The sequence below is a fragment of the Scyliorhinus torazame genome, chromosome 5 (genome assembly GCF_047496885.1).
Source record: "Scyliorhinus torazame isolate Kashiwa2021f chromosome 5, sScyTor2.1, whole genome shotgun sequence".
Taxonomy (NCBI): domain Eukaryota; kingdom Metazoa; phylum Chordata; class Chondrichthyes; order Carcharhiniformes; family Scyliorhinidae; genus Scyliorhinus; species Scyliorhinus torazame.
The window spans coordinates 79,792,095-79,927,434 of record NC_092711.1 but is presented as its reverse complement, the minus strand read 5'-3'; the positions used below and the strand labels follow the sequence as shown (position 1 = coordinate 79,927,434).

General features: G+C 43.2%; 2 protein-coding genes and 2 long non-coding RNA genes across 6 annotated transcripts; 3 read left to right on the top strand and 1 right to left on the bottom strand.

The window, feature by feature from the left end:
* Nucleotides 1-1,159: 1,159 nt before the first annotated feature.
* Nucleotides 1,160-17,327, top strand: LOC140422645 (uncharacterized). The gene is made up of 3 exons (XR_011947533.1): nucleotides 1,160-1,261; nucleotides 2,422-2,537; nucleotides 16,126-17,327. It is a non-coding gene; the product is annotated as an uncharacterized lncRNA (long non-coding RNA).
* Nucleotides 17,328-28,908: 11,581 nt separating this feature from the next.
* LOC140418590 (uncharacterized) lies at nucleotides 28,909-117,023 on the bottom strand. The gene is made up of 3 exons (XR_011945158.1): nucleotides 116,956-117,023; nucleotides 59,329-59,386; nucleotides 28,909-31,184 (listed from the first exon to the last, which is right to left on the bottom strand). It is a non-coding gene; the product is annotated as an uncharacterized lncRNA (long non-coding RNA).
* On the top strand, nucleotides 116,777-129,202 carry LOC140418589 (uncharacterized). 3 transcript variants are annotated; one of them, XM_072502108.1, is made up of 3 exons: nucleotides 116,777-116,847; nucleotides 117,992-119,134; nucleotides 127,831-129,202. In XM_072502108.1, the coding sequence occupies exon 2, from the start codon at nucleotides 118,054-118,056 to the stop codon at nucleotides 119,089-119,091; it is 1,038 nt and encodes a 345-aa protein (XP_072358209.1). In that variant the 5' UTR covers nucleotides 116,777-116,847; nucleotides 117,992-118,053; the 3' UTR covers nucleotides 119,092-119,134; nucleotides 127,831-129,202. The 3 variants fall into 3 exon arrangements, with proteins under 3 accessions (XP_072358209.1, XP_072358208.1, XP_072358207.1); XM_072502107.1 differs by lacking the exon at nucleotides 127,831-129,202 and adding an exon at nucleotides 124,468-124,835; XM_072502106.1 differs by lacking the exon at nucleotides 127,831-129,202 and having other exon boundaries at nucleotides 117,992-119,299.
* LOC140422733 (uncharacterized) lies at nucleotides 124,804-125,909 on the top strand (the record flags this gene model as incomplete). Its single annotated transcript, XM_072507685.1, has 1 exon — nucleotides 124,804-125,909. A coding segment is annotated over one exon (774 nt), but the record flags the coding sequence as incomplete, so codon positions are not given.
* Nucleotides 129,203-135,340: the final 6,138 nt, after the last annotated feature.

Sequence of the window (135,340 nt, the reverse complement as noted above, 5' to 3'; positions counted from 1 at the left end):
TCTGGATCGCCCAATCTTGGGCGTCCAATCTAAGCTCCAGCCGCTCAATTGACTCTTTTATTGGGTCCAAGCAGTCCAGTTTCTGCTTAGCAAAGCCTTCCTGAATAACTTGCATCAGCTGCTCCAGAGACTGCTGGGTCGACAAACCAGAGGTCCGGTCCTCCGCCGTGCTGTCTCCTGCTGCAGCTTCAGCCCAAGCCTTCTCTGTCTTTCTGTTTCTGCCTTGACGAGCACGTCTAGTCCTTCTCTCCATTCACCAATGTGGGAATTCAGTACACAATTGCCTCTGTCATCAGTTTTACAATTCAAGTCCGGTAGAAAATTGGGGGTAAAGGTCCAAAATGCTGACTCGAGTGGAAGCCAGCAAATGTGTGACTTACTCCTTCATAGCCGCCACCAGAAGTCCTCTTCTTCCCGCTGTTACCAGACTCCTAACCAACCCTCTTATGGACTGACCTCATTGACACTACACCTCCGTATGCTTCACCCGATGCCGCTGCTTACATAGTTACATTGTGTGCCTTGTGTTGCCCTATTATGTATTTTCTTTTATTCCCATTTCTTTTCATGTACTTAATGATCTGTTGAGCTGCTCGCAGAAAAATACTTTTCATTGTATCTCGGTACACATGACAATAAACAAATCCAATCCAATCCAATCCAATGATCAGTTGAATCCTCGTCCACACACAGAACACGTGTACAGTCTTTCCTTGCTGTCAATGGTGTGATGTTCTTTCAGGCTGTGAAACTGGTTAAATCTCCTTCCACAGTTAGTTCACTGGAACTTTCTCGCTCGGGTATGTGCTGTGTGTGTGTCGGTGCTTTTCCAGTCACACTGATATTTGAAATCTTTGGCCACAGACAGAACAAACACATTGAAAGTTTGTGCTTTTTAGGTCGTAATGAATTGAGTGACACCGTCAGATCTCAATATGATGATTGGTTCGAGTTGCCCAGCTTCAATGGGCACTAGGACCCGGCTGGGAACAGAAACCTTCAGGGCCCGCCCAGGGCCTTCAGGGTCCTGTTGCGTCACCAAGACGCCAGCGCATGCGCTCTGTTTCCCCAAGATGGCGGCTGTGAACCAGGGCCTGGTCCCGGGAGAGAGAGCTGACCGGCAGTGACGTGACCTGAGGATCACCACACCTCAGGCAAGGGGCCAGGTTGGGAAGGCGGTGCCTTCAGGAATAACTGGGAAGGTGATGTTTGGTCAGTTGCTGCAGTCTGTGTAGTGAAGGTGCTGTCACAGTGGTGTGAGGTGAGGAAGTACAGGATTATCACCCAGCAATGCTCAATTAAGGGGAATATAAATCCAGCTCAGGCTGCTTTCAGATTGGAAAGGGAGTTAAGGTGTGTCCTCAGAGCTGGTGAATGTTGGGGCTTTGGCACTTTCTCTATAGACTGAGGGCTGAGCGGTGACAGGCCCGGGTTACCGGCCGCCACCTTTACAGTGGACAAGGTGCCGCAGGGCACATGCGCTGCGAGCCGGATGCCAACTCTCCCGGATTCACGGACTGGAGTCTCCAGGATTTTATTTTTTTGATTTTTTTTCATAAATTTAGAGTATCCAATTCATTTTTTCCAATTAAGGGGCAATTTTGTCTGGCCAATCCACCTACCCGGCACATCTTTGGGTTGTGGGGGCAAAACCCACATAAACACGGGGAGAATGTGCAAACTCCACAAGGACAGTGACCCAGAGCAGGGATCGAACCGAGGGTCCTCAGCGCCGTGAGCCATCAGGGATAGCCCATTGTGCTGCCCCCGAATTTTATTTTGATAATTTGTGGAAGTCACTGGCTGGGTCAACATTTATTGCCCATCCCCAATTTCCCTTGAACTGAGTGGCTTGCTCGGCCATCTCGGAGGGCATTTAAAGAGTCAACCACATTGCTGTGGTTTGGAATCGTGTCAGCCAGACCAGGTAAGGATAGAAGATTTCCTTCACTGAAGGACATGAGTGAACAGATGTGTCTTGACAACAATTGACAATGGTTTCATGGTCATCAGTAGACTTGCAATGAATTCAAATTTTACCTTCTGTCTCGGTGAGATTCATACTTAGGAAATCATTAGGACAGTGGAAAATATTTTTGGATCTTTGGAAAATGATTAGGAGAGTAAAAAATATTTTTTTGAACATTTCTCTTAAGCGGATATAAATTATTGAAAATGGGATAAAGGTTGTTTGGCTGACAGTCAAACACTGTCCTGTGAGGTAATGAGTCCTTTTGCTTCCCAATTGGCCGAGGAAGGCGGTGTGTCACAAGGATGGATGTGTTGACCGATTAATGGCTGGAGGATGGGGGCTGGGTCATGTGATCAAACCTCCAGAAATACATTTAATCAAAGTTGGCGAGGAGAGAATGTTGTGAATTTCTATCCTAAACTGACAGTGAGGTTTCTGTAAATTTACAGGATACTGGAATTGGAGGTTGAACAGACGGGAAATGCAAACCAAACGTCAGATTGCAATCTGACAGAGTCACTCGGTTCATCAGAACCTGAATATCAGCAGCGTCTGGGTGTGGAAGGTAAAAGGTTTGTCTGTTCTGTCTGTGAGTGAAGATTTCAGGTCTCACTGTGATTAGAAAAGCCCCGAGATTCACAAACCTGGAGAACTGTGTTCAGTTCTGGACAACAAACCTGAGGAAGGATAGAATGGCCTCGGAGGGAGTGCAGCACAGATTTATCTGAACCCCCCTGGGTTAAATTACAAAACTAGATTGCACAAAAAAATCTGTAATTGTGGGACAGAGAAAAGCATTCGGTCCATGCCAGCTCTCTAATCGACATGGTAGCACCATTGCTTCACAGCGCCAGGGAACCCGGTTTCTTTCCCGGCTTGGGTCACTGAATGGGTGGAGTCTGCACGTTCTCCCCGTGTCTGCGTGGGTTTCCTCCGGGTGCTCCGGTTTCCTCCCACAAGTCCCGGAAGATGTGCTTGCTAGGTGAATTGGACATTCTGAATTCTCCCTCTGTCTACCCAAAAGGTGCCGGAATGTGGCGACAAGGGGCTTTTCACAGGAACTTCATTGCAGTGTTAATGTAACAATAGAACATAGAACAGTACAGCACAGAGCAGGCCCTTCAGCCCTCGATGTTGTGCCGAGCATTGTCCAAAACCAAGATCAAGCTATCCCACTCCCTGTCATTCTGGTGTGCTCCATGTGCCTATCCAATAACCGCTTGAAAGTTCCTAAAGTGTCCGACTCCACTATCACAGCAGGCAGTCCATTCCACCCCCGAACCACTCTGAGTAAAGAACCTACCTCGGAAATCCTCCTATATCTCCAACCCTGAATCTTATAGTTATACCCGTTGTAACAGCTACCTCCACCCGAGGAAATAGTCTCTGAACGTCCACTCTACCTGTCCCCCTGATCATCTTATAAACCTCCATTAAGTCACCTCTCAGCCTCCTCCACTCCAAAGAGAAAAGCCCTAGCTCCCTCAACCTTTCCTCATAAGACCTATTCTGCAAACCTTGCAGCATTCTGGTAAATCTCCTTTGCACCCCTTCCAATGCTTCCACATGCTTCCTATAATGAGGTGACCAGAACTGCACACAATACTCCAAATGTGGTCTCACACAATCATGTATAGTTGCAGCATAACCCCGCGGCTCTTAAACTCAAGCCCCCTTTAATAAACGTTAACACACTATAAGCCTTCTTTACTGCTCTATCCATTTGAGTGGCAACCTTCAGAGATCTGTGGACATGAACCCCAAGATCTCTCTGTTCCTCCACATTCCTCAGAACCCTGCCATTGACTCTGTAATCCGCATTCAAATTTTTTCTACCAAAATGAATCACCTCGCACTTATCAGGGTTAAACTCCATCTGCCATTTTTCGGCCCAGCTCTGCATCCTATTAATGTCTCTTTGCAGCCGACAACAGCCCTCCACCTCATCCACTACTCCACCAATCTTGGTGTCATCAGCAAATTTACTGACCCACCCTTCAGCCCCCTCCTCCAAGTCATTGATAAAAATCACAAATAGCAGAGGACCCAGCACTGATCCCTGTGGTACACCGCTGGTAACTGGTCTCCAGTCTGAAAATTTTCAATCCACCACCACCCTCTGTCTTCTTTTTTTTTTTTTAATAAATGTTTTATTGAAATTTTTTTCCCAAACAACAATTTTTCCCCTCTTACAAAGCAAACGCAACAATAACAATACAGAAATTTTAAACAATACACAAGTAACAAAACCCCTTTATCTTTGACCTAAACTAAACCCCCCCCCCCCCCTCCCCCTGGGTTGCTGCTGCTGGTCATCTGTCTTCCCTCTAACGTTCCCCTAGGTAGTCGAGAAATGGCTGCCACCGCCTGGTGAACCCTTGAGCCGATCCTCTCAGGGCAAACTTTATCTGCTCCAGTTTAATGAACCCCGCCATATCATTTACCCAGGCCTCCAGTCCGGGGGGTTTCGCCTCCTTCCACATGAGTAGGATCCTGCGCCGGGCTACTAGGGACGCAAAGGCCACAACGTCGGCCTCTTTCGCCTCCTGCACTCCCGGCTCTTCCGCAACTCCAAATAGAGCTAACCCCCAGCCTGGTTTGACCCGGGCCTTCACCACCCGCGAAATCACTCCCGTCACTCCCTTCCAATACCCTTCCAGTGCCGGGCATGCCCAAAACATATGTGCGTGGTTTGCCGGGCTCCCGCCACACCTCCCACATTTGTCCTCCACTCCAAAGAACCTGCTCAATCTTGCTCCCGTTATGTGTGCTCTATGTAGCACCTTAAATTGAATCAGGCTAAGCCTGGCGCATGAGGAAGAGGAATTTACCCTGCTTAGGGCATCAGCCCACATACCCTCCTCTATCTCCTCCCCTAGTTCTTCTTCCCACTTTCCTTTTAGTTCGCCCACCGACTCCTCCCCCTCTTCCCTCATCTCTCGGTAAATCTCTGACACCTTGCCCTCTCCGACCCACACCCCTGAAAGCACCCTGTCCTGTATCCCCTGTGTCGGGAGCAATGGAAATTCCCTCACCTGTTGTCTAGTAAATGCCCTCACCTGCATATATCTCAAGAAATTTCCCCGGGGCAACTTATACTTTTCCTCCAATGCTCCCAAGCTCGCAAAAGTCCCATCTATAAATAAATCTCCCACCCTCCTAATTCCCAACTGGAACCAGCTCTGAAATCCTCCATCCATTCTTCCTGGGGCGAACCTATGGTTGTTCCTGATTGGGGACCCCACCAGGGCTCCCCGCACCCCTCTCTGTCGCCTCCACTGTCCCCAGATATTCAATGTTGCCGCCACCACCGGGTTCGTGGTAAACTTTTTAGGTGAGATCGGTAGCGGCGCCGTCACCAGCGCCTCTAAACTCGTCCCTTTACAGGACTTTCTCTCCAGTCTTTCCCACGCCGCTCCCTCACCCTCCATCATCCATTTACGTATCATTGCCACATTGGCGGCCCAATAGTAATCGCCCAAGTTCGGTAGTGCCAATCCTCCTCTGTCCCTACTACGCTGAAGGAACCCCCTCCTTACTCTCGGAACTTTCCCTGCCCACACGAAGCTCGTGATGCTCCTGTCTATTTTATTAAAAAAGGTCTTAGTGATTAGTATAGGGAGACATTGAAATACAAATAAGAACCTCGGGAGGACCATCATCTTAATTGCTTGCACCCTGCCCGCCAGCGATAGAGGCTGCATGTCCCACCTCTTGAAGTCCTCCTCCATTTGTTCTACCAACCGTGTCAGATTAAGTCTGTGCAAGGTTCCCCAGCTCCTAGCGATCTGAATCCCCAGGTATCGGAAGTTTCTTTCCACTTTCCTTAGAGGCAAGCCTTCTATCTCTCTACTCTGGTCCCCTGGATGTATCACAAATAATTCACTCTTTCCCATGATTAGCCTATACCCCGAGAAATCCCCGAACCCCCTCAAAATTCGCATAACCTCTATCATTCCCCCCGCTGGGTCCGACACGTATAACAATAGGTCATCCGCATATAACGAGACTCGGTGTTCTTCTCCCCCTCTAATCACCCCTCTCCATTTCCTGGAGTCTCTCAACGCCATGGCCAGAGGTTCAATTGCCAACGCGAACAACAATGGAGACAGCGGGCATCCCTGTCTTGTTCCCCTATATAGTCGGAAATACTCCGATCTATGTCGACCTGTAACTACGCTTGCCGTTGGAGCCCCATAAAGAAGTCTAACCCAGCTAATAAACCCGTTCCCAAACCCAAACCTCCTTAACACTTCCCATAAATACTCCCACTCCACCCTATCAAATGCCTTCTCTGCGTCCATTGCCGCCACTATCTCTGCCTCCCCCTCCACTGGGGGCATCATTATCACCCCTAATAGTCGTCGCACGTTAACATTCAGTTGTCTCCCTTTTACGAACCCTGTCTGGTCTTCGTGCACCACCCCCGGGACACAGTCCTCTATCCTCGATGCCAGTACCTTTGCCAACAATTTGGCGTCCACGTTCAACAATGAAATGGGTCTATAGGACCCGCACTGCAACGGATCTTTATCCCTCTTCAAAATTAACGATATCGTCGCCTCCGACATCGTCGGGGGTAGAGTCCCCCCTTTCCTGGCCTCATTGAACGGCCTCACCATCAACGGGGCCAACAAGTCCACATATTTTCTGTAATACTCCACCGGGAACCCGTCTGGTCCTGGGGCCTTCCCTGCTTGCATGCTTCCCAGTCCCTTAATAACCTCGTCCACCCCAATCGGTGCCCCCAGGCCTACCACCCCCCGCTCCTCCACTTTCGGGAACCTCAATTGGTCCAGGAACTGCCGCATCCCCTCCTCTCCCTCTGGGGGTTGAGACCTATACAGTTCCTCATAGAAGGTCTTGAACACCTCATTTATCTTTCGTGCCCTTCGCACCGTGTCTCCCCTTTCGTCTCTAATTCCTCCTATTTCCCTCGCTGCTGCCCTCTTTCGCAATTGATGAGCCAACAGGCGACTCGCCTTTTCCCCATATTCATACCTCCTCCCCTGTGCCTTCCTCCACAGTACCTCCGCCTTTCTGGTGGTCAGAAGGTCAAATTCCGTCTGGAGTCGTCTCCTCTCCCTGTACAATTCCTCCTCCGGGGTCTCTGCAAATTCCCTATCCACCCTTAAAATCTCCCCCAGTAATCTTTCCCTTTCCTTGGCCTCTGTTTTCCTTTTGTGGGCCCCAATGGAGATCAGCTCTCCTCTGACCACCGCTTTTAGTGCTTCCCATACCACTCCCACAGGGACCTCGCCGTCGTCATTGACCTCCAGGTATCTCTCAATACACCCCCGCACTCTTGCACACACTCCCTCATCCGCCATCAGTCCCACATCTAATCGCCAGAGTGTTCTCTGCTCCCTTTCCTCTCCTAATTCCAGGTCCACCCAATGTGGGGCATGATCCGAAACCGCTATGGCTGAGTACTCAGCTTCTTCCACCCTAGAGATCAACGACCTTCCCAAAACAAAAAAATCTATCCGGGAGTACACTTTATGGACATGGGAGAAGAAGGAATACTCCCTAGCCCTAGGTCTAAGAAATCGCCATGGATCCACTCCCCCCATTTGGTCCATAAACCCCTTAAGTACCTTGGCCGCTGCCGGCCTTCTTCCGGTCCTTGAGCTGGATCTATCTAGCCCCGGGTCCAGCACCGTATTAAAGTCCCCTCCTAAAATCAAGTTTCCTACCTCCAGGTCCGGTATACGCCCCAGCATCCGTCTCATAAATCCCGCATCGTCCCAGTTTGGGGCATACACGTTAACCAACACGACCTCCATTCCCTCCAGCCTGCCACTCACCATTACATATCTACCTCCGCTATCTGCTACGATGTTCTTTGCTTCAAATGCAACCTGTTTCCCCACCAAAATGGCCACCCCTCTATTCTTTGCGTCCAGTCCTGAGTGGAACACCTGTCCCACCCATCCTTTCCTTAGCCTAACTTGGTCCGCCACCTTTAGGTGCGTCTCTTGGAGCATAACCACGTCTGCCCTTAGTCCTTTCAAATGCGCGAGCACTCGGGCCCTTTTTATCGGTCCGTTCAGGCCTCTCACGTTCCACGTGATCAGCCTCACTAGGGGGCTACCTGCCCCCTTCCCGTGTCGACTAGCCATTACCTTCTCTAGGCCAGTCCCATATCCCGCCTCCGCGCTCCCGCTCGCTCCCCCAGCGTCGCACACCATCCCCGCCCACCCACTCTTTAGCCATTTCCTTTTGGATTTCCGCAGCAGCAACCCAGTTGTCCCCCCCCCCTTCTCCCTCCCTCCTCCCCTCCCCGCTAGATCTCTTTCTAGCTTGATTGCTCCCCCCATATTACTTCCGTAAGTCAGCTGACTTCAACTGACCCCGGCTACTCCTGCTCACTCCTCGACCTCCCCATGTGGGGAACTCCCATCCGCCTTGCGCCTGTCTTCCCGCCTTATTCTTTCTGGTGCGGGAACATCCCTTTACCTGACCCGCCTCTTATGGCGCAGCTCCCTTTCCCCTCCCCCTCCCCTTCCCCATTCTCCAACTATGTCCCGTCTTTCCCCCCTCACCGGCGCCCACATTTCCCCAATGTCTCCCCCCTTCCCTGTTTACTTCTCAATTAACTTCCACCGTAACATTAACAATAACATTTCCTGCAGCATCAGTCCCTCAGTTCCGATCCAATTTCTCTTCTTTGATGAAGGTCCATGCTTCCTCCGCCGTCTCGAAATAATGGTGTCTCTCCTGATACGTGACCCATAGTCTTGCCGGCTGCAGCATCCCGAACTTCACCTTCCTTTTATGCAACACCTCTTTGGCTCGGTTGAAGCTCGCCCTCCTTCTCGCCACCTCCGCACTCCAATCCTGGTATACCCGTACCACTGCATTCTCCCATCTGCTACTCCGCACCTTTTTAGCCCATCTCAGGACCTCTTCTCTATCCTTAAGGCGGTAAAATCGCACGATTATCGCCCTGGGTGGTTCTCCCGCTTTTGGTCTTCTCGCCGGAATCCGATTTGCCCACTCCACCTCCAAGGGGCCCGTAGGGGCCTCAGCACCCATCAGTGAGCTCAGCATCGTACTTGCGTACGCTCCACAGTCCACTCCTTCCACACCCTCAGGGACACCCAGTATCCGAAGGTTCTTCCTTCGCGCTCCATTTTCTAGGGCTTCGATCCTTTCAGTACACTTTTTATGAAGTGCCTCGTGCGTCTGTGTCTTAACCGCCAGGCCCAGGATCTCGTCCTCAATATCTGTCACCTTCTGCTCCACCACACGGAGCTCTGTCTCCTGGGTCTTTAATGTCTCCTTGAGCCCCTCAATTGCCTGTAGCAACGGGGTCAGCACCTCCCTCTTCAGCAGCTCCACGCACCGTCTCACAATTTCATGCTCAGGCCCCCATGTCGCCTGCGCTTTCTCCGCCGCCATCTTGTACTTCTCTCTTTCTGACCCTTTGGTCGACGATTCCTCGCGCTGCAGCCGCCGCCGCCGGTTTTTTCCTCCTTCGTTTGGGGGGGAATCCCTTCTCACACGCCCCACACCGGGTTGCGTCGTCGAAAAATTCCCCGTTGAGGCTCTTAAAAGAGCCCGAAGGTCCGTCGGAGCTGGAGCCGCCGAAGCGTGCGGCTAGCTAGGCATCACCGCAACCGGAAGTCCCTTCAGTGGCCTTGATGAGGTCTTTTCACAGTTGTTCCCTCTGCTGCTAGAATTCACCTTTGATACAGGCCCTCAGGTCAGCTTGCAGCTTTAAGCTTGCCCTTCCCCCGCCTGCATGCTGGAAGAGGCCCTGTTTATCCTGTAGTTGCAGCCAAATCTTTCACTGTTTCTGCGTGTGTCTGGCAACCAAGAGACATACCCTTCCTGGGGGACACTGTCGGGGGAATATTGCCGCCTTCTTCCCACACCGGGAAATGTCAAACAAATGCCGTGGGGGCCCTGTAAAAGAGCCCAAAAGTCCGTTCCAAGCAGGAGCTGCCGAATATGCGACCTAGCTCTGCATAGCCGCACCCGGAAGTCCCCACCCTCTGTCTTCTATGTGATAGCGAGTTACTTATCCAATTGGCCACATTTCCCTCTATCCGACACCTCCTTACTTTCTTCATGAGCCGACCATGGGGAACCTTATCAACGCCTTACTAAAATCCATGTATACAACATCAACTGCTCTACCTTCATCTACACACTTCGTTACCTCCTCAAAGAATTCAATCAAATTTGTGAGGCAAGACCTACCCTTCATGAATCCGTGTTGACTATCCCGGATTAAGCTGCATCTTTCCAAATGGTTAAAAATCCTATCCTTCAGGACCTTTTCCATTATCTTACCGACCACCGAAGTAAGACTAACTGGCCTACAATTACCAGGGTCATTCCTATTCCCTTTCTTGAACAGAGGACCAACATTCAACACTCTCTGGCACTATCCCCGTGGACAGTGAGGACCCAAAGGTCAAAGCCAAAGGCTCTGCAATCTCATCCCTTGCCTCCCAAAGAATCCTTGGATATATCCCATCTGGACCAGGGGACTTGTCGACCGTCAGGTTTTTCAAAATTGCAAATACATTCTTCCTCAGAACATCTACCTCCTCCAGCCTACCTGCCTGTATCACACACTCATCCCCAAAAACATGGTCCCTCTCCTTTGTGAACACTGAAGAAAAGTATTAATTCAACGCCCCTCCTATCTCTTCTGGCTCCATGCACAAGTTCCCACTACTGTCCTTGACAGGCCCTACCGTCACCCTGGTCATTCTTTTATTTCTCACATAAGAGTAAAATGCCTTGGGGTTTTCCTTGATCCAACCCGCCAAGGACTTCTCATGCCCCCTCCTAGCTCTCTTAAGCCCTTTTTCAGCTCATTCCTTGCTACCTTATAACTCTCAAGCGACCCTACTAAACCTTGTTTTCTCATCCTGACATACTTCCTTTTTCCTCTTGACAAGACATTCAACCTCTTTTGTGAACCATGGTTCCCTCACACGGCCATTTTCACCCTGCCTGACAGGGACATGCCTATCAAGGACACGCAGTATTTGTTCCTTGAACAAGCTCCACTTTTCATTTGTGCCTTTCCCTGACAGTTTCTGTTCCCATCTTATGCTCCCTAATTCTTGCCTAATCGCATCATAATTACCTCTCCCCCAATTATAAACCTTGCCCTATCGTCTGGCCCTATCCCTCTCCATTGCAATAATGAAAGACACCGAATTGTGGTCACTATCTCCAAAGTGCTCTCCCACAAACAAATCTAACACTTGGCCCTGTTCATTACCCAGTATCAAATCCAATATGACCCCCCCTCTTGTCGGCCTATCCACACTGTACAAAAACTGCCCCATCCGAACTGTTCGACTTATAGAGGTTCCAATCAATATTTTGAAAGTTAAAGTCACCCATGACAACTACCCTGAGACCTCCACACCTATCCATAATCTGTTTTGCAATTTCTTCCTCCACATCTCTATTACTATTTGGGGGCCTATAGAAAACTCCCAACAATGTGACCGTTCCTTTCCTATTTCTAACTTCAACCCATATTACCTCAGTAGGCAGATCCCCTTCAAACTGCCTTTCTGCAGCCGTTAAACTATCCTTGATTAACAATGCTACTCCTCCACCTCTTTTATCACCTTCCCTACTCTTACTGAAACATCTATACCCCGGAACTTCCAACAACCATTCCTGTCCGTGTTCTAACCATGTCTCCGAAATGGCCACAACATCGTAGTCCCAAGTACCAACCTATGCTCCAAGTTCACCTACCTTATTCCGGATGCTCCTTGCATTGAAGCAGACACACCTCAACCCATCTTTCTGTCTGCTGGTACACTCCTGCGACCTTGATACCCTCCTCAGTACCTCACTACTCTCAACACTGGCTTCTGGACTACAGCTCGTTTTCCCAGCCCCCTGACAAATTAGTTTAAACCCCCCCGAAGAGCCGTAGCAAATTTCCCTCCCAGGATATTGGTGCCCCTCTGGTTCAGGTGCAAACCGTCCTGTCTGTACAGGTCCCACCTTCCCCAGAATGTTTTCCAATTATCCACGTACCTAAAACCCTCCCTCCTACACCATCCCTGCAGCCACGTGTTTATCTGCACTCTCTCCCTGTTCCTCACCTCACGAGCACGTGGCACCGGCAACAAACCAGAGATGACAACATGGTTTGTCCTGGCTCTCAGCTTCCTCCCTAGCCCCCTTAGTTCCTGGTTTAAATCCCCGTCTCTTCTCTTACCTATGTCGTTGGTACTGATCTGTACCACGACTTGTGACTGCTCCCCCTCCCCTTTAAGGATTCTGAAAACACGGTCCGAGGCGTCATGGACCCTGGCACCCGGGAGGCAACATACCATCCGTGAGTCTCTTTCGCTGCCACAGAACCGTCTATCTGTCCCTCTAACTATCGAGTCCCCAATAACTATTGCCCTCCTGCTCTCCCTCCTTCCCTTCTGAGCCACAGGGACGGACTCAGTGCTGGAGATCCGTTCACCGTGGCTTACCCCTGGTAGCTCGTCCCCCTCAACAGTATCCAAAACGGTATACTTGTTACTGAGGGGAATGACCACAGAGGATCCCTGCACTGACTGCTTCCTCCCAGCCCCTCTCACCGTCACCGTCTTGATTCTTCGGAGTAACTACATTCCTGAAGCTACTTTCTATGACCACCTCTGCCTCCCGAATGATCCGAAGTTCATCCAGCTCCAGCTCCAGTTCCTTAACGCGGTTTCTGAGGAGCTGGAGATGGGTGCGCTTCCCACAGGTGAAATCAGCAGGGACACTGACGGCGTCCCTCACCTCAAACATTCATACTTGTGAGACTAATAAAGATTACTGTTATTATCTGGAACAATCCAGTCAGTCTCATTCTCCTGCTTTATCCCTGTATCCTAACAGCTTTATTTCTCTCAGGTTTCTATCCAATTTTTTAAAAAATCATTCATTGGTGTCTATTTCTAAACTCCGTCATAGGCAGCAAGGTTCAGGTCATTGCCACTGGCTGTGTAAAAACATTCTTCTTCATACCTCCTGGACCATTTACATGCATAGATACGGAGCAACATAGAAAATAGCAGCAGGAGGCCATTTGGCCCTTCGAGCCTGCTCCACCATTCATTACGATCAGAGCAGATTGGGCTCAATAGCCTAATCCCGCTTTCCCCCATATCCTTTGATCCCCTTCACCCTCAGTGCTGTATCGAACTGCTTCTTGAAAACATGAAATGTTTTGGTCTCAATTCTTCCTGTGGTGATGAATTCCACAGGTTCACCACTCTCTGGGTGAAGACATTTCTCCTCACCTCGGTCCTAAATGGTCTGTCATAGAACATAGAACATACAGTGCAGAAGGAGGCCATTCGGCCCATCGAGTCTGCACCGATCCACTTAAGTCCTCACTTCCACCCTATCCCCAGAACCCAATAACCCCTCCTAACCTTTTTGGTCACTAAGGCAATTTATCATGGCCAATCCACCTAACCTGCACATCTTTGGACTGTGGGAGGAAGGCGGAGCATCCGGAGGAAACCCACGCAGACACGGGGAGAACGCGCAGAGTCCGCACAGACAGTAACTCAGCAGGGAATCGAACCTGGGACCCTGGTGCTGTGAAGCCACAGTGCTTGCCACTTGTGCTGCCCGTGCTATCCCGTATCCTCAGACTGTGACCCCGGGTTCTGGACACACCCACCATCGGGAACATCCTTCCCGAATCTAATCTGTCTCGCCCTGTTAGAATGTTATAGGTTTTTTTAAAATATAAATTTAGAGTGCCCAATTCTTTTTTTTCCCAATTAAGGGGTAATTTTAGCATGGCCAGTCTACCTACCCTGCACATCTTTGGGTTGTGGGGGTGGGACCCACACAGACACAGGGAGAATGCGCAAACTCTACACGGACAGCGACCCGGGGCCGGGATCGAACCTAGGTCCTTGGTGACGTGATGCAACAGTGCTAACCACTGCACCATCGTTCAGCCCACAGTCTATAGGTTTCTATGAGATTCCTCCTCATTCTTCTGAACTCCAGCGAATACAATCCTGACTGATTCAATCTCTCATAGGTCAGTCCCACCATCCCAGGAATCAGTCTGGCAAAACTTTGCTGCTCTTTCTCTTTAGCGAGATCATCTTTCCTCAGATAAGGAGACTAATACTGCACACAATATTCCAGGTGTGGCCTCACCAAGGCCCTGTATAATTGCAGCAAGACATCCCTGCTCCTCTACTCGAATCCTCTTGCTATGAAGGCCAAAAAACCACTTGCCTCCTTTACCGCATGCTGTATTTGCATGCTTCCATACAAACTAGGAGCAGGCCACTCGGCCCCTCGAGCCTGCTCCTTACATACAAACCAGGAGCCAGCCTCTTGAGCCTGCCCCTTACACACAAACTAGGCGTCGGCCCCTCGAGCCTGCTCCTTACACACAAACTAGGAGTCGGCCCCTCGAGCCTGCTCCTTACACACAAACTAGGAGTCGGCCCCTCGAGCCTGCTCCATCATACAATAATTTTAACCTCAACTCCATATTCCTGCCGACCCCGATAACCTTTCACCCCCTTGCTTATCGAGAATCTATCCATCTCTGACTTAAAAATATTCAAGGACTCGACTTCCACTGCGTTTTAAGGACGCAAGATCTAAGTCATAGAATCCCCACAGTGCAGAAGGAGCCCAAGTCAGCACCAACCCCCCGAAACCCCCCCCATCCCACCCTGCCCCATCCTCACATCCCACCCAACGTGCACATCCTTGGAGATGAAGAGGCAATTTAGCACCTAACCTGTAAATCTTTGGACTGTGGGAGGAAACCGGAGCACCCGGAAGAAACCCACACAGACACAGGGAGAACGTGCAAACTGCACAGTCATCCAGGGTCAGGCGTGAACCTGGGTCCCTGGTGCTGTGATGCAGCAGCGCTAACCACTGTGCCACCCCCTCTTTTACAACCCTCGAGCGAAAAAAAAATCCTTATCCCCATCTGAAATGGGTGACCCCTCACTTTCCAACAGTGACCCCCTTGTTCCAGATTCTCCCACAAGAGGAAACATCCTCTCCACATCCACCCTGTCAAGACCCCTCAGCATCTTATATCGTTCAATCCAGGTTTTACTCAAAACTTTGAATCTGTGTCCCTAGTGCTTGTACGACCAGTGAATGGAATCAGAGTGTCTTTGTCCACCCGATGGAAACCTGGCGTAATCTTGTGTCCCTGAATCAAATCTCCCCTCAACCTCCTTTGCTGGAACCATTCTGGTAAATCTCCTCTGCGCCTTCTCCAAGAACCTTCAGATCCTTCCTGAAGAGTGGTGACCAGAGCTTTATAAAGATTCATAGAATAGAATTAGAACCATAGAATTCCTACAGTGCAGAAGGGGGCCATTCGGCCCATCAAGTGTGCACCGATTCACTGAAAGGGCACCCTGCCAAGGCCCACACCCCTACCCTGTCCCTGTAACCCCATAGCCCCACCGAACCTGCACATCCCTGGACACTAAGGGGCAATTTATCAAGGCCAATCCATCTAACTTGCCCAAACAGCCTCCCCAAACAGGCGCCGGAATGTGGCGACTAGGGGCTTTGGGGCTGGTATAGTGGGCTAAGACAGCTGGCTTGCAATGCAGAACAAGACCAGCAGCGTGGGTTCAAGTCCCGTATCGGCCTCCCCGAACAGGCGCCGGAATGTGGCGACTAGGGGCTTTTCACAGTAACTTAATTGAAGCCTACTTGTGACAATAAGTGATTATTATTATCATTATTTTTTGGTCTGTTGGAGGAATCCTGAGCACCGGGTGGAGACCCACGCAGACACTGGGAGAAAGTGCAAACTCCACACAGACAATCATCAAGGCCAGAATTGAACCCGAGTCCTTGGCGCTGTGAGGCAGCAGTGCTAATTACTGTGCCACCGGAAGCATAGTTTCTGTGTCAGTTATGAAGCTCAAGGTCGAATTTGCTTTGCCAACTACTCTCTTAATATGTCTTGTAGATATACAAAATCCCTCTTCACCTCTTCCTCTCTCCTCCCAAAGAGGCCAGTTGGGTTTTTACAACAATCCAGCAGTTTTCATGGTCCCTTTTCCCAGTGCCGGCCCCACAAATGACCAGATTCATTCAGCTCAATTTTACAACCTGCCTTTGTGTTTCTGTGGGTTCTCTCTCACTTTCAATCAGTTTCACAGGGTGTTCGAAGGTGAGACTTCAAGATCCGTAAACACAAACCAAGCTTCACATCAGGGTCTGACAGAGTCCTCAATTTATCATTGCTGAATATCATGAGATTTTGAACATGGAAGGAAAAAGCACCGTTCACAGTGGGGAGAAACCATACTCGTGTTGTGTGTGTGGACGAGGATTCAGTCGATCGTCAGGCCTCACAAGCCACAAATGCAGTCACACTGAGGAGAAACCGTGGAAATGTGCGGACTTTGGGAAAGGATTCACTTCCCCATCCCAGCTGGAAACTCATCGACGCAGTCACACTGGGGAGAGACCATTCACCTGCTCCACGTGTGGGAAGGGATTCACTCAGCCATCCGCTCTGTCCACACACCAGCGACTTCACTCCAGGGAGAGACCATTCACCTGCTCCACATGTGGGAAAGGTTTTACTATTTCAGCCCACTTGCTGAGTCACCAGCTAGTTCACACTGATGAGAAACCGTTTCAATGTCCAGACTGCGGGAGGTGCTATAAAAGATCTGGGGATCTGATGTGCCATCAACGTGTTCACACTGACGAGAGACCATTCAGGTGCTCTCAGTGTGGGACTGGGTTCAGACGATCATCTCATCTCACTGTACATCAGCGAACACACACAGTGGAGAGGCCATTCGTCTGCACCAAGTGTGGGAAGAGATTCACTCAGTCATCCGACCTGCAGAAGCATCAGCGAATTCACTGGGGAGAGACCGTTTCAATGTCCAGACTGCGAGAAGTGCTTTAAACGTTTTGGGGAACTGTTACAACATCAACGTGTTCACACTGACGAGAGACAGTTGAGGTGCTCTCATTGTGGGACTGGGTTCAGACAATCATCTCACCTCACTGCACATCAGCGAATTCACACTGGGGAGAGACCATTCACCTGCTCCTGGTGTGGGAAGGGATTCACTCAGTCATCCGCCTTACAGAAGCACCAGCGAGTTCACACTGGGGAGAGACCGTTCACCTGTTCCAAGTGTAGGAAGGGATTCGCCACTTCATCCCTCCTGCTGAAACACCAACGAGGCCACAAATAACGATAGTGATTGGATTTTGATGTTCCTCACATTCAGGACTGAACCATGTTCATTTGGGTCTCTTTCTGCTGATAACAAAATCCAGCCCATTTACAGGGGCTAATATTCTGGCTAAAAGTCAAATAAATTAGATTTGTGTGACACACGCAGAGTGCTGAAACTTTTTAATTACTCTGACACAAGTTAGTTCCTTTTGAAGTAATCTCGCTCTCCCGTCTCTTCCATCCTCACCTCCAACAAGAAGTGTGAGGAGCTTCTTTGTGACTGAGATTGAGTAAATCCGATCAGCTGTCTCTGCTGCTTCCCTCCCTTCCACGAGCCCACCAGACCAAACTGTCTCTAAATTTCATCCTTTCCCGAGCCCTGAACCCACATCTTTCTCTAGTTTCTCTCCCATCTCCCCTCATGCCCTCTCAGAGCTCATCTTGTCCATGAGAACCAGCTCCTGCTCCATCAACCCTATTCCCACTGAGCTACTGATCAGCCAACTACCCTGTGTCCATGGATATTGTCAACATTTCTCTCTCTTCAGGAACTGTCCCTCTGTCCTTCAAATCTGCCATCATCACCCCCTCCTCAATAAAACAAACCCTTGACCCTGCCATCCTTACAAATTACTGCCCCATCTTCAACCTCCCTCTCCTCCCAAACTCTTTGAACATGTTGTCCCTCCCAAATCCTTGCCCATCTTTTCCAGAACTCCATGTTTGAATCCCTTCAATCAGGTCTCTGCCCTGTCACAGTGAAATACAAGAGACAAACAGAATCTTACCCGGAGAGAAAGACAGACAATCCGGGAGCTTGGATCCAACATGGACATGTTCATAAGACCAGAAGACAAGGGTAGCAGCACAGTCATTATCGAGAGACAACAATACCTGCTGGAGACAGACAGACAAGTAAACTACACGAATCACAACACCAAGCTACCTAGACCCATGTACCCGAGACAGGAAGGAGAATTGGAGACGGACTGGAAGAACTCAAAGACTCCAGACATATTAACCAAAGAAAACAGGTAGAACCAAGGAAGTTCTACCTGCTTCCTAAAATACCCAAACACATGGGACAGTACCAGGGAAATACCACCAGACAGACCCACCGGGCCAAGACTGTGGGAGAGAAAATCCAACAGAATCATAGAATTTACAGTGCAGAAAGAGGCCATTTGGCCCATTTAGCCTGTACCGGCCCTCAGAAAGAATACCCTACTTAAGCCCATCCCAGTAACTCACCTAACCTTTATTTGGACACTAAGGGGCCAATCGACCTTAACTCTTTGGACGGTGGGAGAAAATTGGAGCACCCGGAGGGAACGCACACAGACACGGGGAAAATGTGCAAACTTTACCCAGTCACTCAAGGCTGAAATAGCTGAAACATCAACACACTGCTCCTGGTGGTTGATGGTATAGTGGTTCAATAAATATAATCAGTGGATTAAAAAGGTGTGTAATATATAGTAAAACAGAAAATGCGAGATTAACTCAACAGGTCTGGTAGTATCATCGAATCCCTAAAGTGCAGAAGGAGGCCATTCGGTCCATTGCGTTTGTACCAACCCTACAAAAGAGCGTCCCACCCAGGTGCACTTCCCCCACCCTCTCCCCATAACCCCACTTCACCTTTGGACACTAAGGAGCAATTTAGCATAGCCAATCCACCAAGCCTACACATTCTCGTGGGAGAAAACTGGAGCACCCAGAGAGAACCACACAGACACGGGAAGAATGTGCAAACAGTCATCCAAGGCCGGAATTGAACCCTGGTCACTGGCGCTGTGAGGCAGCAGTGCTAACCATTGTGCCACATCTGTGATGAGAGAAACAGAGTTAATGTTTGTTGTTCCTTGTAACAGTTCTGTAGAAGAATCAATGGATTCTAAAAAAGTCCATTGAAGTCGAAATAAGACGTTTTTGTCCATTGAAGCGGTTTGACACAGGAACATGTTTCACTCTGTGTGAAGCTCCAGTTTCATTCACACAGCCTGCAGTCTGATTGGCTGAAGGACCAGAATCCATCCCGTCCTCCCAATCTTCCCGTTGGTCATCCCCTCTCAGACAGGAAATGAGGTCGCGGAACCCGTGCGCACGTGGCTAATGGGAAGAACTCAAAATGATGCAGTCTCAGCCAATGAGGGAGATCTGAGAGCAGCCACGCCCCTCATTCACTCCAATTAGGTGGAGGACCAGCTGCTGTAGTTCGGTCCTGCAGTCCCACCTCCTCTTCCTATTGGTCCAAAGCTACTGTCAATCACTCGCCGGGCATTGTGATGTGGAGCATGCGCAGTGCGGCTCATGCCCACGGACAGACGCTTGTTTGTCTCATCTTCAGGCCATGATGTTGGGTGGGGTTACTGGATTATGGGGATAGGGTGGAGGTGTGGACCTTGGGTAGGGTGCTCTTTCCAAGAGCCGGTGCAGACTCGATGGTCGAATGGCCTCCTTCTGCACTGTAAATTCGAGGAAATGTGGAGATGTAGGCGTTGCACTGGGGTGGGCACAGTAAGCAGTCTTACAACACCAGATTAAAGTCCAACAGGTTTATTTAGAATCACTAGCTTTTGGAGCACAGCTGAGGAAGGGGCTATGCTCTGAATGCTCGTGATTCGAAACAAATCTGTTGGACTTTAACCTGGTGTTGTAAGACTTCTCACTGTGCCCACCCCAGTGCAACACCGGCATCTCCACATCCTGGTGTTTAGTAAATTACAGCATGATTTAATCAAAGACAGAGAGGAGTGATTTCTGCTGACTGGGCAGTAAGGACTTGGGACATTGCCTAAAAATTGTAGCCAGGTCACAGAACTCAGTGTGAAATGAGGAAACACTTGACACAAAATCTGGGACACATTTGGAATTCTCTCCCATAAATGACAATTCCTGTGGCAATCCCTGGTGAATCCACTATCTTTCATAGAATTTACAGTGCAGATGGAGGCCATTCGGCCCATCGAGTCTGCACCAGCTCTTGGAAAGAGACCCTACCAAAGGTCCACATCTCCACCCTATCCCCATAACCCAGTAAACCCACCCAACACGAAGGGCAATTTTTGACACTAAAGACAATTTTAGCACGGCCAATCCACCTAACCTGCACATCTTTGGACTGTGGGAGGAAACCGGAGCACCCGGAGGAAACCCACGCAGACACGGGGAGGATGTGCAGACTCCACACAGACAGTGACCCAAGCCGGAATCAAAACTGGGACCCTGGAGCTGTGCAGTAATTGTGCTATCCACAATGCTGCCGTGCTGCCCCCTTATTTGTTGCCGATCCCGAATTGCTCTTGAACTGAATGGCTTGCTGGTCTATTTCAGAGGGCAGATTCACTGCTGTGGCTCTGGAGTCACATGTAGGCCAGACCAGGTAGGGTTGGCAGATTTCTTAAAGGCCATTAGTGAACCAGATCAGTTTAAACACAACCAGTGATAGCTGCATGGTCACCATTACTGATACTAGTTTTCACTGTTTTATGAATTGAATGTAGTTGTTTGGTAACCTGAAATATTCCAATAGCTCCTCAGACCATTACCCTCTGGGACTCAGTAATACCCGCCCAGGCACATTCCCACTCCACCACCATCTCATCCCTGGCTCCCAACCTCCCGCTTTGGTCACAATCCCCGCCCCGCCCGGATTCACTTCTCACTCTTTGTGACCTCAATACAAACATGTTGGACTTTAACCTGGTGTAAGGCTTCTTACTGTGCCCACCCCAGTGCAACGCCGGCATCTCCACATCATGACCTCAACTGGACCGCCTTTTACAGCTCTGGGGCTCGTACGGCGCATGCTTCAGTCAGTGCTGAGCCCCCAGCCCCCCTTTCACTCCGATTGGTGGGAGGACCAGCCGCTGCCGCTCGGTCCTCCGGCCCGGCCCCTTCCTATTGGTCTGGCCCTGCCGTCAATCACTCTCCGGGCATTGTGACGTTGAGCATGCGCAGTACGGGCGGTGTCCAGGGACAGACGCTTGTTTGTCAGATCCACAGGCGGTGAGGGAAGTGGCGGAATGGAGGGAGAGACGGAGCCGAGCGGTGGACGGGGAGGGGCCTTGAGTCCCCGATGCGGCTCTGACACCGGAATAAGAAGCTACCGGTGCCGGGTTTGTATCTGTGCGGCGGACGCGGAGGAACCGCGTCTGGAGTGAGAGGCCCGTGTTAAGGGCGCATGCGCGGTGCTCCCTGTCAGCAGGAGGAGAGAATGTTGTGAATTTCTCTCCTGGACTGACAGGGATGGATTCTGCAAACTCCTTTTACAGGGGGTGGGAGGCTGGATTTACACAGAAAACTCAAATCAAAGATCATATCAAGATATAACAGAGTCACTCTGTTCATCAGAACCTGAACATTATCAGAATTTGAGTATAATTGAGCTCCAGGGCAGTCCCGCTCACTGCATGTGTAGTGGGTGTTACAGTCAGATCAGCCAGGTTCTTATTCAATGGTGGAGCAGGCTGGAGGGAGTGAGTGATGTCTCCCAACACAGACAGAAAGGTCCACTTTTCTCCTGGAGTTTGAGACAAATCAGTTTTCAAAATGATGCAGAGTTTCAGCCAATGAGGGAGATCCGTGCTCAGCTCCGCCCCTCATTCACTCTGATTGGTTGGAGGACCAGCTGCTCCTGCTCGGTCCTCCAGCCCCACTGCTGCCTCTTATAGATCCAGAGATGCCGTCAATCGCAACGCGGGCATTGTGAGCTGGAACACGCCCGCAGTGCAGGTTCTTGCTCTGGCTTCAGGTGGGTAAGAGGAGACCCCAAACCGTGCCCCCCCCCCCCCCCCCATAAGACCAATTGATGTTATTGTCAGTCTGCAGACAGGAGCTGGAGAACTGAACCCAGGCAGAGGAGAGGGAGGGAGAAAACTGGGAGTGGAGGAAAGAAATGGTGCAGATGGTGAGATGGGTTTGGATTTCAGCCCAGGGAGGAGGGAGAGTGTGCGGGACAGGGATTTACAGTTTTGACTTTGGTAATCACCATTTACAGGATATTTGAAGGGGATGATTTACAGATGGGAAATTCAAACTAAGCATCACATCAAGATTCAACAAAGTCACTCGATTATCAGGACCTGAATCTCATTGGCCTTTGCATGTGGAGGGAGAAATGTTTGACTTCTGTCTGGGAAAAGATTTCAAACATCAATGTGACTGGAAAAGCACCGAGACACACACACACACACACACACACACACAGGTGAGAGTGATCCAGTGAAGTGACTGTGGAAAAAGCTTTAACCAGTTACACAGCCTGAACAAAAATCACACCATTCACAGTGAGGAGAAACCATACACGTGGTCTGTGTGTGGACAAGGCTTCAACTGATCATCGAACCTGGAGAGGCAAAAGGACATCGGCACCATGGAGAAACCGTGGAAATGTGGGGACTGTGGGAAGGGATTCAATTACCCATCCCATCTCGAATCTCATCGACGCAGTCACACAGGGGAGAGGCCGTTCACCTGCTCCTTGTGTGGAAAAGATTTCATTCAGTCACAACACCTGCAGTCACACCAGTGTGCTCACTCCAATAAGAGACCTTTAGAATGTTCTGACTGTGGGAAGAGCTTGAAAAGGTGGAAGAACCTGATGCAACACCAACACACTCACACTGGAGAGAGGCCGTTCACCTGCTCCATGTGTGGGAAAGGATTCACTCAGTCATCCACCCTGATCAGGCACCAGCAGACTCACACTGGAAAAAGGTCATTCGCCTGCTCTGTGTGTGAGAGGAGATTCATTCAGTCATCCACCCTGCTGAGGCACCAGCGGGTTCACACTGGGGAGAGGCCATTCACCTGCTCTGTGTGTGGGAAGGGATTGACTCGGTTCAGCACCCTCGCTGCACATCAACTTGTTCACATTGATAAATGACCTCTTGTTATGAATGTGAGAAGTACAAGTGAGGTGCAGACACACCAACGCACTCACGTTGGGGAGAGGCTGGTCACCTCTGTGTATGAAAAGGGTTCACTCAGTCACAGCACCTATTGTGAGAGCAGTGAGTTTACATGTGATTGCAGGGGCGGGATTCTGCTGTTCATCACTTTCACTGTTTGTTTCTGCTGATAGTAAACTCCAGCCCCATCTTGGAGGTTATTGAAATTTTAAATGAAGACGTTCTCCCAGTGTCTGCGAGGGGCTCACCCCCACAACCAAAGATGTGCAGGGTAGGTGGATTGGCAACGCTAAATTGCCCCTTAATTGGAAAAAAAAGAATTGGGTACTTTAAATCTATTTTTTTTCCCATTCTATATGAATGTGAGCTTGGTCAGTTGTTGAGCAAATACACTGTGTTATGTTCCATTTTTCTCCAATGTAAGACGAGATTAATTGATGTCCTGTTGCCGACTGCTTCATTTTTGGGGCCTTTTCTCTTTTCTAATCCTAGATTATTTCAAATCTCACAGTTTCGGTCACTCTCGTGGACAATTCCCAGCTCTCCATATCTTGCAGACTGATGAAAATCATAATCTTTATTATTGTCACAAGTAGGCTTACATTAACACTGCAATGAAGTTTCTGTGAAAAGCCCCTAGTCGCCACATTCTGGCGCCTGTTCGGGAACACAGAGAGCAAATTCAGCGTGTCCAATTCACCTAACAGCATGTCTTCCGGGATATATGGGAGGAAACCGGAGCACCTGGAGGAAACCCACGCAGACACAGGGAGAAGGTACAGACTCTGCACAGACAGGGATCAAAAGCCAGGAATCAAACCTGGGACACTGGCACTATGAAGTAGTAGTGCTAACCACTGTGCTACCATGCCGCCCATGAGACTCTGTTGCACGATCAGTGTGCTCCTGTACTGCTCTGTATTTAACAGAAGCCTGCAGGCTGATGAGACTGTGTTACACTGTCAGTGTGCTCCTGTACTGCTCTGTATTTAACAGGAGTCTGCAGACTGATGAGACTGTGTTACACTGTCAGCGTGTTCCTGTACTGCTCTGTATTTAACAGGAGTCTGCAAGCTGATGAGACTGTGTTGCACTGTCAGTGTGCTCCTGTACTGCTCTGTATTTAACAGGAGTCTGCAGACTGATGAGACTGTGTTACACTGTCAGTGTGTTCCTGTACTGCTCTGTATTTAACAGGAGTCTGCAAGCTGATGAGACTGTGTTGGACTGTCAGTGTGCTCCTGTACTGCTCTGTATTTAACAGGAGTCTGCAGACTGATGAGATTGTGTTAGTCTTCCATCGGGCAGGAGATAAAAAAAAGTCTGAGGATACGCATAAACAGACTCAAAAACAGCTTCTTCCCCGCTGTTACCAGACTCCTAAATGACCCTCTTATGTACTGACCTGATTAACACTACACCCCTGAATGCTTCACCCAATGCCGATGTTTATGTAGCTACATTGTGTACCTTGTGTTGCCCTATGATGTATTTTCTTTTACTTCCTTTTCTTTTCATGTACTTAATGATCTGTTGAGTTGCTCGCAAAAAATACTTTTCACTGTACCTCGGTACACGTGACAATAAACAAATCCACTGTCAGTGTGCCCTTGTACTGCTCTGTATTTAACAGGAGTCTGCAGACTGATGAGACTGTGTTACACTGTCAGCGTGCCCCTGTACTGCTCTGTATTTAACAGGAGTCAAAGAGAACAAAGAACAAAGAAAAGTACAGCACAGGAACAGGCCCTTCGGCCCTCCAAGCCTGCGTCGACCATGCTGCCCGTCTAAACGAAAATCTTCAACACTTCTGGGGTCCATATCCCTCTGGCCAATTTTTATACTCAATGCCCTGGCCAGTGAACGCAAGCATGCCGAATGCCTTGACTACCTTCTCCACATGTGTTGCCCCTTTCAGTGACCTGTGGTCCTGTACACCTAGATCTCTCTGACTGTCAATACACTTGTGGGTTCTGCCATTCACTGTATTTTCCCTACCTGTATTAGACCTTCCAAAATGCATCACCTCACATTTGTCCGGATTGAACTCCATCTGCCATCTCTCCGCCCAAGTCTCCAAACGAGTCTGCAGACTAATGAGACTGTGTTACACTGTCAGCGTGCTCCTGTACTGCTCTGTATTTAACAGGAGTCTGCAGACTGATGAGACTGTGTTACACTGTCAGCGTGCTCCTGTACTGCTCTGTATTTAACAGGAGTCTGCAGACTGATGAGACTGTGTTACACTGTCAGTGTGTTCCTGTACTGCTCTGTATTTTAACAGGAGTCTGCAGACTGATGAGACTGGGTCAATTACTAGGAGGCATGGCTTTAAGGCGAGAGGGGCAAGGTTTAGAGTAGATATACGAGGCAAGTTTTTTACGCAGAGGGTAGTGGGTGCCTGGAACTCGCTACCAGAGGTGGTGGAAGCAGGGACGATAGTGACATTTAAGGGGCATCTTGACAAATATATGAATAGGATGGGAATAGAGGGATACGGACCCAGGAAGTGTAGAAGACTGTAGTTTAGTCGGGCAGCATGGTCGGCACGGGCTTGGAGGGCCGAAGGGCCTGTTCCAGTGCTGTACATTTCTTTGTTCTTTGTTACACTGTCAGTGTGCTCCTGTACTGCTCTGTATTTAACAGGAGTCTGCAGACTGATGAGACACTGTTACACTGTCAGTGTGCTCCTGTACTGCTCTGTATTTAACAGGAGTCTGCAGACTGATGAGACACTGTTACACTGTCAGTGTGCTCCTGTACTGCTCTGTATTTAACAGGAGTCTGCAGGCTGATGAGACACTGTTACACTGTCAGTGTGCTCCTGTACTGCTCTGTATTTAACAGGAGTCTGCAGGCTGATGAGACTGTGTTACACTGTCAGTGTGCTCCTGTACTGCTCTGTATTTAACAGGAGTCTGCAGACTGATGAGACTGTGGGAAGAGTTTCACTCGTCCATCTAATCTTCGGGATCACCAGCAAGTTCACACTGAAGAGAAAACATTCACCTGCACTGAGTGTGGGAAGAGTTTCACTCATGCATGTAGTCTTCAGAATCACCAACGAGTTCACACTGGGGAGAAACCCTTTACCTGCGCTGAGTGTAGGAAGGGATTTGCTTTGAAATTCCAGCTTCGGTCACATAAACTTGTTCACACTAATGAGAGACCATTTCAATGTTCTGACTGTGAGAAGAGCTTTAAAAGCAGAAGGGATTTGACGAAACACCAGCGAATCCATTCCGGGGAGAAGCCGTTCATCTGCCCCGTTGTGTGGCAGAGGATTCACTCGGCCATCCAATCGTCTGGCACACCAGAGGGTTCACATGTGATTACAGGGATTGGATATTAGACCCAGGACTGAATCATGTTCATTCTGATAGTTCTGATTTATTTCCATTGACGTTAGACCCCTGCCCAGTTAAAGGGATTAATAGAATGGGCATGAATTGCATTAAGTACAGTGTTCACCTCGATGAGTGAGTGATAGAATCTACCTTTTAGCCTACATCTACCTTTTTAGTCTATGACAAGTGTAAAGGAATAAATGGCCCAAGATTTAAAATGGCTTCTTAAAATGGTTTGCTAAAAAACCCAAATTGCAAACAGGACAGTAAAATTGCTGAATCGCATGAGAAACATCAAGATAAAGAAGCCAGACAGACCAAGGACACATTTTGTTAATTTAAAGTTTCTGGGCTATATTCCCAGAAACTGTTTTCATGACAACTGATAAAGTTCATAAGAAAGACATATTTCAATCACCCCATACCTAAATTTGATGGACAGGACTCTCAATCAAATTAAATAATACTATAATTACTTTAACCCAATCACAGCCAGAAAGGGGACAGACATTGGTGATAGCCATAACATTAAAAAGTACTGCCGATTTTGAACAATTCATTCCGGAATCACCTTACTTAATTTCTGAAGCTACTTTCTGCACTTTCGCTTTGAACTGTGAAGTTGAAAACTCACCACTATTCTTAGAAGTCCCCCTATACCAAAAAGTGCCGACATTCTAAATGGTGAACAGGGATTCTCACTCCCTGACTCCTGTGCAGGCTTCGGTGGGTGCTATTCAGGTCAAACTATATTTTCAAGTTATCCCCCGGTATAACCCATACCTTCACAGAAGATTTCATCTACTTACCACTTAGTAGCATCGATCCTGGGACCCGCGTTGCTAAGTAAGTAAAGTAGGCTAATAACCACTGTTTCAGGTTAAAACTTTTAAGCTATTTTATTATTATATTTTTTCTTTTAAAAGCTGCAATCACTGTCTTTACAGAAAGGTAAAAAGATCTTGCTTCTGGACCCTCCTGGTTGGTTGAAGAGACCTTCAGGCCCAACTTGACAATCAATCCTCTTTTTAAAATCTGGTCTTCTTTAGATATATTCACTGTTCTGCTCGGTTGCTATGCTCAATCTTTCCCATGTACTGAGCTGTGAGAGCCAGCTCTGCTGGCTGTCTCTGAGCTGATAATGCCTCCTCTTTAAATTCTGGTTTTCTTTAGGTGTATTAGCTGTTTTAGCTCGGCTGCTTTTCTCTGTCCCATGACCGAGCTGACTGTAAGCTGACTCTGCTTGCTTCTCTTGTTCCTTCTCTGCCCCTTTCTCAGGGTTTATATATTTTTCTAATAGTTATTAAGTTTTTATGACTTTATTGTAAAGTAACTTTTATTTCACTTGGATTGTAAAAGGTACCTTTAACCTAAATTTTTCTAACACGACGAAGTATTCATTTTGACATGACCTCAGCTTATAGATCTCTGATTATATTGTTTCCTTTGTGATGTTCAAAATGCTTTGATTTCACAGGGGTGTGAATTTTGATCCCTGTCATTTCTATAGTTTTATTTTCCAATTGTGTCCCCAGCTCATAATTTTGACTTTGATTTTGGCTTTAAATTATGTTTCTCGTAGACTGATAGTCTCCAATTTTCTTTTAATTTACCTGATGTCAGCAGAGCTTCACGTCTATACATTTGCCCCCCCCCCCCCCCCCCCGAGTCATTCTTTTCTATCTGCTGATTTTACTTCAATGAAGGTGTGAATCATTGCTTTTAGCGTAATGCTAAAAATCCACTTGGATATAACTTGAAAGGTTTACATTTATCACCTAACTCGACTGAAACCCTCATCCATGCTTTTCCAGATGCTTACTAAGATGGTTAATTTCAATGAAAGTGTGAGACGGCATACGGCATGCTTGCCTTCATTGGCCGGGGCATTGAGTATAAGAATTGGCAAGTCATGTTGCAGCTGTATAGAACCTTAGTTAGGCCACACTTGGAGTATAGTGTTCAATTCTGGTCGCCACACTACCAGAAGGATGTGGAGGCTTTAGAGAGAGTGCAGAAGAGATTTACCAGAATGTTGCCTGGTATGGAGGGCATAAGCTATGAGGAGCGATTGAATAAACTCGGTTTGTTCTCACTGGAACGAAGGAGGTTGAGGGGCGACCTGATAGAGGTATACAAAATTATGAGGGGCATAGACAGAGTGGATAGTCAGAGGCTTTTCCCCAGGGTAGAGGGGTCAATTACTAGGGGGCATAGGTTTAAGGTGAGAGGGGCAAAGTTTAGAGTAGATGTACGAGGCAAGTTTTTTACGCAGAGGGTAGTGGGTGCCTGGAACTCACTACCGGAGGAGGTAGTGGAGGCAGGGACGATAGGGACATTTAAGGGGCATCTTGACAAATATATGAATAGGATGGGAATAGAAGGATACGGACCCAGGAAGTGTAGAAGATTGTAGTTTAGTCGGGCAGTATGGTCGGCACGGGCTTGGAGGGCCGAAGGGCCTGTTCCTGTGCTGTACATTTCTTTGTTCTTTGTTGTTGTTTGTTGAGACATTGTTTTTAGCTTCATACAAAAATCCTGTTTGTTTGCTCCGCCTGTTTGGGAGAAGGAATCTGCATTTTATAATCCTGCTCTTTGCAGCTGCTGTTAACCCTTCATGGGATCTTTCCCCCCCAGAGCTGAAGGGGTTGGATTACGAGGAGAGGTTGAGTAGACTGGGACTGTACTCGTTGGAATTTAGAAGGATGAGGGGGGGATCTAATAGAAACATATAAAATTATGAAAGGAATAGATAGGATAGATGCGGGCAGGTTGTTTCCACTGGCGGGTGAAAGCAGAACTAGGGGGCATAGCCTCAAAATAAGGGGAAGTAGATTTAGGACTGAGTTTAGGAGGAACTTCTTCACCCAAAGGGTTGTGAATCAATGGAATTCCTTGCCCAGTGAAGCAGTAGAGGCTCCTTCATTAAATGTTTTTAAGATAAAGATAGATAGTTTTTTGAAGAATAAAGGGATTAAGGGTTATGGTGTTCGGGCCGGAAAGTGGAGCTGAGTCCACAAAAGATCAGCCATAATCTCATTGAATGGTGGAACAGGCTCGAGGGGCCAGATGGCCTACTCCTGCTTCTAGTTCTTATGTTCTCTCATGTTTCTCTCAGACCAGATATTGCCAGACTTCCATGTTTCAAATGACACATCTTTCCATATTTTCAATTACATCCCGTCTTGACATTTGAAACATAACTATATCATTTGGTCAATTACACCCCCCATCCAATTATGCTGACTAACATTTATCCCCGATCTTTGTCATTTGTGTGTATGTGTTGTGATTTTAAATTGTGCACCGAAATCAATTCGTAAATGTATCCATATCACAGACCAGAGTCGATAAACAGTCTTTTTTTTCCGTTCCTCAAGTCCAATTACCGTGAACCATAGCTGTAGCTGCTCAGGAAGGTAACCCAATGGCTATATCCATGTGTTCCACTACCTCCAAAGCATTTTACTTCCTTGGGGTAGCAGCACCGTAGAGGCTTCCTCATGTCCCTTAGAAACAGCACACAACCCAGTCCATCAGTAACCAAAAAGGTCTTTTATCCATCACTGGCTGTCTAGTGTCCCATTTTTCTGTCATCCAAATTGCTCTCCGTTTCTTATTGGAATGGTAAATTATGGTATCATGTACCACCCACTGATTCCCTTGCTTCATTAATTTAAAAGGTTCAATCGATCCTGCTTCTATCCCTGACTTCTCCACATTAATGTCTAACATTGTCCTGAACCATGTATGTCTGCCAGCCCCTGGTGTACATGAGAGAATATCTTTCTGACAAATTTCCTTCAAATCCCTTTTGTCTGTTATCATTTCCCTTACAACATGAAAGTGTATCTTTTCCATTACAACATTTGCAACACAATATGCCAACAGTATTCGCAAAACCACATCGAACTATCACTTTCCTTTTTCCAAATAAATTCTCCCTATTGTTAAATACACAGTAAAAATAAAAATTAAGTCTTATCTTAATACATTACTCATTACCTAACCACACAAATAGACAGTGTGTCACAACTTTACATATTTGCAAATGTTATCACAATTTCAGCACTAAAAATAAAGTACAATATCAATACATCACTTCGTCACTTTGGGACCAATAGTCATTACATATAAAATATGGTGTGTTAACAACATCAATATTATTCGTGATGTTCTATGCAGGTAAATCAAGAAAACACACTAAACTACCACTATTCCCCCTCTATTAAAACATTCACACAGTTTAGAAATGCTGATCAAGTTCTTGAACGGCACACATACCCCATTATCATACATACATAACAGTCCCTAACAGTTTACATGACATTTCTTCCTTAATAACTATTACAGCTCTCCAATGCAATATTGTTTGCTGCATTGGTAATAATTTTCACACCGTGGCATCAAGCTACAAAAATTCTCATGTTAGGGTTCCTCGTCAGTCGCTGCTGTCTGCCGAGACCCTTAGTAAATCCACCGCATGGTACATACCCCGTGGAGACCGCAGATCATCTATCAGCTGATGTCCAGTTAGAGATGTCTGACCGGAGGTTTCAATGCTCAGTAATAATTTGATATTTTGATTTGTTTCTAACCCATAAAGTTTTCCTCCAGGCTCTGTCATTTAATTCTCCCAAATATGTAGCCAATTGTATGATTAGTTTCCCCCCAATACTGTTGAAACATTCTTTTCTGGATTGTAGTTCTCTTCCTTCTTGTGAACTGGTTTGTCTGTTATTTATTTTTTCCATCTGAAAAATCAAATGAACAGGTCAAGGGTGGAGAGGACCCAATTCTTTAATTTGTACTTTCTATCTTCGTTTGGATACTCCAGAAGTGCCCTCTCCAGGACTTCCGGATTTCTTTTGCCACCATTTCTTTCCTTTTTCTTTTTGAACTGGTTTATTTTCCTTACCATTGATGTACATCATACAATTAAAGCCTGTTAAGCCTCCTCCTTCTATCATTGCACCCCTGAGTGAGATTCAAAGAATCTCAAACTCCTCCTCATTTGCTCACTCAGTGATCCAATCTGGTCGAAACCTTACCCTGATACATTCCTGATGTTGCTACTGCATTTACTTTAATTACTTTATTTTGATTACGACCGGATTTTTATGAAGGAAAGTTCCAAACATGACATTTTAACTTTATCATCTGTCCACCAATTCTGCTAATGGCTTTTAATTCACTGTCTTCCCACCAATTGGGTCATATGTTTTAAAAGCTGGTTTAAAAGCCGAAATATCTAACGCTTTAAATCTGATCCTACGTAATTGAGCTTCAGTCGAGAAGCAGTTGACCGATATATTCCGATCGATTGCGGCATGCATAGTCAGACAAACAATACCCCTCCAGCTGGCCAAATTCAGCCTGTGGCAGCTGCCGCTCCAGTGGCGGCTGCTGCAGGGTTATCAGCCGTAAATACAACCTCTCCAGAAGAATCGGCTTCCACATGTTCCCTTGCCCCATTAAAAGAATACAGAAAACCTTCACAATGTCTTTATTGTGGTAAAACAGGATATTGGATGAAATCATGTTGTTACATAGAATTTTTTTAGATTTCACAGAATTTACAGTGCAGAAGGAGGCCATTTGACCCATCGAGTCTGCACCGGCCCTTGGAAAGAGCACCCTACCCAAGCCCACACCCCCACCCTATCCCCATAACCCAGCAACCCCAATTTTGGACACTAAGGGCAATTTACCATGTCCAATCCACCTAACCTGCACATCTTTGGACTGTGGGAGGAAACCGGAGCACCCGGAGAAAACCCACGCACACACGGGGAAGAACGTGCAGACTCCGCACAGGCAGTGACCCAAGCCGGGAATCGAACCTCGGACCCTGGAACTGTTAAACAATTGTGCTAACCATTATGCTACCGTGTTACAAACAAGACGACTAAAGAAATAATAGTTCTGGTATCAATCCGCCTATGAAATGTCCAATAACTCATACAATATGTTTCTGCCCCGTGGCCGGCCATGTCATGCGTACAGACAGGACACGCCCAGGGTTGCGTACCAACAAGACGTACAGGGAACCTAGGCCCCTCCAGCCGTTCCCACGCAGGGATGCACGCAATGACGACAATGAAATGACTGACATGTTCAACAGCTTAGCCGCAAATACAAAGACGTGCTCTGCTTGAAGCTTCAAAAAACTAATGGACCCCACTCTTGGTGATTCTTTTCGTATTTCATTGCATGCACTGCTTGAACAGAAAAAGGATGGATTATATCTTTCACTAAGAGTGGGAGGATATAATATTGATTTTCTTTTTGATACTGGCGCTGAACTTACCTGTGTTACTCAAGACTATGCTGATTTATTTCCCCTAAATACAGGAAAGATTAACGCTTTTGCAGCAGGGGGAGATTCTTTTACCCTCCGAAAGACTGAACCAATGCTGTTAGAATTTGGACCACATCCAAATAGTAAAAGGAGATTGGATATCATCCAACACAAAAACATCTTTCTAAAATTTAATTTCAAAAGTTTAATTGAAAGGACTAAATCATGGCAGGACAGCTCCAAGGCACGGTCTGCTCCTCTTGCTCCATGTGGCAGACTGGGGACAGTTCCAGTCCCCAGGGTCAACATGTGTGCAGGAAGTGTCTCCAGTTACAGCTCCTGGAAGCTCGAGTTTCAGAGCTGGAGCGGCAGCTGGAGATACTGTGGAGCATCCGCGAGTCGGAGAGCATCGTGGATAGCACGTATAGAGAGGTGGTCACACCGCAGGCTCAGACTCTCCAGGCAGGAAGGGAATGGGTGACCACCAGACAGAGCAAGAGATCGAGGCAGGTAGTGCAGAAATCTCCTGTGGCCATTCCCTGCAGAACTGCTTTGGATACTGTTGAGGGGAATGGCCTCTCGGGAAAACAACAGCCAAACACGTGGCACCACAGTTGGTTCTGCTGCAGAGGGGAGGGGTGATAAGTGTGACAGTGCAATAGTTATAGGGGATTCGATTGTATGGGGAACAGACGGGCGTTTCTGTGGCCGCAAATGAGACTCCAGGATGGTATGTTGCCTCCCTGGTGCTGGGGTCAAGGATGTCTCAGAGTGGGTCCAGGACATTCTGGAGGGGAAGGGTGAACAGCCAGTGGTCGTGATACACATTGGTACAAATGACATAGGTTAAAAAAGGTTAAAAAAGGGATGAGGTCCTAAAAGCAGAATACAGGGAGGTAGGAAGGAAGTTAAGAAATCAGACCTCGAAGGTAGTGATCTCAGGATTACTACCGGTGCTATGTGCTGGTTAGAGTAGAAATGACAGGATATATAGGATGAATACATGGCTGAAGGGATGGTGTCAGGGGGAGGGTTTCAGATTCCTGGGTATTGGGACCGGTTCTGGGGGAGGTGGTACAAACTGGACGGGTTACACCTGGGCAGGACTGGAACTGATGTCCTTGGGGGGGCTATTTGCTAGAGCGGTTGGGGAGTGCTTAAACTAACGTGGGCGGGGGATGGGAACCGGTGCAGGACGTCGGAAAGTAGTAAAACAGGGACAGAAACAAAAGGCAGTAAGGGGGAAAGTGTAAGGCAGAGAAGCCATCGTCAAAAATCAAAAAGGGCGACAGTACAAGGTACAGTGACTATGGGGAGCTCAGTGAATAGGCCCTTAATACTAAAAGCAATAAAACAGGAAGTAAAAACATAAATGGAAAGCAACGCGGCAGATTGTTACATGAAGATATGGGTTCAACGACAAGGAAAATTAGGAGAAAAGTTAAGAGGAAAAATAACTTAGGCGAGGTTACTGATCAAGGTGTTAAGATTCAAAACAGAGGTAAAAAAGCCAACAGTAGTGTACTTAACCTGAATGCTCATACTGTTCGGAATAAGGTAAATGAGTTGATGGCGCAAATCATCGTGAATGACTATGGTTTAGTGTCCATTACTGAAACATGGTTAAAGGATGGTCACGACTGGGAGTTAAATATCCGAGGGTATCAAACTATTCGGAAGGACAGAGTGGATGGTAAGGGAGGTGGTGTAGCTCTGTTATTTAAGGATGACATCCAGGCAACAGTAAGGGATGACATCGGTGTTATGGAGGATCAGGTTGAATCCATTTGGCTGGAAATCAGGAATAGTAAGGCGAAAAAGTCACTGATAGGAGTAGTCTATGCAGTGATCTCTGTAGGTGTATGTACACAAGGGGTTTATGTGTAACTAGCAGCACCACATGATCACTAGAGGATCGGACCAACAGGGGTATAAAAAGCAGCCACACTGGGTGTCTTGCTCTCTCTCTCAGGTGTACTGTGGACAGGGTAATATCAGAAAAGTTTAGATAGTTAGTGGAGTTAAGTTTAGTTATTGTTGTTAAATCTTGTTCACCTTATCCCTAGTTTCCAAGTTAAGATAAAGAACTCATGCACTTATTGTTAGAGTTACTCAATAAATCTTTGTTGTTACTGGACAAGTTTGAGTCTTCTTCAACTAGATTCAGAGGACCTCACCATCAACCAAGGATTGAGTAACACATGTTATCGACCACTCAGGTAACACCACATGGTACCAAGGAGTGTTGGCCTTAACGACAAAAACAGAAACTAGCTAGATTAGGTTCGACAATTAAAAAAGAGATGAGAAAAAAAAAATTTGGATAAGATATTCGGCCGAGGAAAGCATTGCTACACTCGGATCTCTCGGGCACAAACTGGAAAAATCAAGTCACTTCCAGCTCCAGAACACCTCAGAACCTCTGGTAATCTCTAGTATAATTGGAAAATTTTCCTACAACAATTTAATCTGTTTCTGGAAATTAAGGACATGATCGCTGCGCCAGATTCCAAAAAAATAGCATACCTCTTAGCTGCGGCAGGGAAACCAGCCATGGAGATATATAATTCATTTACCTACGCGGAAGGACAAGGATAAGTGGGACATAATTATAAGAAAATTCGACATCCACTGCAAATCGGAGGTTAATGAGATATTTGAACGCTTTAAATTCACCAGGCGTATACAAAGACCAGGAAAATCGTTCAACAGTTTTGTCTCTGGCTTAAAGCTGTTGGCCCGATCCTGTAATTATGAGAACCTCCATGACTCCCTCATCAGGGACCAACTTGTCAGTGGCATCTCTGATGATGGACTCAGAAAATCTCTCCTGAAGCACAAAAACCTTACTCTGGAAATGGCCATACAAAAATGCTCTGCTCACGAAAACACTGAAGCACAATATCAACGCTGCACGAGCGTGGCGGGACACCGTCATGACGTGTCCTAACTGCGGAAGCGCCCACTTAAAAGGGCAATGTCCAGCTTTCGGCAAACAGTCGTATGTATGTCCTATGTTTCTCCGTGTATGGACCTATCTGTCTGGACTGTATGCAGAAAAATACTTTTCACTGTACCTCGGTACACGTGACAATAAATCAAATTCAATTCAATTCAGGTGTGGAAGATACAATCACAATGCATTCAAATGTCGAGCTGTGCTATAGATGACTTCCACGGTACAAAAACTAAGGCCCGGCGATGTTAGGAACGTGGCATCTATGGAACGCAAACCAATATATAGTGATTACCTGTCAGAACATGATGACCTAGCCTATGATGACTCATACGCTGTTGACATGGTTGCAGCAACTGAAGAACCTTACGTCACCACACCTCATCCGAAATGCCCGAGAGTAAACAACAAGGGTTTTAAAGTTTTTTAAAAATATATATATATTTTATATTTTCCCCAACGACAGAATGAAGCCCGAGCCTCCACTCACAGTTAAAGCTCACTGTCGCAACACCCTGGAACATGCAGTTTGCAAGACCCAAAGAGAGCACAATGACAAATCCATAGCAAAAGATTTGTTCATTGACGATGATTACTCAGGAGATGAGTTCCTCATTGGACAAATAGAGCACCATGACACATCATCGACAAGCAGCGATGATTTGCTCGCTGACGAATGCCACTCAGCCATGGATCAGTTCTCTGGATCTAATGGTCATTGCAACAGCAACATGGGTGCCAAGTTCAATACGAATCTCATGGTGGAGGAATCCAGTACCATGACGACATGGCAGCTCGTCGATACAGTGGGTGACAGCCACATGCCAAATATCCTAGAAGAAGGCGACGTCACGCAGAGAGCACAGGTCGACTCCACTGAGGGAGTGATACCAGCCTCCATAGCGAGCTCATTGACAGACTCCAGAATGGACGCAATCAAAGACTGTGAAGCGACAGCCGTGAATGAGGAAGACTATGACGGTCTATCTGCCTTATAGGAGCAGCCAGCAGCAGACTATGAAAGTCTACCCAGTTCATGTCACCACCGAGAAGACATTAAATGTCTACCCACTGTCAATAAAAACAGTGACAAAGTGATCACACTAGGCAGACAAGGTATGCAAGATTACAGCGAGACTGACCGAGCTCAGCTCGCATGTACAGATACGCTCATCGAAAAATTGGCTACTGACACGAACACCTTTAAGTATGACTCAAATAATAAACATGGTGAGGAAATGAACAGACAGGCATGGCACGAATGCTTGATGGGTAATTAGGCCAAGTCAGGAGTGATTCTTGCTGGAGGGGAGTGAGGAGCTAGGTTGTCGGACTTTGCAAAGATTCCTGCCTAGTGCTTGCAAAGAAGTGCAGTTCTGCAGCTGTGGAATTCTGAGAATGTATGACGCAGGGTGGGTAGACACTGAGTCGCTCTGTTGAAGACAGATACTGGCAAAAGACCGTTAGACAAAAGGAATGTAAGAAGAACCTATCGGAACCCTATAGTTGCCAAGTTATCTTATTTGGTCATGTTAAGAAGTTAAGAAGAACCTATGGGAACCCTATAGTTGCCAAGTTACCTTATTTGGGCATGTATGAAACCTCATTCAATTTACTGAGAAGATAACAATGTATATGTGGAAGCATGTTCGTTTTTTTACTTACTTTGGTGGATTCGACAGACGTCCGCCGGCGAGCCGCGCAAATAAAGTAACTGATTTTACCTGCAATTCCGACTCAGTATATTTACTGAACCAGACCGAGGGCAAAAAGATCGCAAATTCTCAATGGTACAGTCAGTGAGCAAAACCGCAACAACAATACCAACAGCGGTATCAACAGAGACAGAAATCACACAAACCACACCAATGAAACAATGACCTGCACATCATATCACAACTCCACACATAAGTGACAATGTTCCAGTACTGTTCAAAACAGGAGTAAGACTACAAACTTTACATTCCATGACAACAGATCTTGTGATTTTGTATCTGCGCCGCAGCAATCAACCAACCCAGTTTGCAAAAAAGATGACATACGGAGCACAAAAGAAAGTCTGGTACTGACAACAAACTACTTCGACCATTCCGATATCTCGTGATGTGCTCACATACACACATAAACACTGACGGTGTTCACAACGAATTGACAACATCAACACTGCCACCTCAACGACAGAAGAAATCAACCCACCTGATCAAATTCATACAGTCTGGACTCTCACATTTTTTTCGTTAAGATTGGACTTTTTAAAGATTGATTGACCATCACATACTGTACACAGTGTTATTTGTATTGTCTGTCCCCAGTTGACTGTTCAATTTTCTATACACCATACTGAAAATATGTAACACACGAAAAAGAGGGGGATGTAGTGATCTCTGTAGGTGCATGTACACAAGGGGTTAATGGGTAAATAGCAGCACCACATGATCACTAGAGGGCCGGACCAACAGGGGTATAAAACGCAGCAACACCGGGTCTCTCGCTCTCTCTGTCTTGAGTGTACTGTGAACAGAGTAATATCAGAATAGTTTAGATAGTGGAGTTACGTTATTGTTGTTAAATCTTATTCACCTTATCCCTAGTTTCCAAGTTAAGGTAAAGAACTCATGCACTTATTGTTATAGTTACTCAATAAATCTTTGTTGTTACTGGACGAGTTTGAGTCTTGTTCAACAAGATTCAGAGGACCTCACCATCAACCAAGGATTGAGTAACACGTGTTATCGACCATGCAGGTAACTCAACAGTTCCTTTACAGTCTCATATCTGATTGATCTCGGCCTCTCTATCTTTGTCTGATTGAAATAGTTCAAATTTTAACAGTAAGTGGGTTAATTTTTTATGAAAAAACTTTATTTTCTCTTAAATTTAATAATTCTTCGATTTTTATGTGGTATTCATTCCTTGTTTCTTCATATTTTTTAAAAAATAAAACAACTCGTATATAAAGCTTTTAAACGTATATAAGAATTAAATTTTTTCTGTTTTCTCCTCAGGATGAATATCAGCATTAATCCACTTTCTCCTCGAAAAAACATTTTCTCCTCAACAGTCAAAATTATCTATAAAATGATACAAGCCATGCATCACCTAATACCACTCAAAGTGGATAACCCCTAAAAGTATTAAAGAATTATCAAAGATATTAATTGATTCAATTCGACCCATAGGGGTGACCACTGAAATAATTACAAAATTATTAATGCAAACAATTGGGCCCAAAACACTAAAATGATTCTAATTGATCACGACACAACAAATTTAAAAATATTGCTCGATAAATTAGAAAAAATTGACAATAGGGACAAATTACAAGAAGCATTCTCCAGAGCAAAAAAAGGTATAAAATAAACTTTGAAGAGAATTCCAAATCCAAAATAATTTAAAAAAACAAAACATACATTTTCAATTCAAAAATGGACCTACCACCTCAGGAGACAAACACAACACCATGACTTCTCCTGTGACCCAACAGAGTAGTTCAGATTTTGAGGATTTCATCACAATTCCTCAATATAAGACCTCAAAAAACATAATTCCTAAGAATTCATCAACGTCATTGAAAATGGCGAACAAAACATTTAATTCCGGATGTGATGGCTTCATTTAATTCTTCGAATTCAATTACTGGTCACAGTCACATAGTTTCACCACCATCAGGTGCACCAACCTGTACCGCAGATATGACCCGACTGGCAGCCCCGGTCCAGGCACAAACATGGTCTACACAGCTGACACCCAATTGAAAATAAAAAATGGTTATTAGTTCAAAAAAAAATCCACACTGGCCATAGGTGACTCCAATCTCTCCAAAATTAATAGTTGTCCAGTCACCAACATCCAATTCGACTGTTTCCTTAGAGCCAAATTTATCCATAGTATATCCATTTTAAATAAACTAAAACATTATCCCAAAATACACAGGATATTTTCAAATGGTATTTTTAACCGGACACAGAGCTACTACTGCGATTAAACAACTCCAAATACTATTAAAAGTAGCAAAACAGAAATTCCCAAAAACAAAACTCTTCATCACTGAACTAAATTACAGCCAGAGTCGCCCCAAAAAACAAATGGAGACAATTGTCGCCCAAATCAATTCATCAGGAGGAAAATGTTCATCCCAAGTATACCGAATGAGCTTTTCAAGTGTCACTTAACAACATACATTGGACAAGTGACACTGCCATTGCAATCTTAAACAACTGGATAAAATAACGTACAACCCGAAAACAAACAACAATTAAATTATTTTTAACCCTGGGACTAGCCCTCAGTCCCCTGATGGTTTTAGTAGTTCCGACCTTATCCCAAACCTCAATGACTCCTACCTTTATCCTAATTTATTTTAACCCCTTACTTAATCTACGTCTACAGCTTAGATGTCTTAATGCTAATTTTTTTTCAAATTTTAATTTTTTGTTTTGAATTTTTAACCTTTTACTTTCCATGGGATATACATAGTTTTCCAGGGTGGCAGTACGGCACACAAGTATAGGAGGTTTTTCCGGTAACCATTGGCAAAGACAGTTGTAACAAGCGGTTTTCTGCAGCTGGTGTTTGGCAGTTTGCCAGCAGGTTCCAGACACAATCCAGGGCCACTGGCTTTGTCAAGTTCTCCACAATTTGAGGCATTTCTCAGAACAGCTGAGCTATTTTTTACTTTTTTGAGGTAAATCCATTTCAATAATTGAATATTTTTTCATAGTTGTAAGATTTATCCACCTAATTTGATTTTTTAAGGATTTTTTAAATTTGGAAATTGGTGCTACACACTTAGTGAGAGGAAGGCTCTTGGTGGACGAAAAACAGTCCCCTGAGGAGCAGTATTGTCTGCGAAACATGTAGGGACCAAAGTTTGCCTAAAAACAGGTTTTAGTAGCTCACATAAAGAACTGTACTCTCTACTTTGATGCAGGTAGCACATTTTAAAATTCTGTCGTTTTTTAATGTTAAAAAAAACTTGGAACATTTACAAAGGACGATTCCCATCGCTAAACAATCGAGGGTTAGTCTACCTTCCGATTCAAAATTTCAACAGGACAACTCTTCAGGTAGCATTTTTCAATTCAAATATTTTTACTAAAAATAAAAATAAAGTCAAAATCAAAAAACGATTCCTTCCGCGAGACAGTCGAGTATTAGACTACCATCTGATCCAAAATTTCAACAGGACCACTTTCCAGGTACATCGCAATTTGTTAGAGAAAAACTCCTATTTGATTATCTTATATTTATTAATTTGTTTCTTAAAGTTCCTTTAGTCTCACATCTGATTGATCTCAGGCTCTCTATCTTTATCACATTAAAATAGCTTAAAGTGTAATAATAATTGAATTAATATTGATATATATATTTTTTAATAATGGTTGAGTTTGGATTGCATTCATTCTCGTTTTTTTCATAATTTTTTTAATAGGAAATTAATATTACTCACAGAAAACATTTAAAATTTTATGAGAAATTAATTTTTTCTGTTTCCTTCTAAGGATGAAAACCACCATTCTTCCTGCTCAAGAAAATATTGGTTCAACAACCAAAATTATATATAAAATGCTACAATCTATGCATCATCTTACAATTATCTTGATCAATTAGGCCAGTGGGCCGACGAATGGCAGATGGAGTTTAATTTAGATAAATGTGAGGTGATGCATTTTGGCAGATCGAATCAGGCCAGGACCTACTCAGTTAATGGTAGGGCGTTGGGGAGAGTTATAGAACAAAGAGATCTAGGAGTACAGGTTCATAGCTCCTTGAAGGTGGAGTCGCAGATGGACAGGGTGGTGAAGAAGGCATTCGGCATGCTTGGTTTCATTGGTCAGAACATTGAATACAGGAGTTGGGACGTCTTGTTGAAGTTGTACAAGACATTGGTACGGCCACACTTGGAATACTGTGTGCAGTTCTGGTCACCCTATTATAGGAAGAATATTATTAAACCGGAAAGAGTGCAGAAAAGATTTACTAGGATGTTACCGGGACTTGATGGTTTGAGTTATAAGGAGAGGCTGGATAGACTGGGACTTTTTTCCTTGGAGCGTAGGAGGCTTAGGGGTGATCTTATAGAGGTCTATAAAATAATGAGGGGCATAGATAAAGTAGATAGTCAACATCTTTTCCCAAAGGTAGGAGAGTCTAAAACTAGAGGGCATAGGTTTAAGGTGAGAGGGGAGAGATTCAGAAGGGCCCAGAGGGGCAATTTCTTCACTCAGAGGGTAGTGAGTGTCTGGAATGGGCTGCCAGAGGTAGTAGCAGAGGCGGGTACAATTGTGTCTCTTAAAAAACATTTAGATAGTTACATGTGTAAGATGGGTATAGAGGGTTATGGGCCAAGTGCGGGCAACTGGGACTAGCTTAATGGTAAAAACTGGGCGGCATGGACTGGTTGGGCCGAAGGGCCTGTTTCCATGCTGTAAACTTCTATGATTCTATGATTCTAATAGAAGGCGATATCCCCAAAAGTATCAAAAAATTGTCAAAAACATTAATTAATTCAATCCGACCCATAGGAGTCACCCCTGAAATAAGTACAAAATTGATTACTAATGCAAACAATTGGGCCCAAAATACTCAAATAATTCTAATGGACCATGATATAACAAATTTAAAAATACTACTTAATTAGAAAAAATTGATAATAAGGATAGATCACAAGAAGCATTCTGCACAGCAAAAAGATGGTAAAAAAAAACTTCAAGGAAAATGCTAATTTCGATATAATTCAAAAAACCCAAAACTTCATTTTCAACTCAAACATAAACCTATCACCCAAGGATACTGACATCATTGATTCACCTAAGACACAGGACATGGATTCAGATTTCCAGCATACAAAGCCTCGTCACAACAACAGGATTTCACCCTCACCAGTAGTTCCAACTTGTACCGCATATCTCAACCCCTCATATCTCAACCCATTAACAGCTCCGGTCCAGGCACAATCATGGATCAACACAATTGATAGCCCAATTGAAAAGAAAACCAATGCTATACAAACACCAAAAAAGGACTTACCCACTGTGGTGATATGCATCACTGTAAATGCACACGGGGTTAATGTAAATACACGTAGACTAGATAGACACTAGAGGGAGCACCAGAGACATGACACACAGACATTCAACCAATAGGTCAGTAAGACAGGACACAACCAATGGGCATTCAAGGTACACACAGAGGTGACACTATCACAGGGGGGCATTACACCATCCATATAAAAGGACACAGCACACATGATCTTCCTCTTTCCAGTGGAGACACTCAGTGAGTACAGACACAGGGTTGATTGAACACCACACCCACCATGTGGATTGTAGCAGACTGGTTCATCAGTCTGAGTAGCTATAGAAGGATTAACAGTAGAGTCGAATCCAAGTAGGAGAATTGTCAATAGTTTAATAAACATGTTAAAGCTATCTCCAAGTCTGAACCTTCCTTTGTCAGAGTGCACATCAAGGAAGCTGCTTATGCTATGTCAAGAGCACAACAAAACACCCACTACCACAAATAACACAACCACACATATCACATCGCAACACCCCCATACATATTACAAAAATAAAAAATGGCTTAGTCCCAAAAAATCCATTCTAATCATAGGAGACTCCAATCTGTCCACAAATAAGAGTTGTCCAATCCCTAACATTTAATTTGACAGCTTTCCCCGAGCTAAATTCATCCACATTACTTCCATTCTAAATAAATTAAAATTCCATCCCATAGTAAACACAATTATATTTTCAATTGGCATTTTTAACCGTACGCAGAGAGCTACCACTGCAATCAAACAATTACAAATTCTTTCAAAAGTAGCCACACAAAAATTCCCCGAAACTAAAATCTTTATCACGGAAATTAATTATAGCCAGAGTCTCCCAAAAAAACAAATACAGACAATTATCACCCAAGTGAATTTATTAGAAAAAAATGTTTTATCCCACTTATATCAAATGTGGTGAAAATATTCACCATAATAAGTTTTCTGTATAGTACTGTGGCCTATGGCTAGGGAATGGTAATATGATCCCCTTCCATGTATTGTACCGGAACCCTGGTGGGCTCCGCCCCCCCCCCGGGGCAGTATATAGACCTGCCGCCTGTGGGCGGCACTCATTATTACAGCAGTCACAGGCAGGCAAGTTCTTGGATAATAAAGCCTATGTTCACTCGTTCTCATCATCTTGTAGTGAATTGATGGTACATCAATTTATTATCCAAAGACATCATGATGGAAGCCGCTCTGAAGCCTGATAAACCAGAACTCGCGCACGAGCAGCAGAAGCTAAGGAAATCTTCACCCACTGGCTCCGCTGTTTTGAGGCCTACCTCGACTCCTCTGAAACGCTTCCCTCCGACGCCCTCAAGCTGCGCCTGCTCCACGCCCGGGTGAGCCACCGAATCTCGGGTATGATTGAGGACGCAGTAACCTACAAAGCAGCGGTCGCGATTCTAAAGAGACAGTTTGTGAAGCCCGTGAGCGAAGTGTTCGCGCGGCTCCTCCTCACTTCCCGCCATCAACGCTCCGGCGAATCGCAGGATGAGTATCTAGAGAACCTGACACTACTCGCCTGCAACTGCAACTACAGGGATGTGAAGGCCGATGGGCACATGAAGCTGATGATCCGGGACGCCTACGCGGCTGGGGTCCGGTCTAACTACGTTCGGCAGCAACTGCTGGAAAACGGGGCCACTGATCTACAGGACACGGTAAAACCCCTCGTGGGCACCACAGACAGGGCCTTCACAAGACCAGACTACATTCCAGGTTTCTGCCGCGCGGCTGCCCGTTCAGCCCGGGGGACCATCTTGCTACTTCTGCATTCAGGGCCAACACCCCCGGCAGCATTGCCCAGCCCGCAGCGCGACATGCAGCAAAAAGGGACATTTTGCTAGAGTCTGTCTGGCCCGATCCAAAGCCCCGAAGTCAAAAGCTTACTAGGCCCGATCCACGGACTCACAGACCCACAGACTCCACAAAGTGGCTGCGTGACTACTGATACCATCCCCTTCAGATGCGTCATCCGCCTCGTGCAGCTCGTGGGGGGCGCCATCTTTAACTCAGCCCGACACGTGCGACCCATGGGGGCGGCCATATTCAACACCAACAGACACGTGCGACCGATGGGGTGACCAGCTTGATCGCCATCTTTAACTCAGCCCGACACGTGCGACTCGTGGGGGCCGCCATCTTGTGACCCCGATACCTCCGACTACGCAGACTACCTGCAGCTCGGCGCAGTGACCCTCAACCAAGTCACGGCCAAAACATCTGAAGAATTCGATGATGGCCATCTGGGTCAATGGGCGCGAGCCCCCGTCTTATCGACTCCGAGAATACAGAGAGCTTCGTCCATCCCGACACAGTAAGGCGCTGCTCCCTCCACATCTACCCCGCGTCCCAGACAATCTCCCTTGCCTCCGGATCCCGTTCGGGACAGATCCGGGGGTACTGTGTCGTGAACCTCACGATACCGGGCGCTGAGTACTCCCATTTTAAACTGTGTGTCCTCCCTCACCTCTGAGCCCCCCCCCCCCACTGCTTGGACACGGCTTCCAATGCAGTCACCGAAGCTTGACCCTAAAGTTCGGCGGACTCCTACCCCCTCTCACTGTATGTAGCTTTGCGACCCTTAAGGTCACCCCCGCTTCACTCTTTGCGAACCTCAGCCCCGACTGTAAGCCCGTCGCCACCAGGAGCAGGCGGTACAGTGCACAAGACATGGTTTTTATCAAGTCGGAGGTCCAGCGGCTCGAGGGAGGGGGTCATCGAGGCCGGGGGTCATCGAGGCCAGCAACAGCCCCTGGAGAGCACAAGTGGTGGTTGTCAGGACCCGGGAAAAGAATCGGATGGTTGTGGACTACAGCCAGACCATAAACCGGTTCACGCAACTTGATGCGTCCCCCCTCCCCCACATAGCGGAGATGGTCAACCAGATCGCACAGTACCAGGTGTTCTCCATGGTAGATCTGAAGTCTGCCTACCACCCGCTCCCGATCCACCCGGAAGATCGCCACTACACTGCTTTTGAAGCAGCCGGCTGACTCTTCCACTTCCTCAGGGTCTCTTTCGGCGTCACTAATGGGGTCTCGGTCTTCCAGAGAACGATGGACTGAATGGTGGACCAGTACGCCTGTGGGCTGCACACCCGTACTTGGACAATGTTACCATCTGCAGCCATGATCAGCAGGACCAATTACGCCAACCTTCAGAGGTTCCTCCAGACCACCCAATCCCTCAACCTCACATATAACAAGGCTAGCCATCCTCGACTATGTCGTGGAAAACGGGGTCCTAGGGCCCGACCCTGACCACATGTGCCCCCTCATGGAACTTCCCCTTCCCCACAGCCACAAGGCCCTCAAACGCTGCCTGGGGCTATTCTCCTATTAAGCACAGTGGGTCCCCAACTATGCGGACAAAGCCCGCCCACTTATCAAAGACACTATATTCCCTCTGACGGCTGAAGCCCGCTCGGCCTTCAGCCGCATCAAGGCCGATATCACTAAGGCCGCGATGCACGAGTCCGTCCCCTTCCAGGTAGGGAGCGGTGCGTCAGGCGTCGCCCTGGCCGCCACCCTCAACCAGGCGGGCAGGCCAGTAGTCTTCTTTTCTAGAACCCTCCATGCGTCCGAGATTCGACACTCCTCTGTCGAGAAGGAAGCGCAAGCCATTGTGGACGCTGTGCGGCATTGGAGGCAGTACCTAGCCGGTAGGAGGTTCACCCTCGTCACCGACCAACGGTGGGTAGCCTTTATGTTCGACAATGCACAACGGAGCAAAATTAAAAACGACAAAATCTTGAGGTGGAGGATCGAACTCTCCACCTATACTTACGATATCAAGTATCGTCCTGGGGAGCTCAACGAGCCCTCAGATGCCCTGTCCCGCCGCACATGCGCCAGTGCGCAAGATGACCGACTTCAGGCTATCCACAATGACCTCTGTCACCCGGGGGTCACTCGGCTTATTCACTTTATTAAGGCCCACAATCTGCCCTACTCCTCCGAGGAGGTCAGGGCCATGACCAGGGATTGCCAAGTCTGCGCAGAGTGCAAACGCACTTCTACCGGCCAGACAAGGCCCACCTGGTAAAGGCCTCCCAACCCTTTGAGCGCCTCAGTATCGACTTCAAAGGGCCCCTCCCTTCCACCAACCGCAATATATACTTCTTGACCGTCATTGACGAGAACTCCCGCTTCCCCTTCGCTATCCCATGTCCCAACATGACCTCGGCCGCTGTTATAAAGGCACTGCACAGCATTTTCACCTTGTTCGGTTTACCTGCATACGTCCACAGTGACCCGGGCACCTCTTTCATGAGTGATGAGCTGCGTCAGTACCTGCTCAGTAAGGGCATCCCCTCGAGCAGGACTACGAGCTACAACCCGCAGGGAAACGGGCAGGTGGAAAGGGAGAACGCAACAGTATGGAAGGCTGTTCTTCTTGCCCTTCGGTCTAGAAGTCTCCAGATTCCCCACTGGCAGGAGGTCCTCCCCGATGCGCTCCACTCCATTAGATCGCTCCTCTGCACAGCCACGAACGAGACCCCTCACGACCGTTTGTTTGTCTTCCCTAGGAAGTCCATCTCCGGGGTCTCACTTCCATCCTGGCCGACAACTCTGGGACCTGTCCTTCTCCGGAAGCATACGACGAGCCATAAGACCGACCCCCTGATCGAGAGGGTCCAGCTGTTGCACGCCAACCCCCAATATGTCTATGCCGCACACGAAGACGGACGGCAAGATACGGTCTCCCTCCGGGACCTGGCGCTTGATGGTTCCCATGTCAACACCCCCCCCCCCTCCCCACCGCGAATCCCTAACGCCCCTCTGGGGCTCCTGTACTGTCCCGCGCCTACATTGCCGCCATCCACCACCACCCTGCCTACCCCCACCCCTCAACCGTCGCCGACATGCCGGACCAAAGCTCCAGACAACATGCTCTCGGAGTCAACAACTACAACGCCCGTACCCGCCGCACCGCCAGAGCTGAGGAGGTCCAAAAGAACAATCCGGCCTCCAGACAGACTGAACGTAGGATGACCCCACTTCACCCCTGCTGGACTTCATTTTTAACAAGGGGTGAATGTGGTGAATGTATTCACAATAATATAAGTTGTCTGTATAGCATTGTGGCCTATGGCCAGGGAATGGTAATATGATCTCCTTCCATGTATTGTACTGGAACCCTGGTGGGCTCCGCCCCCCACAGGGCAGTATATAGGCCTGCCACCTGTGGGCGGCAGTCATTGTTACAGCAGTCGCAGGCAGGCAAGTTCTTGGATAATAAAGCCTATGTTCACTCGTTCTCATCGTCTTGTAGTGAATTGATGGTACCTCATCAAACAAAGTTTTTAATGTGTCACATAACAAGGTAACCTGGACAGATGACACTGCCACAGCTATCCTTAATAATTGGTTAAAATATATTTAAATTAATTAGCGTACAACCTCTATGTTCTATGTAACCCAAAAATATAATTTATTTTTTTATCCTAATCTGACCCTTAAACTACCCCCTAATCCCCTTTTACTTTCCATGGGACAGAGTGTTCTTTAAAGTAACAATATTATACACAAGTATAGGAATATACTGCAGTAACCATTGGTAAAAACAACCGCTTTATATTGCAATCTTAATTAAGTAACAGTAAATAGAAATCATCCCCCAATGGAAGAAAACCTAGCTACTTGACATAGTAACCCGAGGTAAAAAACGGGGAACAAGAATATGTAGATGTATTTATATTACATTTTCTTCCTGTAAATGAATGAGTTCTTACTGACAATTTAGTGAAAAGGTTAACAAAAAAATTACTTTTTCTGAAATATATTATTAAAAATTGTCTAATGTTCTTGACTGCCATTTATTTTAATATTCCTGATTATATGCATTTCTAATTTAAATATTTCAATTGACAATTTTTAAAGGTACCTTGACGTTGCTGACATCACAAACTAAAAATGAACAACAGCAAAACGAATCCCCTCTCTATCCAGACAGATACATTTACCCCAACAGTGAAGTTAATTTTAAAGATGTTACAAATGGTGCACCAGTTATCTATTCTCAAGTCGGACACCCCTACACACATTGAAGAATTATCAAAGTCACGAATAGACTCAATCAAACCAGCAGGTTTAACTATCGCAACAGCGAACAGATTAACAATCAATGCAAACAATTGGGTAAATGTTTTAATAATTGAACACTATAAAACAAACCAAAAAACATTTAATAAATTACAAAAAATTATTAATACAAATAGATACGAGGAAGCTTTTCAAAAGCTGTGCAATGGCACAAAAGGAAGTTGCAGAATAAATTCAGAACTAAAACAATCCAAAAAACAAAAGAGTACATCTTTAATTTACAAAAAGACTTAACATTGGAAGAATTAAAAACAAAAACTTCTTCCGCAACACAGCAACATGACAATCGACAAATTGATGGACCACTTTCCAAACATACAGACATCTCAAAATACACGACATGTAATGATACACTGACAACATTACAGATAAAGCAGAAAATACCAATACACACAGTGCCGGTGCCAAGCACTCCTAAGAATTTAACTACCGATCACATAATTTCACCCCCATCACCTACACCGACTTGTTCTAGCCATTTGGGTCTTTTAAAAGCCCCAATCCAAGCACTTACCTGGTCCTACATAGCTGGGAGCCCAGAAGTAGATAGAGGTCGTCCCACACAGTCATTACAGGTGCACTCATCTTCGCCTGACACAACACTCACCATGATACAAAATATAACTACAATTGCAATGACATAACATCCTCACACAAATGACAAGAATAAAGATTGGTCATTTTTGCCACAAAAATCTGTATTAATTATAGGAGATTCTAACATTACGAAAATTAAACATTGCCCAGATCCAAGTATTCAATTCGACTTGTTTTCCTGGAGCAAAATTTTCTCATATTACGACCATTTTAAATAAATTACAACCCCATTCGGAAATACAAAAAGTAATATTATCAATTGGCATTAATAATCGCACACAAAAACCTTCCATCGCGATTAAACTCGAAATTTTATTAAATACAACAAAACAAAAATTCCCCAAAGCTGAAATCTTTATTATTGAACTCAATTACAGTAAGAGTCTCCCACAAAAACAGATAAAAACAATCATGGCCTTAAATCAATACATTAACCAACATTGTTCATCCCAGCAATTTCAAACAAATCCTTCCAAGTACAATCAGACAACATCTATTGGACGGATGAAACAGCCACTGCTGTGCTAAATAACTGGATGACTCATTTGGATGAGGTATTGCATTTTGGCAGGTCTAATGCAGGTAGGGAATATACAGTGAATGGCAGAACCCTCAAGAGTATTGAAAGTCAGAGAGATCTAGGTATACAGGTCCACAGGTCACTGAAAGGGGCAACACAGGTGGAGAAGGTAGTCAAGAAGGCGTACAGCATACTTGCCTTCATTGGCCGGGGCATTGAGTATAAGAATTGGCAAGTCATGTTGCAGCTGTATAGAACCTGAGTTAGGCCACACTTGGAGTATAGCGTTCAATTCTGGTCGCCACACTGCCGGAAGGATGTGGAGGCTTTAGCGAGGGTGCAGAAGAGATTTACCAGGATGTTGCCTGGTATGGAGGGCATTAGCTATGAGGAGCGGTTGAATAAACTCGGTTTGTTCTCACAGGAACGACAGAGGTTGAGGGGAGACCTGATAGAGGTATACAAAATTATGAGGGGCATAGACAGAGTGGATAGTCAGAGGCTTTTCCCCAGGATAGAGGGGTCAATTACTAGGGGGACATAGGTTTAAGGTGTGAGGGGCAAGGTTTAGAGGAGATGTACGAGGCAAGTATTTTTACACAGAGGGTAGTGGGTGCCTGGAACTCGCTGCCGGAGGAGGTGGTGGAAGCAGGGACGATAGTGACATTTAAGGGGCATCTTGACAAATACATGAATATGATGGGAATAGAGGGATACAGACCCAGGAAGGGTAGAAGATTGTAGTTTAGTCAGGTAGCATGGTCGGCACGGGCTTGGAGGGCTGAAGGGCCTGTTCCTGTGCTGTACTTTTCTTTATTCTTTGTTCTATTTACACAATTCCAAAACAAGCCGGCAAAAAAAACCACTTAATCTCGACAATACAATAGTTAACATATCAAACACATTCAAACTCACCACCATACAAGAAAAGATTTTAAATGAAGAGTTAATCTTCGTCCCAGTACAAAAGCCAGACAATACACAAATTCAAATAGACCTTGAAAGATTTTACAGAAGAATTAAAATTCTGAGTTTCTTTGAATACTCAACATCAGAGGATGAACAACCCTTCCTACCCCAATCGGATTGGAACTCACCAGAACAGAAAATAGACCCCAAAATGCAAAGTTATATCAAAAAAATTAACTCAGACATTACAAAGATCAAACAAGTAAAAGATAAACAAAACTTAACAAGAATAGAGAGGCAAGCAATCATGCAGCTTAAATCTAATTCAGATATCATTATAAAACCAGCAGACAAAGGGAATAATATTGTTATTATGGATCGGCAACAATACCTTTTTGAAGCTTATCGGCAACTCAACAACACTGAACATTATACTAAATTACCAGCGCCAATAAACCACCAAACATACGAGCAGATCACAGACCTGTTAGTACAATTATACAATTTACACTGTATTACTGAGAAACAAATGGACTATTTTAAACAATTTCAACCTTTACCACAAATATTTGACCTCCTCCCAAAAACACATAAAAATCCGGAAACATGGACTGCACCACATGAAATTCCCCCAGGTAGACCCATAGTTTCAGACTGTGGGAGCGAGTCCTATAGGACCGCAGAATTCATTTGACTCATTTTTAAACCCCTTAGCCCCAAAACATCCGAGTTACATGAAAGACACACATCATTTAATTGAAATTGCTAGATCCCTACGATCCCTAACAATCACTTCTAACAATATGCTATTCACCATGGATGTCGATAACCTCTACACCAACATTGAGACGGATAGAGGAATTGAGGCGGTGAGAAATATTTTCAAGAAATATTGGCAACCTGATAGACCGGATGCAATCCTTGTTCAACTATTACACTTAGGACTGACGAGAAATGACTTTCAATTTAATAATGAACATTATCTACAGATTAAGGGTACAGCAATGGGCAAAAAATTTGCACCGGCCGATGCCAATATCTACATGGCCGAATGGGAAGAAACTGTCTTCAAAAAGTGCCCCAAGACACCATTATGCCACTACGGATATCTAGATGATATATGGGGTGTTTGGACACACACACAATTGAGTTTGACCAAATTGTACATATCATTAACAAACATCAACCATCTATTAAAATTAAAGTCATTACACATGAACACACAATGGGCGGGATTCTCCGCTCCCGGGACTAAGTATTTCACGACGGCACGAACAGGGCCCGGGCACAACCTATGTGGGGGCCAGCACGTCACTGGTGCGGTTCACGCCGCTCCAGCCTCCTTACCGCGCCATCCTGCGCATGCGCGGGCAACTTGTTACGTGCGCCGGCCCCTCACCAACATGGTGCCGGCGTTCTGGGGCCGTGCGCGGAAGGAGGTACGCCCCGGGGGGGGGGGGGGGGGGGGGGGGGGGGCCGACCCACCGATCGGTGAGCCGCGATCGCAGGCCAGACCCCATTGGAGGCCCCCCCCCCCCCGGTGAAGTAGCCCCCTCCCCCCCCCCACACAGGCCGCCCCCCAGCGTTGACGCAGAGCCCCCGCCGGCAGCGACCAGGGGTGGATGGCGCCGGCGGGAACCTGTCGTGTCGCTCATCCGGGCCAGAGAATCGCCGCTCGCCGTTTGCGGGGATTCTCCGAGCGGCCCGGCGCGATTCGCGCGGAGCTGGTTTTGGGGGGGGAGAATTGCACGCGGGGGTCGGGGAGGCGCAGCGCGATTCGCACGGCGCCCCGACGATTCTCCCACCCGGCATTGGGGGGGGGGGGGGGGGGGGGAGAATTGCGCCCAATAGATTTTTTGGACACCATTGTATATAAAGTCAGAAAGGCAAATGGTGAATACAAATTAAAGTTTTCTTTAAACAGACAGTCATGCACTTCTGAACACTAACCACCATCACTTGAAACAAGTTTTTAGGGTCCCCATTAAATCGCAATTGACAAGGTTCCACTGCATTTGCTCAGAAAACTCAGATTTTGAGACTGCAGTACATACTTTATTTACAGCTTTACAACATAGAGGATACACAAAAAGATTTCTTAGATATATTAAGTCAAACTTTCTAGCAGAATTACATAACCCCTCCAGCAATAAAACTTTGTCCTCAAAAATACCTTTTGTAATAAACCACACAAATAAATAAACTCATCAAAAAACATTTTGAGAAATTTAAACAGGACATTGTTCCATTAGCCCATTGGGATATAGTCTCTGCCGACAAGAGAAGCAAGAACCTAAAAGACCTTTAGGTCAAGAGCAAACTACCCTTGGAAAAGACCTACAGTTGTGGACGTGCCAACTGCACAAGCTGTAAATATTTAAAAATCACATCTATAATTCACAATCCCAGAGTAGGAAAAGTACCTCAATAAAACAAAAAATAACATGCCAACATAAAAATTTGGTCTATGCTATACGATTTAAAAGGTGTGACATTTTGCACATCGGCGAAACAGGTAACACCTTACAAACCAGACTGACGGGACATTGCAGTGAGATCTGTACTCAGAAAAGACATAAATTAATTAACATACATTTTATAGAGCATGGCCTTGATGCATTACAAATTATAGGCTTCGAAGCAAATGGCAAATGGTCAACTCCACAAGGAAAAAGACATGAAAGACATTGGATTCTAAATCTTAGAACAAAGTCCCCAAAAGGTCTAAATGAAAAATGAACAGAATTTTCAAACATGAATACATATTCCCTTGATAACAACACTTATTCAGTCTTTCATCATACCATGACCTCGAGTCTAGACCTTAACCTTAAACCCTGACCCGGGACCCTGTCCTTGATCCCCACCCTAACACCTTGGACTTTTGGGCCTCACCCTTATCTTAACCCTAACTCTGTCCCTAATCTTAACCCCAACTAGGGTATAGTAAACACAAATCTATCCCTAAACCACACCCCCCAAAAAAAAAACCTGGTCGCTTGAAAGTGTAGCCCCAGGTAGGAGACGGGGAACAAAAACAAGATAAATTATGATCTTTTCATAACACCAGAATATATGTTCATATGTATGTAATATGACATACGCAAACCCTAACCCCAATACAACAACAACTTATACATCATCTATCCAACACCCTAAATTACAACAACCACCTTGACATCACCTATCCACACCCTAAAACCTAACCATAAGTCCCTTGATGGCAGATGGAATGCAATGTTGACAAATGTGAGGTTATCCATTTTGGTCGGAATAATAGCAAAATGGATAGGAGGAGCGTCTCGGACATATATAAAGAGCTTATGGGTTCGGAGGAGATGCAGACCAAGGAGCTGAAGCAAAAGTGGGAGGAGGGCCTCTGGGCGGACGCATTAGGAAGGGTCAATGCTACTGCAACACGTGCCAGGCTCAGCCTGATCCAATTTAAGGTTGTTCACCGGGCTCACATGACAGTGGCCCGGATGAGCAGATTCTTTGGGGTGGAGGATTGGCGTGCGAAGTGTGTGGGGGGGCCAGCGAATCATGTCCATATGTTCTGGGCATGTCCAACGCTGAGGGGATTTTGGCAGGTGTTTGCTGACGCCATGTCCACAGTATTAAATGGGAGGGTGGCAATGAGTCCAGAGGTGGCGATTTTGGGGGTATCTTAGGACCCGGGAAACCAGGAGGAGAAAGAGGCAGACGTTCTGGCCTTTGCTTCCCGGGTAGCCCGGAGGCGTATATTGCTGGCATGAAGGGACTCAAATCCCCCAAAATCGGAGACCTGGCTATCGGACATGGCGAGCTTCCTCTGTTGGAGAAAATTAAGTTTGCCTTCAGAGGGTCTCTGTTGTGATTCGCCTGGAGGTGGCAACCATTCGTCGACATCCTCGCAGAGAACTAATAGCCAGCAGAAAAGGCGGGGGGGGGGGGGGTTAGGTTAGCATAGGTGAGGGGGGTAAGTAATAGCAAGACCGGTGGGAGAGGGAGGTGGAATTTGCACTATGTTTATATTTTCCTTGTTATGCATATTGTTGATTTTGTTGCTGTTAAATTACCTCACTAAAACAGTTATTAAAAAGAAAACTGCTGGTATTCTAAGTGGACAGGATTAGCTGTAAATTAGTTTCTGAGAAAAAGGGAACAAATGGGGCGAAATTCTCCCCCAACGGCGGGATGCCCGCCGACTGGCGCCAAAGCCGGCGCCAATCAGACTGGCATCGCGCCGGCCCAAAGGTGCGGAAGTCTCCGCATCTTTGGCGGCCTAGCCCCAACATTGAGGGGCTAGGCCGACGCCGGAGGGATTTCCGCCCCGCCAGCTGGCGGAAATGGCGTTTGTTGCCCCGCCAGCTGGCGCGGAAATGCGGCGCATGCGCGGGAGCGTCAGCGGCCGCTGTCAGTTTCCCCGCACATGCGCGGGAGCGTCAGCGGCCGCTGAAAGTTTCCCGCGCATGCGCAGTGGGGGGAGTCTCTTCCGCCTCCGCCATGGTGGAGGCCGTAGCGGAGGCGGAAGGGAAAGAGTGCCCCCACGGCACAGGCCCGCCCGCGGATCGGTGGGCCCCGATCGCGGGCCAGGCCACCGTGGGGCACCCCCCGGGGTCAGATCGCCCCGCGCCCCCCCCCCCCCAGGACCCCGGAGCCCGCCCACGCCGCCTGGTCCCGCCGGTAAATACCAGGTTTGATTTAAGTCGGCGGGACAGGCAATTCCTGGGCGGGACTTCGGCCCATCCGGGCCGGAGAATCCAGCGGGGGGTCCCGCCAACCGGCGCGGCTGGATTCCCGCCCCCGCCCAATCTCCGGGAGCGGAGACTTCGGCGGGGGCGGGATTCACGGCGGCCAACGGCCATTCTCCGACCCGGCGGGGGGTCGGAGAATGACGCCCATGGTGTTTTGCCAATGTGGCAATCTTGAACAGGATGTGTATATTTTGGGAAAAAGGAGACGAGTGGTTTTAAAATGTATCGCAGCCTTGCGCCAGGTGCAGGACAGCGAGGTTTTTTGAAATGTGACATATCCATAAGGGAAATTATGAGACAATGCTTTGTGGCTGAAATGTGCTGGAGAGGCAAATTTAAAGCCTCGAATCGCCAGTGGCAAAATCAGAACTCAGAGAACTGACAACCTTAGAGCATTCGGTTCGAGTTTATTCTTAGATCCGATTCGAGTCAGCTCATCGGTCCATGGGAAGGAGCTGGAAGACCGAAGAATAAGAACAGCCACCAGCTATCAGGGCAGAAGAAGAATCGTTAAAGAGAGCTCTTGAGGTCTGATCAACTAAAAGAGATCTTTAAATACGAAGGAATTGTTAGGATTTTGTAAAGGCAAATAAAAACAAGTTTTATTTTAACTCTAAACCGGAAATAGTGGTTTATTTCAAATCTAAACCTGAAACAGTGGTTTGTTTTAAATCGGAACCTGAAATAGCGGTTTACCCAAAAGACTCACCTACACATTCTCAACAACTCCACACACTTAAGGGACATTGAGTGGTAAGTGAGTTAAAATTCTTCCTTGTGGATTTGGCATCCTATAACTTGAAAAATAGTTTGAAATAGATTAGTTCCCATCTGGTATCAGCAAGGGAGTCTAAGGGATAGAAGACCTTAGAGTGGCCAACTAGTTAAGAAGTTATAGGATATAGTAATTCAGAAAGGATTAATATCTTTATTCGTAACGAAAGTTGAGCACAAGAATACAGGTCCCAGCACCGAACCCCTGATGCACACCACTAGTCACCAGCTGCCATCCTGAAGAAGACCCCTTTATCGTTACTCTCTGCCTTCTGCCAGTCAGCCAATCCTCTATCCATGCCAGGATCTTACACTTAACAGCATGGGCTCTTAATTTATTTAACAGTCTCCTGTGCGGCACCTTGTCAAAGGCCTTCTGGAAACCCAAATGGATCACATCCACTGGCTCTCCTTTGTCTAACTTCCTTTTTACCTCCTCAAAGAATTCTAACAGATTTGTCAGGCATGACCTCCCCTTGATGAAGCCGTGCTGACTCAGTCCTATTTTACCATGCACTTCCAAGAACTCCGTAATCTCATCTTTAATAATGGACTCTAAAATCTTATCAATAACCAAAGTCAGACTCACCGGTCAATAATTGCCCCTCTTCTACCTCCTTCCCTTCTTAAACTGGGGGGTTACATTAGTCATTTCCCTGTCCTCTGTGAGCCCCTTGACTCCAGTGAATCCTGAAAGATCACCACCAATGGCTCCACAGCCTCCGCAGTTATCTCCTTCGGTACCCTGCCATGTAGTCCATCCAGTCTGGGTGATTTATCCACCTTCAGACCCTTCAGCTTCCCCAGTACCTTCTCCTTAGTGATGCCACTACACTCACCTCTGCCCCGACTTTCTTTCCTCCACTCCCAGTTTTCTCTTTCCCTCTCCTCTGTTAGATCGCCCTCCTTGCCTCTGGATTTGGAGCATCTTGTGAAGGCACTGCTAGAAGTACTGCTCCAGTGCTTTTGAGGTGCCTCCTCTTGGTTTTTCAAGTTTCTGAAGTCTTTAGAGAGAAGAACGAGTGAGGGATAGCCCACAGCTCATGGAAAGCAATGGAATGCACAGTTTCACCAGCGCTGCCAATACAATTGATGACCTAAGCACTCAATGGCCCATCCCACTGAGAAAAAGCCATTCAACAGCTGGAAAACAACACGGCCTCTGGAGGAGAATGAATCCCTGCTGAAATTCTGAAGCATGGCGAGGTTACACTCCTGGCATAGCTACACAATCTCATATTGCTCACCTGGGAAAAAGGATGCCTGCCGGGGATCCCAGAGATACTATGACTATATTCAAGAGAGACAAGTCTGATTGTGGTAGTTACACAGGGTACTCGCTGCTGTCTGCCACAGAGAAGATCATTGCCAGGATCCTCCTCAATGATCTCCTCTTAGTGGCAAAGAGTCACAGTTAGGTTTTCTCCCTTTGCGAGGCACCGAAGACATTCTACACTACATGACAAACCCAAGCAAAATGCAAGGAGCAGCACCAATCACAGGTCTTTTCTTTTTTTTAAATAAATTTAGAGTACCCAATTATTTTTTTTCCAATTAAGGGGCAATTTAGCGTGGCCAATCCCCCTAACCTGCACATCTTTGGGTTGTGGGGCGAAACCCACGCAGACATGGGGAGAATGTGGAAACTCCACACGGACAGTGACCCAGGGCCGGGATTCGAACCCGGGTCCTCAGTGCCAGTGCAAACCACTGGGTCACATGCCGCCCCTCACATGTCTTTTCTGACCTCACAAAAACACTCAATTTAGAGGCGCCGGAGTGTGGCAACTCAGCGATTTTCATAGTAACTTTATTGCATTGCTACATAGAAGATACATAGAAGATAGCAGCAGGGGGAGGCCTTTTGGCCCTTCGAGCCTGCAAGGCTACTTAATGTAAGCCTACTTGTGACACTAACAAACATTATTATTGTCTCACCTCCAGCAAATTACCCACGGGTGTGGAGATAATCAACAAGGCAAGAAATCAACACGACCTTCAAAACAAAATTAGAATCAGTTCAACCTCAAGACATTAAACTCCAGTTTGCAGATGTCTGATCTGTTTGTTAAATCCATCCATCTCCCTTGATTCTATAATCTCATTTTCCTCACCTGGGAAGAAGGATGCATGCCGGGGGATCTCAGAGACACTGTGACTATATTCAAGAAGAGAGAGAAGTCTGATTGTGGTAACTGCAGAGGCGACTCCCTGCTGTCTGCCACAGAGAAGATCACTGACAGGACCCTCCTCAATGACCTCCTTTTTGTGGCCAAAGAGCTCCTTCCAGAGTCAGTTAGGTTTTCTCCCATCACGAGGCACCAAAGACATGATCGACACTACTTGACAAACCCAAGGAAAATACAAGGAACAGCACCAATCACAGGTCTTTTCTGACCTCACAAAAACACTTTACACCGTCAAAGTGATGTTTTATTCAGTATGTTCTTCAAATTTGGCTGTCCTCAGAACTTGGCCACCATCCTCCGTCTACACCACGATGACACACAAGCCATGATCCTCATCAATGGAAATACCCAGGCGCTATCTCAGTGAAGACTGGGACCAGCCAAGGTTGTGTCACTGTACCAACCCTCTTCCCCTTCACAGTAGCACAGTGGTTAGCACTGTTGCTTCACAGCACCATGCCCTTGGGTTCGATTCCCACTTGGGTCACTGTGCGGAGTCTGCACATTCTCCCAGTGTCTCCCACAAGTTCCGAACGACATGAGGCGAATTGTTAGGTGAATTGGACATTCTGAAATTTCCCTCAATTTACCCGAACAGGTGCCGGAGTGTGGCAACTCAGGGATTTTCACAGTAACTTCTTTGCAGTGTTACATAGAAGATAGGAGCAGGAGGAGGCCTTTTGGCTCTTAAAACCTGCAAGGCTACTTAATGTATGCCTACTTATGACACTAAAAGATTATTATCTCACCTCCAGCAAATTACCCATGGGTGTGGAGATAATCGACAGGACAGGAAACCGACACCACCTTCAAAACAAAACCAGAATCAGTTCAACCTCAGACATTAAGCTCCAGTTTGCAGGTGCCTGATCTGTTTGTTCAATCCATCCATCTCCCTTGATTCTATAACCATTAATACTCTCATCTCACAAACTTCTATCAATCTCAGTTTTTATAGTTTCTGTTGACTGAATCTGAACAGAATTCCAGATTTCACTATGTTTTGTGAAGTGATTTCTGACATTGCTCCTGAACAGCCCAGTCTCAGTTAAACAAATAATTATTAATTTGGACATTTAAATGGTGACAATTATTTTACTCTGAACTGGTAATGTAACACAATTTCAAAAACATAATAATAATTTGAGTAAAACACTGCAGAAGCTGGAAATGTGAAGTGAAAACAGAAAGTTGTGGAAATCCTCAGCAGGTTTGGCAGCTTCTGTGGAGAGAGAAAGAGAGTTAATATTTCCAATGCAATCTGATTCTTCTTCAGAACTGAGTTTTTGCAGCATTGTGATTTTATTTGACAAACATACTGAATGTGAACATTGTGGTTCTTACAAATATCTGGCTGTAAATCTGATTTCAGACTTTCCTCTGAACACTTTTCAACCACAGCTCCAGCTCATTGTCCTTCACTAAAGACCCGGATATAAAATCCCGCCACAAGATGGCGGCGGCCGCCAGTTGCCCGGATGGCAAGGATGACAGGGGCCTGTGACAGGAGCGGAAACCTCGCCTTCTCCCTCTTCCCATACTAAGATGGCCGCCCCAGCGTTCCGCTCCAAGAACAAAATACTCGACTTCCATTCCCAATATGGCGGCGGTCGCCGGTTTCCCCGTTCCTGTAACTGGGTAGGGTGTACAGGCCTCTCCCCATACTAAGATGTCCGCCCCAGCGCTCCACTCCAAGAACAAAAGACCCTATTTCCTTTCCCAAGATGGCGGCCGGTTGCAGGGGAAATCCAGACCCGGATTACCTTCTTCCTATTGGCCGTGACACGCCGTCAATCACTCCCCAGCCATTGTGAACTGGAGCATGCGCAGTGCAGGTATGAAGCTGGACTCAGGCGGGCCCCCACCCCCCACTAAAAGACCCATTGATTTGATTGTCAGTCTGCAGAACTGAACCCAGGCAGAGGAGAGGGAGCGAGAAAACTGGGAGTGGAGGAAATAGATGGTGCAGATGGTGAGATGGGTTTGCATTTCAGCCCAAGGAGAGTGTGTGGGACAGGGATTTACAGCTTTGGGGGAACAAGAGAGGAAAGAATGTTCCAGAGAAACTGGAATTGTTTGTTCAGAATTTCTATCCTAGACTGACAGTGATGGCTTTTGTAAACTCTTTTTACAGGGGGTTAGAAGCGGAAGATTGGCCGACAGAAAACTCAAACCAAACATCAAGATCAGACAGAGTAACTCAATTCTTTAGAACCTGAATATCATCGGTCTTTGAATGTGGAAGGAGTAAAGTTTGTCTGTTCAGTTTGGGGAAAAGATTTTAAACATCAGTGTGACTGGAAAAGCACCAAGACGCAAATACACAGTGAGTGTTCCAGTGAACTGACTGTGGAAAGAGATTTAACCAGTTACATAGACAGAAAAACCACCACACCATTCACAGTGGGGAGAAACCGTACATGTGTTCTGTGTGTGGACGAGAGTTCAACTTGCCATTGAACCTGGAGAGACACAAGGACACCAGCAAAGAAACCGTGGAAATGTGGGGACTGTTGGAAGGGATTCAGTTACCCTTCTGAACTGGAAATGCATCGACGCAGTCACACTGCGGAGAGGCCATTCACCTGCTCCACCTGTGGGAAGGGATTCACTCAGTCACCAGCCTGCTGACACACCAGTATGTTCACACTGATCAGACATCTTTCAAATGTTCTGACTGTGAGAAGAAATTTAAAAGCAAAAAGTATCTGTTGAGACACCAACGCATTCACAGTGAGGAGAAGCCATTCATCTGCTCCTTGTGTGGAAAGGGATTCACTGCTCCATCTAACCTGCAGAAACACCAGCGAGTTCACACTGATAAAAGACCTTTTAAATGTCCAGACTGTGGGAAGTGCTTTAAAACTTCCGGGGAAGGGACCTATCATCAACGTGTTCACACACACTGACGAGAGACCATTCAGATGCTCTCACTGCGGGACTGGCTTCAGGCGATCATCTGAACTTACTGTACATCAACAAATTCTTCACACTGGGGGGAGACCGTTTACCTGCTCTGTGTGTGGGAAGGGATTCCTTCAGTCTTATCACCAACTGAAACACCAACAAATTCACTCTGATATAAAACCTTTTAAATGTTTTGCCTGTGAGCAGAGCTTTAGAAGCAGCAATGGGCTGATGATGCACCAGCAAGTTAACTCTGGAGAGAAATCGTTCACCTGCCCCGAGTGTGGGAATGGATTCACTGACTTACAACTTATGCTGAAACACCAGCGACTTCATGAGTGTCTGCGGGGATTGGGTTCAGCTGTTTTTGCTGCTGTCAATCAGATCCAGGAGTGAATGTGTGGGTTAATCCAGAGGTGTGTAAGAAACGCGCCCCAGTCGCTCTCTTCCATGGTTCAGAGCTCCTAGATACAGACAGAAGGCTCCTTTACAACTGTGTTTAGAGTCAACATGATGAATGCTGGAAACTGTAACATTTTTTCTCCGGGAGACACAATTTACCCAAAAAGGGGGGTCCATGTCATTGGTAATTTTTAAGAGTTTATGAAAAACAACAGTTTAGATGCAGTACCCCAGCTAAATCGGCAGAAAATACATGTGACCCACAACAGTTGTAGGGCTCCTTTCTGTTTATTCCCTTATTTTCACTATCTTTTATCTTGTCATTATTATTTTTGATCCATGGGTGATTAATGGATTTGTCTTTAAATCAAGTAGGATTAATGGACATGTATCTTTACGTCAAGCAGGATTAATGGACATGTATCTTTAAATCAAGTAGGATTAATGGACAGGTATCTTTATGTCAAGCAGGATTAATGGACATGTATCTTTAAATCAAGCAGGATTAATGGACATGTATCTTTACGTCAAGCAGGATTAATGGACAGGTATCTTTACGTCAAGCAGGGTTAATGGACAGGTATCTTTACGTCAAGCTGGATTAATGGACATGTATCTTTACGTCAAGCAGGATTAATGGACAGGTATCTTTACGTCAAGTAGGATTAATGGACAGGTATCTTTACGTCAAGCAGGATTAATGAACATGTATATTTAAATCAAGCAGGATTAATGGACAGGTATCTTTACGTCAAGCAGGATTAATGGACATGTATATTTAAATCAAGCAGGATTAATGGACAGGCATCTTTACGTCAAGCAGGATTAATGGACATGTATCTTTAAATCAAGCAGGATTAATGGACAGGTATCTTTACGTCAAGCAGGACTAATGGACACGTATCTTTACATCAAGCAGGATTAATGGACATGTATATTTAAATCAAGCAGGATTAATGGACAGGCATCTTTACGTCAAGCAGGATTAATGGACAAGTATCTTTACGTCAAGCAGGATTAATGGACATGTATCTTTAAATCAAGCAGGATTAATGGACAGGTATCTTTACGTCAAGCAGGACTAATGGACAGGTATCTTTACGTCAAGCAGGATTAATGGACATGTATATTTAAATCAAGCAGGATTAATGGACAGGCATCTTTACGTCAAGCAGGATTAATGGACAAGTATCTTTACGTCAAGCAGGATTAATGGACAGGTATCTTTAAATCAAGCAGGATTAATGGACATGTATCTTTAAATCAAGCAGGATTAATGGACATGTATCTTTATGTGAAGCAGGGTTAATGGACATGTATCTTTACGTCAAGCACGAGAAAGGACAGGTATATTTAACTCGAGTAGGATTACTGGATAGGTATCTTTAAATCAAGTAGGATTAATGGACATGTATATTTAAATCAAGCAGGATTAATGGACAGGCATCTTTACGTCAAGCAGTATTAATGGACATGTATCTTTAAATCAAGTAGGATTAATGGACAGGTATCTTTAAATCAAGTAGGATTAATGGACAGGCATCTTTACGTCAAGCAGGATTAATGGACAGGCATCTTTACGTCAAGCAGGATTAATGGACAGGTATCTTTAAATCAAGTAGGATTAATGGACATGTATATTTAAATCAAGCAGGATTAATGGACATGTATCTTTAAATCAAGTAGGATTAATGGACAGGCATCTTTACGTCAAGCAGGATTAATGGACATGTATCTTTAAATCAAGCAGGATTAATGGACAGGCATCTTTACGTCAAGCAGGATTAATGGACAGGTATCTTTACGTCAAGCAGGATTAATGGACAGGTATCTTTAAATCAAGCAGGATTAATGGACATGTATCTTTAAATCAAGCAGGATTAATGGACATGTATCTTTAAATCAAGCAGGATTAATGGACATGTATCTTTACGTCAAGCAGGATTAATGGACAGGTATCTTTACGTCAAGCAGGGTTAATGGACAGGTATCTTTACATCAAGCAGGATTAATGGACATGTATCTTTAAATCAAGCAGGGTTAATGGACATGTATCTTTATGTCAAGTAGGATTAATGGTCATGTATGTTTAAATGAAGCAGGATTAATGGATATGTATCTTTACGTCAAGCAGGATTAATGGACAGGTATCTTTACGTCAAACAGGATTAATGAACATGTATCTTTAAATCAAGCAGGATTAATGGTCATGTATATTTAAATCAAGCGGGATTAATGGACAGGTATCTTTACGTCAAGCCGGATTAATGGACATGTATCTTTAAATCAAGCAGGATTAATGGACAGGTATCTTTACGTCAAGCAGGATTAATGGACAGGTATCTTTACGTCAAGTAGGATTAATGGACAGGTATCTTTCCGTCAAGTAGGATTAATGGACATGTATCTTTAAATCAAGCAGGATTAATGGACAGGTATCTTTATGTCAAGTAGGATTAATGGACAGGTATCTTTACGTCAAGCAGGACTAATGGACAGGTATCTTTAAATCAAGTAGGATTAATGGACATGTATCTTTAAATCAAGTAGGATTAATGGACTTGTATCTTTAAATCAAGCAGGATTAATGGACATGTATCTTTAAATCAAGCAGGATTAATGGACATGTATCTTTAAATCAAGTAGGATTAATGGACAGATATCTTTATGTCAAGCAGGATTAATGGACATGTATCTTTAAATCAAGCAGGATTAATGGACATGTATCTTTAAATCACGCAGGATTAATGGACATGCATCTTTACATCAAGCAGGATTAATGGACAGGTATCTTTAAATCAAGCAGGATTAATGGACAGGTATCTTTATGTCAAGTAGGATTAATGGACAGGTATGTTTACGTCAAGCAGGACTAATGGACATGTATCTTTAAATCAAGCAGGATTAATGGACATGTATCTTTACGTCAAGCAGGAATAATGGACAGGTATCTTTACGTCAAGCAGGGTTAATGGACAGGTATCTTTACATCAAGCAGGATTAATGGACATGTATCTTTCAATCAAGCAGGATTAATGGACATGTATCTTTATGTCAAGTAGGATTAATGGTCATGTATGTTTAAATCAAGCAGGATTAATGGACATGTATCTTTACGTCAAGCAGGATTAATGGACATGTATCTTTACGTCAAACAGGATTAATGGACATGTATCTTTAAATCAAGCAGGGTTAATGGACAGGTATCTTTACGTCAAGTAGGATTAATGGACAGGTATCTTTACGTCAAGCAGGATTAATGAACATGTATCTTTAAATCAAGCAGGATTAATGGTCATGTATATTTAAATCAAGCGGGATTAATGGACAGGTATCTTTACGTCAAGCAGGATTAATGGACATGTATCTTTAAATCAAGCAGGATTAATGGTCATGTATATTTAAATCAAGCAGGATTAATGGAGAGGTATCTTTACGTCAAGCAGGATTAATGGACAGGTATCTTTACGTCAAGCAGGATTAATGGACAGGTATCTTTACGTCAAGCAGGATTAATGGACATGCATCTTTACGTCAAGCAGGACTAATGGACATGTATCTTTAAATCAAGCAGGATTAATGGACATGCATCTTTACGTCAAGCAGGATTAATGGACAGCTATCTTTACATCAAGCAGGGTTAATGGACAGGTATCTTTACGTCAAGCAGGATTAATGGACATGTATCTTTAAATCAAGCAGGATTAATGGACATGCATCTTTACGTCAAGCAGGATTAATGGACAGGTATCTTTACATCAAGCAGGATTAATGGACAGGTATCTTTAAATCAAGCAGGATTAATGGACAGGTATCTTTATGTCAACTAGGATTAATGGACAGGTATCTTTACGTCAAGCAGGACTAATGGACATGTATCTTTAAATCAAGCAGGATTAATGGACAGGTATCTTTATGTCAAGTAGGATTAATGGACAGGTATCTATACGTCAAGCAGGACTAATGGACAGGTATCTTTAAATCAAGTAGGATTAATGGACATGTATCTTTAAATCAAGTAGGATTAATGGACTTGTATCTTTAAATCAAGCAGGATTATTGGACATGTATCTTTAAATCAAGCAGGATTAATGGACATGTATCTTTAAATCAAGTAGGATTAATGGACAGGTATCTTTATGTCAAGCAGGATTAATGGACATGTATCTTTAAATCAAGCAGGATTAATGGACATGTATCTTTAAATCAAGCAGGATTAATGGACAGGTATCTTTATGTCAAGTAGGATTAATGGACAGGTATGTTTACGTCAAGCAGGACTAATGGACATGTATCTTTAAATCAAGCAGGATTAATGGACAGGTATCTTTATGTCAAGTAGGATTAATGGACAGGTATCTTTACGTCAAGCAGGATTAATGGACAGGTATCTTTATGTCAAGTAGGATTAATGGACAGGTATGTTTACGTCAAGCAGGACTAATGGACATGTATCTTTAAATCAAGCAGGATTAATGGACAGGTATCTTTATGTCAAGTAGGATTAATGGACAGGTATCTTTACGTCAAGCAGGACTAATGGACAGGTATCTTTACGTCAAGCAGGATTAATGGACAGGTATCTTTAAATCAAGCAGGATTAATGGACATGTATCTTTACGTCAAGCAGGATTAATGGACGTGTATCTTTATGTGACGCAGGGTTAATGGACATGTATCTTTAAATCAAGCAGGATTAATGGACATGTATCTTTATGTGAAGCAGGGTTAATGGACATGTATCTTTACGTCAAGCAGGATTAATGGACAGGCATCTTTACGTCAAGCACGAGAAAGGACAGGTATATTTAACTCGAGTAGGATTAATGGACAGGTATATTTAACTCGAGTAGGATTAATGGACATGTATCTTTATATCAAGTAGGATTAATGGACTTGTATCTTTAAATCAAGCAGGATTAATGGACATGTATCTTTATGTGAAGCAGGGTTAATGGACATGTATCTTTACGTCAAGCACGAGAAAGGACAGGTATATTTAACTCGAGTAGGATTACTGGACAGGTATCTTTAAATCAAGTAGGATTAATGGACATGTATCGTTAAATCAAGTAGGATTAATGGACTGGCATCTTTACGTCAAGCAGGATTAATGGACATGTGTCTTTAAATCAAGCAGGATTAATGGACAGGCATCTTTACGTCAAGCAGGATTAATGGACCGGTATCTTTACGTCAAGCAGGATTAATGGACAGGTATCTTTAAATCAAGCAGGATTAATGGACATGCATCTTTACGTCAAGCAGGATTAATGGACAGGTATCTTTACATCAAGCAGGATTAATGGACATGTATCTTTAAATCAAGCAGGATTAATGGACATGTATCTTTAAATCAAGCAGGATTAATGGACATGTATCTTTACGTCAAGCAGGATTAATGGACAGGTATCTTTACATCAAGCAGGATTAATGGACATGTATCTTTAAATCAAGCAGGATTAATGGACATGTATCTTTAAATCAAGCAGGATTAATGGACATGTATCTTTACGTCAAGCAGGATTAATGGACAGGTATCTTTACGTCAAGCAGGATTAATGGACAGGTATCTTTAAATCAAGCAGGATTAATGGTCATGTATATTTAAATCAAGCGGGATTAATGGACATGTATCTTTAAATCAAGCAGGGTTAATGGACATGTATCTTTATGTCAAGTAGGATTAATGGTCATGTATGTTTAAATCAAGCAGGATTAATGGACATGTATCTTTACGTCAAGCAGGATTAATGGACAGGTATCTTTACGTCAAGCAGGATTAATGAACATGTATCTTTAAATCAAGCAGGATTAATGGTCATGTATATTTAAATCAAGCGGGATTAATGGACAGGTATCTTTACGTCAAGCAGGATTAATGGACATGTATCTTTAAATCAAGCATGATTAATGTACAGGTATCTTTACGTCAAGCAGGACTAATGGACAGGTATCTTTACGTCAAGCAGGATTAATGGACATGTATCTTTAAATCAAGCAGGATTAATGGACAGGTATCTTTACGTCAAGCAGGATTAATGGACATGTATCTTTAAATCAAGCAGGATTAATGGACATGCATCTTTACGTCAAGCAGGATTAATGGACAGCTATCTTTACATCAAGCAGGATTAATGGACAGGTATCTTTACGTCAAGCAGGATTAATGGACATGTATCTTTAAATCAAGCAGGATTAATGGACATGCATCTTTACGTCAAGCAGGATTAATGGACAGGTATCTTTACATCAAGCAGGATTAATGGACAGGTATCTTTATGTCAACTAGGATTAATGGACAGGTATCTTTACGTCAAGCAGGACTAATGGACAGGTATCTTTAAATCAAGCAGGATTAATGGACATGTATCTTTAAATCAAGCAGGATTAATGGACATGTATCTTTAAATCAAGCAGGATTAATGGACAGGTATCTTTAAATCAAGTAGGATTAATGGACATGTATCTTTAAATCAAGCAGGATTAATGGACATGTATCTTTAAATCAAGCAGGATTAATGGACATGTATCTTTAAATGAAGCAGGATTAATGGACATGCATCTTTACGTCAAGCAGGATTAATGGACATGTATCTTTACGTCAAGCAGGATTAATGGACGTGTATCTTTATGTGACGCAGGGTTAATGGACATGTATCTTTAAATCAAGCAGGATTAATGGACATGTATCTTTATGTGAAGCAGGGTTAATGGACATGTATCTTTACGTCAAGCAGGATTAATGGACAGGCATCTTTACGTCAAGCACGAGAAAGGACAGGTATATTTAACTCGAGTAGGATTAATGGACAGGTATCTTTAAATCAAGTAGGATTAATGGACATGTATCTTTAAATCAAGTAGGATTAATGGACTTGTATCTTTAAATCAAGCAGGATTAATGGACATGTATCTTTAAATCAAGTAGGATTAATGGACAGGTATCTTTAAATCAAGCAGGATTAATGGACATGTATCTTTACGTCAAGCAGGATTAATGGACAGGTGTCTTTACGTCAAGCAGGATTAATGAACATGTATCTTTAAATCAAGCAGGATTAATGGACAGGTATCTTTACGTCAAGTCGGATTAATGGACAGGTATCTTTACGTCAAGCAGGATTAATGAACATGTATCTTTAAATCAAGCAGGATTAATGGACATGTATCTTTATGTCAAGTAGGATTAATGGTCATGTATATTTAAATCAAGCAGGATTAATGGACAGGTATCTTTACGTCAAGCAGGATTAATGGACATGTATCTTTAAATCAAGCAGGATTAATGGACAGGTATCTTTACGTCAAGCAGGACTAATGGACAGGTATCTTTACGTCAAGCAGGATTAATGGACATGCATCTTTACGTCAAGCAGGATTAATGAACAGGTATCTTTACGTCAAGCAGGATTAATGGACAGGTATCTTTATGTCAAGTAGGATTAATGGACAGGTATCTTTACGTCAAGCAGGACTAATGGACAGGTATCTTTACGTCAAGCAGGATTAATGGACATGCATCTTTACGTCAAGCAGGATTAATGGACAGGTATCTTTACGTCAAGCAGGATTAATGGACATGTATCTTTACGTCAAGCAGGATTAATGGACGTGTATCTTTATGTGACGCAGGGTTAATGGACATGTATCTTTAAATCAAGCAGGATTAATGGACATGTATCTTTATGTGAAGCAGGGTTAATGGACATGTATCTTTACGTCAAGCACGAGAAAGGACAGGTATATTTAACTCGAGTAGGATTACTGGATAGGTATCTTTAAATCAAGTAGGATTAATGGACATGTATATTTAAATCAAGCAGGATTAATGGACATGTATCTTTAAATCAAGTAGGATTAATGGACAGGCATCTTTACGTCAAGCAGGATTAATGGACATGTATCTTTAAATCAAGCAGGATTAATGGACAGGCATCTTTACGTCAAGCAGGATTAATGGACAGGTATCTTTACGTCAAGCAGGATTAATGGACAGGTATCTTTAAATCAAGCAGGATTAATGGACATGTATCTTTAAATCAAGCAGGATTAATGGACATGTATCTTTAAATCAAGCAGGATTAATGGACATCTATCTTTACGTCAAGCAGGATTAATGGACAGGTATCTTTACGTCAAGCAGGGTTAATGGACAGGTATCTTTACATCAAGCAGGATTAATGGACATGTATCTTTAAATCAAGCAGGGTTAATGGACATGTATCTTTATGTCAAGTAGGATTAATGGTCATGTATGTTTAAATCAAGCAGGATTAATGGATATGTATCTTTACGTCAAGCAGGATTAATGGACAGGTATCTTTACGTCAAACAGGATTAATGAACATGTATCTTTAAATCAAGCAGGATTAATGGTCATGTATATTTAAATCAAGCGGGATTAATGGACAGGTATCTTTACGTCAAGCCGGATTAATGGACATGTATCTTTAAATCAAGCAGGATTAATGGACAGGTATCTTTACGTCAAGCAGGACTAATGGACAGGTATCTTTACGTCAAGCAGGATTAATGGACAGGTATCTTTAAATCAAGCAGGATTAATGGACAGGTATCTTTACGTCAAGCAGGACTAATGGACAGGTATCTTTACGTCAAGCAGGATTAATGGACATGCATCTTTACGTCAAGCAGGATTAATGAACAGGTATCTTTACGTGAAGCAGGATTAATGGACAGGTATCTTTACGTCAAGTAGGATTAATGGACAGGTATCTTTACGTCAAGTAGGATTAATGGACATGTATCTTTAAATCAAGCAGGATTAATGGACATGCATCTTTACGTCAAGCAGGATTAATGGACAGGTATCTTTACATCAAGCAGGATTAATGGACAGGTATCTTTACGTCAAGCAGGATTAATGGACATGTATCTTCAAATCAAGCAGGATTAATGGACATGCATCTTTACGTCATACAGGATTAATGGACAGGTATCTTTAAATCAAGCAGGATTAATGGACATGTATCTTTCAATCAAGCAGGGTTAATTGACATGTATCTTTATGTCAAGTAGGATTAATGGTCATGTATGTTTAAATCAAGCAGGATTAATGGACAGGTATCTTTATGTCAAGTAGGATTAATGGACAGGTATCTTTACGTCAAGCAGGACTAATGGACAGGTATCTTTAAATCAAGTAGGATTAATGGACATGTATCTTTAAATCACGCAGGATTAATGGACATGCATCTTTACATCAAGCAGGATTAATGGACAGGTATCTTTAAATCAAGCAGGATTAATGGACAGGTATCTTTATGTCAAGTAGGATTAATGGACAGGTATGTTTACGTCAAGCAGGACTAATGGACATGTATCTTTAAATCAAGCAGGATTAATGGACATGTATCTTTACGTCAAGCAGGAATAATGGACAGGTATCTTTACGTCAAGCAGGGTTAATGGACAGGTATCTTTACATCAAGCAGGATTAATGGACATGTATCTTTCAATCAAGCAGGGTTAATTGACATGTATCTTTATGTCAAGTAGGATTAATGGTCATGTATGTTTAAATCAAGCAGGATTAATGGACATGTATCTTTACGTCAAGCAGGATTAATGGACATGTATCTTTACGTCAAACAGGATTAATGGACATGTATCTTTAAATCAAGCAGGGTTAATGGACAGGTATCTTTACGTCAAGCAGGATTAATGGACAGGTATCTTTACGACAAGTAGAATTAATGGACAGGTATCTTTACGCCAAGTAGGATTAATGGACATGTATCTTTAAATCAAGCAGGATTAATGGACATGCATCTTTACGTCAAGCAGGATTAATGGACAGCTATCTTTACATCAAGCAGGGTTAATGGACAGGTATCTTTACGTCAAGCAGGATTAATGGACAGGTATCTTTACATCAAGCAGGATTAATGGACAGGTATCTTTAAATCAAGCAGGATTAATGGACAGGTATCTTTATGTCAACTAGGATTAATGGACAGGTATCTTTACGTCAAGCAGGACTAATGGACATGTATCTTTAAATCAAGCAGGATTAATGGACAGGTATCTTTATGTCAAGTAGGATTAATGGACAGGTATCTATACGTCAAGCAGGACTAATGGACAGGTATCTTTAAATCAAGTAGGATTAATGGACATGTATCTTTAAATCAAGTAGGATTAATGGACTTGTATCTTTAAATCAAGCAGGATTATTGGACATGTATCTTTAAATCAAGCAGGATTAATGGACATGTATCTTTAAATCAAGTAGGATTAATGGACAGGTATCTTTATGTCAAGCAGGATTAATGGACATGCATCTTTACATCAAGCAGGATTAATGGACAGGTATCTTTAAATCAAGCAGGATTAATGGACAGGTATCTTTATGTCAAGTAGGATTAATGGACAGGTATGTTTACGTCAAGCAGGACTAATGGACATGTATCTTTAAATCAAGCAGGATTAATGGACAGGTATCTTTATGTCAAGTAGGATTAATGGACAGGTATCTTTACGTCAAGCAGGACTAATGGACAGGTATCTTTACGTCAAGCAGGATTAATGGACAGGTATCTTTAAATCAAGCAGGATTAATGGACATGTATCTTTACGTCAAGCAGGATTAATGGACGTGTATCTTTATGTGACGCAGGGTTAATGGACATGTATCTTTAAATCAAGCAGGATTAATGGACATGTATCTTTATGTGAAGCAGGGTTAATGGACATGTATCTTTACGTCAAGCAGGATTAATGGACAGGCATCTTTACGTCAAGCACGAGAAAGGACAGGTATATTTAACTCGAGTAGGATTAATGGACAGGTATCTTTAAATCAAGTAGGATTAATGGACATGTATCTTTATATCAAGCAGGATTAATGGACATGTATCTTTAAATCAAGCAGGATTAATGGACATGTATCTTTATGTGAAGCAGGGTTAATGGACATGTATCTTTACGTCAAGCACGAGAAAGGACAGGTATATTTAACTCGAGTAGGATTACTGGACAGGTATCTTTAAATCAAGTAGGATTAATGGACATGTATATTTAAATCAAGCAGGATTAATGGACATGTATCTTTAAATCAAGTAGGATTAATGGACAGGCATCTTTACGTCAAGCAGGATTAATGGACATGTGTCTTTAAATCAAGCAGGATTAATGGACAGGCATCTTTACGTCAAGCAGGATTAATGGACAGGTATCTTTACGTCAAGCAGGATTAATGGACAGGTATCTTTAAATCAAGCAGGATTAATGGACATGTATCTTTAAATCAAGCAGGATTAATGGACATGTATCTTTAAATCAAGCAGGATTAATGGACATGTATCTTTACGTCAAGCAGGATTAATGGACAGGTATCTTTACGTCAAGCAGGGTTAATGGACAGGTATCTTTACATGAAGCAGGATTAATGGACATGTATATTTAAATCAAGCAGGATTATTGGACATGTATCTTTAAATCAAGTAGGATTAATGGACAGGCATCTTTACGTCAAGCAGGATTAATGGACATGTGTCTTTAAATCAACCAGGATTAATGGACAGGCATCTTTACGTCAAGCAGGATTAATGGACAGGTATCTTTACGTCAAGCAGGATTAATGGACAGGTATCTTTAAATCAAGCAGGATTAATGGACATGTATCTTTAAATCAAGCAGGATTAATGGACATGTATCTTTAAATCAAGCAGGATTAATGGACATGTATCTTTACGTCAAGCAGGATTAATGGACAGGTATCTTTACGTCAAGCAGGGTTAATGGACAGGTATCTTTACATGAAGCAGGATTAATGGACATGTATCTTTAAATCAAGCAGGGTTAATGGACATGTATCTTTATGTCAAGTAGGATTAATGGTCATGTATGTTTAAATCAAGCAGGATTAATGGACAGGTATCTTTACGTCAAGCAGGATTAATGAACATGTATCTTTAAAGCAAGCAGGATTAATGGTCATGTATATTTAAATCAAGCGGGATTAATGGACAGGTATCTTTACGTCAAGCAGGATTAATGGACATGTATCTTTAAATCAAGCAGGATTAATGGACAGGTATCTTTACGTCAAGCAGGACTAATGGACAGGTATCTTTACGTCAAGCAGGATTAATGGACAGGTATCTTTACGTCAAGTAGGATTAATGGACAGGTATCTTTACGTCAAGTAGGATTAATGGACATGTATCTTTAAATCAAGCAGGATTAATGGACAGGTATCTTTACGTCAAGCAGGATTAATGGACATGTATCTTTAAATCAAGCAGGATTAATGGACATGCATCTTTACGTCAAGCAGGATTAATGGACAGCTATCTTTACATCAAGCAGGATTAATGGACAGGTATCTTTAAATCAAGCAGGATTAATGGACAGGTATCTTTATGTCAACTAGGATTAATGGACAGGTATCTTTACGTCAAGCAGGACTAATGGACATGTATCTTTAAATCAAGCAGGATTAATGGACAGGTATCTTTATGTCAAGTAGGATTAATGGACAGGTATCTATACGTCAAGCAGGACTAATGGACAGGTATCTTTAAATCAAGTAGGATTAATGGACATGTATCTTTAAATCAAGTAGGATTAATGGACTTGTATCTTTAAATCAAGCAGGATTATTGGACATGTATCTTTAAATCAAGCAGGATTAATGGACATGTATCTTTAAATCAAGTAGGATTAATGGACAGGTATCTTTATGTCAAGCAGGATTAATGGACATGCATCTTTACATCAAGCAGGATTAATGGACAGGTATCTTTAAATCAAGCAGGATTAATGGACAGGTATCTTTATGTCAAGTAGGATTAATGGACAGGTATGTTTACGTCAAGCAGGACTAATGGACATGTATCTTTAAATCAAGCAGGATTAATGGACAGGTATCTTTATGTCAAGTAGGATTAATGGACAGGTATCTTTACGTCAAGCAGGACTAATGGACAGGTATCTTTACGTCAAGCAGGATTAATGGACAGGTATCTTTAAATCAAGCAGGATTAATGGACATGTATCTTTACGTCAAGCAGGATTAATGGACGTGTATCTTTATGTGACGCAGGGTTAATGGACATGTATCTTTAAATCAAGCAGGATTAATGGACATGTATCTTTATGTGAAGCAGGGTTAATGGACATGTATCTTTACGTCAAGCAGGATTAATGGACAGGCATCTTTACGTCAAGCACGAGAAAGGACAGGTATATTTAACTCGAGTAGGATTAATGGACAGGTATCTTTAAATCAAGTAGGATTAATGGACATGTATCTTTATATCAAGTAGGATTAATGGACTTGTATCTTTAAATCAAGCAGGATTAATGGACATGTATCTTTAAATCAAGCAGGATTAATGGACATGTATCTTTATGTGAAGCAGGGTTAATGGACATGTATCTTTACGTCAAGCACGAGAAAGGACAGGTATATTTAACTCGAGTAGGATTACTGGACAGGTATCTTTAAATCAAGTAGGATTAATGGACATGTATATTTAAATCAAGCAGGATTAATGGACATGTATCTTTAAATCAAGTAGGATTAATGGACAGGCATCTTTACGTCAAGCAGGATTAATGGACATGTGTCTTTAAATCAAGCAGGATTAATGGACAGGCATCTTTACGTCAAGCAGGATTAATCGACAGGTATCTTTACGTCAAGCAGGATTAATGGACAGGTATCTTTAAATCAAGCAGGATTAATGGACATGTATCTTTAAATCAAGCAGGATTAATGGACATGTATCTTTAAATCAAGCAGGATTAATGGACATGTATCTTTACGTCAAGCAGGATTAATGGACAGGTATCTTTACGTCAAGCAGGGTTAATGGACAGGTATCTTTACATGAAGCAGGATTAATGGACATGTATATTTAAATCAAGCAGGATTATTGGACATGTATCTTTAAATCAAGTAGGATTAATGGACAGGCATCTTTACGTCAAGCAGGATTAATGGACATGTGTCTTTAAATCAAGCAGGATTAATGGACAGGCATCTTTACGTCAAGCAGGATTAATGGACAGGTATCTTTACGTCAAGCAGGATTAATGGACAGGTATCTTTAAATCAAGCAGGATTAATGGACATGTATCTTTAAATCAAGCAGGATTAATGGACATGTATCTTTAAATCAAGCAGGATTAATGGACATGTATCTTTACGTCAAGCAGGATTAATGGACAGGTATCTTTACGTCAAGCAGGGTTAATGGACAGGTATCTTTACATGAAGCAGGATTAATGGACATGTATCTTTAAATCAAGCAGGGTTAATGGACATGTATCTTTATGTCAAGTAGGATTAATGGTCATGTATGTTTAAATCAAGCAGGATTAATGGACAGGTATCTTTACGTCAAGCAGGATTAATGAACATGTATCTTTAAATCAAGCAGGATTAATGGTCATGTATATTTAAATCAAGCGGGATTAATGGACAGGTATCTTTACGTCAAGCAGGATTAATGGACATGTATCTTTAAATCAAGCAGGATTAATGGACAGGTATCTTTACGTCAAGCAGGACTAATGGACAGGTATCTTTACGTCAAGCAGGATTAATGGACAGGTATCTTTACGTCAAGTAGGATTAATGGACAGGTATCTTTACGTCAAGTAGGATTAATGGACATGTATCTTTAAATCAAGCAGGATTAATGGACAGGTATCTTTACGTCAAGCAGGATTAATGGACATGTATCTTTAAATCAAGCAGGATTAATGGACATGCATCTTTACGTCAAGCAGGATTAATGGACAGCTATCTTTACATCAAGCAGGATTAATGGACAGGTATCTTTACGTCAAGCAGGATTAATGGACATGTATCTTTAAATCAAGCAGGATTAATGGACATGCATCTTTACGTCAAGCAGGATTAATGGACAGGTATCTTTACATCAAGCAGGATTAATGGACAGGTATCTTTATGTCAACTAGGATTAATGGACAGGTATCTTTACGTCAAGCAGGACTAATGGACAGGTATCTTTAAATCAAGTAGGATTAATGGACATGTATCTTTAAATCAAGTAGGATTAATGGACTTGTATCTTTAAATCAAGCAGGATTAATGGACATGTATCTTTAAATCAAGCATGATTAATGGACAGGTATCTTTAAATCAAGTAGGATTAATGGACATGTATCTTTAAATCAAGCAGGATTAATGGACATGTATCTTTAAATCAAGCAGGATTAATGGACATGCATCTTTACATCAAGCAGGATTAATGGACAGGTAACTTTAAATCAAGCAGGGTTAATTGACAGGTATCTTTACGTCAAGTAGGATTAATGGACAGGTATCTTTACGTCAAGCAGGATTAATGAACATGTATCATTAAATCAAGCAGGATTAATGGACATGTATCTTTAAATCAAGCAGGATTAATGGACATGCATCTTTACATCAAGCAGGATTAATGCACAGGTAACTTTAAATCAAGCAGGGTTAATGGACAGGTATCTTTACGTCAAGTAGGATTAATGGACAGGTATCTTTACGTCAAGCAGGATTAATGAACATGTATCTTTAAATCAAGCAGGATTAATGGTCATGTATATTTAAATCAAGCAGGATTAATGGACAGGTATCTTTACGTCAAGCAGGATTAATGGACATGTATCTTTAAATCAAGCAGGATTAATGGACAGGCATCTTTACGTCAAGCAGGACTAATGGACAGGTATCTTTACGTCAAGCAGGATTAATGGACATGCATCTTTACATCAAGCAGGACTAATGGACAGGTATCTTTACGTCCAGCAGGATTAATGGACAGGTATCTTTACGTCAAGTAGGATTAATGGACAGGTATCTTTACGTCAAGCAGGATTAATGGACATGTATCTTTAAATCAAGCAGGATTAATGGACAGGTATCTTTACGTCAAGCAGGATTAATGGACATGTATCTTTAAATCAAGCAGGATTAATGGACATGCATCTTTACGTCAAGCAGGATTAATGGACAGGTATCTTTACATCAAGCAGGATTAATGGACAGGTATCTTTACATCAAGCAGGATTAATGGACAGGTATCTTTACGTCAAGCAGGATTAATGGACATGTATCTTTAAATCAAGCAGGATTAATGGACATGCATCTTTACGTCAAGCAGGATTAATGGACAGGTATCTTTACATCAAGCAGGATTAATGGACAGGTATCTTTAAATCCAGTAGGATTAATGGACAGGTATCTTTATGTCAACTAGGATTAATGGACAGGTATCTTTACGTCAAGCAGGACTAATGGACATGTATCTTTAAATCAAGCAGGATTAATGGACAGGTATCTTTATGTCAAGTAGGATTAATGGACAGGTATCTTTACGTCAAGCAGGACTAATGGACAGGTATCTTTAAATCAAGTAGGATTAATGGACATGTATCTTTAAATCAAGTAGGATTAATGGACTTGTATCTTTAAATCAAGCAGGATTAATGGACATGTATCTTTAAATCAAGCAGGATTAATGGACAGGTATCTTTACGTCAAGCAGGATTAATGGACATGTATCTTTAAATCAAGCAGGATTAATGGACTTGTATCTTTAAATCAAGCAGGATTAATGGACATGTATCTTTAAATCAAGCAGGATTAATGGACAGGTATCTTTACGTCAAGCAGGATTAATGGACAGGTATCTTTACATCAAGCAGAATTAATGGACAGGTATCTTTAAATCAAGCAGGATTAATGGACAGGTATCTTTATGTCAAGTAGGATTAATGGACAGGTATGTTTACGTCAAGCAGGACTAATGGACATGTATCTTTAAATCAAGCAGGATTAATGGACAGGTATCTTTACGTCAAGCAGGACTAATGGACAGGTATCTTTACGTCAAGCAGGATTAATGGACATGCATCTTTACGTCAAGCAGGATTAATGGACAGGTATCTTTACGTCAAGCAGGATTAATGGACATGTATCTTTACGTCAAGCAGGATTAATGGACATGTATCTTTACGTCAAGCAGGATTAATGGACATGTATCTTTACGTCAAGCAGGATTAATGGACATGTATCTTTATGTGAAGCAGGGTTAATGGACATGTATCTTTACGTCAGGCAGGATTAATGGACAGGCATCTTTACGTCAAGCACGAGAAAGGACAGGTATGTTTAACTCGAGTAGGATTAATGGACAGGTATCTTTAAATCAAGTAGGATTAATGGACATGTATCTTTAAATCAAGTAGGATTAATGGACTTGTATCTTTAAATCAAGCAGGATTAATGGACATGTATCTTTAAATCAAGTAGGATTAATGGACAGGTATCTTTAAATCAAGCAGGATTAATGGACATGTATCTTTACGTCAAGCAGGATTAATGGACAGGTGTCTTTACGTCAAGCAGGATGAATGAACATGTATCTTTAAATCAAGCAGGATTAATGGACAGGTATCTTTACGTCAAGTCGGATTAATGGACAGGTATCTTTACGTCAAGCAGGATTAATGAACATGTATCTTTAAATCAAGCAGGATTAATGGACATGTATCTTTATGTCAAGTAGGATTAATGGTCATGTATATTTAAATCAAGCAGGATTAATGGACAGGTATCTTTACGTCAAGCAGGATTAATGGACATGTATCTTTAAATCAAGCAGGATTAATGGACAGGTATCTTTACGTCAAGCAGGACTAATGGACAGGTATCTTTACGTCAAGCAGGATTAATTGACATGCATCTTTACGTCAAGCAGGATTAATGAACAGGTATCTTTACGTCAAGCAGGATTAATGGACAGGTATCTTTACGTCAAGTAGGATTAATGGACAGGTATCTTTACGTCAAGTAGGATTAATGGACATGTATCTTTAAATCAAGCAGGATTAATGGACATGCATCTTTACGTCAAGCAGGATTAATGGACAGGTATCTTTACATCAAGCAGGATTAATGGACAGGTATCTTTACGTCAAGCAGGATTAATGGACATGTATCTTTAAATCAAGCAGGATTAATGGACATGCATCTTTACGTCATACAGGATTAATGGACAGGTATCTTTAAATCAAGCAGGATTAATGGACAGGTATCTTTAAATCAAGCAGGATTAATGGACAGGTATCTTTATGTCAAGTAGGATTAATGGACAGGTATCTTTACGTCAAGCAGGACTAATGGACAGGTATCTTTACGTCAAGCAGGATTAATGGACATGCATCTTTACGTCAAGCAGGATTAATGGACAGGTATCTTTACGTCAAGCAGGATTAATGGACATGTATCTTTACGTCAAGTAGGATTAATGGACATGTATCTTTACGTCAAGCAGGATTAATGGACGTGTATCTTTATGTGACGCAGGGTTAATGGACATGTATCTTTAAATCAAGCAGGATTAATGGACATGTATCTTTATGTGAAGCAGGGTTAATGGACATGTATCATTACGTCAAGCACGAGAAAGGACAGGTATATTTAACTCGAGTAGGATTACTGGACAGGTCTCTTTAAATCAAGTAGGATTAATGGACATGTATATTTAAATCAAGCAGGATTAATGGACATGTATCTTTAAATCAAGTAGGATTAATGGACTGGCATCTTTACGTCAAGCAGGATTAATGGACATGTATCTTTAAATCAAGCAGCATTAATGGACAGGCATCTTTACGTCAAGCAGGATTAATGGACAGGTATCTTTACGTCAAGCAGGATTAATGGACAGGTATCTTTAAATCAAGCAGGATTAATGGACATGTATCTTTAAATCAAGCAGGATTAATGGACATGTATCTTTAAATCAAGCAGGATTAATGGACATGTATCTTTACGTCAAGCAGGATTAATGGACAGGTATCTTTACGTCAAGCAGGGTTAATGGACAGGTATCTTTACATCAAGCAGGATTAATGGACATGTATCTTTAAATCAAGCAGGGTTAATGGACATGTATCTTTATGTCAAGTAGGATTAATGGTCATGTATGTTTAAATCAAGCAGGATTAATGGATATGTATCTTTACGTCAAGCAGGATTAATGGACAGGTATCTTTACGTCAAACAGGATTAATGAACATGTATCTTTAAATCAAGCAGGATTAATGGACATGTATCTTTAAATCAAGCAGGATTGATGGACATGTATCTTTAAATCAAGCAGTATTAATGGACAGGTATCTTTAAATCAAGCAGGATTGATGGACATGTATCTTTAAATCAAGCAGTATTAATGGACAGGTATCGTTAAATCAAGCAGGATTAATGGACATGTATCTTTAAATCAAGCAGTATTAATGGACAGGTATCTTTAAATCAAGCAGGATTGATGGACATGTATCTTTATATCAAGCAGGATTAATGGACAGGTATCTTTAAATCAAGCAGGATTAATGGACATGTATCTTTAAATCAAGCAGGATTGATGGACATGTATCTTTAAATCAAGCAGGATTAATGGACAGGTATCGTTAAATCAAGCAGGATTAATGGACATGTATCTTTAAATCAAGCAGGGTTAATGGACATGTATCTTTACATCAAGCAGGATTAATGGACAGGTATCTTTACGTCAAGCAGGGTTCATGGACAGGTATCTTTAAATCAATTTGGATTAATGGACAGGTATCTTTATATCAAGCAGGATTAATGGACATGTATCTTTAAATCAAGCAGGGTTAATGGACATGTATCTTTACATCAAGCAGGATTAATGGACAGGTATCTTTACGTCAAGCAGGATTAATGGACAGGTATCTTTAAATCAATTTGGATTAATGGACAGGTATCTTTAAATCAAGCAGGATTAATGGACAGGTGTCTTTACGTCAAGTAGGATTAATGGACAGGTATCATTAAATCAAGCAGGATTGATGGACAGGTATCTTTAAATCAAGCAGGATTAATGGACATGTATCTTTAAATCAAGCAGGGTTAATGGACATGTATCTTTACATCAAGCAGGATTAATGGACAGGTATCTTTACGTCAAGCAGGATTAATGGACAGGTATCTTTAAATCAATTTGGATTAATGGACAGGTATCTTTAAATCAAGCAGGATTGATGGACAGGTATCTTTAAATCAAGCAGGGTTAATGGACATGTATCTTTACATCAAGCAGGATTAATGGACAGGTATCTTTACATCAAGCAGGATTAATGGACAGGCATCTTTACGTCAAGCAGGATTAATGGACATGTATCTTTAAATCAAGCAGGATTAATGGACAGGTATCTTTACGTCAAGCAGGACTAATGGACATGTATCTTGACGTCAAGCAGGATTAATGGACATGTATCTTTACATCAAGCAGGATTAATGGACAGGTATCTTTAAATCAAGCAGGATTAATGGACATGTATCTTGACGTCAAGTAGGATTAATGGACAGGTATCTTTACGTCAAGCACGATTAATGGACAGGTATCTTTACGTCAAGCAGGGTTAATGGACAGGTATCTTTACGACAAGCAGGATTAATGGACATGTATCTTTAAATCAAGCAGGATTAATGGACATGTATCTTTACGTCAAGCAGGATTAATGGACAGGTATCTTTAAATCAAGCAGGATTAATGGACATGTATCTTGACGTCAAGTAGGATTAATGGACAGGTATCTTTACGTCAAGCAGGATTAATGGACAGGTATCTTTACGTCTAGCAGGGTTAATGGACAGGTATCTTTACGACAAGCAGGATTAATGGACATGTATCTTTCCGTCAGGCAGGATTAATGGACAGGTATCTTTAAATCAAGTAGGATTAATGGACATGTATCTTTACATCAAGCAGGATTAATGGACATGTATCTTTAAATCAAGCAGGATTAATGAACATGTATCTTTAAATCAAGCAGGATTAATGGACAGGTATCTTTACGACAAGCAGGATTAATGGACATGTATCTTTAAATCAAGCAGGATTAATGGACAGGTATCTTTACGTCAAGCAGGGTTAATGGACAGGTATCTTTACGACAAGCAGGATTAATGGTCATGTATATTTAAATCAAGCAGGATTAATGGACAGGTATCTTTACGTCAGGCAGGATTAATGGACAGGCATCTTTACGTCAAGCACGAGAAAGGACAGGTATGTTTAACTCGAGTAGGATTAATGGACAGGTATCTTTAAATCAAGTAGGATTAATGGACATGTATCGTTAAATCAAGTAGGATTAATGGACTTGTATCTTTAAATCAAGCAGGATTAATGGACATGTATCTTTAAATCAAGTAGGATTAATGGACAGGTATCTTTAAATCAAGCAGGATTAATGGACATGTATCTTTACGTCAAGCAGGATTAATGGACAGGTGTCTTTACGTCAAGCAGGATGAATGAACATGTATCTTTAAATCAAGCAGGATTAATGGACAGGTATCTTTACGTCAAGTCGGATTAATGGACAGGTATCTTTACGTCAAGCAGGATTAATGGACATGTATCTTTACGTCAAGCAGGATTAATGGACATGTCTCTTTATGTGAAGCAGGGTTAATGGACATGTATCTTTACGTCAGGCAGGATTAATGGACAGGCATCTTTACGTCAAGCACGAGAAAGGACAGGTATGTTTAACTCGAGTAGGATTAATGGACAGGTATCTTTAAATCAAGTAGGATTAATGGACATGTATCTTTAAATCAAGTAGGATTAATGGACTTGTATCTTTAAATCAAGCAGGATTAATGGACATGTATCTTTAAATCAAGTAGGATTAATGGACAGGTATCTTTAAATCAAGCAGGATTAATGGACATGTATCTTTACGTCAAGCAGGATTAATGGACAGGTGTCTTTACGTCAAGCAGGATGAATGAACATGTATCTTTAAATCAAGCAGGATTAATGGACAGGTATCTTTACGTCAAGTCGGATTAATGGACAGGTATCTTTACGTCAAGCAGGATTAATGAACATGTATCTTTATGTCAAGTAGGATTAATGGTCATGTATGTTTAAATCAAGCAGGATTAATGGATATGTATCTTTACGTCAAGCAGGATTAATGGACAGGTATCTTTACGTCAAACAGGATTAATGAACATGTATCTTTAAATCAAGCAGGATTAATGGACATGTATCTTTAAATCAAGCAGGATTGATGGACATGTATCTTTAAATCAAGCAGTATTAATGGACAGGTATCTTTAAATCAAGCAGGATTGATGGACATGTATCTTTAAATCAAGCAGTATTAATGGACAGGTATCGTTAAATCAAGCAGGATTAATGGACATGTATCTTTAAATCAAGCAGTATTAATGGACAGGTATCTTTAAATCAAGCAGGATTGATGGACATGTATCTTTATATCAAGCAGGATTAATGGACAGGTATCTTTAAATCAAGCAGGATTAATGGACATGTATCTTTAAATCAAGCAGGATTGATGGACATGTATCTTTAAATCAAGCAGGATTAATGGACAGGCATCTTTACGTCAAGCACGAGAAAGGACAGGTATGTTTAACTCGAGTAGGATTAATGGACAGGTATCTTTAAATCAAGTAGGATTAATGGACATGTATCTTTAAATCAAGTAGGATTAATGGACTTGTATCTTTAAATCAAGCAGGATTAATGGACATGTATCTTTAAATCAAGTAGGATTAATGGACAGGTATCTTTAAATCAAGCAGGATTAATGGACATGTATCTTTACGTCAAGCAGGATTAATGGACAGGTGTCTTTACGTCAAGCAGGATGAATGAACATGTATCTTTAAATCAAGCAGGATTAATGGACAGGTATCTTTACGTCAAGTCGGATTAATGGACAGGTATCTTTACGTCAAGCAGGATTAATGAACATGTATCTTTATGTCAAGTAGGATTAATGGTCATGTATGTTTAAATCAAGCAGGATTAATGGATATGTATCTTTACGTCAAGCAGGATTAATGGACAGGTATCTTTACGTCAAACAGGATTAATGAACATGTATCTTTAAATCAAGCAGGATTAATGGACATGTATCTTTAAATCAAGCAGGATTGATGGACATGTATCTTTAAATCAAGCAGTATTAATGGACAGGTATCTTTAAATCAAGCAGGATTGATGGACATGTATCTTTAAATCAAGCAGTATTAATGGACAGGTATCGTTAAATCAAGCAGGATTAATGGACATGTATCTTTAAATCAAGCAGTATTAATGGACAGGTATCTTTAAATCAAGCAGGATTGATGGACATGTATCTTTATATCAAGCAGGATTAATGGACAGGTATCTTTAAATCAAGCAGGATTAATGGACATGTATCTTTAAATCAAGCAGGATTGATGGACATGTATCTTTAAATCAAGCAGGATTAATGGACAGGTATCTTTAAATCAAGCAGGGTTAATGGACATGTATCTTTACATCAAGCAGGATTAATGGACAGGTATCTTTACGTCAAGCAGGGTTCATGGACAGGTATCTTTAAATCAATTTGGATTAATGGACAGGTATCTTTATATCAAGCAGGATTAATGGACATGTATCTTTAAATCAAGCAGGGTTAATGGACATGTATCTTTACATCAAGCAGGATTAATGGACAGGTATCTTTATGTCAAGCAGGATTAATGGACAGGTATCTTTAAATCAATTTGGATTAATGGACAGGTATCTTTAAATCAAGCAGGATTAATGGACAGGTGTCTTTACGTCAAGTAGGATTAATGGACAGGTATCTTTAAATCAAGCAGGATTGATGGACAGGTATCTTTAAATCAAGCAGGATTAATGGACATGTATCTTTAAATCAAGCAGGGTTAATGGACATGTATCTTTACATCAAGCAGGATTAATGGACAGGTATCTTTACGTCAAGCAGGATTAATGGACAGGTATCTTTAAATCAATTTGGATTAATGGACAGGTATCTTTAAATCAAGCAGGATTGATGGACAGGTATCTTTAAATCAAGCAGGGTTAATGGACATGTATCTTTACATCAAGCAGGATTAATGGACAGGTATCTTTACATCAAGCAGGATTAATGGACAGGCATCTTTACGTCAAGCAGGATTAATGGACATGTATCTTTAAATCAAGCAGGATTAATGGACAGGTATCTTTACGTCAAGCAGGACTAATGGACATGTATCTTGACGTCAAGCAGGATTAATGGACATGTATCTTTACATCAAGCAGGATTAATGGACAGGTATCTTTACATCAAGCAGGATTAATGGACATGTATCTTGACGTCAAGTAGGATTAATGGACAGGTATCTTTACGTCAAGCAGGATTAATGGACAGGTATCTTTACGTCAAGCAGGGTTAATGGACAGGTATCTTTACGACAAGCAGGATTAATGGACATGTATCTTTAAATCAAGCAGGATTAATGGACATGTATCTTTACGTCAAGCAGGATTAATGGACAGGTATCTTTAAATCAAGCAGGATTAATGGACATGTATCTTGACGTCAAGTAGGATTAATGGACAGGTATCTTTACGTCAAGCAGGATTAATGGACAGGTATCTTTACGTCAAGCAGGGTTAATGGACAGGTATCTTTACGACAAGCAGGATTAATGGACATGTATCTTTCCGTCAGGCAGGATTAATGGACAGGTATCTTTAAATCAAGTAGGATTAATGGACATGTATCTTTACATCAAGCAGGATTAATGGACATGTATCTTTAAATCAAGCAGGATTAATGAACATGTATCTTTAAATCAAGCAGGATTAATGGACATGTATCTTTACATCAAGCAGGATTAATGGACATGTATCTTTAAATCAAGCAGGATTAATGAACATGTATCTTTAAATCAAGCAGGATTAATGGACAGGTATCTTTACGACAAGCAGGATTAATGGACATGTATCTTTAAATCAAGCAGGATTAATGGACAGGTATCTTTACGTCAAGCAGGGTTAATGGACAGGTATCTTTACGACAAGCAGGATTAATGGTCATGTATATTTAAATCAAGCAGGATTAATGGACAGGTATCTTTACGTCAGGCAGGATTAATGGACAGGCATCTTTACGTCAAGCACGAGAAAGGACAGGTATGTTTAACTCGAGTAGGATTAATGGACAGGTATCTTTACGTCAAGCAGGATTAATGGACATGTATCTTTAAATCAAGCAGGATTAATGGACAGGTATCTTTACGTCAAGCAGGACTAATGGACAGGTATCTTTACGTCAAGCAGGATTAATGGACATGCATCTTTACGTCAAGCAGGATTAATGAACAGGTCTCTTTACGTCAAGCAGGATTAATGGACAGGTATCTTTACGTCAAGTAGGATTAATGGACAGGTATCTTTACGTCAAGTAGGATTAATGGACATGTATCTTTAAATCAAGCAGGATTAATGGACATGCATCTTTACGTCAAGCAGGATTAATGGACAGGTATCTTTACATCAAGCAGGATTAATGGACAGGTATCTTTACGTCAAGCAGGATTAATGGACATGTATCTTTAAATCAAGCAGGATTAATGGACATGCATCTTTACGTCATACAGGATTAATGGACAGGTATCTTTAAATCAAGCAGGATTAATGGACAGGTATCTTTAAATCAAGCAGGATTAATGGACAGGTATCTTTATGTCAAGTAGGATTAATGGACAGGTATCTTTACGTCAAGCAGGACTAATGGACAGGTATCTTTACGTCAAGCAGGATTAATGGACATGCATCTTTACGTCAAGCAGGATTAATGGACAGGTATCTTTACGTCAAGCAGGATTAATGGACATGTATCTTTACGTCAAGTAGGATTAATGGACATGTATCTTTACGTCAAGCAGGATTAATGGACGTGTATCTTTGTGACGCAGGGTTAATGGACATGTATCATTAAATCAAGCAGGATTAATGGACATGTATCTTTATGTGAAGCAGGGTTAATGGACATGTATCATTACGTCAAACACGAGAAAGGACAGGTATATTTAACTCGAGTAGGATTACTGGACAGGTCTCTTTAAATCAAGTAGGATTAATGGACATGTATCTTTAAATCAAGTAGGATTAATGGACTGGCATCTTTACGTCAAGCAGGATTAATGGACATGTATCTTTAAATCAAGCAGCATTAATGGACAGGCATCTTTACGTCAAGCAGGATTAATGGACAGGTATCTTTACGTCAAGCAGGATTAATGGACAGGTATCTTTAAATCAAGCAGGATTAATGGACATGTATCTTTAAATCAAGCAGGATTAATGGACATGTATCTTTAAATCAAGCAGGATTAATGGACATGTATCTTTACGTCAAGCAGGATTAATGGACAGGTATCTTTACGTCAAGCAGGGTTAATGGACAGGTATCTTTACATCAAGCAGGATTAATGGACATGTATCTTTAAATCAAGCAGGGTTAATGGACATGTATCTTTATGTCAAGTAGGATTAATGGTCATGTATGTTTAAATCAAGCAGGATTAATGGATATGTATCTTTACGTCAAGCAGGATTAATGGACAGGTATCTTTACGTCAAACAGGATTAATGAACATGTATCTTTAAATCAAGCAGGATTAATGGACATGTATCTTTAAATCAAGCAGGATTGATGGACATGTATCTTTAAATCAATAAGTATTAATGGACAGGTATCTTTAAATCAAGCAGGATTGATGGACATGTATCTTTAAATCAAGCAGTATTAATGGACAGGTATCGTTAAATCAAGCAGGATTAATGGACATGTATCTTTAAATCAAGCAGTATTAATGGACAGGTATCTTTAAATCAAGCAGGATTGATGGACATGTATCTTTATATCAAGCAGGATTAATGGACAGGTATCTTTAAATCAAGCAGGATTAATGGACATGTATCTTTAAATCAAGCAGGATTGATGGACATGTATCTTTAAATCAAGCAGGATTAATGGACAGGTATCGTTAAATCAAGCAGGATTAATGGACATGTATCTTTAAATCAAGCAGGGTTAATGGACATGTATCTTTACATCAAGCAGGATTAATGGACAGGTATCTTTACGTCAAGCAGGGTTCATGGACAGGTATCTTTAAATCAATTTGGATTAATGGACAGGTATCTTTATATCAAGCAGGATTAATGGACATGTATCTTTAAATCAAGCAGGGTTAATGGACATGTATCTTTACATCAAGCAGGATTAATGGACAGGTATCTTTACGTCAAGCAGGATTAATGGACAGGTATCTTTAAATCAAGCAGGATTAATGGACAGGTGTCTTTACGTCAAGTAGGATTAATGGACAGGTATCTTTAAATCAAGCAGGATTGATGGACAGGTATCTTTAAATCAAGCAGGATTAATGGACATGTATCTTTAAATCAAGCAGGGTTAATGGACATGTATCTTTACATCAAGCAGGATTAATGGACAGGTATCTTTACGTCAAGCAGGATTAATGGACAGGTATCTTTAAATCAATTTGGATTAATAGACAGGTATCTTTAAATCAAGCAGGATTGATGGACAGGTATCTTTAAATCAAGCAGGGTTAATGGACATGTATCTTTACATCAAGCAGGATTAATGGACAGGTATCTTTACATCAAGCAGGATTAATGGACAGGCATCTTTACGTCAAGCAGGATTAATGGACATGTATCTTGACGTCAAGCAGGATTAATGGACATGTATCTTTACATCAAGCAGGATTAATGGACAGGTATCTTTAAATCAAGCAGGATTAATGGACATGTATCTTGACGTCAAGTAGGATTAATGGACAGGTATCTTTACGTCAAGCAGGATTAATGGACAGGTATCTTTACGTCAAGCAGGGTTAATGGACAGGTATCTTTACGACAAGCAGGATTAATGGACATGTATCTTTAAATCAAGCAGGATTAATGGACATGTATCTTTACGTCAAGCAGGATTAATGGACAGGTATCTTTATATCAAGCAGGATTAATGGACATGTATCTTGACGTCAAGTAGGATTAATGGACAGGTATCTTTACGTCAAGCAGGATTAATGGACAGGTATCTTTACGTCAAGCAGGGTTAATGGACAGGTATCTTTACGACAAGCAGGATTAATGGACATGTATCTTTCCGTCAGGCAGGATTAATGGACAGGTATCTTTAAATCAAGTAGGATTAATGGACATGTATCTTTACATCAAGCAGGATTAATGGACATGTATCTTTAAATCAAGCAGGATTAATGAACATGTATCTTTAAATCAAGCAGGATTAATGGACATGTATCTTTACATCAAGCAGGATTAATGGACATGTATCTTTAAATCAAGCAGGATTAATGAACATGTATCTTTAAATCAAGCAGGATTAATGGACATGTATCTTTATGTCAAGCAGGGTTAATGGACAGGTATCTTTACGACAAGCAGGATTAATGGACATGTATCTTTAAATCAAGCAGGATTAATGGACAGGTATCTTTACGTCAAGCAGGGTTAATGGACAGGTATCTTTACGACAAGCAGGATTAATGGACAGGTATCTTTAAATCAAGCAGGGTTAATGGACATGTATCTTTACATCAAGCAGGATTAATGGACAGGTATCTTTAAATCAAGCAGGATTAATGGACATGTATCTTGACGTCAAGCAGGATTAATGGACATGTATCTTTACATCAAGCAGGATTAATGGACAGGTATCTTTAAATCAAGCAGGATTAATGGACATGTATCTTGACGTCAAGTAGGATTAATGGACAGGTATCTTTACGTCAAGCAGGATTAATGGACAGGTATCTTTACGTCAAGCAGGGTTAATGGACAGGTATCTTTACGACAAGCAGGATTAATGGACATGTATCTTTACGTCAAGCAGGATTAATGGACAGGTATCTTTATGTCAAGCAGGGTTAATGGACAGGTATCTTTACGACAAGCAGGATTAATGGACATGTATCTTTAAATCAAGCAGGATTAATGGACAGGTATCTTTACGTCAAGCAGGGTTAATGGACAGGTATCTTTACGACAAGCAGGATTAATGGACATGTATCTTTACGTCAAGCAGGATTAATGGACAGGTATCTTTATGTCAAGCAGGGTTAATGTACAGGTATCTTTACGACAAGCAGGATTAATGGACATGTATCTTTAAATCAAGCAGGATTAATGGACAGGTATCTTTACGTCAAGCAGGGTTAATGGACAGGTATCTTAACGACAAGCAGGATTAATGGACAGGTATCTTTAAATCAAGCAGGGTTAATGGACAGGTATCTTTACGTCAAGCAGGATTAATGGACAGGTATCTTTACATCAAGTAGGATTAATGGACAGGTATCTTTACATCAAGCAGGATTAATGGACATGTATATTTAAATCAAGCAGGATTAATGGACATGTATCTTTAAATCAAGCAGGATTAATGGACATGTATCTTTAAATCAAGCAGGATTAATGGACATGTATCTTTAAATCAAGCAGGATTAATGGACAGGTATCTTTAAATCAAGCAGAATTAATGGACATGTATCTTTACATCAAGTAGGATTAATGGACAGGTATCTTTACATCAAGCAGGATTAATGGACATGTATATTTAAATCAAGCAGGATTAATGGACATGTATCTTTAAATCAAGCAGCATTAATGGACATGTATCTTTAAATCAAGTAGGATTAATGGACATGTATCTTTAAATCAAGCAGGATTAATGGACAGGCATCTTTAAATCAAGTAGGATTAATGGACATGTATCTTTAAATCAAGTAGGATTAATGGACAGGCATCTTTAAATCAAGTAGGATTAATGGACATGTATCTTTAAATCAAGTAGGATTAATGGACATGTATCTTTAAATCAAGCAGGATTAATGGACATGTATCTTTAAATCAAGCAGGATTAATGGACATGTATCTTTAAATCAAGCAGGATTAATGGACATGTATCTTTACGTCAAGCAGGATTAATGGACAGGTATCTTTACGTCAAGCAGGATTAATGGACATGTATCTTTAAATCAAGCAGGGTTAATGGACATGTATCTTTATGTCAAGTAGGATTAATGGTCATGTATGTTTAAATCAAGCAGGATTAATGGATATGTATCTTTACGTCAAGCAGGATTAATGGACAGGTATCTTTACGTCAAACAGGATTAATGAACATGTATCTTTACATCAAGCAGGGTTAATGGACATGTATCTTTATGTCAAGTAGGATTAATGGTCATGTATGTTTAAATCAAGCAGGATTAATGGATATGTATCTTTACGTCAAGCAGGATTAATGGACAGGTATCTTTACGTCAAACAGGATTAATGAACATGTATCTTTAAATCAAGCAGGATTAATGGACATGTATCTTTAAATCAAGCAGGATTGATGGACATGTATCTTTAAATCAAGCAGTATTAATGGACAGGTATCTTTAAATCAAGCAGGATTGATGGACATGTATCTTTAAATCAAGCAGTATTAATGGACAGGTATCGTTAAATCAAGCAGGATTAATGGACATGTATCTTTAAATCAAGCAGTATTAATGGACAGGTATCTTTAAATCAAGCAGGATTGATGGACATGTATCTTTATATCAAGCAGGATTAATGGACAGGTATCTTTAAATCAAGCAGGATTAATGGACATGTATCTTTAAATCAAGCAGGATTGATGGACATGTATCTTTAAATCAAGCAGGATTAATGGACAGGTATCGTTAAATCAAGCAGGATTAATGGACATGTATCTTTAAATCAAGCAGGGTTAATGGACATGTATCTTTACATCAAGCAGGATTAATGGACAGGTATCTTTACGTCAAGCAGGGTTCATGGACAGGTATCTTTAAATCAATTTGGATTAATGGACAGGTATCTTTATATCAAGCAGGATTAATGGACATGTATCTTTAAATCAAGCAGGGTTAATGGACATGTATCTTTACATCAAGCAGGATTAATGGACAGGTATCTTTACGTCAAGCAGGATTAATGGACAGGTATCTTTAAATCAATTTGGATTAATGGACAGGTATCTTTAAATCAAGCAGGATTAATGGACAGGTGTCTTTACGTCAAGTAGGATTAATGGACAGGTATCTTTAAATCAAGCAGGATTGATGGACAGGTATCTTTAAATCAAGCAGGATTAATGGACATGTATCTTTAAATCAAGCAGGGTTAATGGACATGTATCTTTACATCAAGCAGGATTAATGGACAGGTATCTTTACGTCAAGCAGGATTAATGGACAGGTATCTTTAAATCAATTTGGATTAATGGACAGGTATCTTTAAATCAAGCAGGATTGATGGACAGGTATCTTTAAATCAAGCAGGGTTAATGGACATGTATCTTTACATCAAGCAGGATTAATGGACAGGTATCTTTACATCAAGCAGGATTAATGGACAGGCATCTTTACGTCAAGCAGGATTAATGGACATGTATCTTTAAATCAAGCAGGATTAATGGACAGGTATCTTTACGTCAAGCAGGACTAATGGACATGTATCTTGACGTCAAGCAGGATTAATGGACATGTATCTTTACATCAAGCAGGATTAATGGACAGGTTTCTTTAAATCAAGCAGGATTAATGGACATGTATCTTTAAATCAATAAGTATTAATGGACAGGTATCTTTACGTCAAGCAGGATTAATGGACAGGTATCTTTACGTCAAGCAGGGTTAATGGACAGGTATCTTTACGACAAGCAGGATTAATGGACATGTATCTTTAAATCAAGCAGGATTAATGGACATGTATCTTTACGTCAAGCAGGATTAATGGACAGGTATCTTTAAATCAAGCAGGATTAATGGACATGTATCTTGACGTCAAGTAGGATTAATGGACAGGTATCTTTACGTCAAGCAGGATTAATGGACAGGTATCTTTACGTCAAGCAGGGTTAATGGACAGGTATCTTTACGACAAGCAGGATTAATGGACATGTATCTTTCCGTCAGGCAGGATTAATGGACAGGTATCTTTAAATCAAGTAGGATTAATGGACATGTATCTTTACATCAAGCAGGATTAATGGACATGTATCTTTAAATCAAGCAGGATTAATGAACATGTATCTTTAAATCAAGCAGGATTAATGGACATGTATCTTTACATCAAGCAGGATTAATGGACATGTATCTTTAAATCAAGCAGGATTAATGAACATGTATCTTTAAATCAAGCAGGATTAATGGACATGTATCTTTATGTCAAGCAGGGTTAATGGACAGGTATCTTTACGACAAGCAGGATTAATGGACATGTATCTTTAAATCAAGCAGGATTAATGGACAGGTATCTTTACGTCAAGCAGGGTTAATGGACAGGTATCTTTACGACAAGCAGGATTAATGGTCATGTATATTTAAATCAAGCAGGATTAATGGACAGGTATCTTTACGTCAGGCAGGATTAATGGACAGGCATCTTTACGTCAAGCACGAGAAAGGACAGGTATGTTTAACTCGAGTAGGATTAATGGACAGGTATCTTTAAATCAAGAAGGATTAATGGACATGTATCTTTAAATCAAGTAGGATTAATGGACTTGTATCTTTAAATCAAGCAGGATTAATGGACATGTATCTTTAAATCAAGTAGGATTAATGGACAGGTATCTTTAAATCAAGCAGGATTAATGGACATGTATCTTTACGTCAAGCAGGATTAATGGACAGGTGTCTTTACGTCAAGCAGGATGAATGAACATGTATCTTTAAATCAAGCAGGATTAATGGACAGGTATCTTTACGTCAAGTCGGATTAATGGACAGGTATCTTTACGTCAAGCAGGATTAATGGACATGTATCTTTACATCAAGCAGGATTAATGGACATGTATCTTTAAATCAAGCAGGGTTAATGGACATGTATCTTTACATCAAGCAGGATTAATGGACAGGTATCTTTACATCAAGCAGGATTAATGGACATGTATCTTGACGTCAAGCAGGATTAATGGACATGTATCTTTACATCAAGCAGGATTAATGGACAGGTATCTTTAAATCAAGCAGGATTAATGGACATGTATCTTGACGTCAAGTAGGATTAATGGACAGGTATCTTTACGTCAAGCAGGATTAATGGACATGTATCTTTACGTCAAGCAGGGTTAATGGACAGGTATCTTTATGTGAAGCAGGGTTAATGGACATGTATCTTTACGTCAGGCAGGATTAATGGACAGGCATCTTTACGTCAAGCACGAGAAAGGACAGGTATGTTTAACTCGAGTAGGATTAATGGACAGGTATCTTTAAATCAAGTAGGATTAATGGACATGTATCTTTAAATCAAGTAGGATTAATGGACTTGTATCTTTAAATCAAGCAGGATTAATGGACATGTATCTTTAAATCAAGTAGGATTAATGGACAGGTATCTTTAAATCAAGCAGGATTAATGGACATGTATCTTTACGTCAAGCAGGATTAATGGACAGGTGTCTTTACGTCAAGCAGGATGAATGAACAGTATCTTTAAATCAAGCAGGATTAATGGACAGGTATCTTTACGTCAAGTCGGATTAATGGACAGGTATCTTTACGTCAAGCAGGATTAATGAACATGTATCTTTAAATCAAGCAGGATTAATGGACATGTATCTTTATGTCAAGTAGGATTAATGGTCATGTATATTTAAATCAAGCAGGATTAATGGACAGGTATCTTTACGTCAAGCAGGATTAATGGACATGTATCTTTAAATCAAGCAGGATTAATGGACAGGTATCTTTACGTCAAGCAGGACTAATGGACAGGTATCTTTACGTCAAGCAGGATTAATGGACATGCATCTTTACGTCAAGCAGGATTAATGAACAGGTATCTTTACGTCAAGCAGGATTAATGGACAGGTATCTTTACGTCAAGTAGGATTAATGGACAGGTATCTTTACGTCAAGTAGGATTAATGGACATGTATCTTTAAATCAAGCAGGATTAATGGACATGCATCTTTACGTCAAGCAGGATTAATGGACAGGTATCTTTACATCAAGCAGGATTAATGGACAGGTATCTTTACGTCAAGCAGGATTAATGGACATGTATCTTTAAATCAAGCAGGATTAATGGACATGCATCTTTACGTCATACAGGATTAATGGACAGGTATCTTTAAATCAAGCAGGATTAATGGACAGGTATCTTTAAATCAAGCAGGATTAATGGACAGGTATCTTTATGTCAAGTAGGATTAATGGACAGGTATCTTTACGTCAAGCAGGACTAATGGACAGGTATCTTTACGTCAAGCAGGATTAATGGACATGCATCTTTACGTCAAGCAGGATTAATGGACAGGTATCTTTACGTCAAGCAGGATTAATGGACATGTATCTTTACGTCAAGTAGGATTAATGGACATGTATCTTTACGTCAAGCAGGATTAATGGACGTGTATCTTTATGTGACGCAGGGTTAATGGACATGTATCTTTAAATCAAGCAGGATTAATGGACATGTATCTTTATGTGAAGCAGGGTTAATGGACATGTATCATTACGTCAAGCACGAGAATCAAGGTATATTTAACTCGAGTAGGATTACTGGACAGGTCTCTTTAAATCAAGTAGGATTAATGGACATGTATCTTTAAATCAAGTAGGATTAATGGACTGGCATTTTTACGTCAAGCAGGATTAATGGACATGTATCTTTAAATCAAGCAGCATTAATGGACAGGCATCTTTACGTCAAGCAGGATTAATGGACAGGTATCTTTACGTCAAGCAGGATTAATGGACAGGTATCTTTAAATCAAGCAGGATTAATGGACATGTATCTTTAAATCAAGCAGGGTTAATGGACATGTATCTTTATGTCAAGTAGGATTAATGGTCATGTATGTTTAAATCAAGCAGGATTAATGGATATGTATCTTTACGTCAAGCAGGATTAATGGACAGGTATCTTTACGTCAAACAGGATTAATGAACATGTATCTTTAAATCAAGCAGGATTAATGGACATGTATCTTTAAATCAAGCAGGATTGATGGACATGTATCTTTAAATCAAGCAGTATTAATGGACAGGTATCTTTAAATCAAGCAGGATTGATGGACATGTATCTTTAAATCAAGCAGTATTAATGGACAGGTATCGTTAAATCAAGCAGGATTAATGGACATGTATCTTTAAATCAAGCAGTATTAATGGACAGGTATCTTTAAATCAAGCAGGATTGATGGACATGTATCTTTATATCAAGCAGGATTAATGGACAGGTATCTTTAAATCAAGCAGGATTAATGGACATGTATCTTTAAATCAAGCAGGATTGATGGACATGTATCTTTAAATCAAGCAGGATTAATGGACAGGTATCGTTAAATCAAGCAGGATTAATGGACATGTATCTTTAAATCAAGCAGGGTTAATGGACATGTATCTTTACATCAAGCAGGATTAATGGACAGGTATCTTTACGTCAAGCAGGGTTCATGGACAGGTATCTTTAAATCAATTTGGATTAATGGACAGGTATCTTTATATCAAGCAGGATTAATGGACATGTATCTTTAAATCAAGCAGGGTTAATGGACATGTATCTTTACATCAAGCAGGATTAATGGACAGGTATCTTTACGTCAAGCAGGATTAATGGACAGGTATCTTTAAATCAAGCAGGATTAATGGACAGGTGTCTTTACGTCAAGTAGGATTAATGGACAGGTATCTTTCAATCAAGCAGGATTGATGGACAGGTATCTTTAAATCAAGCAGGATTAATGGACATGTATCTTTAAATCAAGCAGGGTTAATGGACATGTATCTTTACATCAAGCAGGATTAATGGACAGGTATCTTTACGTCAAGCAGGATTAATGGACAGGTATCTTTAAATCAATTTGGATTAATGGACAGGTATCTTTAAATCAAGCAGGATTGATGGACAGGTATCTTTAAATCAAGCAGGGTTAATGGACATGTATCTTTACATCAAGTAGGATTAATGGACAGGTATCTTTACGTCAAGCAGGATTAATGGACAGGTATCTTTACGTCAAGCAGGGTTAATGGACAGGTATCTTTACGACAAGCAGGATTAATGGACATGTATCTTTAAATCAAGCAGGATTAATGGACATGTATCTTTACGTCAAGCAGGATTAATGGACAGGTATCTTTAAATCAAGCAGGATTAATGGACATGTATCTTGACGTCAAGTAGGATTAATGGACAGGTATCTTTACGTCAAGCAGGATTAATGGACAGGTATCTTTACGTCAAGCAGGGTTAATGGACAGGTATCTTTACGACAAGCAGGATTAATGGACATGTATCTTTCCGTCAGGCAGGATTAATGGACAGGTATCTTTAAATCAAGTAGGATTAATGGACATGTATCTTTACATCAAGCAGGATTAATGGACATGTATCTTTAAATCAAGCAGGATTAATGAACATGTATCTTTAAATCAAGCAGGATTAATGGACATGTATCTTTACATCAAGCAGGATTAATGGACATGTATCTTTAAATCAAGCAGGATTAATGAACATGTATCTTTAAATCAAGCAGGATTAATGGACATGTATCTTTATGTCAAGCAGGGTTAATGGACAGGTATCTTTACGACAAGCAGGATTAATGGACATGTATCTTTAAATCAAGCAGGATTAATGGACAGGTATCTTTACGTCAAGCAGGGTTAATGGACAGGTATCTTTACGACAAGCAGGATTAATGGACAGGTATCTTTAAATCAAGCAGGGTTAATGGACATGTATCTTTACATCAAGCAGGATTAATGGACAGGTATCTTTACATCAAGCAGGATTAATGGACATGTATCTTGACGTCAAGCAGGATTAATGGACATGTATCTTTACATCAAGCAGGATTAATGGACAGGTATCTTTAAATCAAGCAGGATTAATGGACATGTATCTTGACGTCAAGTAGGATTAATGGACAGGTATCTTTACGTCAAGCAGGATTAATGGACAGGTATCTTTACGTCAAGCAGGGTTAATGGACGGGTATCTTTACGACAAGCAGGATTAATGGACATGTATCTTTACGTCAAGCAGGATTAATGGACAGGTATCTTTATGTCAAGCAGGGTTAATGGACAGGTATCTTTACGACAAGCAGGATTAATGGACATGTATCTTTAAATCAAGCAGGATTAATGGACAGGTATCTTTACGTCAAGCAGGGTTAATGGACAGGTATCTTTACGACAAGCAGGATTAATGGACATGTATCTTTACGTCAAGCAGGATTAATGGACAGGTATCTTTATGTCAAGCAGGGTTAATGTACAGGTATCTTTACGACAAGCAGGATTAATGGACATGTATCTTTAAATCAAGCAGGATTAATGGACAGGTATCTTTACGTCAAGCAGGGTTAATGGACAGGTATCTTAACGACAAGCAGGATTAATGGACAGGTATCTTTAAATCAAGCAGGGTTAATGGACAGGTATCTTTACATCAAGTAGGATTAATGGACAGGTATCTTTACATCAAGCAGGATTAATGGACATGTATATTTAAATCAAGCAGGATTAATGGACATGTATCTTTAAATCAAGCAGGATTAATGGACATGTATCTTTAAATCAAGCAGGATTAATGGACATGTATCTTTAAATCAAGCAGGATTAATGGACAGGTATCTTTAAATCAAGCAGGATTAATGGACATGTATCTTTACATCAAGTAGGATTAATGGACAGGTATCTTTACATCAAGCAGGATTAATGGACATGTATATTTAAATCAAGCAGGATTAATGGACATGTATCTTTAAATCAAGCAGGATTAATGGACATGTATCTTTAAATCAAGTAGGATTAATGGACATGTATCTTTAAATCAAGCAGGATTAATGGACAGGCATCTTTAAATCAAGTAGGATTAATGGACATGTATCTTTAAATCAAGTAGGATTAATGGACTTGTATCTTTAAATCAAGCAGGATTAATGGACAGGTATCTTTAAATCAAGCAGGATTAATGGACATGTATCTTTAAATCAAGTAGGATTAATGGACAGATATCTTTATGTCAAGCAGGATTAATGGACATGTATCTTTAAATCAAGCAGGATTAATGGACATGCATCTTTACATCAAGCAGGATTAATGGACAGGTATCTTTAAATCAAGCAGGATTGATGGACAGGTATCTTTATGTCAAGTAGGATTAATGGACAGGTATGTTTACGTCAAGCAGGACTAATGGACATGTATCTTTAAATCAAGCAGGATTAATGGACATGTATCTTTACGTCAAGCAGGAGTAATGGACATGTATCTTTAAATCAAGCAGGATTAATGGACAGGTATCTTTACGTCAAGCAGGGTTAATGGACAGGTATCTTTACATCAAGCAGGATTAATGGACATGTATCTTTCAATCAAGCAGGGTTAATGGACATGTATCTTTATGTCAAGTAGGATTAATGGTCATGTATGTTTAAATCAAGCAGGATTAATGGACATGTATCTTTACGTCAAGCAGGATTAATGGACATGTATCTTTACGTCAAACAGGATTAATGGACATCTATCTTTAAATCAAGCAGGGTTAATGGACAGGTATCTTTACGTCAAGTAGGATTAATGGACAGGTATCTTTACGTCAAGCAGGATTAATGAACATGTATCTTTAAATCAAGCAGGATTAATGGTCATGTATATTTAAATCAAGCGGGATTAATGGACAGGTATCTTTACGTCAAGCAGGATTATTGGACATGTATCTTTAAATCAAGCAGGATTAATGGACAGGTATCTTTACGTCAAGCAGGACTAATGGACAGGTATCTTTACGTCAAGCAGGATTAATGGACATGCATCTTTACGTCAAGCAGGACTAATGGACAGGTATCTTTACGTCAAGCAGGATTAATGGACAGGTATCTTTACGTCAAGTAGGATTAATGGACAGGTATCTTTACGCCAAGTAGGATTAATGGACATGTATCTTTAAATCAAGCAGGATTAATGGACAGGTATCTTTACGTCAAGCAGGATTAATGGACATGTATCTTTAAATCAAGCAGGATTAATGGACATGCATCTTTACGTCAAGCAGGATTAATGGACAGCTATCTTTACATCAAGCAGGATTAATGGACAGGTATCTTTACGTCAAGCAGGATTAATGGACATGTATCTTTAAATCAAGCAGGATTAATGGACATGCATCTTTACGTCAAGCAGGATTAATGGACAGGTATCTTTACATCAAGCAGGATTAATGGACAGGTATCTTTAAATCAAGCAGGATTAATGGACAGGTATCTTTATGTCAACTAGGATTAATGGACAGGTATCTTTACGTCAAGCAGGACTAATGGACATGTATCTTTAAATCAAGCAGGATTAATGGACAGGTATCTTTATGTCAAGTAGGATTAATGGACAGGTATCTATACGTCAAGCAGGACTAATGGACAGGTATCTTTAAATCAAGTAGGATTAATGGACATGTATCTTTAAATCAAGTAGGATTAATGGACTTGTATCTTTAAATCAAGCAGGATTATTGGACATGTATCTTTAAATCAAGCAGGATTAATGGACATGTATCTTTAAATCAAGTAGGATTAATGGACAGGTATCTTTATGTCAAGCAGGATTAATGGACATGTATCTTTAAATCAAGCAGGATTAATGGACATGTATCTTTAAATCAAGCAGGATTAATGGACAGGTATCTTTATGTCAAGTAGGATTAATGGACAGGTATCTTTACGTCAAGCAGGACTAATGGACAGGTATCTTTACGTCAAGCAGGATTAATGGACATGCATCTTTACGTCAAGCAGGATTAATGGACAGGTATCTTTACGTCAAGCAGGATTAATGGACATGTATCTTTACGTCAAGCAGGATTAATGGACATGTATCTTTACGTCAAGCAGGATTAATGGACGTGTATCTTTATGTGACGCAGGGTTAATGGACATGTATCTTTAAATCAAGCAGGATTAATGGACATGTATCTTTATGTGAAGCAGGGTTAATGGACATGTATCTTTACGTCAAGCACGAGAAAGGACAGGTATATTTAACTCGAGTAGGATTAATGGACAGGTATCTTTAAATCAAGTAGGATTAATGGACATGTATATTTAAATCAAGCAGGATTAATGGTAATGTATCTTTAAATCAAGTAGGATTAATGGACTTGTATCTTTACGTCAAGCAGGATTAATGGACAGGTATCTTTAAATCAAGCAGGATTAATGGACAGGTATCTTTAAATCAAGTAGGATTAATGGACAGGTATCTTTAAATCAAGTAGGATTAATGGACATGTATCTTTAAATCAAGCAGGATTAATGGACAGGTATCTTTAAATCAAGTTGGATTAATGTACAGGTAGCGTTACGTCAAGCAGGATTAATGGACATGTATCTTTAAATCAAGTAGGATAAATGGACAGGTATCCTTATGTCAAGCAGGATTAATGGACATGTATCTTTAAATCAAGCAGGATTAATGGACATGTATCTTTATGTGAAGCAGGGTTAATGGACATGTATCTTTCAATCAAGCAGGATTAATGGACATGTATCTTTACGTCAAGTAGGTCTAATGGACATGTATCTTTACGTCAAGCAGGATTAATGGACAGGTATCTTTACGTCAAGCAGGATTAATGGACAGGTATCTTGACGTCAAGCAGGATTAATGGACAGGTATCTTTACGTCAAGCAGGATTAATGGACAGGTATCTTTACGTCAAGCAGGATTAATGGACAGGTATCTTTACGTCAAGCAGGATTAATGGACAGGTATCTTTAAATCAAGTAGGATTAATGGACATGTATCTTTAAGTCAAGTAGGATTAATGGACATGTATCTTTAAATCAAGCATGATTAATGGACATGTATCTTTAATTCAAGCAGGATTAATGGACATGTATCTTTAAATCAAGTTGGTTTAATGTACAGGTATCTTTACGTCAAGCAGGATTAATGGACATGTATCTTTAAATCAAGTAGGCTAAATGGACAGGTATCCTTATGTCAAGCAGGATTAATGGACATGTATCTTTACGTCAAGCAGGATTAATGGACAGGTATCTTGACGTCAAGCAGGATTAATGGACAGGTATCTTTACGTCAAGCAGGATTAATGGACAGGTATCTTTACGTCAAGCAGGATTAATGGACAGGTATCTTTACGTCAAGCAGGATTAATGGACAGGTATCTTTAAATCAAGTAGGATTAATGGACATGTATCTTTAAGTCAAGTAGGATTAATGGACATGTATCTTTACATCAAGCAGGATTAATGGACATGTATGTTTAAATCAAGCAGGGTTAATGGACATGTATCTTTACGTCAAGCAGGATTAATGGACAGGTATCTTTACGTCAAGCAGGATTAATGGACAGGTATCTTGACGTCAAGCAGGATTAATGGACAGGTATCTTTACGTCAAGCAGGATTAATGGACAGGTATCTTTACGTCAAGCAGGATTAATGGACAGGTATCTTTACGTCAAGCAGGATTAATGGACAGGTATCTTTAAATCAAGTAGGATTAATGGACATGTATCTTTAAGTCAAGTAGGATTAATGGACATGTATCTTTAAATCAAGCATGATTAATGGACATGTATCTTTAATTCAAGCAGGATTAATGGACATGTATCTTTAAATCAAGTTGGTTTAATGTACAGGTATCTTTACGTCAAGCAGGATTAATGGACATGTATCTTTAAATCAAGTAGGCTAAATGGACAGGTATCCTTATGTCAAGCAGGATTAATGGACATGTATCTTTAAATCAAGCAGGATTAATGGACAAGTATCTTTATGTGAAGCAGGGTTAATGGACATGTATCTTTATGTGAAAAATGGTTAATGGACAGGTCTCTTTAAATCATGCAGGATTATTGGACATGTATCTTTACGTCAAGCAGGGTTAATGGACATGTATCTTTACGTCAAGTAGGACTAATGGACAGGTATCTTTACGTCAAGCAGGATGAATGGACAGGTATCTTTAAATCAAGCAGGATTAATGGACAGGTATCTTTACGTCAAGTAGGATTAATGGACAGGTATCTTCTCGTCAAGCAGGACTAATGGACAGGTATCTTTACGTCAAGCAGGATTAATGAACATGTATCTTTACGTCAAGCAGGATTAATGGACATGTATCTTTACGTCAAGCAGGATTAATGGACAGGTATCTTTACGTCAAGCAGGATTAATGGACAGGTATCTTTACGTCAAGCAGGATTAATTGGCATATATCTTTAAATCAAGCAGGATTAATGGACATAGAACATAGAAAATAAAGCACAGAACAGGCCGTTCGGCCCACGATGTTGTGCCGAACCTTTGTCCTAGATTAATCATAGATTATCACTGAATTTACAGTGCAGAAGGAGGCCATTCGGCCCTTTGAGTCTGCACCGTCTCTTGGAAAGAGCACCCTACCCAAACTCAACACCTCCACCCAACATCAAGGGCAATTTTGGACACTAAGGGCAATTTATCATGGCCAATCCACCTAACCTGCACATCTTTGGACTGTGGGAGGAAACCGGAGCACCCGGAGGAAACCCACGCAGACACGGGGAGGATGTGTAGACTCCGCACAGACAGTGATCCAAGCCGGAATCGAACCTGGGACCCTGGAGCTGTGAAGCAATTGTGCGATCTACAATGCTACTGTGCTGCCCTTAAGAACAAATAAATCTACGCTATATCATTTTACCGTAATCCACGTACCTATCCAACAGCTGCTTGAAGGTCCCTAATGTTTCCGACTCAACTACTTCCACAGTCAGCGCATTCCATGCCCCCACTACTCTCTTGGTAAAGAGCCTACCTCTGATATCCCTCCTATATCTTCCACCTTTCACCTTAAATTTATGTTGCATCGTAATGGTTTGTTCCACCCGGGGAAAAAGTCTCTGACTGTCTACTCTATCTATTCCCCTGATCATCTTATAAACCTCTATCAAGTCGCCCCTCATCCTTCTCCGTTCTAATGAGAAAAGGCCTAGCACCCTCAACCTTTCCTCGTAAGACCTACTCTCCATTCCAGGCAACATCCTGGTAAATCTCCTTTGCACCTTTTCCAAAGCTTCCACATCCTTCCTAAAATGAGCACAGTACGAAGTCTTACAACACCAGGTTAAAGTCCAACAGGTTTGTTTCGATGTCACTAGCTTTCGGAGCGCTGCTCCTTCCTCCGGTGAAAGAAGAGGTATGTTCCAGAAACATATATATAGACAAATTTAAAGATGCCAAACAATGCTTGCAATGCGACCATTAGCAGGTGATTAAATCTTTACAGATCCAGAGATGACATGTATCTTTAAATCAAGCAGGATTAATGGACATGTATCTTTACGTCAAGCAGGATTAATGGACATGTATCTTTACGTCAAGCAGGATTAATGGACAGGTATCTTTAAATCAAGCAGGATTAATTTGTCATTGGCAAATAGGGTTAAGGAAAATCCCAAGGCTTTTTACACGTACATAAAAAGCAAGAGGGTAGCCAGGGAAAGGGTTGGCCCACTGAAGGATAGGCAAGGGAATCTATGTGTGGAGCCAGAGGAAATGGGTGAGGTACTAAATGAATACTTTGCATCAGTATTCACCAAAGAGAAGGAATTGGTAGATGTTGAGTCTGGAGAAGGGGGTGTAGATAGCCTGGGTCACATTGTGATCCAAAAAGATGAGGTGTTGGGTGTCTTAAAAAATATTAAGGTAGATAAGTCCCCAGGGCCTGATGGGATCTACCCCAGAATACTGAAGGAGGCTGGAGAAGAAATTGCTGAGGCCTTGACAGAAATCTTTGGATCCTCGCTGTCTTCAGGGGATGTCCCGGAGGACTGGAGAATAGCCAATGTTGTTCCTCTGTTTAAGAAGGGTAGCAAGGATAATCCCGGGAACTACAGGCCGGTGAGCCTTACTTCAGTGGTATTAAAATTACTGGAGAGAATTCTTAGAGACAGGATCTACTCCCATTTGGAAACAAATGGACGTATTAGTGAGAGGCAGCACGGTTTTGTGAAGGGGAGGTCGTGTCTCACTAACTTGATAGAGTTTTTCGAGGAGGTCACTAAGATGATTGATGCAGGTAGGGCAGTAGATGTTGTCTATATGGACTTCAGTAAGGCCTTTGACAAGGTCCCTCATGGTAGACTAGTACAAAAGGTGAAGTCACACGGGATCAGGGGTGAACTGGCAAGGTGGATACAGAACTGACTAGGCCATAGAAGGCAGAGGGTAGCAATGGAGGGATGCTTTTCTAATTGGAGGGCTGTGACCAGTGGTGTTCCACAGGGATCAGTGCTGGGACCTTTGCTCTTTGTAGTATATATAAATGATTTGGAGGAAAATGTAACTGGTCTGATTAGTAAGTTTGCAGACGACACAAAGGTTGGTGGAATTGCGGATAGCGATGAGGACTGTCTGAGGATACAGAAGGATTTAGATTGTCTGGAGACTTGGGCGGAGAGATGGCAGATGGAGTTTAATCCGGACAAATGTGAGGTAATGCATTTTGGAAGGTCTAATGCAGGTAGGGAATATACAGTGAATGGTAGAACCCTCAAGAGTATTGAAAGTCAAAGAGATCTAGGAGTACAGGTCCACAGGTCATTGAAAGGGGCAACACAGGTGGAGAAGGTAGTCAAGAAGGCATACGGCATGCTTGCCTTCATTGGCCGGGGCATTGAGTATAAGAATTGGCAAGTCATGTTGCAGCTGTATAGAACCTTAGTTAGGCCACACTTGGAGTATAGTGTTCAATTCTGGTCGCCACACTACCAGAAGGATGTGGAGGCTTTAGAGAGGGTGCAGAAGAGATTTACCAGAATGTTGCCTGGTATGGAGGGCATAAGCTATGAGGAGCGATTGAATAAACTCGGTTTGTTCTCACTGGAACGAAGGAGGTTGAGGGGAGACCTGATAGAGGTCTACAAAATTATGAGGGGCATAGACAGAGTGGATAGTCAGAGGCTTTTCCCCAGGGTAGAGGGGTCAATTACTAGGGGGCATAGGTTTAAGATGAGAGGGGCAAGGTTTAGAGTAGATGTACGAGGCAAGGTTTTTTACGCAGAGGGTAGTGGGTACCTGGAACTCGCTACCGGAGGAGGTAGTGGAAGCAGGGACGATAGGGACATTTAAGGGGCATCTTGACAAATATATGAATAGGATGGGAATAGAAGGATACGGACCCAGGAAGTGTAGAAGATTGTAGTTTAGTCGGGCAGTATGGTCGGCGCGGGCTTGGAGGGCCGAAGGGCCTGTTCCTGTGCTGTACATTTCTTTGTTCTTTGTAATGGACAAATATCTTTAAATCAAGCAGGATTAATGGACATGTATCTTTACATCAAGCAGGATTAATGGACATGTATCTTTAAATCAAGCAGGATTGATGGACATGTATCTTTAAATCAAGCAGTATTAATGGACAGGTATCTTTAAATCAAGCAGGATTAATGGACATGTATCTTTAAATCAAGCAGGATTAATGGACAGGTATCTTTAAATCAAGCAGGATTAATGGACATGTATCTTTAAATCAAGCAGGATTGATGGACATGTATCTTTAAATCAAGCAGGATTAATGGACATGTATCTTTAAATCAAGCAGGATTGATGGACATGTATCTTTAAATCAAGCAGTATTAATGGACAGGTATCGTTAAATCACGCAGGATTAATGGACATGTATCTTTAAATCAAGCAGTATTAATGGACAGGTATCGTTAAATCACGCAGGATTAATGGACATGTATCTTTAAATCAAGCAGGATTGATGGACATGTATCTTTAAATCAAGCAGTATTAATGGACAGGTATCTTTAAATCAAGCAGGATTGATGGACATGTATCTTTAAATCAAGCAGGATTAATGGACAGGTATCTTTAAATCAAGCAGGATTAATGGACATGTATCTTTAAATCAAGCAGGATTGATGGACATGTATCTTTAAATCAAGCAGGATTAATGGACAGGTATCGTTAAATCAAGCAGGATTAATGGACATGTATCTTTAAATCAAGCAGGGTTAATGGACATGTATCTTTACATCAAGCAGGATTAATGGACAGGTATCTTTACGTCAAGCAGGATTAATGGACAGGTATCTTTAAATCAATTTGGATTAATGGACAGGTATCTTTAAATCAAGCAGGATTAATGGACAGGTGTCTTTACGTCAAGTAGGATTAATGGACAGGTATCTTTAAATCAAGCAGGATTGATGGACAGGTATCTTTAAATCAAGCAGGAATAATGGACAGGTATCTTTAAATCAAGCAGGATTAATGGACATGTATCTTTAAATCAAGCAGGGTTAATGGACATGTATCTTTACATCAAGCAGGATTAATGGACAGGTATCTTTACGTCAAGCAGGATTAATGGACAGGTATCTTTAAATCAATTTGGATTAATGGACAGGTATCTTTAAATCAAGCAGGATTAATGGACAGGTGTCTTTACGTCAAGTAGGATTAATGGACAGGTATCTTTAAATCAAGCAGGATTGATGGACAGGTATCTTTAAATCAAGCAGGGTTAATGGACATGTATCTTTACATCAAGCAGGATTAATGGACAGGTATCTTTACATCAAGCAGGATTAATGGACAGGCATCTTTACGTCAAGCAGGATTAATGGACATGTATCTTGACGTCAAGCAGGATTAATGGACATGTATCTTTACATCAAGCAGGATTAATGGACAGGTATCTTTAAATCAAGCAGGATTAATGGACATGTATCTTGACGTCAAGTAGGATTAATGGACAGGTATCTTTACGTCAAGCAGGATTAATGGACAGGTATCTTTACGTCAAGCAGGGTTAATGGACAGGTATCTTTACGACAAGCAGGATTAATGGACATGTATCTTTAAATCAAGCAGGATTAATGGACATGTATCTTTACGTCAAGCAGGATTAATGGACAGGTATCTTTAAATCAAGCAGGATTAATGGACATGTATCTTGACGTCAAGTAGGATTAATGGACAGGTATCTTTACGTCAAGCAGGATTAATGGACAGGTATCTTTACGTCAAGCAGGGTTAATGGACAGGTATCTTTACGACAAGCAGGATTAATGGACATGTATCTTTCCGTCAGGCAGGATTAATGGACAGGTATCTTTAAATCAAGTAGGATTAATGGACATGTATCTTTAAATCAAGCAGGATTAATGGACATGTATCTTTAAATCAAGCAGGATTAATGGACATGTATCTTTAAATCAAGCAGGATTAATGAACATGTATCTTTAAATCAAGCAGGATTAATGGACATGTATCTTTACATCAAGCAGGATTAATGGACATGTATCTTTAAATCAAGCAGGATTAATGAACATGTATCTTTAAATCAAGCAGGATTAATGGACATGTATCTTTATGTCAAGCAGGGTTAATGGACAGGTATCTTTACGACAAGCAGGATTAATGGACATGTATCTTTAAATCAAGCAGGATTAATGGACAGGTATCTTTACGTCAAGCAGGGTTAATGGACAGGTATCTTTACGACAAGCAGGATTAATGGACAGGTATCTTTAAATCAAGCAGGGTTAATGGACATGTATCTTTACATCAAGCAGGATTAATGGACAGGTATCTTTACATCAAGCAGGATTAATGGACATGTATCTTGACGTCAAGCAGGATTAATGAACATGTATCTTTACATCAAGCAGGATTAATGGACAGGTATCTTTAAATCAAGCAGGATTAATGGACATGTATCTTGACGTCAAGTAGGATTAATGGACAGGTATCTTTACGTCAAGCAGGATTAATGGACAGGTATCTTTACGTCAAGCAGGGTTAATGGACAGGTATCTTTACGACAAGCAGGATTAATGGACATGTATCTTTACGTCAAGCAGGATTAATGGACAGGTATCTTTATGTCAAGCAGGGTTAATGGACAGGTATCTTTACGACAAGCAGGATTAATGGACATGTATCTTTAAATCAAGCAGGATTAATGGACAGGTATCTTTACGTCAAGCAGGGTTAATGGACAGGTATCTTTACGACAAGCAGGATTAATGGACATGTATCTTTACGTCAAGCAGGATTAATGGACAGGTATCTTTATGTCAAGCAGGGTTAATGTACAGGTATCTTTACGACAAGCAGGATTAATGGACATGTATCTTTAAATCAAGCAGGATTAATGGACAGGTATCTTTACGTCAAGCAGGGTTAATGGACAGGTATCTTTATGACAAGCAGGATTAATGGACAGGTATCTTTAAATCAAGCAGGTTTAATGGACAGGTATCTTTACGTCAAGCAGGATTAATGGACAGATATCTTTACATCAAGCAGGATTAATGGACATGTATATTTAAATCAAGCAGGATTAATGGACATGTATCTTTAAATCAAGCAGGATTAATGGACAGGTATCTTTATGTCAAGCAGGATTAATGGACATGTATCTTTAAATCAAGCAGGATTAATGGACAGGTATCTTTAAATCAAGCAGGATTAATGGACAGGTATCTTTAAATCAAGCAGGATTAATGGACATGTATTTTTAAATCAAGCAGGATTAATGGACATGTATCTTTAAATCAAGCAGGGTTAATGGACAGGCATCTTTAAATCAAGAAGGATTAATGGACAGGTGCCTTTAAGTTGAGCAGCAGAATTCCGAACTTACTGGAGAGAACACTAGTTCCTGCTGGTTTGAATGCTGATGTCCATGGCTGGAGGTGACAGTCTCCTCGGAATGGATTACTGATCCCAGATCAGGAGGATGGTGATATCCGGGGCTGGAGGTGACAGTTTCTTCGGAATGGATTACTGATCCTAAATCAGGAGGATGGTGATCTCCGGGGCTGGAGGTGACAGTCTCCTCGGAATGGATTACTGATCCCAGAACAGGAGGATGGTGATATCCGGGGCTGGACGTGACAGTTTCTTCGGAATGGATTACTGATCCTAAATCAGGAGGATGGTGATCTCCGAGGCTGGAGGTGACAGTCTCCTCGGAATGGTTTACTGGTCCCGGATCAGACACTCGGACAGATGGAGCTGATCTCCGGGGCTGGAGGTGACAGTCTCCTCGGAATGGTTTACTGATCCCGGATCAGACACTCGGACAGATGGAGCTGATCTCCGGGGCTGGAGGTGACAGTCTCCTCGGAATGGATTACTGATCCCAGAACAGGAGGATGGTGATAACCAGGGCTGGAGGTGACAGTTTCTTCGGAATGGATTACTGATCCTAAATCAGGAGGGTGGTGATCTCTGGGGCTGGAGGTGATATCTCCTCAGAATAATTTACTGATCCCGGATCAGGAGGCTGCAGATCTCCATGGTTGGAGGTTCTTATCATTTATTTATCTATTAATTTTTTATTTTTTTAATATAAATTTAGAGTACCCAATTATTTTTATTTCAAATAAAGGGGCTATTTAGCCTGACCAATCCACCTAACCTGCACATCTTTTAAGTTGTGGGGGTGAAACCCACGCAGACATGGGGAGAATGTGCAAACTTCACATGAACAGTGCCCCAGAACCGGGATTTATTTAACGATTTATTAGAAATGAACAGATATTCAAGGTAATGCTTCCTATTTCCATCATAAACCATGAAGTTATGGAATGAAGAACTTGTATGAGGAGCAGGTGAGGACTCTGGATCTGTGCTCGATGGAGTTTAGAAGGATGAGAGGGGGATAGAATCTTAACAGTAAGAAGGAGGCCATTTAGCCCATTGAGTCTTCACGGACCCTCAAAGAGCACCCTATCTAGGCCCATGCCCCCACGCTATCCCTGAAACCCCACTTAACCTAAATAAAGGGCAGTTTAGCATTGCCAATCCATCTAACCTGCACATCTTTGGACTATGGGAGGACATTGGAGCACCCGGAGGAAACCCACGCAGACACGGGGACAAAGTGCAAACGTCACAGTCAGCCACCCATAACCAGAATTGAACCTGTGGCGCTTTGAGGCAGCAGTGCTAACCACTCTGCCATTCTCACTGAAACTTACAGAATACTGAGAGGCCCAGATAGAGTGGATGTGGAGAGGATGTTTCCACCAGTAGGAGAAACTAGAACCCGAGGGCACAGCCTCCGACTGAAGGGACGAACCTTTCAAACTGAGACGAGGAGGAATTTCTTCAGCCAGAGTGTGGTGAATATTCTCACTCTCTCTTTCTCACTCTCTCACAGTAGCACAATAGTTAGCACTGTTGTTTCACAGGGACCCGGGATCGATTCCCGGCTTGGGTCACTGTCTGTGTGGAGTCTGCATGTTCTCCCAGTGTCTGCGTGGGTTTCCTCCGGGTGCTCCGATTTCCTTCCCCAAGTCCCGAAAGACGTGCTTGTTAGGTGAATTGGACATTCTGAATTCTCCCTCCGTGTACCCGAACAGGCGCCGGAACGTGGCGACTCGGGGATTTTCACAGTAACTTTACTGCAGTGTTAATGTAAGCCTACTTGTGACACTAATGAAGATTATGGTTATGTGGTACTCTGCCGCAGAAGGCTGTGGAGGCCAAATCACGGAGAGTCTTTAAGACAGAGGTAGATAGGTTCCTGTTAATAAGGGGATCAGGGATTATGGAGAGAAGGCAGGAGAACGGGGATGAGAAAAATATAAGCCATGACTGAATGGCAGAGCAGACTGGAATGGACTAATTCTGCTCCTATATCTTATGGTCATTTTGTGGCCCATTGCTTGCTAGGATCTGTGTTCAACCTTTACTCAGCTGCAGGTTTACATATGGGTCCTCAGATCCTCCCCACCCTCTCACATTTATCTTGTTTCAGGTTCTGTGCTCGAGACAAGTCCTTGTCAGAGAAAACAGGCCAACACTGTCCTATGTTTGTCAACCCAGGAAGCTTTCTTCACAAGAGAGAGAGGGAGCTATTCCAAACAGAGGCAATACATTTAAGATGTTATAAGGTTCTTGGACAAGAACGTCTTACAGATCTCCCAACCTGTAGAAAGGGAATATCCTTATTGACTTCACACAACTGATTTCTGACAACCCAGCTATTTCAAAGCTGTGAGCTTGTTTTCCTAATTTCTTGATTACAAACTGTAGATAACAAACTAAAGCCAGCAGAATGATCACAATCAGTGACACAAACCCTTGAGCTGTCATCACAAATAAAAGTAAAACATTTCCAGTAAAATGTGATAACCATCGACTCAGATTCATCCTCCCCACCTGCAGATTATCCATCAATATTCACATAATCTGTTGTTTTTACATCAGAAACAGAAGTATTTGCGATCAGTTTGGAGATAACTCCCATATCGCCCGTTCTCAAACACTTTGTCTCGAAAGATAACAAATAGGATGAAGTCAAATCTTTAGAAGACAAAAGTCTTAGTTCAAATTATCCCCATGCCGTCAGTGGAAAGGGTTAACTTCTGTTTCCAAACAGGACAAGCAAACATTGTCAACTTTGAATGACTTTTCAGATCAAAGGTGAACCATTTTCAACTTTTATCGCCAGTTCTTTTGGGTTTTTGTTTTTTCAGTTTTGCCCAATTGTTTTTCTTTTCATTCTGCTTCAGGCACCTTTCCAAATAAACTGAAGGGAAATGAAAATTAGCTTTCAAGGGAAACTTCAACCTTCTTAGACCAAAAAATGCAAAAGTGAGTGGAGCTTCCCACAGGTTGTGAGCTCCGAAACATAACTTCAAGGCTGACGTTTATTTTCAGGGAATCAAACATTTTGGTGCCTTTTCCAATTGTACCAGTAAATTGTGATTCACACTGAAAGGTTTACTTTCACTCAGTAATTAAAACATTTCACTTTTCCCAGCACAGGAACTGGTAGCATTTTAGATTAAATTCCAATTCTTCACTTCTCTTGTCGCTGGTGTGTGGAGAAGATCATGTTCTCTGTAGATCTGTCAGCACAGAAATTGCACTGTGCTTCTGGATACACTCAGTCTGCAGGACAGTGAAGATTTTTAAACATGACCCGATTGTAGTGCTTCCCAGTGACTTTAAGGAGTGAGATGTTCCCTGTAGTTGTCATTTTCTCTGTCACCTTTGTGTTTGCAGATTGTTATGGTTATTGCATCACACATGTTCTGTGAACCAGTCTTGCATCCCTAAACAGCAAGACATCATGAAGGTGTGACAGTCGATGGGACTTTCCACGTTTGCACAGTTCAGCTGGAATTCCATCCTTGCCAGTTGCCTCTGCTTGCTCAGCGATCAATGGCTTTTTCGAATGCGTGGTGAAGATTCCTTGTCTAACTCAACCATGACAGGAAGCTGCAGGAGAGTCAGAGACTGGGAGATGTCCATCTCATAGGAGTACAGCTCACAGACGTGTTCAACCCAGCGGGACATCTGGTTACTTCTGTCGGTGAGAAGCTCACCATTTGTCAATATCTTTGTTGATGGGAGAATCAAGCAGCCTCTTGATCCCACATACACAGCAGGCACATATTCATTGTCACAGGCAGTTTGGATTTCCCGATGTAGGCTGCTCCAGTGTTTATTTACACACCATCTCCCTGTATTTTACACAGCTCTCTTGGTGTGATGCAGTGTTCCAGCTGTTGGGTTTATCTTGAGCATGGGGTAGATTTTGCTTTAAGCTTTTCCTGATGTTCCTGCAAAATAGTTATGTTTCATTTCACGTTCCTTCACAATGTAAGTTCATAATGGAGATGTCACTGTCAAGAATGTACAAGTCAGTGAGAATTGTGAACAAGGATTAATCAACACTTTCTGATTGGAGATATTAATCAGTGGAACCTTTCAAACACTCAATTGTAGATTTGCACCTAAATTCAGTTCAGGATTTAAGTCAAAGTTAATAATTTTATTGTAAAAAATTCCTGTTGAGAGTTCTTGAATTAGGGAGAAAGATCACAGGTGGTTCTTTTAAAAGGAGACACAGCAGCCCCGAAAATCAGCAACGTCTTCAGAATATTAAATCCCAGGGATTGTTAATATCAGCAGAATCAAACCGGATATTGTCAATCAATCCTGGGTGTGATTAACAGTAGTAAAAGTAACAGAATCCAATCCCTGATGTCACTTGTGAACTCACTGATGTCACCGCTCTTTAGGTGCCTCAGTGAATCTCTTCCTTTCCCCACACAGAGCAGGTGAACGGCCTCTCCCCAGTGTGAATTCGCTGGTGTATCACCAAGTTGGACTTTGTGAATCCCTTCCCACACACGGAGCAGATAAACGGCCTCTCTCTGGTGTGACCTCGCTGGTGTTCAATGAGGTTGGATGAAGACCTGAAATTCTTTCCAGAGGATGTGCAGCTGAACGGCCTCTCTGGGATGTGAACTCCCTGGTGGTACTAGAGGCTGGATATCCAAGAAAATGCCTCCCCACACAGGGAGCAGGTGTACGGCTTCTCCCCAGTGTGAACTCGCTGGTGTGCGGTGAGGTTGGCTGAAGACCTGAACTTCTTTCCACAGGGAGTACAGTTGAATGGCTTCTCCTCAGTGTGAATAAGCCGGTGTGTTAGCAGGTGAATCTCTTCCCAAACTCTAAGCAGATGAATGGCCTCTTCCTGGTGTGATCTCGCTGGTGTATTGCAAGGCCTGCTAATTGAGTACACCCCTTCCCAAACACTGAGCATGTGAATGGCTTCTTACCAGTGTGAATGCGTTGATGGTTTCTCAGCAGGGATAGGTTATAGAATCCTTTCCCACAATCCTCACATTTCCAAGGTTTCTCTATGGTGCTGGGCTCAGTGTGGCTGCATCAATGGATTTCCAGATGGGATGGATAATTGAATCCTTTACCACAGTCCTCACATTTCCACAGTTTCTCCATAGAGCCGGGGACAGTTAAAGCAATGACCATATACCAAACACATTTAATATTTCTCCACACTGTCACTGGTGCACTGAGAAACTATTGACGCATTCACACTGAGGAGAAGCCGTTCACTTGCTCAGTGTGTGGGAAGGGGTTTACTCAATTAGCCAGCCTAACATTAAAGCTTTTCCCACAGACAGCAAGGCAATAAATGTATTTTTCTAGATTCAAAGGTCCATGATATTCAGATCCTGATTAATCGAGTGCCTGTGTCAGATCTTGATCTGATGTTTGGTTTGAGTTTCTCATCTGCAAATCCTTCCCCATAAATATCCTGCTAAAGGAGTTTACAAGAGTACCCAGTGTCAGTCCAGGATAGAAATTTTGAACATTAATTCCAGTTTCTGTGGAACATTTCTTCCCTCTCGTTCCCCCAGAACTGTAAATCCCCGTCCCACACACACTCCCTCTTCATTGGGCTGAAATCCAAAAATGTTTTGGCAAATTATTTCCGGATCCTTTTAACGATCTGGAGATAAATTCACTCATGATTTGTGACAAAATATGAATCTGAATGTGCAAAGATGTGCAGGTTAGGTGGATTGGCCATGATAAATTGCCCTTAGTGGCCAAAATTGCCCTTAGTGTTGGGTGGGGTTACTGGGTTATGGGGAAAGTGTGGAGGTTGGGTAGGGTGCTCTTTCCAAGAACCGGTGCAGACTCGATGGGCCGAATGGCCTCCTTCTGCACTGTAAATTCTATGAAATCTATGAATCACCCTAATTGAGCAGACACAATAACAGACGTTAACCTTGTGTCCAGAACTGACTGTGTTAAGATTTTCTCAGTGGAGTCTCAGTCAACATCACTGAGTCTAACTTTAAATTCCAGATGTTATTAATTGAATGGATTGGAGCCCATGTCCCCAGAACATTCTCCTGTCTCTCTGGGTGACTAATGCAGTATCTTCCCCCCCCCCCCCCCCCTGGTCTCTATGTGGTTGTTTGTGGAGAGAAGAGGAAGCGGCGGATAGTCACGAACCTGGAACCTCACAATATCCAGGGAATGATTGACGGCATATCCGGGCCAATAGGGAAAGAGGAGGCGGGACTGGAGGACTGAGCGGGAGTGACTGGTCCTCCAACCAATCCGAGTGAGCGAGGGCCGGGCTGGGCTCGGGCGTGTGAGGCATGCGCAGTGATTAGAGGCATGCGCAGCGTGATTAATGGCGGCGCAGAGACGGTTCTTTCTCGGTACGATAATCCGCAGAGGTGGGTACGGCGGAACCGGGGGGAGCTATGGATCAAGCGGGCGGGGTGTGTGTGGAGAAGCTTTGTAAACATGTTATATGAACCGCAAACTCATGAAAAATAACCTACCGATATCCGGGATGGCCCCCCCGCCCTTTGCACAGAGCAAGGCCTCAGTTCCAAACGCCATCTTTGTCGGGGGCACTGGTAGCAGGGCGGCGCGATTCCCATCTTTATTGAAGATACTGACAGCGAGGGCGCAAGCGCACCCGCCATCTTTGTTAGGGGCAATATTTTTCAAATTTACCCAGTAACAGAGCGTGAACAAATTGTTCATTAAACTGCTTCACTCTTTCGCCTCCAATTTGTTATCGATAACGCCGAACAATGATATGAGGTCAATGACAATCATTTGTATTCATATTGTGTCTTTAACAGAATAAATCTGTCTATAAAACCAAAAGGAAAAGATGATGGTTTCTCCAGCAGATAAACTGACAGTAAAGTGGAGCCGGGCAATGTAACTGAGGTGGAAATAGGTGGTCTTGGTGATGATGTGGATATGTGGTCAAAATATGTCCTTCAGCCTCAGACAGTTAACAAGTAGAGGGATGGAGTTAGTGGTTAGAGAGGGAAATTTGTGATGGTGACTGGAGAGAATGGCTTCAGCTTTTCCAATGTTTAAAGGCTGGAAATTTCTGCTCCTGCAGCACTTGATGTCAGACAAGCCAGCACAGTGTGTGTGAGTTGGAGATGAACTAGGAGGTGATGATCTTCACTTGCACCTCCTACCCGGGTGCATCCAGGCAGTGGAGGTTGATGGATTAGAAGATTCTGTCAGAGTTTTGGTGAAGCTGTAGATGTAGAAAATCCCTCTCTTTCACCCTCTGTTTCTTGCACCCCTCTCACTCCCTGTCTCTTCCTCTCACCCCCTTCTGTCAATGCTAGATTATGTGTGATCCAAGATTGAGTGGTGGGATCCATTCCGTGAACAACATTAGTAAACCAGCCTGATTTTTATGACAATGAGGCAATTTTCACAGTCACTTTCCTCGTGCCGACCTCACAAATTACCAGATTCATTCAGCAGAATTTTACAACTTGCCTTTGTGTTTCTGTGGGCTCTCTCTCACTTCCTTTTTTCTTTTTGAAATCTGTATCACAGGATATTAGAAAGGGGAGGATTTGCAGTCAGGAAACTGAAACTAAAGATCCTATCAGGATCTCATGGACGCGCCCAATCTATTGCAACCTGAATATCATCGTGTTTTGAAGGTGGAAGAAAAAAGCACCATTCACAGTGAGGAGAAACCGTACACGTGTTCTGTGTGTGGACGAGGGTTCAATCGATCATCTGGCCTTTCAAAACATAAATGTAGGCATGATGGGGAGAAGCCGTGGAAATGTGAGGACTGTGGGAAAGGATTCAATTACCCATCAGAGCTGGAAATTCATCAGCGTGGTCACACCGGGGAGAGGCCATTCACCTGCTCGGACTGTGGGAGGGGATTTACTAAGTCATCCATCCTGCTGACACACCAGCGCACACACAGTGGGGAGAAGCCATTCACCTGCTCTGACTGTGGGAAGAGATTCACTCAGTCATCCACCCTGCAGAAACATCAGCGAATACACACTGGGGAGAAACCATTCACCTGTTCTGTGTGTGGGATGGGATTCAGTCAGTCATCCACCCTGCTGACACACCAGCGAATACACACCAGGGAGAAGCCATTTACCTGCTCTGAGTGTGGGAAGAGATTCTCTCACCAATCCACCCTGCTGACACACCAGCAGGTTCACACTAGACAGAGACCGTTCATCTGCTTCGAGTGTGGGAAGGGATTCATTAATTCATCACACCTGATGGTACACCAAAGAGTTCATACTGACGAGAGACCTTTTAAATGTCTGGACTGCAGGAAGTGTTTTAAAACCTCGCAGGAACTGGTCTCCCATCAACAGGTCCACACTGATGAGAAACCGTTCAGGTGCTCTCACTGCGGGACTGGGTTCAGACGATCGTCTCATCTCACTGTACACCAGCGCACTCACACTGGGGAGAGGCCATTCATCTGCTACAAGTGTGGAAAGAGATTCACTCAGTCATCCGCTCTGCTAAGACACCAGCGAGTTCACACTGGGGAGAGGCTGTTCATCTGCTCTGATTGTGGGAAGAGATTCATTCAGTCATCCAACCTGCTGACACACCAACAAGTTCACACCGGGGAGAGACAGTTTACCTGTTCCTCGTGTTGGAAGTGATTTTCTCGTCATCCGCCCTGCTGAGACACCAGCGAGTTCACTGGTAACTACAGTGATTGGATTTTGTTGTTACTCACATTGAGAACTGAGCCCTTTCATTGTAATCTGTTTCTGCTGATGTTAATACATTTCAGACCAGTCATAGAGACAAATATCCTGGACAAAAATCAAATATGCCATCTATGTGTTAAACATGCTGTATCGTGTATTTTTAATATCTGAAGTGTTCTCCTTTTGAAGGGTTCTCCCCTCCCCTGTCGTCTCCATTTTCACCTCCGACAACAAGTGAGGAACTCATGGAGCTTATTTGTCATTAAGATTGAGACAATCCAATCTGCTGCTTCCCTCCCTCCCACTAGCCCACTGGACCAAACTGTCTCTAAAGTCCCCCTTGTCCATGATCTGAACTCACATCTTCCTCCAGTTTCTCTCCTGTCAAACCTTCTCATTGATCATCCTGTCCATGAGACCTTCGGATTCTCCCTTTACCATTTTCCCACTAAATTACTGATCACTCAACTCCCCACATTATCTGATATTGTTAATGGCTCTGTCTCTTCTGGTTCTGTCCCTCCCACCATTAAATTCACTCTCATTCAACCGGGGGAAAAAAACCTTTGACCCCCATCATCCTGGCAACCTACCGTTCCATCTCCATTCTCCCTTTTCTCTCCAAGTCCCTGTACTCGGTGTCCCCCAAGGATCTATCCTCAGCCCCTCCTATTTCTCATCTACACGCTGCCACTCGGTGACATCATCCCAAAGCACCATGTTAGATTTCACATGTACACTGACATCACCCAGCTCTACCTCACCACCATCCCTCTCCATTCCTCCACTGTTACTAAATTATCAAACTGCTTATCCCACATCCAGTGCTGGATGGGCAGAAATTTCCTCCAATTAAAAATTTGGGAATATCAAAGCCATTGTCTTCAGTCACCATTAGAAATTCCATTCCCTAACCACCGAGTCCATCCCTCTCCCTGGGAACTGTCTGAGGCTGAACCACACTCGGCACAATCTCTGTGTCAGATTTGACCCCAAGATGAGTTTCTGACCCCATCTCCACACCATCACTAATACCAGATATTTCAATCTCCATAATGTCACCTGTGTCCATCCCCACCCCAGCTCATCTGATGCTGAAACCCTCATCCATGCCCCTGTTACCTTTAGACTTGATGATTCCAATACAGTACTGACCAGCCTCTCACATTCACCCCCACGGAAACGTGAGATCATCCCAAACTCTGCTGACTGTGGGCTTTCTCACACCAAGTAGTCCTGTTCACCCATCACCCCTGTGCTCACTGACCTACACTGGCTCCTTATGTAGGACAGCCTTGATTTTAAAATTCACATCCTCATCCTTGTTTGCAAATCCCTTCATGGCCTCATCCCTCCCTATCTCTGTAATCTCCAGTTTTACAACCCTCTGAGATATCTGCACTCTGCTCACTCTGGCCTATTTAGCATTCCCCATTTTAATTATTCCACCATCAGTGTAGGGCCAAGGCCGCAAACTGTGAAATTCCCTCTCTAAACCTCTCCGTCAACGGTGCAATTTTAAACAGTGTAGAATCAAATATCCCAGCGGTGGTGGGGGTGAAGGGTGGTAAATGTCGACAATTGGGTGATTAAACTGTTGATCAAGTTGTTTAAAAAAAAAAGCTAATGGGGTCCTCAGTTTATTAATGTAGACATGGAGTGCAAATGCAAGGAAGCTATCGGGAATCTTTGTAAATTACTGATTACCCAGCAGTGTGGAAAATTACCCAGGTATGTCCTGTACACAAAGAGCAGGACAAATCAAACCCAGCCCAATACTGCCTCATCAGTCTTCTCTCAATCATCAGTAAGGTGATGGAGGGGCCATCAACAGTGCTATCAAGTGGCACTTGCTCAGCAATAACCTGATCTTGGGTCATGTCTGTGCGGAGTCTGCACATTGAGTCTCCGGTTTCCTCCCAGAAGTCCCGAAAGACGTGCTTGGTAGGTGAATTGGACATTCTGAATTCTCCCGCAGTGTACCTGAACAGGCGCCGGAGTGTGGAGACTAGGGACTTTTCAAAATAACTTCACTGCAGTGTTACTGTAAGCCTAATTGTGACACTAATAAAGATTATTATTAGATTATCATTGATGCCAGTTTGGGTTCTGGCAGGGTCACTTAGCTCCTGATCTCATTACAGCCTTGGTTCAAACATGGTCAAAAGAGCTGAACTCCAAAGGTAATCTGAGAGTGACTGTTATTTAAACCAAGCCAGCATTTAACCAAGTATTGCATCAGGGAATCCGAGCAAAACTGGTGTCAATGGGAATCGGGGGAAACTCCGCTGGTCATAACTTGCACAAAAAAAGATGGTCGTGTTTGTTGAATGTCAATTATCTCAGTTCCAGGACATCACTGCAGGAGTTTCTCATGGCAGAGTCCTAGGCCCAAAATCTTTATCAATGACCTGCCTTCCCTCATAACTTCAGAATTGGGGATGTTAACACTGCTTCTCACGGTGCCAAGGTCCCAGGTTCGATCCTGGCCCTGGGTCACTGTTCGTGTGGAGTTTGCACATTCTCCCCAAATTTTCCGTGGGTTTCGCCCCCACAACCCAAAAGATGTGCAGGCTAGGTGGATTGGCCACACAAAATGGCCCATTAATTGGAAAAAATTAATTGGGTACTCTAAAAAATTTTTTTTAAAGAATTGGGGATGTTTGCATGTGACTAAATAATGTTCAGCACCATTCACGGCTCCTCAGACACTGACGCAATCTGTCGAATTTGCAGACAGCAGGACACAGAGATGATAGGTAGAAAGTAATGAATAAGGTTTATTACGATACAAATCCAAACTCCTTCACTCCCCAAAGAATCTCCTTCCTTGGTTGTTCCCAGACGAGGATTTTATGTGAGATGGGGCTCTCCCTGCTAAGGGGAAGCCCCCCTCCCTTAAAGGGGCAGTTCCTATTCTGGGGAGGTCATGGGAAATTGTATGGTCCTGTCCCGGGACCTCCATTGGGGTTATAACACAATCCATGTCCAAATGCAGCAAGACCTGGGCAATATCCAGGCTTGAGCTGAACGTGGCAAGTTACCTTTACGCCACACAAGTGCCAGGCAATGACCGTCTCTAACGAGAGAGGATCTAATGATTGACCCTTAACATTCAATGGCATTACCATCGCTGAACCTCCCACAATCAACATCCTGGGGGTTAGCACTGACCAGAAAATGAACTGGACTAGCCATATAAATATTGTGGCTACCAGAGCAGGTCGGAGGCCAGGAATCCTGCGGCACGCAACTCACCAAAGCCAGTCCACCATTTGCAAGGCACAGGTCAGGAGCATGATGGAATATTCCCCACTTGCCTGGATGAGTGCAGCTCCAACAACATTCAAGAAGCTTGACAACATCCAGAAAAAACAAGCCCATTTGATTGGCACCCCATCCACAAACATTCAATCTCACTACACCGGCGAACAGTAGCAGCAGTGTGTACCAGCTACAAGATGCACGATAGCTCACCCAGGTTCATTTAGGCAGCACCTTCCAAACTCGTAACCTCTACCATCCAGAAAGACAAGAGCAGCAAATACATCGACACACCACCACCTGGAGGTTCCCTTCCAAGTTACTCCTGACTTGGAAATATATTAATGTTCCTTCACTGTCGCTGGGTCAAAATCCTGGATGTAGCCTCATCCTCGAGTTACAGAACATACTTTCTCCTGTCAATATAGAGCTGCAGGATTGGACTGTGATTTGTTTATTGCTCATCTTCAGTTAATACAGTTTAGGAGTGATTTAAAACAAGCTTTTCAGACATGATGGTCTATTCATACATAAATGAGATGCTATAGGGCACAAACTGCATCCAACTAGGGCTGATTTACATCAGAAATAAATATTGGAATAAACATGGGTCCGGCATGGATGTGATTAACAGCAGCAATAACTGCAGAATCAAAAACAGTTCGGTGGGGTTACAGGAATAGGGTGGAGGCATGAGCTTAAGTAGGGTGTTCTTTCCAAGGGCCGGTGCAGACTCAATGGGCCGAATGGCCTCCTGCACTGTAACTTCTATGATATGATGATAAGGTGGAGTTGAACTCGTGTCTCTAGCCCACTGTGCCACCCCACATCTGTGGACACTAAGTGGCAATTTAGTATAGCCGATCCACTTAACCTGCACATCTTTGGATTGTGGGAGCAAACCAGAGCACATAGAGGAAACGCACACAGACATGGGGAGAAAGTGTAAACAGTCTCCCAAGGCCGGAATTGAACTTGAGCCTCTGGTGCTGTGCCACCGAAGTACTTCACTCAGCCACCCCACATTTTGAGTTTACATTTGACTGGAGCTATTGGATTCTGCTGTCGTGTTGGAAAACTTTAGGGCATTTGAAATTCTCCACCAATTCCTACTCCATCTTTCTGATGGATAATGAAGGGTCTGTGCACATTCCCCCCCAATATCCACATCACAGCAAAAAAGATCACGAGTCACTAATTAGGATTTTCGATGGGGCTGTATTTACCCAGCATTCCCGCGGTAGTGAATGTCCCCCATTCACATCAGAGGAATATGCTGCGCAGGCGCAGTAGTGACCAGTATGGGAGCATGCGCAGTGCGAGTAATGGCGACGAGGAGAGTCGCTCATTTGTCGTCTCTGCAGCGGGAAGGATGCGGAAACTCTGACGGAACGATGGAGCCGGATCTGGAGAGGGAGGGTTTCTAAACACCTGGTGAGGGCCTCAAATCCAGAATCAGACTCTGCAAATCCCGCGATTCCAGCTCCGGGTCTTTGTTTCCCCCAGACCGGGACAACACGTTTTAAAATCCATGCCCCGTTCTCGGGCTGCGCCTGTTACTCGCCGCCCAGAGGAGTCTTTGGGCCATATATTTATATTCAGTGAGAGGTCGCAGTCTCCGTCTCGTTACCTGAAGGAACTGCTTCGCCATTTGGTTTGCACTACAACTCCACGCTCCCAATCACTGCCCAGTGTGGAGGGGGCTGGGTAAGTCAGAGGATCTGCTCCTGGGCCTGGTTAAAGCAGCAGCCTGTAGATCGGCAGGGGGTAACTCCGCTGTCGGCCCCTCTTCTGTGGTCTTGTCGGTCCCTGGGTTGTCCTGGAGAGGGAGGGTGCGGTGTCTACCGGAACACTTGAGACCTTCCACACTGGCGCCCACCTCAGGGTGCAGAATGTCCCATAGACACTGGAAACAACATTCTGGTGTAGTTGAGAAGGAGGTTTGATTGGACCACAAGTTTGGGGAAACAAGAGAAAAACCCCATAGAAACTGGAATTGTCTGTTCTGATTTTCTATCCTGTACTAATGGTAACACTGACACTGTCAATGTCTTTTACAAGGTACAAGAGGACGTTGATTTGCAGATGGGGAACTCAGACCAAACATCACATCAAGATCTGACAGAGTCACTTAATTCATCAGGACCTGAATATCATCGGTCCTTGAATGTGGAAGGAGAAATTTTTGTTGGTTCTGTCAGTGGGAAAAAATTTCAAACATCAGTGTGACTGGAAAAGCACCGAGACCCACACAACACACACCCGAGTGAGAGTGTTCCAGTGAACTGAATGTGGAAAGACTTTAACCAGTTACACAGCCTGAAAAAACAGCACATCATTCATAACGGGGAGAAACTGTACACGTGTTCGGTGTGTGGACGAGGCTTCAATTGATCATCCAGTCTGGAGAGACACCAGGACTCGTACACAATGGAGAAACCGTGGAAATGTGGGGATTGTGGGAAGGGATTCAATTACCCATCCCTGCTGGAAATGCATCGACGCAGTCACACTGGAGAGAGGCCATTCACCTGCTCTGTGTGTGGTAAGGGATTCATTCAGTCATCCCACCTGCTGACACATCAGCAAGTTCACATTGATGAGAGGCTGTTTAACCAGTCAGACTGTGATAACTCTAAAAGCTCCGAGGACCTGGTCAAGCACCAGGTTGTTCGCACTGAGAGACAGTTCAGTTGCTCTCACTGTGGGAAGCTATTCAAACGATCACAGAATCTCATTGAACACGAACGCACTCACACTGGGGAGAGACCATTCACCTGCTCTGTGTGTGGGAAAGGATTCACACGATCATCCCACCTCGCTACTCACAGATTGGTTCACAGTGATAACAGACCTTTCAAATGTACTGAATGCGAGAAGAGTTATAAAACCACAAGTGATCTGCTGATACACCAGCGGGTTCACAACGAGGAGAGGCCGTTCAGATGTACAATATGTGGGAAGGGATTTACTCAGTTATCTGGCCTCCAGAAACACCAGCGAGTTCACACTGGGGAGAGGTCATTCACCTGCTCCTTATGTGGAAAGGGATTCATTTATTTAACTAGCCTCCGATCACACCAACTTGTTCACTCGGATAAGAAACCTTTCAAATGTTCTGAATGTGAGAAGAGCTTTAAAACCACAAGTGTTCTGCTGAGACATCAGTGAGTTCACACTGGGGAGAGGCCGTTCACCTGCTCTGACTGTGGGAAGGGATTCACGCGCTCATCCCACCTGCTGACACATCAGCACACGCACACCGGGGAGAGACCATTCACCTTCTCTGAGTATGAGAAGGGATTTACTCAGACAGCTCATCTGACGCAGCAACAGGTTGATAAATGTCTGCAGGGTTTGGATTCTGCTGTTCTTGCTGCTGTTAATCACATCCAGCACTGAACCATGTTCATTCTGACTGTTGGAGTTTGTTTTTGCTGATGTTAATAATCCCTATAACTGGACTGGAGTTTAATCTTCTGAATATATGTCAAGTGAACTAATATTGTTTCAGACACACTATTGAAACCTTCATTTCGCCAGGATAAGAAGAGATTAATTGGTGTCCTGTTACTGGCTGCTGCATTTTTGTGACCTTTCCTCCTTTCTAACTCAGGATTATTTCAGTTCTCACACCTTCAGTTACTCTCACAGCCAAGGCCCAGCTCCCCATCACTTCCAGTGTGTCTGAGTGAGCTTTGGCATCCAGGGGAGGTATTGGTAACAAACCCAGGATCACTAAACACAAAACCCAGTCATTTGTACTGGGGATCTGGTCAAGCACCAGGTTGTTCGCACTGAGGGGCAGTTAAGTTGTTCTCACTGTGGGAAGCTGTTTAAACGATCACAGAATCTCATTGAACATGAACGCACTCACACTGGGATGAGTCACATGAAGGTGGTCAGTACAAATGATACAAGGACATCCAAAGAAAGGATCCTTACAAACTTCTGCACTGCGGACCACCTAAATCATATCAAATCTCTGGGAAAAGACGGCAATCGACCAGCCGTGTGGAGGCAGCACTGAAATTAGTTCAGTTTGTTTCAATTTGTACTGATGTGCTTGTCTCCCCAATCACTGAGGACAGTGATGTTTGTGGAGCCGCCTCCTCCTGTGATTTGTTTAATTATTCACCACCATGGAGATGTAGCAGGACTGCAGCTTTGATCTGAACCGCTGTGTGTGAGATCGCTTAACCCTGCCGAGAGCATGCTGCTTCTGCTGTTTAACACGTTTATAGTCTCCTGTTATAGGGTCACCAGATTGGAATCTGTTTCAGGGAAACCTGGTGCTGCTCTTGACATGTTCTCCCCCACTCCATGTTGAACCAGGGTTGGTCCCTTGGCTTGATGGTAATGGTAGAGTGAGGGATATGCTGGCCTATGAGCTTACAGATTGTGTTTAAGTATTGTGCTGCTGGTGGCTCACAGCACCTCATGAATGCCCAGTTTTGATCTGGATCTAATTTATTGTGCACCCCCCCAGAACTGGTTGACATCTCTCAATGCATAACCTCCCACGTTTCTGTGTTAAATTCCCTATTGCCACTTTATTGCCCACTCCACCAATCCACCTACATTGTTTTGGAAATGATAGCTATCCTCTACAATGTCCAGAATTCGGCCAATCTTCGTGTCATCTGCAAATTTCATAATCCTGCTCCCTACGTTCACGTCCAAATTATTATATAGCCCACACAGTAATGGTCCCAACACCGAGCCCTGTGACACAGCACTTGAAACAACTTTTCCAATTGCAAGGGCAGCCAATGACCCTTTGTTTCCTGTTACTGAGCCAATGTTTTATCCAGTTTGCCACATTGCACTGTATCCTACGGGCTTTCACCTTTGCCACGTGGGACTTTGTCAAACGCCTCTCTAAAATCTATGTGCCCAACATCTACTGCACTACCTTTATCAACACTTCTTGTCACTTCCTCAAAGAATTCAACCAAATTTGCGAGGCAAGAAATTCCGTTAACAAATCCATGCTGACTATCCTTGACTAGTCGATGCCTTTCTATGTGACAGTTAATCCTATCTCTCAGGATTCATTCTACTAATGGTGAGAATCAGCTCACGACCACAGGGTAAATGGAGTTGAAATCAGCCATGATTGAATGGCGGAGTGGACTCGATGGGCCGAATGGCCTTACTTCCACTCCTATGTCTTATGGTCTTCTGGTCTTATGGAGTGGGTGAAGTGAATAGTACAGATGTGTTGAAGGGGAAACTAGACAAACATACGAGGGAGAAGGGACTAGAGGATTACAATGAAAGATTTAGATGTGGAAAGATGGGAGGAGCTTGAGTGGAGCAGAAACTCCAGCAGGGACTGGTTGGGCTGAATGGTCTGTTGCTGTGCTGTATATCCTGTGTAATCGAGCTCTGAATTCACTGGGTTATTTCTGTTTGTGTCAGGAAGCAGCATGACGTTAAACTGAGGACTATAATCAAAATCTCCTAGGCCATTGTCCTTCCCACCCTGCTGTGTGGAGCAGAATCCTGGGGATGCTATAGGAGCTACAGCTCTGGAACTCTTCCAGCAAAGACTTCTGAGGACCATCATGAAAATTCAATAGCAGGACAAAAATCTCAAAACAACCTGGTTCCCCATCGTGCTGGGCTCAACAGCATGGAGACCATCCTCCAGAACATTCAACTGAGCGGCCAGGCCATATCTCTCACATGGATGACTATAAAATCCCCAAGCAGACCTTCAATGGGGATTGTCTCAGGGCAAACAACATCAAGGTGGTCATTACAAATGATACGCTTCCGGGTGCGGCGATGACCAGCTAAGTCGCACGTTTCGGCAGCTCCCGTTGGAACGGACTTTTGGGCTCTTGATAGGAGCCCCAACGGCAATTTTTAACAGCCAAAATCACTGTGCGGTGAAATAGAAGGGAATCCCCCCCGGATATATATGGAAAAAGGAGAGGATAGCGGCCGGATTGCAGTGGATCCTTTGGAGCAGGGGCAAGGAAGGGAAGCTCGAAGCAAGATGGCGTCGGAAGGTGGCCGTTTGGTATGGGGCCCGGAGCAACAAGAGTTCCTGCGGCGCTGTGTGGAAGAGCTGAAGAAGGAGGTGTTGGCCCCGATGCTACAGGCGATTGAAGGGCTAAAGGAGGCACAGAGGACCCAGGAGCTGGAGCTTCGGGTCGTGAAGGCAAAGGCTGCTGAAAATGAAGATGAAATACAGGGCCTGGTGGTGAAGACAGAGACGCACGAGGCACAGCACAAAAGGTGTGTGGAGAGGTTGGAAGCCCTGGAGAATAATTCGAGGAGGAAGAATTTAAGAGTCCCGGGTCTTCCCGAAGGCGCAGAGGGGGCGGACGTCGGGGCATATGTGAGCACGATACTTCACTCGCTAATGGGATCGGAGGCCTTTGGAGGTGGAGGGAGCTTATCGAGTTCTGGCGCGAAGACCAAAGGCTGGAGAAATACCTCGAGCCATCGTGGTGAGGTTTCACCGCTACAACGACAGAGAGATGGTCCTAGGATGGGCGAAGAAAACTCGGAACTGTAGGTGGGAGAACGCGGTGATCCGCGTATACCAGGATTGGAGTGCGGAGCTGGCGAGAAGGAGGGCAAGTTTCAATCGGGCTAAGGCGGTGCTTCACAAAAAGAAGGTTAAATTTGGAATGTTGTAACTGGCGAGACTGTGGGTCACACACTAAGGGAAGCACCAATACTTTGAGATGGCAGAAGAGGCGTGGGCATTCATTGTGGACGAGAAGCTGGAATAGTCTGGCGAGAGAAAGAGCTTCTGGGATAAAGTGGTGGGGTGATTATGTGGGGCGAGGAAGGGGAAGGGCGAGGAAGGGGAAGGGGGGAATGATTTTTCAATTTGTTAGTTTTTCAATTCTGTAACTTTTCTCTCTTCCCCTCGTTGGGGGAGGGGGGGGAGGATGAGGAACTGTGGGCGCCGGTGGGAAGGAAAGGGGAAGGAGAAGGGAACTGCGCCATTAGGGGCGGGGCCGAGTGGGCAACGCGGGCTTTGCTCCCGCGCTATGGTAACTATGGCGGCGGGAACAGGGGCGCAGGAAGGAGGGGACCTCGCACAGTGAGGGGCCGAGGGCAAACGGGGAAGCCAAGGTCAGCCAGAGTTCGCTGACTTCTGGGAGCAACATGGGGGGTGTAACTACGCTAGAGGGGGATCTAGCGGGGTGGGGGGGGTTAACTGGGTTGCTGCTGCTAAGGGGAAGGGGGAGCTGTTCTGGAGCGGGGTGGTCGAGACGGGAGGGCACCGTCGGTGGGATATACGGGTACGTGGGAACCGGGTGAGGAGCTGGGTTAAAAAAGGGGATGGCTAGTCAACAATGGGGGGGGGGGTAAAGAGCCCCCCAACCCGGCTGATCACGTGGAACGTGAGAGGGCTGAATGGGCCGATTAAAAGGGCACGGGTATTCACACACCTAAAGAAATTAAAAGCAGATGTGTCTATGTTGCAGGAGATGCACCTGAAACTGACTGACCAGGTCAGACTACGTAAAGGATGGGTGGGGCAGGTGTTTCATTCGGGTTTAGATGCGAAGCATAGGGGGGTGGCTATTTTAGTGGGGAAACGGGTACTGTTTGAGGCAAAGACCATAGTGGCGGACAGTGGGGGTAGATACGTGATGGTGAGTGGCAGATTGCAAGGGGAAGCGGTGGTTCTGGTGAATGTATACGCCCTGAACTGGGATGATGCAAACTTCATGAGGCGTATGTTGGGGCGTATCCCGGACCTGGAGGCGGGAAAGTTGGTAATGGGGGGAGACTTCAATACGGTGCTTGATCCAGGGCTGGACCGGTCGAGGTCCAGGACCGGGAGGAGGCCGGCAGCGGCCAAGGTGCTTAAGGACTTCATGGAGCAGATGGGAGGAGTAGACCCCTGGAGATTTATTAGTCCTAGGAGTAAGGAGTTCTCATTTTTCTCCCATGTTCACAAGGTATATTCACGGATAGACTTTTTTTATCCTGGGAAGGGCACTGATTCCGAAGGTGACAGGGATGGAGTATACGGCCATAGCCATCTCGGACCACGCTCCACATTGGGTAGATCTGGAGGTAGGAGAGGAAAAAGAACAGCACCCACTCTGGAGAATGGATATGGGCTTATTGGCGGATGAGGGGGTATGTCTAAGGGTGAGGGGGTGTATCGAAAGGTACGTGGAGCTTAATGACAATGGAGAGGTTCAGGTGGGAGTGGTCTGGGAGGCGTTGAAGGCGGTGGTCAGAGGGGAACTGATATCCATAAGGGCACATAAAGGGAAGCAAGAGGGTAAAGAAAGGGAGCGATTGTTGAGAGAACGTCTGAGGGTGGACAGGCAATATGCAGAGGCACCGGAGGAGGGACTGTACAGGGAAAGACAAAGGTTACATGTGGAATTTGACCTGCTGACCACGGGTAAGGCAGAGGCACAGTGGAGGAGGGCACAGGGTGTACAGTATGAGTATGGAGAGAAGGCGAGTCGGCTACTGGCCCAACAATTGAGGAAGAGGGGAGCGGCGAGGGAGATAGGTGGGGTGAGAGATGAGGAGGGAGAGATGGAACGGGGAGCGGAGAGAGTGAACGGGGTGCTCAAGGCATTCTATGAGAGGTTGTATAAGGCTCAGCCCCGGAAGGGAAAGAGGGAATGATGCATTTCCTGGATCAGCTGGAATTCCCGAAGGTGGAGGAGCAGGAGAGGGCGGGACTGGGAGCACAGATTGAGGTGGAGGAGGTGGTAAAGGGGATTGGGAGCATGCAGGCGGGGAAGGCCCCGGGACCGGATGGGTTCCCGGTGGAATTTTATAGGAAATATATGGACCTACTGGCCCCGCTTTTGACGAGAACCTTTAATGAGGCCAGGGAAAGGGGGAAGTTGCCCCCGACTATGTCGGAGGCGACGTATCGTTACTTTTGAAGAAGGAAAAAGACCCGCTGCAGTGTGGGTCCTACAGACCCATTTCCCTTTTGAACGTGGATGCTAAGCTCCTGGCCAAGGTGATGGCGACGAGGATGGAGGATTGTGTCCCGGGGGTGGTCCACGAGGATCAAACTGGGTTCGTTAAGGGGAGACAGCTGAACACGAACATACGGAGGCTGTTAGGGGTGATGATGATGCCCCCACCAGAAGGGGAGGCGGAGATAGTGGTGGCGATGGATGCCGAGAAAGCATTTGACAGGGTCGAGTGGGACTACCTGTGGGAAGTGTTGAGGACTTTTGGTTTCGGTGAAGGGTTCATTGGATGGGTACAGCTGCTATATAGGGCCCCAGTGGCAAGTGTGATCACGAACAGGCAGAGGTCTGACTACTTCCGTCTTTATAGAGGGACGAGGCAGCGGTGTCCCCTGTCTCCGTTACTGTTTGCATTGGTAATTGAGCCCCTGGCCATAGCACTGAGGGGCTCCAGGAAGTGGAGGGGAGTACTCAGGGGAGGAGAAGAACACCGGGTATCATTGTATGCAGATGATTTACTGCTCTATGTTGCGGACCCGATGGAGGGGATGCCTGAGATAATGCAGACGCTGGGGGAGTTTGGGGAATTCTCGGGGTACAAACTGAACATGGGGAAGAGTGAGTTGTTTGTAGTACATTCGGGGGAGCAGAGCAGGGGAATAGAGGATTTACCGCTGAGGAGGGTAACAAGGGATTTCTGGTACTTGGGGATCCAGATAGCCAGGAGTTGGGGAACTTTACATAGGCTTAATTTAACACGATTGGTGGAACAGATGGAGGAGGATTTTAAGAGATGGGACATGGTGCCCCTGTCACTGGTGGGGAGGGTGCAGGCGGTCAAAATGGTAGTCCTCCCGAGATTCCTTTTTGTGTTTCAGTGCCTCCCGGTGATGGTCACAAAGGCTTTTTTCAAGAAGATCGAGAAAAGCGTTATGAGTTTTGTGTGGGCTGGGAAGGTCCCGAGAGTGAGGAGGGTTTTTTTGCAGCATAGCAGGGATCGGGGGGGACTGGCACTACCGAGCTTAAGTGAATACTATTGGGCCGCCAATATTTCAATGGTGTGTAAGTGGATGGGAGAAGGGGAGGGAGCGGCGTGGAAGAGATTGGAGATGGCGTCCTGCAAAGGAACCAGCCTACAAGCACTGGTGACGGCACCGCTGCCGTTCTCCCCGAAGAAATACACCACAAGTCCATGGTGGTCGCAACACTGAAAATTTGGGGGCAGTGGAGACGGCATAGGGGAACGACGGGAACCTCGGTGCGGTCCCCGATAAGAAATAATCAAAGGTTTGTCCTGGGGAGAATAGATGGGGGATTTGGAGCATGGCAGAGAGCAGGGATTGTGCAACTGAGGGATCTGTTCTTGGATGGGACGTTTGCGAGTCTGGGAGCGCTGACGGAAAAATATGGGTTGCCCCAAGGGAATGAATTTCGATACATGCAACTGAGGGCTTTTGCGAGGCAACAGGTGAGGGAGTTTCCGCAGCTCCCGACGCAGGAGATTCAGGATAGAGTGATCTCAGGGACATGGGTGGGGGATGGTAGGGTGTCAGATATATACAGGGAAATGAGAGACGAGGGGGAGAACATGGTGGATGAGCTGAAAGGAAAATGGGAGGAAGAGCTGGGGGAAGAGATCGAAGAGGGGCTGTGGGCAGATGCCCTACGTAGGGTAAACTCTTCGTCCTCGTGCGCCAGGCTTAGCCTGATACAATTTAAGGTCTTGCACAGGGCACATATGACCAGAGCAAGGCTCAGTAAATTTTTTGGGGTAGAGGATAGGTGTGGGAGATGCTTGAGAAGCCCAGCAAACCACACCCACATGTTTTGGTCATGCCCGGCACTGCAGGGGTTCTGGGTGGGGGTGGTGAAGGTGCTTTCAAAGGTGGTGGGGGTCCGGGTCGAGCCAGGCTGGGGGCTGGCTATATTCGGGGTTGCAGAAGAGCCGGGAGTGCAGGAGGCGAGAGAGGCTGATGTTTTGGCCTTTGCGTCCCTAGTATCCCGGCGAAGGATACTGCTTATGTGGAAGGAAGCCAAGCCTCCGGGCGTGGAGACCTGGATAAACGACATGGCAGGGTTTATAAAACTAGAACGGATAAAGTTTGCACTAAGGGGTTCAGCTCAGGGGTTCACCAGGCGGTGGCAACCGTTCATTAACTACCTCGCAGAACGATAAAGGAAACGAGAAGGTAGCAGCAGCAACCCAGGGGAGAAGGGCGGGGGGAGGGCCCAGGTGGGTCCTCAGGGGTGTTTTTGTAAAGATATTGGTACTTGGTTATGTATATTGAATTGAAGTGCTGATTTTATTATTTGGGAGGGCTATTATTTTTGTTATGGCAGTTGCCATTTAGTTTATATATTATTTATTTATTTGTTAAAATACGGTCACGGTTATTTATATTGTTTTGCTGTTGTAAAAAGGGGAAAAACCTTTGATTTGTTTTGTATGACCGAAAAAGTTGAATAAAATATATTTTAAAAAAAAGAAAGCATCCTATCGGGCTGCATCACAGCCTGGTATGGCAACTGCTCGGCCCAAGACAGTAAGAAACTACAGAGAGGCGTGAGCACGGCCCAGTCCATCACACAAACCTGCCTCCCATCCATTGACTCCATCTGCACCCCCCGCTGCCTGGGGAAAGCGGGCAGTATAATCAAAGATCCCTCCCACCCGGCTTACTCACTCTTCCAACTTCTTCCATCGGGCAGGAGATACAGAAGTCTGAGAACACGGACGAACAGACTCAAAAACATCTTCTTCCCCACTGTCACCAGACTCCTAAATGACCCTCTTATGGACTGACTTCATTAACACTACACCCTGTATGCTTCATCCGATGCCAGTGCTTGTGTAGTTACATTGTATATGTTGTGTTGCCCTATTATGTATTTTCTTTTATTCCCTTTTCTTCTTGTGTACTTAATGATCTGTTGAGCTGCTCACAGAAAAATACTTTTCACTGTACCTCGGTACACGTGACAATAAACAAATCCAATCCAATCCAATTACAGCGCAGTACAGGCCTTTCGGCCCTCGATGTTGTGCCGACTAGTCTAAAGCCCATCTACACTATTCCCTTATCGTCCATATGTCTATCCAATGACCATTTGAATGCCCTTAGTGTTGGCGAGTCCACAACTGTTGCAGGCAGGGCATTCCACGCCCTTACCACTCTGAGTAAAGAACCTACCTCTGACATCTGTCCTATATCTATCTCCCCTCATTTTAAAGCTATGTCCCCTCGTGCTAGATATCACCATCCGAGGAAAAAGGCTCTCACTGTCCACCCTATCTAATGCTCTGATCATCTTGTATGCCTCAATTAATTCACCTTTTAACCTTCTCTCTAACGAAAACAGCCTCAAGTCCCTCGGCCTTCCCTCATAAGATCTTCCCTCCATACCAGGAAATCTCCTCTGCACCCTTTCCAATGCTTCCACATCCTTCCTATAATGCAGCGACCAGAATTGCACGCAATACTCCAAATGCGGCCGCACCAGAGTTTTTTACAGCTGCAACATGACCTCATGGCTCCAAAACTCAATCCCTCTACCAATAAAAGTTAACACACCGTATGCCTTCTTAAGAACCCTCTCAACCGGGTGGCAACTTTCAGGGATCTATGTACATGGACACCGAGATCTCTCTGCTCATCCACACTTCCAAGAATCTTACCATTAGCCCAGTACTCTTCCTGTTATTCCTTCCAAAATGAATCACCTCACACTTTTCTGTATCAAACTCCATTTGCCACCTCTCAGCCCAGCTCTGTAACTTGTAACATCCTTCCGCACTGTCCACAACTCCACCGACTTTAGTGTCATCTGCAAATTTACTCACACATCCTTCTACGCCCTCCTCCAGGTCATTTATAAAAATGACAAACAGCATGGCCCCAAAACAGATCCTTGTGGTATATCACTAGTAACTGGACTCCAGGCTGAACATTTCCCATCAACCACCACCCTTTGTTTTCTTCCAGCTAGCCAATTCCTGATCCAAA

Bases quoted from the DNA above. Each gene is read 5' to 3' on its own strand.
- LOC140418589 (XM_072502108.1), top strand. From the start codon at position 118,054: ATGGACGCGCCCAATCTATTGCAACCTGAATATCATCGTGTTTTGAAG.